The sequence below is a fragment of the Tauraco erythrolophus genome, chromosome 3 (genome assembly GCF_009769465.1).
Source record: "Tauraco erythrolophus isolate bTauEry1 chromosome 3, bTauEry1.pri, whole genome shotgun sequence".
Taxonomy (NCBI): domain Eukaryota; kingdom Metazoa; phylum Chordata; class Aves; order Musophagiformes; family Musophagidae; genus Tauraco; species Tauraco erythrolophus.
This window is the reverse complement of record NC_141467.1, coordinates 30,653,513-30,780,537: the sequence shown is the minus strand read 5'-3', so window position 1 is coordinate 30,780,537 and position 127,025 is coordinate 30,653,513. Positions and strand designations below refer to the sequence as shown.

Sequence of the window (127,025 nt, the reverse complement as noted above, 5' to 3'; positions counted from 1 at the left end):
CCGCTTGTAAGGGCTTCCACCCGGTGCTTTAGCAGCCGGGCGCAGCCCGAAGGAAGCGGCCTGCCTCTGCGTGGCTTCCGCCCCGCGGCCGGCGGTAGCCCGGGCCCCTTCTCGGCGGCCTGGCTGTGGCGACAGCGCCGGTGCTGGAGATGCTCACCGGCGCGTACCTCGCCTGGTCGCGCGGCCCCGGCTTGACCTGGCGTCCACGGGCGCGGGAGGTGACAAAAGGTGGCGAACCTTGGGTTTGCTGACCGCGGGAGGTAGTGGGTGTGCAAGGCCGGAGAGGGTGCTGCCGCTGAGCCTCAGGTATCGCAGCGGCCTTTGAGTCCTGCAGCGATCTGAGAAGTGGTGTAAAACAAAAGCCGTGTAAGACTCGACGGAAGACAAGCTGTAGTTTGGGGGGATGGGAGACCTAGCCCGTGCACGATGTGAGAACTAGAGGACAGTGCTATATATGCAGGCAGCTGCTTTTATAAGCCTGACCAAAGTGAGGTGAAGTTTATGCAAAACACTTTCAGACCAGAGAAGAGTCTGAGAGTCTCAAATGTGTCAGCTTTTTCCAGTTTCTGTGATAAAACATGCAGCTGGTTTTAATTGCTCCCTTCAGCTCTAAGATCATGAGCTCTGAGAAGCCTACTGATAAGTGTTCTATGTTATCATCCACACTTAAACTGTATAATCTTTTTAAATGCAAGTTGCAAGCAATTACAGTTGTCATTAAAGATTTTAAAATATGACAACGGATAACTGATAGTGAATGTCTTTCTGCATAATTCATATTGCTTCCACCCTGTTTTGACATGGCTAGTGACCTGGTCCAGCAATTTTTTCTCTCATTGGAATCTGGAGTAATTTTGCACTGGAGCAACATGTCAGAATAGATTTGTGGTGGTTCAGATGGCTCCAAAGTGTTTTCACAGACCTTTTACTGTCTGTACTGTTTCATACTCTACCTCAGAGAACTGGTTGGTGGTAATACGGGTCTGCAGACAGTTCTCAAGCTACTTGATGGCTAATAAAACTGGTTTTAGTTTCTTTATGTTTTCACGTACTTGTATTCAGCATGCTGGTCAACTTACTACCACGTTTCTTGGAGCTACCTCTGTGCACTGCCTGACTGCTGGGTTTCTAGTTGCAACTGTATGAGATCTTGCCCTGGTGCATGCCTTGTGGAGAGGCAGAAGTCCAAGAAGTTGATATTCAGGCATAAAAATTAGGTCACGTTTAGAGACAGTGCTGTAATGAGGACTGAGCTTGGTCACAGTAGGGGTGCTAGGCACTGCTGTGCGAAACAAAAGCTTTGAAGGTGGCCTGAAAGAGAGTTGAGGACAAAAGCCTGGGCTTCCAGGCTGTGTTCCAGGCACCTGTGTATGTAGCAGAAAAGCAGGACAAGATTTGCTTTCCAGGGGCGTAAGCAAGGCCTGGTACAAACATCCAAGCCCCATCTTCTCTTTCCCAACTGTAGTTGCTGTTGTTCTGTCTGAGCATGCAGGCTGGCAGCAGCACTGCAGAGCAGGCTGGTAGTCATGATCGCATTTGCCCTCAGTGATTGTTTCAGGCTGATGTGTGCTACGCAGTACGTGTTCCTTCTCACTTCAAATGACAGCCTCCGCCCTGCACACTCAAGATGGTGACCTGAGTTTGAATTCGTCAGGGGCACTGGGAATTGCAGGGGAGTTGTGTCCCCAGACAAAGACCAATCTGCTTTGCCATGTGCTCAAAGTGTTGATCTTGTCTTAGTCAGCCTTTTTTTTCGTTCCCAGGGCTGTGTCCCAGCTCTTTCCCACGTACATGCTGTGTGCTCAGCTCCCAGGCATGCCCAATTAAAAAGAAAGCACACCTTATCTTAGGAATCATTCTACTGAGAGGAGCATCTTCAGTGCTACTGCAGAGTAGATGCTGCGTGTGAATCACACAGAGGGTTAATGTGCTGCATCAGTGGAAGTTTTTAAATAGCGCTTAGCCAGGCGTTTTCTTATCTGTACCCGTTTTTATCAGTCAGTTTACTAAAAACAAAATCAGAAGGCCCATGTGTATTGCAGCAATATTAAGTACAATGCAATTTTACACGGTACCAAATGCCTTACAATCCCAGAAGGCCTACAACTCACTGGAAAATAGCAGTAATGGCAATGTAAACGTTGAGAGTGTCCGCAGGGGATGAGTAATAGAATTAGGATGTGGGAGGGGCTGCGGGAGTTGCAAGGCTGCCTCTCCCCGCTCCTTGAGTGGCTGTCCACACCCAGCCCTGCTGCAAATTAAGAGGTGTTTTTCTGGTGAGTAAGTGCAACATCTATCTTGCTGGGTTCCTGTTACACACTTAAATGGGCAGATGCTTTGTCACAGGGACGAAGGCTCACCTGAAGGAGTGCAAATTGCAGTTGCTAGTCTGGCTTGGTGTGGCGTGGCTCTTCCTGCTGTTCAGTTTGAACCTGGCTCGAGGTGAACACCCATTCCCTCACTAGTACTGCAAGGTCTATTTTTTTATATGCTGCCTCGCTAATAAGAAAATTAAATACATCTCAGCAGTAACCCTGCATGCTCTTTGATGTGAGCAGTCACCCACCTGCCTGTTAGTAATAGTCTCAGTGAACTGGAAAGGCTCCATGTACTTTCCTCGATAATACGTGAGGGAAAAATGCATAAGGACTCTGGAGTCTCCTGAATTAGGGAAGAGGATCTCAGGCTCCTATCCCAGATTTGTGAGGTGGGGTTTTCATTTTGTTTTGTGGGGTTTTTTACCTTTTGACTTGATGAAAATTGACCACTAATGATAGTTTTCTCATTGCGCAGAAAGGATTACTCCAGTTGAGGCATATGAAGGGTAGTGAATGCCTCATGATTAGAGTAATGTAAGATTTTTTTTTTTCATTCTTAATGGAGGAAGGAAGTGATGAGAGAAGAAAATGTTTGGAAAACCAGCAGAAGCCTCTTTAGCATGAGCAAAGAGTGAGACTCCTGGCAGCCACGCTCTGCCCTGGCACTGTGTCCATGAGCCGTGGGGGTCCTAGAGGCCCCTGCCATGCAGGTGGCTCTGCTGTGGGCTGCGAGGTGTGGCATCAGCTGCCAGGACAGCAAGGACCGTCCTGAACTGCAGGAGGATGGCCTACCCTTACAAATGACAGTAATGTGTGTCTGGAGGTGCAAGGACAGCAGGTGGAGAAGATCCATAGGCAGAGGAAACGGTTGGGGCAGCATGTGCTTCCTCAGAGCTGCTCCCTGCCCCAGCCCCAGGAGCAGCTTCCTAGCGAGTAGAGAGTTGTGCCAGCTCCTTTCCTACCCGTACAGGTGAACTGGCCCAGCAGAGCGGCTGGTTGTGGGGGATGCCCTCCCACTGCCACGATCAGGCTGTGCGGGAGCAAGTGCTTTGGATGCTTTCGGACCAAATGCATTGGTACTGTTCTGCTCCATCAAAAGGAAAAAGCTGGTACCCAGAACTGTGAATTTATCTTGTTCCAAGCTTTGAAATGAAATCTTTCTCAGTACCTAATTTACATCCCACCTGGCTGCTTAGCTCTCAACGTTCCTACTATTCTTACTTCTGTACTACTGGAAAAGTGGAGGGGTTAAAAATGCAATTGTCTGTAGCTTCGCTCATTGGCCATATTGCAGTTTATAAGATTAGTAGGTATCTGAAATGGTACAAGATTATCCATAATCCCTCTGTATACCTCTGAATTAAAATGAAGGTTTTAAAATTCTTATAAAACCTCTTTCTGCGTTTGTTTTCATATCTACAAAGCAGGGATAACTTTTTGCTAGATGGTGGGTTGAAGGAAGCTGTGGAAGTTGAGAAATATCGCGTAGTGATGGTTACGTAGTAATCTGTAGCGTTACAATTTCCTGGCAACAGTATCAGACAACTTTTCTGTTGGTACGTCCATCTTGGCAGCCTTGCACAGGCACAATTTGTGCTATGATTTGTGGGTTTAACTCTTTAAAATGACTTGGGTTTTATTAAAAAAAAAATATTTTTTTTTTTCTTGTGTATTTGTCTACTGGATGTCATTTGCATTTTTATAGAGGCTTTGGAAAAAGAAAGGATTGAAGTTCTTAGCTTCACAGCTCTATCAGGTGAAAAGCAATGGATTCCTGCAGGGTAGCTTGTGAGGTCTGGTGGCATTTTGTACGTTATTCTTTAAAAGTACTTGGAGGCTTTGATGACTTTTCAGATCCTGCAGTGTGAACTCCTGTGATTTGCATTTGTTCTCTGCAATTTGCAGCTGCAGGCATTGCAGTAGCTTTGTTTGAATATAATGCCGAATGCCTTTAAAATAGATATTTGAACTTTGGATTAAGGAGACTACTTCTGTAATATTAAAGGCCTTTTTACTGCACACATCAAATATCTAACTTTCCATGCAGTCTTCCTGTTAGAAGTTTTGAAAAAGCCATTTCTATATTCATAGTAACACAAAAAGAGAAGCAGGGTTTTAGAAATGCCTTTTGTGCCGTTTTCCTAGTAGCCTTCCTTCTCGAAGTATGTTTTAAAATGTGATTAATTTGACACATCAGAAATGAGCAGTAAGAGAAGAGTCAAAGTGCTGTTCTGTTTGTGTTTTAGTTGTACTTTATTTGAATTTTTTTTCTGCTAACTCAGTAAAGTTATGTTGGCAGCACACTTGCTGTTTATCAGTGTTGTTACCTCAAGTGTGGACATCTCACCAGAAATTGGATGTGTGCTGTGTCTGGCAAATTTAACCAAAATACTGTGTAGGCAAGAGAAATCTAAGCCAAAAGGCTATGTTAAATACAGATTTCCCTATGGTAAAATAGGGAAAAAAATTACACTGGAAAAAAATTATGACATATAGTATTTGACTGATTTTAAACATTGTTCTGTCTGTGTACGCTGTGAAAGGAAGAAACTTGCCATTGTGCAGTTAATGGAACCCTGCATTCTATATATAGATAATTATTTATTATGCAATATTTAACATATTTACCCAACTGTCTCAAAAGATTTATGAATTAATTTATCATGTTAGATTTAATCTTATCTTTTTGAAAGTGAACATGGGTTAAGAATTTCCCTATTTAGTTTGCATTCAGATTCTGATGAATGTTTTCTGCAGTTATTCATGTGAACAAGTTCTTGATTTCTGAAATGCTCAGCTGAGAAAGATAAAAATGTCACGATACTGATTTGCATAATCTTTAATGCAGTAACCACCTTGAAAATGCTGTAGGTTTGTAGGCTGGGAAAAAAAAAAAAAAGTGGCTTAGCTGAGTAAGTAATCTGATTTATGAACATAAGATCTTGGTGGGATGGTGAATAGTTTGCGAGCAATCTGGAGACTGAGTGTGGTCATATAATTAATTTATTAATAACTCTAAATAAAGAATAAATTCACAGAAATAAAAATGTCCCATTGAATTCATTAACAGAAGAAGGGTTGAAGTCACTGAATAAATTGCTCACAGGGATTAGCTCATACATCTCTGCTTGTTAGAGCAAGTCTTCCAGCGCTACAGCACTTTTAGTTCTGTAGTAATTTTGCATTTTCTTGTAGATTATAGCTGTGGTATTTTATTGCAATTAGGATATAAATTCGAGTAAGTTCTTATTGCCAACAGTATCTCTTAAGCGTTAGTGGGCCACCTGTGACTTATCTGCTTTGCTCACTACTATTTTCTCAATGCAAAAAAAAAAAAAAAAGAACAAAAGATGAAGATGCAACGTGCAACCAATATGTGACATCTGCTTCACAACATCTTGATTTTTGTGGTTATTTGTCAGTCTCACTTTTTTTTTTTTCAAATGCAAACTAGGAATTCAGGTGCTAGATAAACCACTCTGGTGGGTGCAGAGCTAGTCAGACTGCACACAGTGTTTTAGCCAAGGTCTCTTAGAGTCTCTGCTAAGTTGCGGCTGTGCAAACCAGAGGATGGGATAGACAAAAAAACACCCCTAATGAAATTTGCAGATGATACCAAGCTGAGAAGAGAATGTAGCTGGAGGATACAATTAGAATCTAGGGAAAAGAGTTGGTTTGTTGGGTTATTTTTAAATATAAATAAATTAGCATAGACAAGCACAAATTCATACTTTATTTTTACAGCTAGTGATGTTTAAGAATCTGATCATTTGACCCCAGGTAAGTCCATAGGGACCAGATGAGGTGACCAAGAGAAGCAGATTGATACTGCTTAGCATCAGTGTAATTGTTGTGAAATTCCCAGAAAGATCATCTGTTTTCGGGGAAAAAGTGTTCTGCAAAACAAAAAAAAAAAAAAAAAAAAGAAAATGATTGAAATAGCATGAATCACGGGCTGGGGTGAAAATGAGTGGATGACAGTTGCAGTAGAAAGCATGGCAGAGCCTGGGGGAATTATGAGCTGAATATGAACCAGCGGTATCGCCGCGCCTCGAACCGTACACGTCACACAAGCAGGAAGCCTGCAAGGCACAGGCGGTAATCCTTCCACTTGTCAAAGCTTTGGTTGGGCTCAGTTCGAACACCGTGTCTAGCTTGGGCATGACACTTCTGGACTCTTTCCAAGTCATTCCTGTCTTTCCTGAAGAGAGTAGGAGGATGCTCTGAGGTCTAGGAAGCGTGATCTGTGAGGAGCGATTGAGTTTTTCGGGTTACATGTGTGGCATAAAGAGGAGAAGGGGGCTGGAGGAGGTTTCTGCAAAAGAAGAACTGTTCTCTGTGCCCGTTGTAGATGGACTCAATTCACTGAGCAGTATAGGCCATTCTTTATACACCAACTACACTACAAACATTTTATTTTGTACTAGCAATGACTCTACTAGAAGGATCTGGTTTGTTACTTTCTGTGATGCACTCAAGTGGGTAATATGTAGAGAGGAATGTTGGTATTTGGTGGGGGCATTGGTGTTTAGTATTTTTCTTTCCATGATTAGTTGGCTACAATTTGAGAGGGCTTGAGTTTTCTTTCTAGGCTTTGGTAGATGAGTCCAAGGACATGAAAGGGCACTGCAAGAGGGGAGGGACCATCTCCCTTCGTGTCTGTAACAATGAAGAAATAAAGGGATTAACTTTGCAGCAATAAAGATTCAGGTTATATTACAAAGAGCTTTTTTTCAGAGAAGGCCAGCTTCGCACTAGAATAGCTTGCTTTTGAAGGTTTTGAAAAACAGGTTAGACATCTGCCACGAAAGATCACGCACAACTGATTCTGCCAAGAGACAGGAGAGTAGATTAGATGACCTCTCAAGAATTTTTCCAGTTCTCTTTTCTGTGATTCTGTCAATTCCATCGTCATTCGTAATAGGCTTGTGCTTTCAGACAGAGGAGTGAGAATGTGAGACTGGCTGTATGGGGTCAGACTGTTTAACTCAGCACACCGACCTTGGTGGGAGCTGGAAGCAGGTGTATGGGCAACACTGTATGAACACCGCAACTACGCAGGACGATACTTGTTCTGTAGATGGTTTGTGCGTATTTAGTAGCTCCTGGTAGACAGCAGTTCTATGAATTTATCTGGTGCCTCTTGAGCAAGCCTGAGCTGTTGGTGTTCACAGTATCCCACAACCAGAAGTTCCTGCAGCTGAGTCGCATGCGTGAAGACCCACCTCTTTTACTTGGTTTTGAACCTGACTCCTTTCTAGCTTCATTTGGTGCTTTTTTTGCTCTTGTTTATTGGAGAGACATTAAAGACCCACCCTCTCCATTGCCACTAAAGACTTTATAGACTTTTACTTTATTCAATCTTCAACATTTCTGTTTCTTGACTCAAGAATTCTAGCTCACTTAGCTATTTCTCATATGGAAGATGATGCTTGGATTCTCCTGCCACCCTGTTTGGGACATTTTCAGATCTACTGTATATTCTTTGAGATGGAGGAAATAAACTGCACACAGTATTTAAGATTCAGGCACTCCATAGGTTGCAAAGAGATGTCCTCTGTTCTATTCTCAATTCCTTTTCCAATAATTGTTTTTCTTTTTTTTGATGGCTGTTGAACACTAAGCTTATGTTTCTATAATCTGTCTGTCATGACCTCAAGGTCTCTCTTCCTGAGTAATACTCACCAACTCATTGTATATTTGAAATTTGGACAGCTTTATTCTCCTATGTATCTTTTTACATTTATCTATATTGAATTTCCTGTGCTGGTTTATTGCCTAATTACTAAGTCACGTAAGGTCTGTATGTAGTTCTTCATTATGACCCCTCACCTTCACTACTCTAAATAGCAAAGTAGCAGCAGCAAGTTTCTGCACCTTGCTGCACCCCTTTTCTAGCTCGCTTATGATTACAGTGAGGAGCACAAGTCCCAGGACAGATCTCTGTGAGGACTATGTACTTCCCTCACTCTTTCAGGTGACTATATCCTATTTTTTGACAAATTCTCTATCTGTGCAAGAAAGAACCGTATTATTTTTTGGTAGGTGCTTAGGTTTCTCAAGCCTTCTGGAAATCCAGATAGATGATATCAACTGGATTTCTGCTGTCCATGTGCTTGTGGGTATAAAAATATGACAGTAGTAGCTAACAATGGGATTTTCTTTTACATGAGAAACTGTTCTTTTCACCAAATACAAATTTGTTAGTTTAATCAGAGTATTACATTCTTAGTTCTGACCTATAGACTTGCTCTGCTTTTTAATGTTCAGAATGCAATGATTTCATAATCTGTGTCTTTGTTTCTAGAATACTGAAATTATAAATGGTGCACTTTACTGCTTGAAGAAGGATTTTGATGAAGAGCATTAGCAGTGTGCTATTGAGTATGACATGTTATACAGTAAAAAGACTTGCAAATGCAATTGAAGCTTTTCAATAGGCAGATTCTTTTTCAGCACTGTTTAGTGTTATATTATTGCTGAGGTTATTGACCAAAAATAAGTGTGTCAGCTTGCTGTAGTGTCCTTTTTATTTCCTAATTTGTAGTTGAATACAGCTCAGCAAACTTGACTGAAAAGAAGAAGAAAAGGTAGCTTCAAGTCAGAGTTATGCTCCTCTGGTCATGTCCTTTGCTCTGAGTTTGCCAAAAGGGCTGAGTTTACTTGCTTGCATTAGATGGATATATGCAGCCCTATGCAAACAAGGAATTTTGCTAATTATTTCATTGTACGAGCAAGCTAAGATCCCTGCTCCTTTAATGGAGAGAAACCCATCATTAAAAATGTAATGCACGTTTTTGTGTAATTAAAAATGTAATGCACGTTTTTATGTAATTAAAAATGGTGCATCTGAGTACTTTTCAAGATTTTTCCCTTCCCCCAGTTCCTTCCTTCCTCCAACACACTTCTGGCATGGGGGTGTGTTTTTTCCTGTAGCAAATATTAAGGGGCGATATGAACAGAAGATATTGTCTTTATCACCTTTCATCTTTTATGATTGAAAGCACATATTTTCTGCATGATTTTGATTCGAAAAAACCCTAAAAATATAATTAAAATTCCTCTTCTGAAAGATTCCAAGGAATCCGTCTTCTCCAGCTAAGGATCCGAGAATGCATATAATTATACCTAATAATTTCACCACTGTCAGATTAGATTGATTTTTAGTCACTTTTGTGCAGATTAGATTCAGCTCAGGTGCTCAAAGTGAAAGAAGGTGCGTTAATCTGCAGTGACGTTCTGTCTCACCCAATTAGTGAGTTCTAAGAGATGTTAAATAAGGCAAGTTTGATGGTGTGAGGCATTTTTGTTCTCCCGCAGACTTTAGTAAAGTTAAGGAGGTTTAGGCCTTCAGAGGCAGCCGTCAGCAACTTAAGTGTTGGGCCTACAAAAAAAGCATGAAAAACTAATGGAAATTAAAAATATTCTTGACAGATTTAAAGGCTGGAGACAAATGATAGTGTTTAAACAAAGATTTTTGAGGGAGACTTTTAAAAAAATTGAATATCTGTAATGTAAGCCTGTAGTATACACGTCTTTGTGCAACCAAAGTGTCTTTCAAAATTTTGGTTAGCGTATTGACGTTTAAAATGTGTGTAAGTTTGCATGTAGTGGTTCATCTAATGTGGCATAACCTTTTTGTCTGACATGTATGTGTTTCTGTGTAGCCGTGAAGGTCACGCACCTATTTCTTCAAACTGCATGTGGTCAGACCTTAATTTTAATTATTTTCAAAACGATAGTACATTAGCATTACAGAAGTGAACAGTGAAGGACAAAGTGCTGAAAAATGAAGTGCAAATAAATGACATTGCAATGTGTGCATGTCTTCTGATTTGGCAGAATTAAAGCTGGCAAGGCTTTGCTGCAGTTCAAAGTATATGTTTATTGCTTAATTATCTCAGTTACTGAATATGCTCATTGCATAATCTGGGGAAGCAGTAATTGAGTCCATTACTGTGGATAAACAATTGCCAATTTATAGTACTTCAGAAAAAAAATCTTGACTGTAAACAGATGTTATAAAATCTAAAGTATTGATGCTATCTTACTTTTACCACAACGAAATCTTAAGTGATTTTCTTAATGTGTGCTCTGCCAATGCATGTTGAAAATTGCCAATATTTTCTTTTTAGTTCTTGGAGAAAGGAGTCTACTCCAATTATATATATATATTTTTTTTTTTCCTTTTCACACTTGCCTTAATTTTTGATTGAGCTATTCATTTTTGTTTGTTTGTTTAATGTTGGTATTAGCTAATGTCAAGAAGCCAGTTCTTTTTAATAACTTCAGAAGATTGGCTTTTGATTAAATGAGAGCAATATGGGATGTAATTTTAACTGATGGAGCAACGATGATTTTGTAGGCGTGTAGGCAGTTTTCAGTCTCCTACTTAAAAAGATATAATAGGTTCATCCTATTTCAGGAATTTTTGCATAAATCCCAATTTAGTGTTAAAACAAACAAAAAACCCAAACCTGGTAAGAGCTCAATATTACTACCAGAAACTAGTTTGAATGGCATGGTGAGATGTAGGGGTTTTCCTGCAGATCGTAATCCCTTGCAATTTTTAGGTTTAATTCCTTATATCTTGCCAGACTGTTAACCCGCCTAATCCCGAAGCTGTGGTCAATATCCACTTTTGCACTTTCATAAAGCTCTAACTGACTGTTTAAAACTGTACTGTAGGTTGGAAAGAGGGAATTTTGCTATGTCTGAAACAATCCATATAGGAAATAGGTTTGTTTGGGTGTTGGTTTTGGTTGTGTTCTTTTTTTTTTTTCCCTTTATTGGTGATTGTGAATTATCCAGTGTTTTAAAATATGTAACTGCAAGACCCAACTCCTGCATCAGCAGGGACACCGTTGTCTTGTCTGAATGATCTGTTTGGATGAAATAAGTCCTGGGCTAATTCCTCTTGGAAGCAGAGGAAAACTCTCCAATTACCATAGTGGGAGCTAGAATTTCTCCAAAAAAAAAGGAGTTCATATACTCAAGAAGATTATGTGACTCTAAAATTGGAATTGGGACCTCTAATATCTAATGAGAATGAAGTTGCAAACTATATGAAAGACTTTCTCTCTTCTAACCACCTCCTTTCTTTGTTAACTTATGTGGTCTTGTATATATGCTATACAGCAGTGATAGGTTGGATTTTCATGATTACATGAAGATAGAGAGATTTTAGTATTTATTTATGTAACTGTAAGTCACATACAGACACGCATATATATATATATATAAAGATAAAACTTCTATATACATATATAGAAGTGTGTGTGTTTGTGAGTGTATGTAAAAAGCACTCCAGAGAGCTCTTCTACTATCATTAAAGTTTTGCTATTGAGTATAGTAAGAGTAAGTACATGCCTCCTGTTATGGAATTATTCTCCCAGTCTCAAGGGGCAATTTTGTATCTTATGTCTGCAAAATGAAACTGATCTCACAAATACTTAGCCCAGAAGTGTTCATTTAATCTTGGAAGTAGTCCCACTGAATTTAATGAGCCCTTAGATGGTAAATTCTTTGGGGCTCTTATTTTCCTTTGTGCCTCGTTCAGTGGTAAGCACAATCTCCATTAGCTTTTACATTAACATCTACTGTTACTTACAGCAAAATGCTTTTAGGTTTTGGCTTGAAAATGATAATTCAAACACATAGGCACAAAAACTCTGAGGCAAAGACAGCAATTAAATTAGAATTATTCCAAAATTACATTTGAAGAATCTGAGTTGGCTTTGCGAAATTGAAAAAGCTATGTTTTTGAGTACTGCTGCAAGGGTCATCTGATTTGGCTTTAATTGTAAAAAGTGTCTTACAGCCATTGGGATTTTGAGAGAGAAAGGATTGTAGACTTCAGGTAGTAAACACTCCAACCTGCTGATGAACACTGATAGTCAAGGTAATGCTGGCTTCTATGTAGCTGAGAGTACGTGTAGAAAACCACAGCTTTTGTTAACTCTCATGCTGACAGCCAAAGGTATCCGGCTGTTACCCACCGGGGTCCTCTGAAATCCATTCCAGTCACCAGCATTCTTCCAACTGACTGCACTGGCTCTGGATGAGCCTTCTCTTCTGCATGCTTCCCAAATCACATGTCTGAAATAAGCTTCCTGCAGGCTGGATTTGCTCAGTAGAATGGATGTGGTCTGACTATATATTTATTAATAAGCTATATGTAAAACAAGCTCATTTCAAATAATTGACTTTTTTTTTTTTTTTTTTTTTTCCTTCCCAGGTGGTTTCAATCTTTAGTTTCGGAGCAGAGGACAATTCAACCTTGCCAGCAGAGAATTTCTCAACTGTGTAAGTTTATAAACTTTGTAAGCTTTTTGATTTAGTTAGAACAGTGTTTCTATTCTGGTGGTGTAAAACAATGTCCCACACTGACCAGAACTCAGATAAGGCTTGCAGTGCATGACTGTATTTCTTTAGCAGCATGCTTTGACATCATGGGAAATGGTGCATGGTTTTTAGGTATTTTTATCTTGAGAGTTACTCGCTAGCATCTCTTTATTTTCTCTTTTGAGAAAAAAGAGAGTGGTAGGAAATGGGAGGAAGAGAGAGCAGTAATAAATACAAATGTAGGCAATAAAACCAATCTATCATTACTATGAGACAATTAGGTGAGATGAGTTGATTTGTGTATCGGTTTTCACTTTAAAACTGTGTTTGAAAGGCACATTATCTACTGCATTGGTTTTATGTTAAAAAATGGCATTCTGGCTCAGCAGTGCTGTCAAGAAGTACAATATGTCCCACCTCATTAAGTATCATCTTTTTCCCCTCCATCTGTCTAGAGCAGCAGGAAAACTAGTTTTCAAATAGAAAAATATTCAGTTTTGTACATTTCCTTTCTTCACCTCTGTATCTGTATTCATCTAAAAATTTAATCAAATTTCCAGGGAAGTGCCTCTAGAAAAAGCATCCTACTAAAAGTGCCGTTCAGCAGGTCAGGGCCTGTTCTTTGCATGTAAGCAAGGTGAGCAACTATGAGAGCCCAACATTGGACACATGAAGGAAGGAAAATCTGCCTGTTTCAGAGAAATATAAACTGTGGTTGACTGACAGCATAGCTATAAGAAATTTAGAAAGGGAGGCATTTCCTCCTCTGTTTGAATATGTGACCAAGATGTTCATCACTGTTTGAGTGTTAGAAGCGCAGCACTTCATGCCTAAAAAGCACGATTTATACAGAAGTAAATAATGGTGCTGTATACAAGAGAAATGCCATGGAGGTTATTTGATCCATTACAGACAGTACTGTTCGGATCAAGGACCCGATCCACCATAACATAAGTGCAACATTGCCAGTAAAGCAACTTGCCACTTGCTTCACTGAGTAGACCGCAGTGGACTGCAGATGCTGGCTTTACTGTTGGAACTAAGAGAAAAACAACTCCAAAAGCCAGGAAGAAAAGGCAACAGCAAAACCATCAAAACATTGCCTGTGTTTTCAGGTAATTGCTTTCATCACTGTTCAGCTTTTGGGAATTCTAGCACTCTTCAGGTTAAAGCGGTTCTCCTGATGGGACTTGTGCCAATGCCATCTCCTTATTCTTTAAGGAGCCACTTGGAAGTCCTGCAAGAAATCGATTTTAAGCCTGTATTGTCTTTCTGAAGAATACTCCCAAAGACTGAACGAGAGACTCTGATTAAACCTTTTGCTTTCAGAGGCCTCAGATCATACTGATACCGTTCAACTAGTTGGAGTAGTGATACTGAATGAATAAAACAGTATTAACTTCAAAAGGTCACTCCTTTGCAAAGTCAGAGAGAGAGGCTGCACATGAGGCTGAAGTCCCACATCGAAAGTTGGGTAGAAAATTGTATTTTGCAGCTGAGGTAATACCAGAGGATGTGTAACTGCGTGAATGAGTATTGCTTGCAATACAAAAAGCCGTTCTTAAAAAGTAAATAAATACAGGTTTAGAAAAAAGCAAATACAGTAGCATAATTTATTCCCTGCATCCTAAAATATTTACATCTTTATTTCTACTGTAGACACAAAAGGTAAGAGACCCCAGTGTATAACAAAAGAAATAAGCATGCAAATCAATTGCAGACAACAGACATCAGTTACCAATTTGCCACTAGGTGTTGTTTAACAATCTGAGAGTAACGAAAGGAATTTTCAGGGAGAATAATTTACTGTGTTCTGGGCTATGCACGTGCTAAGGATGATGTCATACCCTGGAAGAAAAACTATGCAGACCATAAATAGTCTTTCAGCTAGAGAGATTTAACACTTGCTTTGCAAGACAGGAGTGTATCTTTGAAGAAATCACTTTTCTGTTTATCCAAAGAAGGGTGTTTCAAATCATAAAGCAAGTTTTACTGATAAAACTGTGCTAAACAGTGATATGCTATAGTGAAAAGTGAGACACACGTAACTAAGCAGGACCGTGGCTTAATAATGAAGCACAGGAATGGGAGAGGAGCTAAGACCTTGACTCCTTTTGGCACTATGTCACTGACTTGCTTTGCAACCTCAGGCAAGACCCTAGTTTGCCTCTCAAAAAGCAGAAGTAGCCTCACTTGTATTACAGGGTCACGTGAAGTGTAGTTGGGATTTGTTGTGGTGTCTCCTGGCCTTGGTGTAAGTGTAGCCATTTGTCTAACAAGAACGGGACTGAGACAGTTGTGTCAGCAAAAGCTGTGAGAACCTCAGGTAAAAAACGTGGTGGATGTACAACATGCTCACTTACCTAAGACTTGCGCTAACTGAAGTGCCAGTGTTCCTGATATTTAATAATACTCAGATCTTGTGTATGTTCAGATAATTAGACAAAGAGCAAGACTTTGTTGAGCTGCAAATCTGCAACTGTTGAACAATATTTTGGGAATGATGATATTGTGCTTGCTCATGAACTCTGATGGAAGCAATTAGCCAAGACGCTGTGGAAATGCCCCAGAATTAGTATGGGGGAACTGGTATGCTGTTTATAACCCTGAGCAGATACTACTACCTCCCATGCCCACTGCCACATGCTGTGTCTTGCTGCTGACTTTGTCAGACCAATGGGTTCACACAAAGGTCCGAAAAGGAAACGTCACATTCCTGCACTGTCTTTGACTTTTTTCCATCGGCTCTTTTCCATAGCAGGCTTCAAGATCCCACTGGGACTTGTGGTATTTGGGCATTGTATTAAGCACTTTATCTAAGCTCTCTGAAATGCCTACTTACTGAGCTCTCTGCTCACACACATCTGCTGCTCGCTTGCACTGGAAAGCTCATAGACTTTTCCCTTTTGCATTATGGGAAACCATCTCAGAAATGGCACTCTGGAGAGCTAAACCTTTTTTTTAGAAAAGACTGGAGGAAAAGAAAGGTATCAAAATAGATTCATATAAAATTAAATACATTAATTTACTTTAATGCTGTTGTGCTGGTTCTAGACTATATGCTCCAGTCTCATTTCTTCCTAAGTGTACAGCTCATTGCTCGCACAGTCTCTGTGCTTGTTACATTTGATGAAATAATCTTTCTGGACTATCCACCTCCGCTAGGATATTTGAGCATATATCCAAAAAAATTACGTGGCTTACTTTTAATTTAACAGCATAATATTGGGGTAGGGCTGGGGGAAAGGGAGGGGAGGTTTCTGTGGCTGTATTGTGTAACAGTGCTGAAGACATAGTCTTTCTCCTGGATCCACAAGATTACTCCCCAGGTAGAACTATTTGCATCACGTAAAGGAAGAGTTAAAAAATGCAGGCAAGCCACAAGGTGGGAAGGAGAAGTAGATCAACAGTTCAGGCAGATCTTCTTTATTTTGTCTGTTCCAAGCAGTGCTGCTTTGGCTGTGGCAGCTGCTGTAGCTCTAGGGCTGAAACAGCAGCTGCCAAGTACTACCTTGAGGTGCTAGATTATTTTTTTTTCACTAATCTCTCCATGCCGGGCTCGTGCTCAGCCATGGTGTGCTCTGTTCTGGTGGAGGATTTAAGAATTGTGCAGTAAGCATTAAAAGAGCTTCAGACGGAGTGATTTTTATCCACCTTGTCTAAAATCAGTGCGACCCTGGAAAGCGGGCGCTGAATGTACTAATATCAAAGATCATTGCTACACAGCAAGACAAAAGGAAACTTATTAGAATGCCCTTATTACTCAAATGTATCTTGGGTAAAATATTTTATACTTGCATATACTTCGAGACGGTGGGGTAGAAGGATTTAAGAATAAGAACAAAGCTGTAAGAATGTTAGACAATTTCATAATACTTGAAAATTGTTAACAAAGAAGTCTGAGTGATGAATTATTCTTTGATTTTACAGAAAAGCCTCTTTATACTTTGGATAAATTATTTCACCCTATACACATGTCGTCTACTGGTTCCAGAAATCAAAACCCTCAGGAAAGTATATGAATTCCTGTGGTCTGGGCCAGATCATAAGGGAGAAACTGAACTGAGACATAGAGGTGATACTTGCCTTTTGCTTTTGCCAGCAGCCCGCATGTCCACAAAGCTCACCTGCAACAACTGAGCATTGTCAGTACATTCTAATTAAACACACACTTGAGTGGAGACCTAGCTGAGGATGATCTACGGGATTATTGCCTCTGCAGATGTCTGCAGGTTATAGAAAATAAGTGAACTGCCAATCATCTTTGTATTGAAAAGAGAAACTAACCCAAGATTGGCTGGAAGCTGAGGAAGTGCCACCACATATTTGTAGTGGCCCTTGTGATCTTTTCCTGGGTGCTCACTTTGAGGGGTGTCAGAGAGAGGACATGAAGCTAGACAGACCTTTAGTCTCATCCAAACCATCCATTCCTGCAGGCACAGCTCATTTGCTGTGTCATTTAGGTAAATAGTAAATGTAATTAAATCATTCAATTGCAGTGGGTGTTGACCATTTTAAAACCTTAATTGGGCAATAAAACCAGAATCTAGATTATGGGTGGAGTCCTTCGACCGGAAGTAATATGTAGGAATGCTCATCGATGCACACTTTGCTGCAGGAACACCAGACTAATGGGAAAACCTACCGAATACTTATTAGGGGCTTGTTCTACCTGAAAAGTGAGTGGTACGTGGTGTATTTTTACCACATCAGTCCACTTCCTCTACCAGCCCGTAAATTCTTCTGATGCTTGTAACTAAAAAGAAATGTTCCTGCTTTCTTCTGCTGCTTGTGCTTCACAAGCCATACATATAACAAATGGTGCTTTTCTAACACAACTGTTTACTAAATTCCACTCATTGCCTCCACTAGAAACCTGCTGAAGGCAAACGGACAATTCAGTTGTCACTGAAGGCATAATTTAATGACGCCACGTATCTCTACACTGATGAATTCAGCCTTTTTATTGTGGCTAATCTATGATGTGTAGAGCAGACGGTGCCTTCGTTTTGCAGACCTCTCTGCGGGAAGCCCACTTCCTCTTCTGTATAGATAAACGGAGCCTATTTATTGTCGAAGCCATCAAGGTACAAAGTTGAAGCCCTCAGGTGCTACTTTTACAGTCCCTTTTCAGAAGGTACCTTCTCCTTCAAGCAATTGGTTTCCAAGTGGCCTCTGGCCCCCTCTACAAAAGTGCCTTGTTTTACATTTGGCAAAAAATTATATTGCTGACCCGCTGTGTTAACAGCGATGGTAAATAGTGAAGGATAGATGGAAGCATTTGGGTGAGAAATCTGTGACAGGCTTTTATGTGAAAACATTTAGTATCTGCTCTCGCTTTAATCACTTGTTGTTTTGAAGTCAGTGACAAAAACATCCTGCTGAAATGGGAACACTGGGATCCCATCTGCAGGGAGAACGAATGGTGTTAGACAGGCCTTACTATCATGTAGGCACGACAGTACATCAGGCAAACCTATTAGTTGCTAGTTTTACTGTTGTTTTTAAGAGCGCTTGAGAAAAGTTGCTATAACTAGGCTTATGAACTTTCAAATGGCTACATAAAATTATATCTTGTCTTTGTTTATCCATAACATAAAGCTACTCTGGTAAAAATGAAATAGAGACTTCATCTTTTAGAGGTTTACTATACCTTTATGTTGCCCTCAGGCTGCTTCTATTTTTCTTGGGAGAAAGCTCGTTCATATTTCTTCCAGAATAGGACCAGTCACTTTCACTTTGTAAAGGCTAGAGCTGTTTGTAATAAATCCCCAGTCCTTTCAGTCACATGTATATTTGAATGAAATGTAATAGTTATTTTTCTTTTGTGGTTTAAACATCCACATTTTGTAGTTGTGGATATTCTCGCTGGATTAAATGTTTTGTAATATATTCTAACATGTTATTGCTGTGCCAGAAATATCCTAGAAACACAGTGCTCCTCTTCTTTCATGTAACGATTTAGAAATAAGTATCAAAACAAATGATGACATATGGAATAACAACAGGCTATGTAAGAATGATGAATATGCTCCAGGTTTAATGTAGATGGAAATGGAAGCACTTTCATACCTGCCAAAACCTTTTAACAACATCTTGAAAACTGGTGTTTACATTCTTTGAAATGTTTATATCTGGAAGCAACCTCCTTCTTTGGCAACTTGGTTTAAATCATCTTGGGCCTCTGACAACCAAACTAATGAATATACCAATATGCTCTGATGTTGTCCTAAAGCTTGTTTTCAGTAGGAGAGTTAACAGAAGTAAAAATTAAGGACTGGGATTTGAGAAACTAGCTCCCAATGAGGAACTAACATTCTGAAAATGTTAGCCTCTGGTGGTTTGCTCCAGTAGGCCCAATAGGAAAAGTATAGTATCAGTCAAGATGAATTTCAGGAATATTGAAAAAAGAAAGTGCAAGAGTCACCAACAGCATACCTTTTACCAAACACTTTCCTGCATCCAGCTCTGGAGTCCTCAGCACAGGAAAAGACATGGACCTGTTGCAGCAGGTCCAGAGGAGGGCCACAAACATGATCAGAGAGATGGAACACCTCCCCTATGAAGAAAGGCTGAGAGAGTTAGGACTGTTCAGTCCGGAGAAGAAAAGGCTCCGGGGACACCTTCTAGCAGCCTTCCAGTACCTACAGGAGGCCTACAGGAAAGCTGGAGAGGGACTTTTTACAAGGGCATGTAGTGATAGGACAAGGGGCAATGGCTTTAAACTGAAAGAGGGGAGATTTTGGTTAGATCTAAGGAAGAAATTTTTCACCCTGGGAGTGGTGAGGCACAGGAATGGGTTGTCCAGAGAAGTTGTGGCTGCCCCATCCCTGGAAGTGTTCAAGGCCAGGTTGGATGAGGCTTTGAGCAACCTGACGTAGTGGAAAGTGTCCCTGCTCACTGCAGGGGGGCTGGACTTGATGATCTTTAAAGGTCCCTTCCAACCCAGACCATTTTATGGTTCAAGGTCTCCTGCAGCTCTGGACCCTTCTGTGGTACACTGTTGCAGCAGAGATGGCAGTAGCACAGCGTGGCTGCTATTCAGCTTGCACATGGTACCAAATGATTTAATAATTATTAGGTTATCAAACTAGCCTGAGATTTGTAGGGCTAGGCTTACCCAGTACAGTTTTGCTGGTCCAGTCTCACTGTTTTTCTGTCCTTAACTTTCTCATCAGATACAGGACGGCGTCATAGTTCCAGTCCAATACAGGGGAAGGAATGGAGTGAAGGAGTCTTCTTCCTCTTACTCCTCCCCAGCAAAGCAGGAAAGTGGACAAGAGCTGTGCACTCATGGGCTTAGGGAGCATCCATGGGAAGTAAGAGTGCTGGGACCCTTGTACTCTGCAAGACTAGAGGGTGCTCTACCCTCCCCTCCGGGATACCAGCACAGATCTTGACTGTTTCCTCCTTCCATCCTTATAAGTGAGGTGAGATCAGATCAGCTGATGGGAGTGGGATCAGGTTCATGAAAGAAAGAAGTTCTCGTGGTGCTCTCTCTTTTTTTCTTGCCATTTGCCACAAAGGATGTGTTTATTGTTATCAAGAAAAATTCACCCAGTACAGCTGCAGCTCTCTTGGAGCAAATTGGTGGTATAGGTGAGGAGTACAGAGATTACCTGCTCCTCTTTGCTTGGTTTGAGCAAATGAGCTTTACCCATCTTTATTCATTGCATGTCACTGGGAAAAATGGAAGACATAAAGTGCTTTGTTCTTGCCCAGGCTGAGGGGAAAAGAAAAAAAAAAAAAAAAAAAGAGGCTGCATTTAATAGACAGAAGTCCTGGATTCTGGAGTAGAAGCCATGCATGACTACCTCTCAGATGACACTCCAATTCAGGAAAAGCGGTGAAAGGACACGTGTTGGCAAATTGCCTTTTTGGATTATTGAGAGCAGCAAGCTGAAAAGCAGAAAAGATGAGGATACGTGGGATCCCAGCTGACCATAAGAAATCAAATTGCACTCTTTAAAAGAAAACTGATTACCAGACATATTAAGCTTTAATCTTATTTGCAGTTAGTGGCCCCAAAGAGAATGCTTTGTTGGAGGCCTTCCAAGAACAGCTATTGTAGACAGCTTGTAAAACAAAGACAATGCGATGGAAATAATGCAAATGCAGTTCAACATTTGCTATAATAAAGTTAGTTTACGATGCCCTTTGTAACAACCTCAACAACAAGTGCCAATTTCTTCATTGGCAATTGGCTCTGGTGGGACAAACACTTCCCCAAAGTTGACATGAAGACAGTATTTACATATTTATTTCTTTTTACAAAGCAGATTGTATCTGGCATGTAAATATACTTTTTATTTCTTTTAAAAACACCATTTAAACACTGAATGAGTGCAAAATGGCCTCCATTAAGGTACTGCTTGTTTGTATTCAGTTCAAACAGGATGCTGCTTCAGATTCCCATGCAGCAAATTGCCAAACCCTGACACAGTGACCTGCTTCAGCTGGGGAACATTTTAATCCTGGTTCTGCGAGGATTCTTTGGCAAGGCTGCTCCTGGCTCTTGTCCTCACGACACTAATCCATGCTGCCAGCATGAGTTACGGTTACACGTACCCTGTCTGTGGGATCTGGCCCCTGGTGCCTGTTTACCTTGCAGGTAGCCTGAGCTTGAGTTGCTCATCTGCCCTCGACCTGGCAGCTTTGGGATTTGTCTTGGTCAATTCACCTCTCTGCAGCCGTAGGTGGGCCGCACACACAGGATGGAGACCTGCACAGGGAAATGCGCCCATCAGTGCCTGCTACAGCACAAATGACATGGGAGGGAGGTTCCCCTCTGCAGTGTACTAGCTGTTTACCCCAGACCTGGTATTTTGTGGTGTTCTGGGCAAATCAGAGGAGTGGCACAGCTTGGACAAACATGTAACCAAAGCAAGAAAAAGCTGCTTTTTTTTTTTTTTTCCTTACAGGCATTCTGCAGTATGTATGTTAATTTGAGAGTCTCATGAAATCAGAAGGATAGCATTGACCATACTTACAAACCATCACAAAGATTTTAAAAATCTATTTATTTGTTCTCATGACTCAAAGATGTACGTATTTTAAAAGATCCCTCCAATAACAATTTTACAAAGTTGACTTAGTAGTGCTCCACCATCCATAAACCTGATCTCGATATACTTCTCTTAATACAAATGCCATAAACTTAGTCCTTAAATTATAGACTACATTTTTGAATGTACACTTACTCCAAAATTACATCTTTTCATCTACATGGTTTAGTGAATTCATATCACTTCTTATAGTGTCTTTGGCTGTATCTAGACATTTCGTGCTGACTTCTTCTTTTTATGAAATTGATAACATTTTTGCTAAGTGAGTTTCCTGGACTTGGTTGCAATGCAATAGAATAGATAATCGAGGTGTCATAAAGACATTCCACCAGAGGGATTTGGGATACATCCTGCAGCATCATTAATCATAACGGAACAAGCGGTAAGCTGCTTGCATACAGTAAACTGCTTGCATACAATAGATCATTCTTGCTAAAACTTTTTCGCGTAAATTGAAAACACACATTTCTGGCACAGGAAAGCCTGATACTTCTTATATTATTTGTCAGCGTAGAAACACACACATATTCAATCCCCAGCCTATAAATGCTAAACGAAGGCAGCTCTGTAGTTCTTGCAGTGGTGTGCATTACTTCTCACAGGGAAGCTGCCTGTCGTAGTACACAGTCCCTGATGAATGTGTCAGCTGAGCAATACAGCAAAGCTCAAACATTTAAGTTGTTTAAGCACACAAGGAATCCCATTCAGCCGCTTGGAGGTGAACATATGCGTGAGTCCTGCGCTGGGTGAAGAATGCCTCCTTGTCCTACTGTTTATGCGTTGGCTACCCTGGTATTTTTACATGTATGCTTACTCTGTCACCTGACTACAATTTTAAGCATTTTTCAAAATGTTTTTTTTTTTATTCAAACGATTTCAGTCAACATTAGTCAAAGCCACTTTTAGTCTAATCCTCAGCTTACTCTGGCTAGATGTCTCCTCTCCTCAGGAATCCATCGTCCACTTTTGACTCTCCCCAGTGAGCGGAGACAGGGCAGATGGAGCCCAAGTCCAACCACCACGCTGCTGCCTGCCCTCTCCTGCTTAAAACAGCAGGGCCTGAAATATCTTATTTAACACTTGCAAAAGTAGGCAAGTATATGGCTGTCAAAAGATGCATACATCAAAATATACGGAGACACAGGATTCTGTATGTTCTCCGCAAAAGAAGTACTCATCGTCTACAAAGTACTCATCCTCAACAGATCTGTGAGGGCACAGAAGGATTTTGAACTCACTGGTTTTGTCTGAAGAAAAAGTATCTCAAATGAATGGCTGGGACTCATAAGTGCCTTTGAGAAAGGCCTAGGTTATTTCTGAGGCAGGCAAGAGCAAGTAGCACCTGCATATGTGGCAAAGAGGGTAAAAAATCAATCTTGTGGTTAGACAAAATAAAAATACCACAGGGCTAGTGGCAGCTGCAAGCGTGTAGTGGGTAAAGGACTAACACCAGTCAGTGTCTGAACAGAAAGATCTTTAAAGAGAGAAATAAATGGAAGCACCAGCAAAATTCCCCACAAAATTGTGGGGCATCTCTATGACAGTGTTTGGCACTCACCTAACTTTGCACGCTGTCTTCCCCCACTCCCCACCCCCCCGTTTAAATTCTATTTAGAATATAGAGTTTCTGCCAAGGAACTTGTTAAATATGTTTATAATGAGCACAGCATGGTTTTTGGGTTCTGTGAACAAATAATTCTTTAAAGTTACCCATCATTCTGGTGACTTAAGAGTCACTCGTCAAGGAAACGCAGTGTTTTCTTCACTGAAACTTTGCTAGTTAGACTTTTTAAAGAGGGCACATAAACTTTGATCTGTAAACTCTAAAAAGCTGAATTTAATAGTAGGGAAAGATAAAACACTTCCCAGAATTCAAGTGTCAAACTGTATCTTGGGGGGTTTTTGAAGTTATTTTCCGGATGTATTAAATAACATTAGTACACAAACATCGTTACAGGGCACACGTCTCACACTTTAGCGCTGCAATGGGCCCACTCCCCTGCTCAAGGGCCATGGCCATGAGGAGGCTTGTTACAGCCTAATACCCCCATGGGACATTTCTTTCAACGCCGGCTCCCCAGATGGCTGCCGGCGTGCCACCTTGGTGGTACACGAGCTCCTCCAAAGCCACCCGTGGCCCAGCAAGGAGCTGGGAACTGCCGTTGCTGGTGGCCCCCACCGAAAGGCGCAGGAAGGACGCTTCGGTCGGTCGTGCGGTTCTCACACGCCCTCACAGACCAGACCTACTTTTAGGGCGCGCGTAACCGCGGGCGTAGCAGGTGCCAGCGCAGCAGGGAGGACACGGGCGAACACCACACCTGCCGCCGCGCTACCAGCCCCGCCACACCGCACAAAGCCGCAATCCCCGCTTGCGCACTGGGGGTCGGGGCGCGGACCGGCGGCGCTTCCCCCCACCTGTTTGACCACAACCGGCCAAAACGAACGTGTCCCCCGCCCCAGTCTGAGGGCAGGCGGGGCCGGCGGACACCGGTGCCGGCCAGCGCTGCTGTACCGGGGGTCGTGTGTGTGTGTTGGGGGTGGAGGAGGGGCACTGGCGGGAAGACACGCGCCCACCCGGCAGTACCGGCACCCCCGCCGTAGCGCTGGGCACGCGCGCCGCCCGCACATCCGGGTTAGCGGGGGCGCCGGGGGCGCGGGCTCCGCCCCAGGGGCGGGGGCGCGGGGGCGGTGCTGGCGCGCCGGGGCAGTCACCGCCCCTTTCCCCGCGCCCGCCCCCCCCGCGCCGCCGCCGCTGCCGCCGCCGCCGCCGCCCCCGCGCCGGTGATGGAGACGCGGCGCTGAGGAGGGCTCGGGCGGGAGAGTGGGCGGAGGCGCCGCTGCCGGCAGCGGTGGTGCGCGGAGGACGGGGCATGCGGAGCGGGCGCCGCCGGGGAGCTGCAGCTGCGGGCTTCGAGGCGCTGAGGGAGACGGCTGCTCCTCCGTGGCGCTCCGTGTGACCGCGCTGCTGCGCCCGGAGCGCGGCTCCCGGCAGCCGCAGGAAGAGGGGGGCCGAGGCGGTGGCGGCGGCGGCGCAGCGCTCCGTCCCCGGGCGAGGAGCGAGGCGGCGAGCGGAGGCGCCGGTTCCCCGCGGCTGTAGCGGCAGCGGCCGCCGCCGGCAGCCCGGCTGCGCAGCGGCAACGGCGGCCGCGCCTCAACTTGGTGCGAGGCGGCGGCCGCCGCGACGAGCGGGCGGTGCGCGGCTCGTCCCCGTCCCCGCCGCCGCCCGGAGGATTTACCCTGCGGGACTCTCTTCCTCGGGCGCCCGGTGACAGGGGCAGCAGCGGCGGGGCCGGCGGCGCCCGGTGCCAGTCGCCCTCCTCCGCCGGCCGCCCCGCAGCGACAGAGAGGGCCGAGGTGAGTGCGGGCTCCGGGCGCCGCGGGTTCCGCTTCCCTCCCCCCAGCTCCCGCCCCGCGCTGGGGCTCGGGGAAAGGGAAGCGCCAAGTTCAGGCAGCGCCGGGCTTCTCCCCGCTCCGGCCGCCGGCGGGAGAGCCGCCACCTCGGCCGATCGCCGCTTCCTCCCCGCCGCGATGCCTGCTCGGGGGGCAGCAGCCCGGGGGGGCCGGGGACGGGCAGACGGGCGCACACAGCCTGCTTGCTGCCTTCCAGGGGCTCCCCAAGTCGCTCTTTGCCGGGGAAAGGGGCGGGGGGAGGTCTGGGGACGTCCTGTTGCTGCTTCCAGGGGTCGGGGAGCTGCTCTGTGGCAGCAGCCTCCGGGAGCGTGTGTGTGTGTGTGTGTGTGCAGGGGGAGCAGCAGGGCAGCATCTCCGGCTCTGCCTCTGCACCGCTGTCACATCAGGTTCGATCAGTTAATGGTCATTATGTAACAACGTGTGAGTAATATTTTAGACTTTCCCTTATCTGCTGGAATCCGGATCAGCCTTACTTTATTTCCTTTTAATTCATAGAGCTGAAGAGGGTCGGGGAAACAGAGGCTCTCGTTCCAAGGAGTTGCCTAAAGCAACTTAGTTTTCATGTGACTTTACCCGTGGTAACAGGATTACTACCTCCTTCCACTCCAAGAAAGCAGAAGTGTGGCAGTCGTTCGTCCCTGTGTTGCCTCCCCGTTTATTATTAAGAACGGCCAAGTTTCTTTAGGTCTCGCTTGTTTTTAGCAGTCTCCAGAACCTGCCACTTTGTAAACTTACAGGGTGAGGTACTGAAATAGAAACTGATTTTTGTGCAGCAGCTGCTGAGAGGAATAACTTTTATGGCGATGAACAGGAGTGAACCAGCCTCTTCTGTTTATGTAAATGATGTTGGCACTACGTGAACTGTAAATAAACGTAGCCAACAGCTGTGCAAACCAAAACTATGTAACTAACCATATATTTTTATGCACTGCTACTCTCAACTTTGCTACTTTGCAAAGGCAGTGAAGATCATGCTGCTCTGAACACTTGGAACACCACAGAACTCGTTTTTCTTGTAAATACAAAGGATTGCTTATATTGGAGAAAGCGTTTCATTTTCTAGTGCCAGCTTCATCGTTATCTGTGACTTGGAATTTTGTCCATGTCCTCTTGCGATGCCGGCCTTTAAGTGGTATTGCTAGCACTTCGAATTTGAATTTGCTGCGTTCTGTCAGGCTTACCTTGTCTGTAAAACATGAATGCACATCAGAGATAAATGTTCCTCAAATGATTGTCAATAGGGAGACTGTGGCAGCATGGTCATCTTCAGAAAAATGATACAAATGGTACCTGGCAAGGACACCCACATACAAGCCACTCTTGAGATCAAGGTGATAATGATAACACTTAGACTATTATTGCATGCTGCCTGGCTTTTCAGAATTGTAAGCTGTGTGAATGAGGATACCTTATTGCTCATATACCTTGTTCCTGTAGGAACAGGGCAATTCGAAGACACTGATGAAAGTAGTGGAAATGTTTTAAAAATACCATGTGACGGTCATTGCATATCCTAGTGGTAGGGTGGTACTGTTTCACTTTTATACAAAAATTCCACCCCCCTCACCATCATCTCAAACTGGATTTGTTCAAACGAGTTCAGGGATAACATATACAGAGAAAGAATAGAGGTAATTTAGAATAAATTTCAATGCCAAATTGCTGCTTTAGTGAAGTAGTACCCTGCTGTCATTTCTTTGTTGCAAGCATGTTGGTAAAATATATATAACTTGTTAAATATTTTTCTTTCTGTTATCACAGAAGGAGCATGATGTGTGTCTTTGGGATGAGAACAAAAAGTAGCTCCAGGGACACTCATCTAAAAATAGGATACTTCCAAATACTTAAATCATTTGAATGCAATTTACATTATGTTTAGTTCAAGAGATGAGAGATTCTTGACTGATTTTTGCATTTTATATTTTTAGTGGTGTTTTTTCTTTTTTTTTTTTTTGTGCACATGATAAGTCTCAGACTATCCACCTGGCACAGAAGTTTGATTCACAGGAGCAAAATGGTATGGTCTTTGGCTCTGCAGTCCTCTCCAGGCTGTTTCTTTGTGTGTCTTCTGTGTGGAATTGCAGGGACCGTCTCTAGATGCAAGTTGACTTCTATTGGGAGCCTTCAGTGCTTATGAGGAAAAGGACTGGCCTACAAGTTGAAATAGAACTTTTTTTTTATAAGATGCATTAAAACACCTTTTAACAGTTGGAGTGGTGCTTTCGAGAATGGTGTTGTTTCATAGTTATAAACCAATCACTTTATGAAGAATTTTGGAGTTCCTTTATTGGTCTTAAATTATTAACCAAAATCTGAAAGCCTATAGTGCTGTCCTTTAGGCCAAGTTATAGTGTATGTTTTGCATTCTAGTGTTGCTATTCCTGATTTCCATTCTTAAAGTTTGTTTGGAAGGTGATGTTTTTGGTGTATGTTGTACCCCTCACCCTTGCAAGGCCAACATGGTGATTTTAGCATTGAAGTTGTGGCAGTGGAGCTTATCTGGAGTTCATTTGGATGAATAGCTTGAGGCAGATACAAGAAGGGTTACAGGAGGCAGACGTCTGTTATGGTATGGATCTTACACCAATACCCAGTAGAAGTAAACTTGTATCCTTAACTGTGGTGCTCCTCATCCTAGACCAGTTTTCTGTCCTTTTTTGACTATTGTCAGATTCTGAACTGTATACTTCCCATTTTCACTGCACAGTATCTTAATTTTTGAAGTGTAAGTTATATCCCTTCTGTTTCTGTTGTTTAGTCTACTTATAACTATGTATTTTTATGTCTTGTTTTGTGATTCTTCGTATTAACAGTATTAATTTCTGATTCTCTTTACAGAAGTTTCTTCAGGCACCTAATCTAATACTGCAGCAGCCTTTTTCAGGTAGTGGTTAACAATGAAGCACTAGTTTTATACGAAAATATCACGGTTTTGCCAGTGCTTGCCACTGCTGCCTTTGAATCCTGATGCTTTTAATTTTCAACAGCTGTATTCTCCTACCGAACAGAGATCTTCCTGAGTTCCACAGGGATGCTTGTAATCCTCTTGTTTATACTACGTCTACTTAATTTAGAAGGCTGCTGACCATACCAATAATGCTGTTCTTAACTTTCAGTGACACTTCTGCATTTATTAACATTGAATTTTATTTGCCACTGTGTTACCTGTACATCATGGTCGATTAGCTCCCAGTTGATTCCATTTTTGGTCTTCTGTACTTGACTAACCTACTTAACAGTTAACTCTTCCACTTTCTTTCCCTGGTCGTTAATTAGTGCCTTTAAATGTTGCTTGCTTTGTAGATCCTTGAAGCATCCTGCTGTTAACCTTTTGCTGTGTTGAAGTTTGACTATGTATTCATAGTCTGAGCTTCCTGTTTCTTAGCCAGGAATAAACCAAAATATTTAAAGCAAAATATAACTGAAATCTGCAAAATATATCTGCAGTGTTGTAATTATGGCTTTTACTCAACTTTTAGCACCAAATCTATTCTTGACAGTAGTATTCTAAATTTAACATCTCCAAATAAAATGTTTTAACTGTATGCTTGTCATAAAAGCATTTTGACACCATCTTCCACTAAATCTGGCAAAGCACTTTTTCCCTTTTATAGTCTTTTTAGCTAGCTTAGTCCATTATGTGAAATCAACCCATCATAAAAATCAATGGAATTGATATACTTTTAGCTAATGTATTAAAGAGCTGGCTAACTGCTCTATTATTCACTTTTTGATTGCTTAAATGTGGTTTTACACTATGAAATATGAAGTTTCTTAAGGGGCATTTACTTTCGGCTAAATTAGAAGCTTGTGACTTTGAGCACTGCATAAATATCTTGCACATGTACTGTTGTAGTAACTCCCAACTCGTTGAGGCATTCTTACCATCAGGTTCACATAAAAGTCTGGTTATAATCCACTAAAGAGCATTAACTTGAACTCTAAAGCCCTGGACTATGCAGGTGATTTGCAGTTTCTTGTAGGAAATATGACTTTGATTTCTTGTGCCTTTGTCTGAAGGGCCAATGGAACTGAGCAATCAAGGTAGAAAGGTGTGTTTAATGGAACCAGATGTACTTGGAGACCTGGTCAGTTAAGAAAAGGTATCTTTGGCAAGGTATCTCCCTAGATTGTCTCTTGATATGACTTACGACCCTTGCTTCTGTGACCCAAGGCTTTATTTTCAATCATTAAAAAAAAAAGAACAACACACCAAAAAAAAAACCAAACCAAACAAAAAGCCCCCCCAACCAAAACTTTTTCTCCTCTTGTGCCTTTATGTGATAAATAACTTGGGTATTGAATTTGATTTTGAAGTGGCTTCAAGACTCTATTTTTTTTTTACCAAGGTATTTGGTTTTGGTATTGGATTGGTCAGCTTCATTACTGTGTAATTAAAATTATCCTGAGTAGTCAGAGCTTTGTAAAGGTGCCTTTACACTGAAATCAGTGTTCAATGTCTGCTGCAATTCTCATTGATAGTTTCAGCTTGTGTATTTGTCCTTTATTATCAGGTCTTTTCCAGCATTTGAGAGAGAGATACAGGTCGGGATATTGAACGCTGTCTGTGTTGTAGACTGAGGATCCTTAAGATTTTTGTGTTTGTCCTCTGAGAAGTTACTGCTAGTGAACAACAGTATAAAGCAGCAGCAGTTTGCTGCTGTGGAAGATCAGACTGTGGGCCCAGCTAATGTACAGCTGCGGTGAAATTCATTCCTATTTAAGGAGGGAAGTGTTTTCATACTTTTTTTTTTTCTTGTGCCATGCTGATATCAACTTTCAGAAACTTTACTCTGTTAGAAAACTTACCCAAAAGATAAGCCAGTTCAGTGTTCTGCTGTCTATCTGAAAGAGCATTAGCATCCTTTGGAGGCAGAACATGTGAACTGCTCTTTTGTTCCGTAACGCTTGTCTTGCTTTTTAAAACTTTGTCCTGTAAGTTGCAAACCAGTGTGATTTTTTTTTTTTTTAAATGTTTTGGAAAGTCTACAAGTCTACTTTATTTTCGCTATTGCTAATATTGGTTAAGCTGTGCAAGTGGTAGAATCTCTAGGAATTTTTTTTTTTTGTGGGATTCCTTACTGTAGATAAACTCTTAGTATTTTTTGTACAAATAGTATTCCTTTGTAATGAGGTGCAGTACTGTTTTCATGTTGAGTTCCAATATTTCTTCACGTAAGAGAATTCCTGATGTGTAAGTGAAGTCATATGACAAAATTTGTCATCCTAGTTATGCCGAACAATAGAATCAGGATGATATTCAACATCCAAGTTGCCTGTGCAAACTTGTTACAGGCAAGTGAAAGGGTATGTTGTGTTCATTGACTGTTTTTTAGAGTGCCTCGGACTCCAGAGCTTCAACTGGTGCTTCCGTCAGCCACAGGAATTATGATAACATCACAGTGCATAAATACCTTGCATTAAGTAGTTCTACAAGAGACAGGAATACTAGCATCATCTTACAGGCACAACATGAAGAAGGCCAACAGAGCCTGAAGAACCTGTATGTGAATCCATTTGCTTTTCTATAGCCATAGGTCATCATTATCTTCTCTTTTCCATGCCATTTAAGCCTGCACTCTGTATGCTAGCAATGCTTTAGCACAAATTGTGAATGATAAAAAGAATTACACTGAAAATTAAAAGGGAAATGATAATGCTAGGATTCTTCCAGGGAGAGGGAAACAAATTTTTTTTTTTTTTTTTCCCAGAGAGTTCTGTGAGGAATAAATCAGGGAATGGGAATATTGGTAACAGATTGGAATCAATTGTCAGCATGTAGAGAGAGATTTGGAAGCGCTCATTACATATATGAATGAAGAAGCTGACTGAAAAGCAGAATGGAAAATTGATCAAATGACTATGAGCCTCTTTGTAGAGAAAGAGGTATCTAGTACTGGTCTTAATCAGATGTCTCCACAACAGTGTCCTAAAATGAGTTGAACTAGAGTGGCCAGGATGAGCCACCAAGCATAAAGCTGTCTCTCACCCCAGCAAAAGTGGGTGACAAGTGGGTGTAATTTCATGTGGTCAGTTCTTATCTTTGATAGGTGATGCTTTTTCTATTTTTTTTTAAATAAACCCAAAACAATAACAAACCAAAACCAACCCCACAAGTACAGTAGGCTTGTGAATCTTCAGATGGTCCAAGTGCAAATTAATTGTAGGTGAAAAAATAGGATTCGTCAGAGTTGTGCTTTTACTTTGTGTGACATTCATCAGTTTGATTACCATTATGAATAATTTAGCATTAAGAATGACCTGGGCGCTTATGTGCATATCCTGTTCATGATGTTTCTGCATTAAATACATTGAAGAGAGGACATTTACTGATGGTGAATTTTTTAAGTATCTTTAAGGACTCATTTAAGTTAAACTAATAGATTTATTTAATTTTCAGTTCATTGTGTACTCAGGGTAATTGGGATTGATACACTTTTCAAACACGGAAGCTGAACCCTAATTCTATATCCAAAAATCAGCTTTGACTATTGTCTCCAGACAATACTTCTGTAAGTTGCTTCAGTTTCTGCTGATTGAAATGCTACTTTGCATGTCCGGTTTGTGAGTTAGTGACTGTCATAAAGAAGTTAAGAATGCATTTCCACATAAATTTGTTTTTAAGAGCACTTAGTGGTTTTAAACTCTACTATCTATAGTATCATATGAATGAAATGAATGCCTGCTATCTGTATCTTTGAAAAACGTTTGAAGACAGCATACCAGAGCAGTCCTGTTCCAAAAAGATACTTAGAATTTAAAATAGCAAAAAAACCCACACTCCACGCCTACAAGACACCATGTAACTTTGTTCAGCCCTTTTCCAATATACTTGTACATTTTTTTCTTCAGGGTTCACTGGTGAGAAGTTTAAGAAATATATGTACTTAAATTAGTAACAGTTTAGTAAACCTATTTTGTTTTCATTTTTCACATTCTGGAGATAATGTGAACACGTACACTTCGTACTACAAATATTAAGCTTCCTAATGTGCAGCAGAGGTACTATCATTTAAATATGTTTATTTGAAATATGTATTTCAAGAAAAATGAAGCTTGCCCCTTAAGGCCTTCTGCCTGCAAAGTGAGATTATAAAATTGAAGTCCTTTTTCAGGCTGACACTTCAAAATATTTTATTTTCTGATTTATTTTCCTGAACTTAAAGGCTCGGAAACAGCATGAAAAATACAAAGTTGTTCAGTAACTTTAGAGGGTAAGAATATGCAGTACTACCTTCAGGAACCTTAAATGCAGATGAAAAATTATATGCTCTTTGCACCTTCTCACAAACTTTGAAAGGTCTTTTGGTTCTTGTCACAAGACAATGTTCATGTATAATAAGGGTTGCAGATGGGATAGGAGAGTCCAGTGAGTTAAACTTGCATTTGCTTGAGACTTGTATCTGACTTCTTTAAAGAACAGATTGGTAACGTTTTGGAAATGTGGTCTAAGATAGCTGTGGGAAAACAACTCCAAACTGCTCAGTGGCCCCTTTTCTTCAACTTCTACTGTGGTTTATTTGGGCACTGAAGTGAATAGGGAGAATAATGTGACAGGAAGGATGCACAGGAATTCTTTATTCTTTGTAAAAGCTGAAGTTCCCTGCTAAAGCACAACAGAATGGGGCAGCTGCAGATATGTTAGATACTGATCATAAATGGTTTGTTGGTGGTTTTTTTTTAGCTTCAAATTGGTTTTAATGTATGGCATCACAGGTTTTATGTAAACTGGACTAAAATATTTTCAAAGTGTATAGATCAACATCAGCCTTAGGGACTGCTTCAACTGTGCAGAGATCCAGAAGTAAATGGTCGATAATCTGGCCTTTGAAATAACTCTAATGTGCTGTGAGCTTAAAAAGTATTGGTAGTATAGCTTTAGAAAAAATAGTGTTCATTATGGATTTTTTACATGCTCCAAAATCTGTATTTGATGTTTGGCTGTGAATAGATTCATTGAATTGCTGGGAGCTGCATTAATATTTTATCAAGTCTAAAATAATTTGTATGTTTGTAGTTGAAATAACATTTTGTATGACAAAGTAGTAAAGAATGAGACAAAATTTTATACTATAACTGTCCAGTAACGTCTGTATTTTCCTGCAGAAAATACTAAAAAAATCTATCAACTCTTGTAAAAGTATAGTTGGAAGAAAGATACCTAAATGCAGTACAGCAGAATCAGAGTTATGCTGACACAAGCACTTGAAAAATCTTAACTTATATATTCAAAAGACATAGGGTACAGTTAAAAGTCCAAGGCTATTTCTTCTGGAATAACAAATACGAGTACTGTTTAATAACATTATTCAAATTATTCTGCTATGGTGTCACCTGATTGAACGAAAAAGGGTGTTTAATGTACACGAACAATTCTAGGAGTCTAGTTAACCAGTAACTGGTCAAAACACTGTAAAGCAACGTTCACCTTGTATATACAGACCCAGCACAAAACTTCTTTCTCTATCAAAATATGCTTGTCAAGCTATATATCTAATTTTGCACTGTAGTTCTAAGTCATAAAAACTTTATATCTGCAGTAGTTAATTTTCAAAAATATAAAGTAACCATTACCCAAAAGACACCAAGTAATCTTGTATATTGAATTTGTTACATCTTTAAAAAATAAACCCTATAAAACCCAGAGAACCAAGCCTCTTGTTTCTGGAAGATATTTATTTTCTTTCCTTCTTGTGTTTCTTTCTTTTAGTTCCTTTTGAATTTTGCAGTGTTCAAATCACATCTTTTATTTTGTCTTTCCATGTCCAGGAAAGCTAATCACTCTTCTGCAACCAGTTAATACTTGAAATCTGCTGTGTGCAGTAAACCAATTGTCCCAATCTCAGCTGTGATCTGATTCACAGAAGTACAATAATGTGTAATTTTCTTGCTTTGGATTATATCAAAGCTTTATTATGCTGTTTTAGACTATCATGACTACTCCTTCCCCACCTCCCCCTCCCCAATTGTGCTTTCCCAAGCACAGTGAGAACTTCTTGGAGCTGAAACAATAGTTTCTCTGTATTTCATGAGTGTTATGTACATTTGAAAGACATCTAAGAACTCTTTTAAACCACATTTTCTTCTTTGTTGAAAACTTCATAAAACATCTTGGCTTCTGCCAGGAAAACAATGCCTTTTATTTTTTTTATAACGTACCTCATGTTATTTCCAGTAGAGTTGAATAGCAGTGAGTTGCAGTCAGTAGTTTGCACTAATCCACTAGTTTGGATCACTAGCATTTTTAAACAAAGAATCCACAATGGGATGGTTTTTAAAATGAGCAGGCTTTCTTTATTGTCACTTCTATGCAGAAGAGCCCAGACTTAAATAGCATGCAAGTCAGGCACTAATTTCCAAATCAAATGTTCGACCTTGGGATCCTCATAGCTAAATGTTCAGCTTGAGGCTGTAAAAATATTTGATACCAACTTCCTTATAGTCAAATGCTCTTTTGTTGCAGAGACCAATGAAATTATGATTCACTACCACTTCCGTCTGCAGGGATGAGCTGTACAGTCTCTTTCTATGGAGCAGAAACAAGAACAATTTCTTGTTATTCGAAGAAACTGTTTGCTTCTGTATCTGTCGCTTGTAACATGCTGCCTAATTGTTAGTTTAAAACAGCTCTTATCAATTACTGTTGTATCATACCATCTTAGCAGTTTTCCATAATTTGTGATTTCTCCACTTCTTCACTTTGGTTGTGTGGTTGGATGTATCATTATTTTTTATGCAGAAAGATGTAGTAATGATTCAAGAATACGAGTGGAGAAATGTGGCTGAAAGTCAAAGTAATATAAATTGCTAGTAATCTGTGGTTTTGATATCTAGTTTGACATGTCTTAGAGACCTGGCTGTATGAAAGTGAAGCTCAGTCTTTTTCAGAAAATCGTCACTTTTTCAGTGTAACCCAAGTATTTCAGAAAAAAAGAAAATTACCTCAAAGTCAGCTTACTGAGAATGTTCATTTTTCTGTCGTGGTGCTTGGAGAGTATTCAGAAAAGACGTGAGGTCTTGTATTTTCCTTTGCATGAGTGTTCTTGACATAATTTAATTTACTAGAGACATTTAAATGCATTTTCAATAAGTTAATGAGTTTCTTTGTGTTTTAACAATGTATTAAACTGTTACATAGAAGGTAAACTAGGATATATCAGGAGAGTGATACAATACTATAAGAGAAAAGTGATAACTGGCATCTTTGAAGAAAGTTGAAATCTCTTTATAGCTGGGCGTATTGAAGAGGAAATTAACACAGTGACCCAAGCGACAAACACTCTGTTTAGAGATTTCCGAATCTGAGTCTTCCAGTTTGGCTCTTTGATGATGGCTGGAACTGCTACTGCTTTGACATCATGGAACTTGTCATGGGCTGAACAGTTGCTTTCAGACACAAGGAGGAGAAAGATTAGCTGGTCTTATGCAAACAGTTGTTGAAGAATTATCTTCCTTTTTCCAAAAGGAATTTATTTCAGATGGTGGGGGAAAAAAAAAAAAAAGTATTTATTTATAAAAGCTTGAATGCTTATGGAGGAACATTACTGAAAAACCTCCAAGCTTATGAAATCAACTGTATACAGACTAGGGAAATTTTAAGAGACTTCTATCTTAAAAGCGTATATATGTCTGAAAATCTTTTTATCTACTGTAAATGAAGGTTTATGGTAGAAATAGTTTTCTGTTCAGCTTCAAAAACCATGTTTAATAGAGTTACAAATGAACATTTTTTACATGGTTCTTTCAGGAGAGAGGAAAGTTAAAGACAACTTTAATACACAGAAAGTTTGAAGGACATCTGGAAAACTTGAAGGCACTTGTTCTGGCTGCAACTGTATGGATCAAATGTCCAGTCTTCAAGTGATGGAAAGGGTGTTTCCCTGGCCATACCAGTGCTGGCTGGGGTTCTATTCTCTGCCCATGTTTTGTCTGTTTTCTCATCATATGTTTAGTATGGTAACATCATGCCCTGTGGTAGTCCATGTTCTAAAAGCTAATAGTGTTTTTAGGTGAATACTTGCCCCAGCCACGCATCAAAAAATCACTTTGGCAGGAGCAGAAGAGTTGCCTTTTGACACAATTTGATCACCTTCAGTGCTCCATCAGGGAAGAGTACCCTGCATGCTCCCCACCCCCCCATTTGATGTCTGCTTTTAGTCACGCTCAATGGGCAAAAGTCCTCAAAATATTACATTGGCACAAGTTTGTAGAAAATTAATGCTGAGAAAGAAGAAACACAACTCAACAGTTGCCTGTTCTTTTTCTAGCCTGCCAGTTTACCAGTGAGCCACATCTTTGACTGACCAGATGGCATACCTTAAACCTTGGAACAAGCCCTAGCATGTGATACCTCTTGCTGATTTGTTAATTAAGAGACGTAGGGAAGATATAATAGTATCATGTGGGGAATGGATGTTTTTGGAGGTGGAGGAATAAAGGAGAGCTCGTAAGGGACAACAGCAGCAAGGTGCTGAGGTTATCGTTTACTGAAATCTATGGGAGATCAGGCCACAAGTTCTGCTTTCCACAAGGCAGGATAACTTGTTTTCGCAAGGGCTGCTTGCAAATAGACTGTAATTTATTTCTAAGCATTGACATTCCATCAGATACTTTTCAGTGAGCTGCTGCTCCTACTGCAGCTGGTCCTTTTAAATTTAAAAAAAATAGACAGCTGCTGCTACAGAGTAGTTTTTTAGAAGAACATAGTGGTAAAAGTCAAACCACTTTGCTTTCATTATTAAGTAGTTGGTCGTGTTTCTTCTCCCTGACACAAAGTTTCCACAGTTTGCTTATGAAACAATCTGAATTCACTGAATGTCGGTGTTTGATTTTATTTTTTTTTAAATGGGAATAGATTGAAATTGGCTCATAGACAAGATAATGAGCTAATAAAGTGGCTGGTTTTTAGGTATGTTATCTCCTGTTCTTCTCTTGAAAAACCAAAGAGAACAGCAGGAAAACAGACTGTAGAAAAGATGAAGAGAAGATTAATGTATTGTTCATACATATAAAATATGTAAACTGATTTAATTAGGGAGTGTGATAACCTAGTTTATTTACTTTCTGAACACCAGGAGGAAAAGGAATAAAGCAGCTCAATTCAATGTCTTCATGCTAGTATTTTCTACATTGAAATTAAACTGGATCCTTTGTGCAGCGGGAAAACCGAGGCTTATTTCTTAACTGTGACAGCTACTTGCACAGAAGGGTGGTAGGAGAAAATTAATAAAATAACTGTCTGCTCAGACTTTCTTCAAATTCAGTTGTTGGATATTTAGTCGTGACCTAGTTTCTTTGGTGGACATTTGTTCTACGCTGTAGAGTTCCAGAAACTACTAGGAAAGACTTACCTTCTTATACTACAAACAATAGTATAACTGTTTATGATAATATTCTCAGTTTCCTGTTTGAATGCCAATATTGACATTCAAAAATGATATGGTTTTAAGGATTTCATTGTTATTAAGAAGTGAAATGTAAATATAAGTGTGATGTACGTTTTAACATTGTTACCTATACTTTCACTTCATTTTTTTACCTGAATTCTGTATTTCTACATATAATACATAACATTATAACAAACTCCCTTGGCATCAAAAGTTAATCGTCAAAAGAGTTGGTTGTTTCAAGCCTTCAAATGAGTAAATCCTAGGAAAAAAGCATCGGTTGTCTTCAGGTGTATTTTAACTATTTTTCATTTATTGCTAATGGTATCTGAATTATGTGTTTATGTTGATCTACCTAATAAGGATTGCTCTTTTTTCCCCCCTTTTGTAGCATATTAACAAAAACTTGCAAACTACATGTAATATAATACATTCTGTTACGTTCAAACTTCCCTTCATTCTGGTAGTATTCACGAGTTGTTGATGTTCTTTTCAAAGCTTTTTAAGGATATGACTAAGGCACAGTATTGAAATAGTGTACTGTTGGCTCCTCAGTTTGTAATTATTTCAGTAAGTATATAAGCTGTAAATGGTCAAAGGCTGGACTTCTGCTTAATAAAATAAAATCTGATAATCAGACATTGCTTTGTTGAAGGCTGTTTCAAAAGAAGTAGATTGCCTCAAAGAGCAAATGAATTAGAGGCTTTGGTAGCATCTGAGCAGCTTTGAAATAAGAACTCTTGTACAAGATCCTGTTGATCAGACTAAAGCCGTGATCTCCAGCCTTCCCTGAACAACTGCACTGGGCAGCGTGAAGGAAGCAATGACATTCCCCTTTTCAGCTTTTTAATTAACTGCAGCTACAAACAGCATCGGAGAGCCTCCTGGTCAGTGCTTTGCATAAAGGCATGTGTTGGGGGCTCCACGTGTAGGCAAACAGGAATTGGGTAAATGAAAACCAGTAGGAGGGAGAAACAGAAGAGGTGGTAAGAGAGAATTAAATTTAAATGCCTTGCTCTAGAAAAAACAAAAGTACTTACATCGCTAAATAGTATCTTACTAGTTCTTTTGTCAAATAGTGACAGTTACAGTTGTGTAACAAGCTAATTAATAAAAGTGTTTGCAAATCCAGAACCATTAAGAGAATGTAGCAAGTGTTGACTGGGGAGAACCTACCTATTGGCAGGTAGAAGTTTTGACTAGCATGATTAGCCTGTCAGCCAATTTCAGGTAGGAAAAAATTGACTTTGGTGAGAGTAAAATTTACTCTTGATAAAGGGTTTCCTTTTTATGCTTGCTTACGCTTTCTGGGAATGCAAACATAAAAAATGGAAAAAAAAATTGCTCTAAATGCTAGAGATGTTGATATAATTCAGGCAAAAAAGAATAAGCTATGGTTATCAGGAAAATATATGGGGGACCTTTGCAAGAAATAGGAGGGATTTGTATACACCAGTAAAATGTAAAATAGTCATGCCATCTGCTTTCATTTACAGCATCGAGCAGACCATTATAGCCCTGGGTTATGTTGGAATAATTATTGAGGAGTTAGACAAGACAGTTGATGTATTTGGATAAGACGTGATGTTTCTTAAGCAAAACATTACATGGTAGTTCAAACCAGACAGACAAGATAATTATATAAGAAGTTAAATTTACATGCTCTCTAAATTCTTGTCGTTTCTTTTATGTACATGCACTGAAGATAGTACTGAACTTTTGGTTTTTTGCAAATGTTTTTCAATATTCATTATTAATGAGTAAGCAGAATATTGTTGCTATGGTACAGAAAACCAAATTTAATTTTCTGTTCTGTATATAATTTTTCAAGGAATATGGAAGGTTGATAAGACTTTTGCTGAAAGGATCATATTTAAGTCATCATCTTTTTATTTAGAGCTTAGTTTCTGGAAGTGTGGAATGCTTTTTGGTGCAAATCTGAGAGCAATGCTGACAAATCAGTGGTTCGAGTATACTTGATCTATAGAACACTTCAGCTTGCAAAGCAAATAACTATTCTCAGCATTTGCTATTCTTTTGAAGCTGATGAAGCACTGGAGCTGCTACTTATATGTTGCTTCTTATTAATTTTATAGCAAAGTAGTTTGGAGCTAAATGTTCGTGTATCATACCATGGAAATCCAGCTTAGGTATTTTGACAAATGGACGGTCTTCTGTTTTGATGGAAGCCTCATGGGGAGTTAATTGTAAGCCTCAAGTTTTCAGTTGCAGAGGAAGGACTTAAAAATGCTTTTTCAGCTGGTACAGCTTCTCCTAATTTAAAAAAAACGTAGTACATTTCCTAATATATATTAAAAAAAAAAAGTTAGTTGATACTTTCCATGTGAGCCAATGTTAAGAAGTGATTTGCTAAGGGTATGGCTTTGTCAAACAGTCCAGCTGAAAGCTGAATGAGTTGGGAGGCTGTTTTGGTCTATCATGAGGTGTGCAAAAGTTTTGAGAGCTTCCTACTTGCTTTTCTTCATGTCAAGTTAAACATACCGGGATAAGTGGTTTAAGACGGTATAGTACTTCCAAAGATTTTTCCTATCTGTTTAAAGGAATAAGAATAGTTCACTGTTGATTGAACAAAAGTAGAACATTCATATTTTCATTGATTTTTTTATTTAACTGTGTTTTTAAAACATGCTTTCTTTCATTTTGGTGCTTGCTGAAGTGTTCTTAGCTGCTATCAAATAAAATGTTTTTTTATTTGATTTTGTTCTTTAAGTCATGGTTCTCTCTGTATTCTGACCTTCCTTTCAATGTAGCAACTACCTAGCCTATTCTTACACTATTTTGCCTTTAACTTTGTTTTTAGGAGTTGATTAGAACAGTAAATGTTCTGAATGTTTTTGTATTGCTACCTATCTTTTGATGTACCCTACGGTGAGCTTCTGTATGGAAGATTCCTGTTTCATACCTTTCTAGAATATTCAAACAAGAATTCCTCATCCCTGAACCAGCTAGGTGTTTTAGGAAAGCAAGAGTTTATACAGCTGATGTCTTTCCAGTTACTGAAAATGCTAAATAGTTGAATTTGTATCTGAATAGCTGATGGAGATTTCCAGTAATGAATGTTTCTCAGACCCTGAAGAATTCCACCAGACATTGGATTAATAATTGTTCCCTTGTGATGTTATGATGTAATTCACAATGTTCCTGGTACAGCTGCTAAAGAGGCATTTAAATTGAGATGGAAAACAGATACGGAATACCTGAAAACCAAACAATCAGAGAAAACAGAAGACATAATTAATACGTAACAGGCCTGTTGAGATTTACTGTAATAACAATGAGTAGTCTCAAAATGCAAGAATTAGGTTGTTAGCTTCATGAGCATGCCAGTCTGCCACTGCTGCTGAAGTAAACAGTCTTTTCCTGGCCATTCTTTCCCTTCCTTACGTGTGTATTGTGAAATAGATTGCAAAATTTTCTGGCTTGCAGTATGTTTTGGTGCTAAATTATCTCTAACCTGTACCCAAATGCAATGTTGTCAGAAAGGAGTGTGACAATAGAAGCAAATGCTTGGGAACTAAAGAACGTTATTATGCATTCCTTGAGCTGCAGTGCTGATTTTCAGTGTTCTTGATTTATTTTTTTTTTTACTTGATTTTATGCATGATGCATATGTAAACTGCATACCTTGTTTTCTGCCTACCAAAGTATCTTCTGGGTTTGTGTTTATTTAAAAAAAAAAAAAAAAAAAGGCACTGCAAACAGCTGACTGACTCAGCAATTAGTAAACTAAGTGAAACAGGGAAGAAACCTTAAGGTTTGCAGCATGGTTTGGGAAACTGTATGCTGGATTGCTGCATTGCTGAAGGCTGCATTAAAACAGCAGTGCTTTTTTTAGAAAAGCCAATTCATTGGTTTATTGTCGCAGTTTCCTCATCCTTGTTATGACAGTGTTAATAGCTCTCGGTATTCTGTTTCAACTACTTGTTACTGATTTTACAGAAAAGGACAAGAAAGAAGTTAAGATCCATATTACTAAGTGGATCCATTGTTTTGGAAACTGGATAACGTAACGTTTCCTGTGTTTCTTCGTGGTAAACAAAACTTCCTGAATTATGGACCATTATCTTACCTGAAGCCAGAAAATGTTTGCCTGCCTGTTTCTGCTTAGAAGAATGGAAGTATTTTTTTTGTGTGTGTGTAAAGTAATCTTCCTACTCTTGCAAATGAGAAATGAGAGTCATTTGTCAGCTCAGACAAATTTCAGATACTGTTGCAAGCAGCAGAGCTTTGCCTGGAGGCAGATGAAGATATCCGAAACTAGATTTTCTGTGGGAGGGTTAGTATTTGTGTATGAAGACATATGCTCAGTCAAGCAGTTGGTTGTTTTAGGGTACGTATTCTCCTGTTGACACTGACAGACAGTCTGACTGAAATGCTTTAAATCTGGCAGAAGGCAACAAACCATTCCCTCTTTGCTTCCATTTATTTCCCTCACCACAAAAATTTTGTTTTAAATAGAGCATGAATATTTTCAAAGAACTGCGTCCCCAGGCCAGACTTTTTTCCTAGGGGATTCTATGTATATCTTCTGTGCTCTAGGCTAAGTTTTTTTCTAAAGGTTTACTTTTATGTGCTGTAAACTTATTGTTCCCTGAGTTCAAGTCCTCTAATAAGCAGTGAGTTATTTTTGACTTTGAAGTTATGATATGCTTGTTCACCTCTTAAACAGTTCGTCTCTATTTCCATTACTTACTGGGAGACTAATGTTGTAATGTGATGATAGAGGGCTTTGTAAAAGCTTGTGGACAAGAATACAGTTTTCTCATTCTCCTCTTTGATTAACAAGTGCTAATTACATCTTGCAAGAGAATACTTCCTGTTTGATTTGTGAGGTTTTTTAATAGTTATATTGGATTCCTAAGTTAGTAAATATATAAACAGCCTTTTTTAGCTCTGTATACAGCCATAAATTATCTGGTTTAGCGTAAGGGCTCTAATGTTTATATTTCTTTTGCGATGGCGGTACAGAGCTGAATAGATAGTAGACTGTCTCTTATGCCAGTGTGCTGGAAAAATGATTTCTCTGTGTGTAAGCAGACATAATTAGATGTGTGGAGCAGTTTACGTTGGGGACTTTCTGCCACTTAGCACTTTGTTTATTATCTTCATGAGAAATTATTATATCGTCGAGATCTTTTGTAAATGTTGAGAAGCATTGTGTAAATTTGACATTTGCTTTTACAAATTTACCAGTTGATTTATTTCAAGTACTGCCTGTTGTGAATGGCAAGTCTTAGGATCTTGCCTAGATACTTCCGCCCTCACCCTTTTCTTACGTTAAGTGATATGCTATAGTGCACACTATAACACTGTATGTGTGATGTCCAAAAAAGCTAAGCTTTTGGTTAGAAGTAGAACAATTCTGTAGTTCCCTTTCTCTATGTATAGGACAGTTGCTGTAATTTTATCCTGCGTCTTGCCACTTGCCAACTGATTTCTTGACCCGTGGAAGGCTGAGGTGATGATCTTTTAAGCACTATTAAAGCAGTGTATTTGAATGCCCATAGTTTTACATCCCTCTTTTCATCTCTGAGGTAATAGGAAACATTTGTAGTTATCTCATTCTCTTTAGTTCTCTTAAAAATTATCAGTGGAAATGGAGAAACTGGGTATGACAGTAACTCTGGTACGTTTTGTTTTTCTACAGCCTGTTCTCCCATAACCTCCCCCTGTAAACTTTCTTACTGTTTGGGTTTTTTTTTATTGGATCAGAAAATGAGAGATTACAGATTATTCAATTGAGTATTATACCTAAGAATATAGCAGGCAGCCCTCCTGAAGCTCTCTGCTTACTGTTGAAGAAAGCATTGATCATCATAGGGCGTGCAATTTTACTGAATGTTTGAGGGTAGCTGTGATTGATTTTAATGTAGTTATATATTTAACTATTTTGTATTGGTAATTAAATAGGATTTTTTTTTTCCTCAGTAGGTCTGGGAACTTTTGCTCTTTTCTGATGAGTCAAGGAAGACTAGAAAAGGTTAAACAAAGTATTGTCTTTCTCAGTGGAAGGGATCCTATGCTTATTTGCCAGTGTTAATGTTACATGTACTTTTTCTAGCAAAGAACAATACTCTGAAAGTGGAAGTCGAGCCATATTCATGAAAACTAAATGAAAAAATCCACTTTGTGTAGATACCTATGCACATGTACATGTGCATACATCTGTGCAGGTAGCTGGGGTTAGTGCCAGTTGCCATGCTGGAGGGGTTGATGATTCTGCCTAGTTGCTGCTGCTTGGTTTAAGGCTGTTGCCATATTTGCATTTTTTGAGGAAGAGGACTACTTGAGCTGTTATGGTAACTGATAATTATCTGATGTCTCCTGAGCTTCATGTGCCTTGTGGTGAAGAGTTGTCAGGTCCAAAGACAGTGCTTTGTATACAGGAAATGTGCTGTCTTTCATGTCAGGGGTATGCATCTGCTGCTGGTCCCACCTGGGCTCTCACAAGTAGAGGGAGATAAGACAAGACTGGAGTTTGAAACTATTGTCGAATATAATAGGAAGATGGAGATTTTGAGAGAGAAATACAGCTCAGTCTTTGTTTTCAATAGCCCATTAGAATAGAAGTATTACTGGAAAACTAAATTACCCACTCTTTATAAACAAGCAAAACAAACAGAAAACTTGTAGTTGACACTAAGTCTTATTTTCTTGACTTCTGGGTTCCCTCATAGTGAATGCTTTGTCAACGGAAGGAGCTGAGAGGTGTCTAATGCATTTTGCACTGTGGCTCACATCCTCCATACGCATTCGTGCTGGTTGCTTTGCATACTTGTGAAACAATGAGAGTAGTGTTTCCTGGTGGCTGAAGAGAAGGTGCAGAGGGTGTCTGCCAGCTCGCAGCAGTCAACACACAGCTCTTTGTTGATAGTCCCACTGAAGACAAGCGCGCCTGGACCATTGATGTTCCATGCTCATACTTAAGGCTGATGTACATTAATACTATCAAAATAAACTGGCTTTGTTGATGGTTTACTAATGTTTTTGAATCACAATAGTTAAGAAAAACTTCTGTCATCTTTACAGACCTGTAGTGCTGCTCCTGATTTGCAAATAATTTGTTTTGTGTCTTCCTGGAGAGAAGTTGTGAGATTGTGGAAGATAGCTTTTATCTTTGAGTTGTGCAATTCTGTGTAGGTACTGTTTGAGTTATGAAAAAGATATTTCTTACAGTCCAAAGAGATTCAGTAATGATGCTGAATATGATAGTAGACACTTTAGTGTTGAGAGCAGTAGATTGTCTTGGTTTTTTTTTTTTTCTTGTGCTTTCCAAAAGTGTAGTACTCTCAAGCAAAGTGAAAATGAGCTTTGCTGTAGTCTTGATTTGGGGGTGGGGAGCAGGGTGGGAGCATTTTACAGTTGACTTCCAAAAATAATATTTACTTAACCCTTATGGCTTCAATCGCTCTTGGTCCCTTTCATACACTGCTAGTGTTGGCTTGTGTTGCTTTGAGTCAGTGTCCCCAGAAGACAGAAGAAGGCAAGAGGCCTGTGAGAGGAAGGCACTGCTGCGTTGTTTGCATGGCTGTACTTGCCAGATCTTTTTTTTTTTCCTGACAAAATCACATGCAGGAAAAATCTTTGGATTGTCTTCATTTAGAAAGATTTATTCAAATGATTATTTCCTTTGCTGTATTTCTGTATAAGATAAAGCCATGGAGAATTATGGAATAATTGTATGCTTTTTATTTTATGTATTTTTGGTCATTTCAAGACCAACAGGTAGAAGATGTGGTTTTCTCAGTGTTATAAATTTGTTTTCTCTGGAGTTTCATGGCAGGTTAATATTTTTCTCTTCTTTTCATGATTTCGTTTTCACTCCCTTGCTCTAATGTTTTTGACCATGTGCAGGGTCATACCACTGGACTGAGCTGGTAGAAAAATAAGCTCACAAAATTGAGTTGGCTACATACTTTGTGGCAGCTGTGTGATTTTTTTTTTTTTTTTTTTGGGGGGGGAGGTGTGTCACTGAATAAACAGAAATTGACTGTACAGACTGGGAAGATAATGCATGACTTAAAAAACCATACAGTCACTCCATTTTATATTTAGGAAGAGGTGAAAGTGGTAAGTGGGATAGTGACAATCAGGAATAGATATTTCATTGTGCATAAGTAGCTCTGCATGATTGTTGGTGTTTTTAATATTAAATGTGTCAGAAGGAAGTTCTCTGAATAATGGGAATGCAAATATTGAGGCTATTCATTATAGATGCTCGAATAGGAGACAATTGTATTTTGCACTCTACAAACATTGGGGCTGTGAATCTGGTCAGCATATCAGAGTGGCTGGCTAAAATTTGTTTAGGTTTAAATAAAAGCTGAGAGTATTGGATACTCCTAAAGTCAATTTTCAAAAAAAAACTTTCTTTATTGTTAGGTGCCAGTTACAAAAGCTAAGGCACCCACTGTGCAGAGGGTTTTGTGCATGTGATGACAATATTTTCTGTTGGTGGTAATGGAATATAAAACAGGACAGTAAAAATTGTTGGCAAGGGAGTTCTCTGCCTAGAATCATCCTCATCGAGCTTTCATCCAGTGCAATACTTGGAGCTGATGCAAGAACTTCTTATTAACAAAAGCTGCTTGGATTCCAAATTCCAAAATCCCAGCTCCAACAATTTCATTTGAAATCTGTAGGCTATTTGTATGCACAGGTTAAAGTAGAAGTACTCTTCAGTTTAAATTGTGTAGCAGTGTAACATGGTATGGATCCTTGAAAGCTAATGCCTACTGGTAGCCTTAATCTAAGTATTCATAACTGCTATTGCAGCAGATGCTTTCTTATTTTTGTTCACCTACGTATTCTGCTATTGGGGTCCAGGTCTGCTAACCCACTTGCCTGTCCACATCAGCAGTGTGTGTAGGTTATTACTTTTTTCTGGGTTACTTAAGATTTATATCAAGAAAACGAAAGGGCACAGTGCATCATCTTCACCTTGGTTTCTTTTGCCTGTTTCTGGCTAAAATGGCTTTTGGTTGGAGTTGGAGCCATGAGAAATTCACCAGCTAGTTCTGTGCCTTAGTTTTTGTTCTTGACAAGATATAATAGAATATCCAGCTAGAGTAGAATCATACTGAAGAGATAAAGTTACAGGTAAGACAGTCCTCTCTTTGAACATGCAGTTTAGGGAAGCAAATTGGGAAGCCTTACTGCAAAGATCAGAAATGCATGATCAAGCCAATCTGACTTCCTCTGCAACAGGAAGCTTGTGGACTGGAGAAAGCCACATGTGATACTCTTACAGAGCAAGCTAAGGAAACATGGCCTAGATAAAAAGAAAAGTGCTATTTTAGGATGTGTGTAAAATCATTAGATTAACAGTAGCCAGAGATTTATTTTTCAGTAGTTCAATTTCAGCAAGGTAAAGCATATTGTATGAGATTTTGTGTAGTTGTTTCAGCTTACTGTTCCTGTTTATGAACTGGGTAATGGAATATCATATAGTTATGAAATCTGAAGACAAGAGGTGTTTGGGAATAAATACAGGTATGCAAAGCTGGGATAGCAATTCAAAAGAATCTTGAATGTTGGAAAGCTGGCCTGAAAGAATAGGATGTGATTTAAAATAAGAAGTGAAATGCTTTATATTTAGGTCAAAATAACATAAAAATAAAAGATGGAGAAGAACTGTTTGAGTTGTTCCTGCTGCCCTGTTCCCTATCCCCATCTAGGACAAGACATGGGTTATAAAATGAGAGTCAACAATGCAGCATTGTTCAGAAAGAAGAGGTGTGTGTACGTATTGGCACGAATAAATGCTGGTATAATCTGGAGGACATGTAGAGTTGAACCTTCTGCTCTGTTCTGTATCGTAAGGTTAAAGTACTGTATCAGTTTTGGCCGTGGTACTTCAAGAAAGATCTAGGCACAGTTAATTTGTCTCAGGAGGGTAATGGTAATGACTGGCGATTTTAAAAAAGGTGGTATGTGCAGGAAGAATGATTGAATTGGCATTTTTGTAACCCAAAGAAAAGATCAAGGGAAATGATAAGCTTTTAAGTGTGTGGATGCTCACTGCAAAAAAGCTAACATCTGCCCTTGATAGACGTGCCTTGCTTACTAATGGCAACATGGACCATTCTCTGTGTCCTGTTCTCATTGTTTGCTTTTCGTTTGTGTTTTATAAGAGCTATTTCTGTCCACTGTCTGGACAGCACTGAACAAAGACCCTGTCGTCTTAGGACCCTTTGAAGAAATATATAAATTAGCAAAATCACTAAAAGATGGATCTTCATCTAACTAAACAGATGTGTAGATGGATACTTTAGTTAAAACTCTTGAGCAGATGGAAGAAAACTTGCTCCCAGACCTGCCAGCTGCTTAGCTGGTAATGGACTAGTTTCCTTATCTGTAAAAATGGATCATGTTCTCCACCTCTGTAAGGCACTTGAGTTATTAAAAAAGCCGATTTAACGTAAGCAACACTAATTATTTTTTTTTGTGCATTGCATGTCACAGTGCAATGTGTAGCACCTAGTCAAATATGTCATAGAAGTCTGTGTTTAACCTTCTTGAAAGCTGTGAATAATTTGCTTTGATAAAAGCAGCTGGGTCTCTTCAGAATTATGTCATGATCTCTTAATATTTAACACTTTCAGAAAAGTAACAATCACGTAATTTGTTAGATGTCCCGCTGGGTATGTCCTGGGTCATTTTGTGAATCTGTATTTTTCTGGCCCTTTGAAACTTCCTTATTTTGTCAGATTTGGTAAAAATTGGTATTATTTCTGGGAGATCCTTAGCCAGTTCCTTTAAAATTCAGACTGTAAGCCGTTTCTGTGGGTATAAAACTGCATACTATCCCTATTCTATCAGTATGCTTTGTCAGTATTTTAGTAATCTGTCCTCAAATGGAGAACAAAATTAGGAGTTGAAACATTTTTCCTTTCTACTTTGATATGCAAAAAAAAAAGGGGGGAAACTTCCAAGTATTACACTTACTTCACCTGCCTCAGTACTGGGGTAATAATTTGTTTCAGAATAAGCAGTTGACAAACATCTTTTCTGTCACTGCCAATCTTAGCTTTCCTTACCATGTCATGTTATCATAGTGTCAGCATCTTACTTTTTTTCTCCTTTGTGCATAATTTTCCATCTGGACAGGTGATAAATAAAGCTAACAGTTTAAACAGGTAGAGCAATAAACTTGAATAACTTAGTAGGCTCATATACAATACAACAAATATGACACATAAGCTCATAATATATGGCAAGTATTACTTAAGTATAGGCAAGTTACAAGTGCATTAAAAACTGAAAAAAATCTACTCGTCTGTTAGGATATTTTGTTTCCTTTTCAGCTGCTTAGAATTTCCTTCACATATTGCTATATTAAGTGGATAAAGGAAAAGATTTGAAGGAATTCATTCAATATAGCTAAAATTTTAACACATAACACTTGGAAAGGCTCAGGCATCGTTTTTCAGGTGTCACTTTTTTTTAGAACTAAAAAAGCATTACTACTTAAGCATCAGGTCTGTGTTAGTTTAATAACACCTTTTTTTTTTTTTTTTGCAAAAGCTGTGATTATAAATGCTAATGTTTAAATTGTGGGCGAGAGATGAAAGAGTGCAAAAACCTCTCTACATCTAGGAACTAGAATATGTATGGGAAAACTTAGTCCAAAAGAATCATCATCTGGAGAGCTGCTCATGTGAATGTGTGCTGTTGAGGAGGCTGTTTTCTAGCCTTATCAAGAACAATTCATAGTTTGTTGTGCTAAGTGTTCATGATTGGATAGAGGCCGACATATATAGAACTCAAAAATAGATAACTGCTTATTTGGGAGGACAGGCAGTCCTCCCACTGAGATCATATCATCTGAAAGGCTAAAAAATTTTGATGACTTGTTCCACCTCTCCACTCTACTCTGCATATGTTGTTTTCCTCACAGGCTCAGTTCACTGCCTCTTTTTAGAAGCAATCTTTTGGCTCCTTCTGCCTTGCACAGGATATTGAAGTCTTAAATGCTGGGAAACTTGCCTCCCCTTCACCTTCCACCTCAAGCTCTGCCACAATTGAGTGGGGAACTTACTTCAATTTCTGTTCTTCTTCTAGGACAGCCTTAAGACCTGGTGGATGGAAGACCTCTTCTTTTGCTTCTGTGTTCATGTCAGAATGGCTTAGGCCAACCCGTTGCTTTACGGTTCCAACCACAGGCACTCTGCAGCAATGTATCAGGATTTTGCCACCAGAGCTAGTGGACCATCCAGATGGCTGTAAACCTGCAGAGGAGGTTAGTATAAAATGTGATCCCGGAATTTTTTGGTACTTTGTTCAGGTCTGTCTGCTTTGGATGTATCTTAAAGTAAAGGGAGCACTTAGACTGCATGTATTCTACTACTTTGTCGTTGAGTATTCCATACTTTTCCATTCCTTCACAGTCCTTGTGGACCAGTTCAGTTGTCTGCAGCTATTGAACAGGTGTCCGTAAGAATCCCTTTAGATATTAACACAAGCCTAATTTATTGGTTACTGTGGTTACCTCTGGGTATTGGAAAGCATTATATCCAAGTGCGTAAAGCTATCTCACTTTTAGTTCTTCTAAACTTAACTTTACTCTCTCAGTATGCTATCATCCTGAAAAGAGTGATCTAATCCAATGAGCTGGAATTCAGATCAATGTTCCATCCAGCTGAACTAAGAAAGCCTATTTTTTTTATTTCCCATGTTTCTACAGTAAACACAGTTCCCTTAAAGCATCCTTGTCAGACAAGAGATGACTTATTAAACTATCACTGTATAGTCACTGGCTGCCCAATGAGGTGTTTAACAACTAAGTTTTGACAAGCCTTCTCTCTGCGTGCATCTCCCGTTTGCCACTGTTTTTTTAAGCTTAATTGAAATGACATGGCGAACCAAAGCTTAATGGGACAGGTGGACAAAGACATGGTAGGACTAGTCTGTTTCCTTTGGCAGAGAAGAATAAGCAGTTCAGTTGTATTTAGTGTGTTAAATGTCATCCACTTGATATTTTTGATACTGACATTTTGTGCTTATTTTTCACCTTGATTTTTTTTATTTTCGGCAAACCTGTTAGCACCCCTTTCATAACTCAGTCTGTGAAAACTAACCTTCTGAAGAACTCATTGGGGCCAGCTTTGAAGTTCAGATTGAGTGGGGTAAAAAGAGAAAAACCTGTTTCAGGTCTCAGTAGATCCTTTTTCAGTCACCTTCAGAAGGTCTTAATCTGGCATGTACTCTTAAATTCAGTGGTTACAGTATAGTTTGAACAAGCATCAGTTTAGGGGAGAGGGAAAAATATATCCAAAATAACTACCTAATACTGTTAAATAATAACAGGCTAATAAGAATTAAAAATTTAGGGTAAAAAAAAAAGCAGAGCAAATTTTTTATTTCTGGGTTTAGTGCTTATGGCCTCTCAAGTTGTAGATCCAATGCTATTTCTTTTGCTGTAACCTAGCCACCTCTTCTGTGCTTGGTGACTAATCGTGGGTTTAATGAGGTAAAAGATTTGAGTGGAAATAACTGGTGTTGAGGGGCATACTTGATTGGTCTGCATTCTTTACTTTGGGTCTGCACTGGGTGTGGCTGAAAAAACACAAATGTTCTTGGTTATTTTTCAGTTGTATTAGTTCTCTGATTGAGTTTCTTCATTGCTGTGTAAATTTTTGCTGGCAAAGCAGAAGGCCAGCATGCTGGAATGAGAGAGAAGATGGAGTAGCAACTACTTACATAGTAGTGTGTTGATGAATCTTTAATCATGTAGTATAACTTTTCAGACATGTCTAATCTTTCTTGTTGTAAAGATTCTAGTATCTTCAGGGAAGCTGGAAATCTTTCAGAAAAGTTACTGAAAAGTAATTTTAAATGAATTGAAGCATGGAATTTTAAGTGACTTTAAAAGTATCTGATTTAATCTAAATTTTAAAAAGTGATTGTATTACTCAAATGCTGTGGTCTCCAATTAATATGTAGCTGAATTTGCAAAACAGTTCCATCATATTCCCTTTTCTAATGTTTTCTGACACATTAACCTTTTTTTATGGTGACCTGTTTCTCTCTTGGCTTCTAGTCAGATATGCGTTTTGAATTGTAAAAAAGTTTAAGTTGCTACCAGGTTTATAGCTTTAAAAATGATGTGTCAAATTAAATACATTAGCTGGTTTTTACAAAGTGCCTGACAACTTCTGGAAAAAAATTAGTGAAGTAATAAGCACCTGAGTATTTGAAAAAAATCTTAAGTAATTTACTAGAGTCTCATACATATCTGCCATACCTAATGTTATACTCATTGTTACAACTATGGAGAAAATTGTTAGCCTCAATCTTACAGATAACTGGAAAACAAGTGAACTTTTTCAAGAAATATTGATTCTGCTTTAAATTACATATCACAATCTTCAGATTTCTCTGGACTGCTGCACAGTGCAACAAATAACAAATTCTAGATTTTATTTTTTTCCCTTACTGATTCAATGCCTATGTCTTGATAATGGCTATTTTATTTAAATTTAACAAACTTTTTTCATATTAGGATGAAAACTTTCAAGTTAAGCCAGATGGAAAACATTTTTTGGAATCACTAGCTGTAAGAATACAGTTTTGAAATTTTAACATGTGAGCGAATCTGCCGTTTTTCTCCTAGAGAATGAAGAAATAAAATCCAGCAACATTGGAAAAGCATTTATTACAGAATGATGAAAACGTAGTATTTTCCTGTGAAATGACTTTTTAAAATACTTCCCATGATCTAAGTGAAAACTAATTTTTTGCTGTTTTATTGATTTTTTTTTTTGTGTGTGTGTGCATGTTTTCTAGCACTTTCTTTCACAAAGAAGCTCAAAATATGATAGGTTTGTTCTTGTTTTAAAAAACTACAGATTTTTGAAGCTGTTAGCAAAACAAGATTGCTGTTTTCTGTAGAACTGAACTTTATTGTTTCCATACTGCTGCTTTTGATCAAATATGAGCTTGAATGTGAATTATTTTTTTTTATCTTTCGATGAAGTCAAAAGTTGGGAAGAGTGCTCAGTGGTTCTGTTTAACGTTTGGAAATCCAAAGTGGAATTTCCTGCAGAAATGCTGTGATTACAGTGACTTATAGGGCTACCCTAGAGCTTCTTTAAATTTATACCCCTGTTTGATGTAGACCTTTTTCTTTGTTGTTACGTTTTCTCTCATTAATAATAGTATGCTTTTTATAATGGTGTGTCCAGAGTGCAGTAGAACGTTTATTCTGAAAAACTATAAAACCAAGACATTCGTTGTCACACTTGGCTGCATTTAAATACAACATGCTCTTGGTCTCAATGTTCATACTTTGTATTTTTAAAGTTTCAGCAAACCAAGTTTAACTAGAGGATTTTTTTTTTTTTTTTGCTTAATTGTTTGGAAGTACTACTCTACTGAATATAAAGAAGTTTAAAATATTTACTGTAGTTTTGGAGATGAGTCTGAGAACAGTCTTCAGTGTAGCCAGTGTTTAGTTTATCTGGAAATACTGACAAATGAAGTAAATATCTTTTGATATGATTATCTAATATATCTGGTTTAGAGCAAGGGTGAGAGGACAAAGCTGTTTACAATGAAATTAATAGAGTGGATTTCTTTTCCTTTATAGTCTTTGGGTTTTTTTTCTATATAGTCTTAGTATTCTCCAATTAAAATTGATTTTGTTCTGCTTGGTGGCCATATATTGTCTTTTTTTGTTTGCCTTCAAATTTCTGCCGATCTTTCATGTCTATTCAGTTGGGCTTTTTATTTTTGTCTGCCAATCTAGCTTTTTCATGTATTCATGTTTCTAGGGACTACTAATATAAAAACAGTTTCATTTATTTTGCATTAAGACTGGCTTGTGACCAGGGTGGGTCAAACTGAGTTCTTTCCCCTCTTTTATGGAATATGGAAGCTCTGCCTGCTGATAACTTATAATGAGCTGGGTGTATGTCCGTGGTCAATTAAAATTTCTGTTCTTAGGTCTGTCATTTATAATTGTCTCCTTTTACAGTTACAGAAAGACATATTTGGTGGGTAGGTGAGTACTGTGTGCTTCAGGTTTTTTGAATCATAGGGGCAGCTGTATATTTCTTAGGTGGAGTTTTAACTTCTCCTTTTCCTCCTTCCTTCTCCTTTTGTTAAATAGTCTTGATTCCAGCAGCAACAAAGGATCACTTTTTCATCTTGTCTCTACTTCACCTATCTTAATTTTTATTTGTATGGTAGCAACTCAGGAGATGTAGATTTAAGAGCAGTGTGGGAAGGAGACTGCATCTGCTTGCATGGAACAGAATTGATCAGAGCTGCTAAGTGCCTGAGAGTTAAGAATAGTTTGCTTGAGTATCAAAGGAGAAAATGCAGTGAAAAGGAAAGGGAGAGTAGACTTTTGTGAGAATGTCCCAAAATGTGAAACTAGCCTTTGCAACAATCCAAAATAGACAGTACTGATACTTCTGTAAATTCTCTTGTACTGTCAGTCATCACAGGTGCTTCAGCATACAAACCTCTAGCTCTCCTGAAGTCTGAATTCTAGAGTTTAAGTTCCGATTCTGTGGAAATACCAGTATCAGTGCTGAAGACCAAGATGCCATGGGGACAAAGAAAGTATCCAGCACTCTAGTCCTGCAGAAGAGCCATTGCCATATTGGGCTGTTTACAAACTAGTACAGCAACTTCTCCCTTTCAGTTTCTTCTTTCCTTATCCAGTCTTGCAAATGATCCCAAATTCTAAAGGGTTTCCAGAAGTCTGCTTTATTAGTCTGCCTATTTAGCTTTTTATCTGACAGTTCTGTTCTTGTTTACCTACCCAAAGCAGAACCCAAAATACAAACATCGCCTACTCTAGAAATAGACTTTATATGGACGAATTTGAGTCCTTAAAGAAAATCTCATGGTTGTTCTTTTTATACCATATGTACATTTGCATGAGTTGACAATGGAAATAAAGAACTTAAAGCATGGTATTTCTCAAGCTTGTGTTATCAAGAGATCTCTGGGGAGACAGAATTAAGAAAAACTAAATCTAAAGCAAGGGGAGTATAAGTAAGAGGGAAAGTGAAGGACGGATATGAAGAATCTTATCCTTAGTGCAATACTGTGCATGTTAATTAAAAGCAAAACAGTTGTTAGCAGCAGAAGTTACCTGCTGAGCAGCCAGCTTTATGATGTGAAAACAGACTTTGTGCGTGAACGTGTGCTTAAGAGCTATATGGCCTGTCTGTATAAATACAGCCATTTGCTTTCTATGTAGAATTTATGTTTACATATGGACATAGCAAAGGGGCACAAGTCTTTGTGAGAAACGTTGCAATAATTTCATGAACGTGTCAAAAAATTGGACAATGATAACTTTTCTTTTTTCTCCCTATCTGATCAGACTTTTTTTTCTCTAGAAAGAGAAACAAATATATGTTGTAATTTTTTTTGGGGGTGCTAGGTTTTTTTGGATGGAGCTCTGATGTTTTCTCTGTATTTCAAAAAGTGTTTAGCCCTGTAAACCTGCTGAGCTACTTTTGGTTAGAATTTTTGTGTTTCCCTAGGTGTGGTGGGGTTTGTGTGGTATTTTTAATTATTTTTTTTTAAACTGTCTGCAGCATCACTGTTAAAGAGATGGGAAGCAAAATGTGTTAAAACCTTTGAATTCTTTGCTATTCCTCATTTTACTTGAGATAATGTAACCCACTATGTTAAATGATTGTCATCCTTATTTTATCAAATTAGATTTCCTAATTCTTCAAGTCTTCATGTTTAGTCACATACATTATCCTATTCAGCAGTTTTTAACTTGATATCTGCTGTATTTGCTTTGTCAGCAAGTTCAGCAGTTACTCCAGGCAGAATCCAGCCAGCTTCTCTATAGGATAAACACCCTATGGTGCCAGCATGTGACATCAATTTTTCTTTACCTGTATTGTTTTCAAAGCTTTTCTTCAAGAACGCTTACAATTTTTTGAGTACTTTCCACATATATTGAAGGCAGAGAAAAAAATGTTCTGTAGATATATTTGGTATTTCTTCAAGTTCCCCTTCTGGATTTTTAATCTCCAATAGCAAGTTTTCAGGATTAGAGGTTTCTGCAGTTACTCACGTGAGGATGGTTGAATCTGCTCACTGCAATTTACCCCATGTTTCCAGAAATCTCCTTTATAATCTTTTTTCTAATTAGCTGACTCTGCTTTTCATTAATTCAAATTCTTGCCCATTAGTGATTCATCCTTAATGATGACTATTTGCCTATGTAATTTTCTGCTGTCTTTAAAAGTGTTTGAAGAATTAATGAACAATTTTATTCGACTCTAGCTTTTGGCTTTGATACATATCTAAAGAATAATCAGAAGCTTTATGGTGTTCGGGTGTTTTACAACATTTGAGACTTAGCTTGCAAGATTTAACAATTTCTCCTAACGTGAGGAAGGTTGCAAGATTGTTGTGCAAAAGATTTATTCACTTGATTGTTCATAGCCCGCTTAGGTCTTGGTCTATGAAAAATGTGTAACTAGCCTGGCGATTGTGAATTCTTTTGACCTTTCAGTAGTCAAAGATTTCTCCTTGAAATTTGTGTTTCTTTAATACTGACATCTGAGTTGGGAGTTTTCTTTTCTTCTAACTTCTATTTTAATAGCAGAATAGAGGGTAAATTCCAACCCCCTTTGTGTTTATCAGTGTTTTAAAGAAGAATTTACTTATTTCCTCAAAATGCTTCAAAAGCAATGTTTATAGCTGTTGACGTGCAGGCTGAAGAAAGTATCATCTGCAGAAAAAACTATTCAGTATTTGACATACCTGTATGGACAGTAATCCATTGATAAAGATAGTACTTGGTTTAGTTCAGTCTCAACTGGTAAAAACTGAGTTTGCAGTTTGATATTTTATGTAGAACTTAAAAAATTTGGAAGTAAATTTGATTTTCTGGACTATGCAGAAACATTATACAGGAAGATGGAAAATACGAACACTGAGAATATGGAACAGCTTACTGTGGTTTCACTTCCACATGAGTCTAATCTAGCACATATAATTTCGTAAAGAAGATTGCTCGCAATAGTAGATGCAATTTTTTTCAGCAGGAATTTTAACTTTAAAAGAAATCCTGTCAGCTAACCTGTTCTACTTATAGCTCATCTTGCATCTGTCAGATGATTTCAAATAGACTTCAGAATGTTTGACTTCTTGATTATTAGCAATTCTTGACTGCTTCCCTGCATTTGGTTTTCGTGAACATATGTCTTGTAAGGCCAAATGGTGCTGCTTTTGGCTAGAAGCCTTCATGCTGCGTTACATCATGTCACAAGCCTGAATATCTAAAACATGCGGAGGTGTTTACAGTTTTTCGTTGCAGACAATGAAGAGTATACTAATAGCCTAATCTCTACTACTGTGACACTATCCTGTTGTAATATAAATTTTGGGTAGTTCAGCATTTTATTTCTTAAGAGCCTTGGAACTGGCATTTAGCTCTGATAGGGAGGCTAAAATTGCTTAGTTTAAAAAAAAAAAACCCATGTTTCTTCCAAGTAATGATGAACTTGCAAGGTCTGTAGCTCACATCACAAAATTGTTTTTCTTGAGGAAATGGAGGTCTTCACCTAGGACACCTGTGCTGATGTGACCCGGGTTTTCTCTCAACTCTTGTGTTGAGATTGGAAGACCAGCTAGAACAGCTCTTCAGGGATTTATTAAAGATTGGAGTCAGTTTATAGCTCTGGGATGCTGATTGGCAGGAGAGTTGCTGTACTGAAAAAGCTAAGTGCTGGGTCACCAACTGTGAATCTTTGAAAAAGAAAAAGCAAAGAAAATCCCACCTCAGGCCTCTGTGAAGGGAGCAGAAGGCTCAAATAGATCTTATTGATGCATCTTCAGGCATTAATTATTGTATGTTGGGGATTTACGAGCTTGGTGCGTTGCTAGCACTGACATTAAAATCCTCTCTTGCTGCAGTTAATAACAAAAGCTTTTCACTTGTGAATTGCTCATTGTCTTCCTGCTGCCTGCGATACTCACTGATGAAAATACTGTCTGTATTCTCTAGCTGGCTGTTACTCTAAGTCAGGCACACTCAGTAGCCCTCCCAGAGTGTGTATGTGAAGTAGCTGTGGCTTCGAAGAGGAATGTTTGCTTCCTGTCAGCATCTGAGGCGTCAGTAGCCCAATTTAAGATTGCAGTTGTTTCAGGAAAAGAAATAACTGTCTGTCGGCTTATAAATCTGCTTTCCTAAAAGGATTACCTATTCTGTAGCTGTCAGGAGAGGCAATATCTGCTGTTCAATGTAAGAAGGAAAAGATATGAAGAACAGTGGTTTGAACTTACCTGCCCGTACTGTAATACCCAGTAACTAAATGCCTATACAAAAGCTTATTGCTATTAGCTTCAATGTACTAGCTTGTGTTTTGTGTGTTCATTTTGTTATATGTTGTAATTAAATTGAACTAGTGATAGACTCCTAATATTTGAAGCAGTATTGTAAGATGTATAGGGTTTTTTGTACAGGATTGGCAATATTGAGTGGTGTATACTGATTGTTCACTGGGCATAATAGAAGTATATTTTAAATCTCAAAGCTGTTGAGAGAATGGAAATGTCTGAAGGATCCTTGAATAAATCTGTCTATTTTTAGATAATTTTCATTCAACCTAGAGAGTGGACAAAAATGAAATTATTGCCTCAGACATTTGAAAGTTACTTTAAAGTTATGGAATAGGAGTCTGGCAAATCTCGGATGTTTGTGTGACAGCAGTAGTCTTTGTACTTTTATTGTATTCTTGGTTTCAAAATCTTAGCTATCCTCTTGAGCTCTTGTAATATTTACAGTGATATTCTGATAGGGAATATTTCGTCTCTCTCCTGGATCAATTTATTCTTTTTCTTGTATAGCAAAAATTGTTGTAAAAAAGAATGTGAACTCAAAATCTGAGGATTAAATTGGTTTTGAACTTTTATTATTTGATTAAAATATTGTTCATCTAGTCCTTTGAAATCTTGCCCATTGCAGTTTCTTCCTGCAAGCAAGATACGGCTTTCTGAAAGTCAGTCCAAAAAATATTGACTACGGCTGGGGAAAAGAAGTAACTTAAGAAGGCCTTTCAAAGACTTTCATTTGAGTAATTCTGTAAATAATCTTTTACTTTATTCTTGAAAACGATCTAATGGGAGAAGTTGGCATTAGAGGAATCCATGAGTGTGGCTATTTGGTTTTGATTTTTTTTTTCTCCCTTCGAAAAGACCAACTTAAAAACAAACACTCCACCAGTCTCCCCTCTCAAACACTGAGCTGATATGGAGGAGTTTTATGACAAAGATCTGGCATCTGCATTTGCTTCTGGAAGCAATTAATTTAGGCCTTTTCATTTGTGCTTCTTATTCTATGAATTCCAGGCTGGAAGAGTGGCAGTAGGAAGGACTGCTGGGATCAGTGTCCAATCCTCTGCAGGGGTCTTTTAGAAATCCACAGGACTCTGCTTTGAAACATCTTTGCCGAATACACAGCTCTCCTTCTGCCCTTCCCTTGTGAAATACTAGTGCATCATAAAATGGTTTCTGTTTTTATATCTAAGGAAAATACTTAAGTGATGCACACAAAACTTTTGTTGACCTTTTATCCATGACTGGGTGACAGCAGCAGCTCACCTTATGAACCTTTACTTTATTGAAGCTCTTCAGCTGATAGCAAAGTTACATACTCTAATGCATACTACTGAATGTATTTTATTAAATGTCATGTCAATTCTGTTATTCCAGTCCACAAAACCATCTTTCTTTCTACCTTATCACTTGTTCCTTTTTAACAGCAACAGGTCTTGAGACCACCCATCTAGATCTAGCACCAAGATTACTAAAGAAAATAGTTGCCAGATTATTGAAGGTGCATTCTCGTCGGCTTACTCTTTTTTTTTTTTTATAAATCTGTACAGTCTTTCTTGTACTCATCTTGTTTACCCGTATTATTTTTTCTATTTTGATCTTCCTCACCTTAATTAACAATTTTCCTTGTGAGAGCTATATTTAAAATGTTTCGCACTAGCTGACAACAGTAACTTTGAAGTCTGTTATAGATTGAATAGATTGAATGAAATTTACGCTGTTCTAATTTTATCAAATTATATTGGTTTTTATCCAACTTCTGATCTACTTATATCCCTGATCATTCACTCAGTCTGTTCTAGAAAGATTTGCAGTATTCGTATACTATATACTGTATTAATTACAACATTAATGTATGCTATGTCAATGCAGTATTCATATATTTTGCTATATTAAACTAACCATACATGTCTGGACAACTTGCTGTCCTTCTGAATATCCTTGCATTTATACATGTTTCAGTTAGTATATGTAGTAAATTACTATACTTTTCTACTATTACACTTTGAAATCTCACATGGCAGTTCTTCCTGGACCCTATAGAAGGGATTATACAGACTATCCTGGTTTTACCAGAGTAGGTAATCTCAGTAGTTTTTATTTCATCATCTACATTTCCTTGTCCCTGTTGCAATTAACTTTCACATATTTTGCCTTTCTTAAATGGAGGAAAACTATATTTCTACTATAATTAACATTTGGGCCATAATAAGTAGTTATTAATATGAAAATTATCATTTTTATTTGAATAGCACTGATTAGGAAGAGAATCAGGAAGGACAGTTCAGGACTGGGAACTGCTTGAAAGTGTTGACCAAATGCTCGCTTGATTTCTTGGAAAATTTTGAGGAGATTTAATCAAGATGGTACAAGCTGCTTACAAACTCATTTGAGAAACTGTTAAGCACTCTAATTTGAAAAATGATAAACTGGTTTTAGAAGTTAAATGATTGTAGTTAAGATGTTTCTGAAAAGCATAGATTCTGAAATAGCAATTTATTTTAAATTAATTTTCTTGTAGTAACTGAAAGAAGAACTTGGTTTTGAAAGTGTTTCTGCTCAGTTTAGAAATGTTGTTTCCTTACTCTAGTAAGGAAAGCACTAAATACTCCTATCTGTAGAAGTAATTAGAATTAATCATAAAAGTTTAGAGGTTAAGTAAAGACTACTTAGATAAGTAAACCAGGAGAATCAAAGGTTCAAGTGCACGGTGACTTAGTTCCATACAGTTATAAACAGTTTGACGAAATTGTGGATGGAATACATGCCTATTGTTCCATTTTTGGCAATGCTTTTCTATGTGATGAGCCAGATTTTCATCTCACAAGAGCCTCTACTTTTATAAGCATGTTTATGCATTCTAGTTTATCTATAGGAAAGCCTTAATGAACTTCTAACTTCTGCCTTTGTGTATTAAGTTCATCCTTGTTTTTTCAAGTGTAGTCAGCTACTCCCATGTTTCTGTTTTGTTCTTCATTCATTCCAAGGCCTAGTTTTAGAAACATAATTGATAGCTTTTTTTTTCAAATGGTCAATTTAAAAAATTGACTTATGAATTGAAAATTCACTTCTAATGAATTAAGTGTAGTCTTCTTGCACATAGCAAGAAGAATAGAAATTGATTTTACTGACCTACATTTCTCAGATTTTTCTGAAGAGTGGGTTTGCTTTTAATGAATTGTTCTTGTAGTGCTCAGACTAGTATGATCTGTTTTGTCTCATAACTTCTGCAGAACTTACTGTTACTGAATTGTACTGAACAGATGACCATATGACTTGAATACTGAAATCTTTCAAAATCTGTCAAAGAAGTGTGTAGCCCAATGAAAGATACTTCTCTCTGTGTTAACTTCTGAGTGGAAGAGAGTACTGGCATCCTTGAGCTCATGAATGGTTTTTTTTTTTTGTCTGATCAAGTTTACCAGATGTATTTGTTTCTGTGAAGAAGACACACAGTACACCTATTTTCTGCAGGTGATGGATTGACCCTCTGATTTGAATTATTTTTACATTTACTTTTATAACATTGAGACTAGGGAACACTTTTGTTTATCCTCAAACTGACATATTTACTGATGAGCTGATGGTTATGAGCTCTCTGCAAACAAGCACTGAAACCAATTTAACAGCACAGGCCAGTAAAAAGGGAAAAAACAAACATCACAGTATCAAAAGTAGTTCTGAAACCTAAGTCTAGTGTTGGCATCACTTCTGTTTTCAAATATAGACTACTCAACTGGATAGGCCTCATTAATAGTTGAGATATATGGAGTTTTATACAATGCTCATATTGACAATTTGCATTTGGTTCATTTTTTAAAGTTTGCGCAAAAATCTGTACATATGCCTAATATGCTACCTAGAGTATGCCAGTCTTTCCTCCCTCATTACTAAATAGAAGAAGCTTAAAATTCAGTTTCATGTAGGCCATCAATCTTTCCGTAGATGTTGTTCAGTTATCACTTTCCATTTAGTTTAAATTGATATTAATAGCTTAGAAATAGCAAATGTTGTGTCAGGATTTTGATGAGCCCTTACTTTGTGCCAGCTTCTGTTTATTCATATCTGAAAGTCTGGAAAACATCAGCTTTGTCTGTTTAGGTGCCGTATCCAGTGCAGAATCCTCATTTAGTTGAATAAAGGCAATGAAATCCTTCATCAAGTCTGTTAAAGGTGTGTTGAAGACTGATTACTAGTATAAACAAAGATGAAGTTGATCCAAAGATAAAAACGACTTAGTAGTCGTGTGTCATACCGAAAAGAGTAAGCATTATTTCCCATGCCAACTGCGTTAGTAAAAGAGGTGGTAAAGTGAAACAATGCACCTTATATGAGCAGTAATTTTAAAGATGACCTTTTTCTATAGTGTCAAGTGTACTATGGATTTTGTCAGACGGGAGGGAGTAATCAGTAACAAGACTTGAACATACCCATTTTTCCTTCTTTCACTTTATTCTTGATAAGTTACAACCTCTGTTTCTACACTTTCCAATGTGTTTTTAATACTACCATGGTGTAAAGGTTTTGTTATCTATTATCCAGTATTTTGAAGGGAGGAAAAATACCTGGTTTTGCAAAAATCTTCAGGTTTATTACATTACTCAGTAACAAAGGCAATTATTAAACACCTATGCATTTTGGGATTCTTGCTGTGGTTACCAGACGTGTATATAGGTGCAGTTGACTTTCTTTGTTTTAAGGACACACTGCTGATTCATGTTAAAGTTGCTATCAGGCTCCAAAGGTTTCCTTCTGCAAAGCAGCTTCCTCGCCTGTTGACACGCAGCCTATACAGATAATAAGGTTATTCCATGCTGGGTACAGGACTTTGATAATTGCATTTATTGAACTTTTTGAGGTTTTCAGTGTGCCTGTTTTTCTAGCCCTTGGATGTCCCCTGGGTTGGCCAGCCAGGGCTGTTCCAGGGTACTGTTTCAGTTTATCATTTACATGTTCCATCCCCAGTTGGGTGTCACCAGCAGCCTTGCTGAGCGTGCATTCAGTCCCATCCCCCAAGCTCTCAGTAAAGACACTAACCAGTATTAGCTCCAGTTTTGACCACTGAAGGACAACATTGGTGAATGTCTGTCAGCTGGAGTTTGTAGTGCTGGTCAAAACCCATAGAGCCTGGTGGTCGAGCTAGCAGTCCACCCACCTGGTAGCCCACTTCTTCAGGTCATGTCTCACTCAGTTCTGACAAAGTACTCTGGAAGACTGTTACAGTCTCTGTTAAAAGTGAAGGTAAACAGCATTCACTGCTCTTCCCTTGCTCTCCTTAAAGCAAGTTGCCAGGTTGGTCAAGTATGATGTGCCCTTGATGAATCTGTACTGTCTTTTCCCAGTTGCCCTTTTGTGTGTTGTTTGGTGTGGGTTTTTTTTGTGTATGTAGATTCCGGGAGGATTTGTTCCATAATCTTTGCAGGAACTGAAGTGAGACTGACTAGCAGATGGTTCTGCAGATCCTGCTTTTCCTTCGTGATAGCTTTTTTCCTATTTCTGAGGCAATTCTGGATCACCGTGACCTTTCAGAGATGATAGAGAATGACCTTGCAGTAAGATCAGTCTGCTCCTTCAGCAGCCTCAGATGCCTCCTATCTGGTGCCATGGAGTTGCACGTGTCCAAGTGGCTTAAGAGATTCCTAACTTATCCTGTACTGCATGTGAAGTTTCACTCCCACAGACTCTGGCACTAGACTCTGATCTGGGGCGCTCAGTAACAAAGGTGGCAAAAAGGCACAGAGTATCTCAGCCTTTTCCACACTCATTGTCACCAGATCTGAGCTGCTCCACTGAGCAGTGGGTGTTATTCTCAGCTGTTCTTTTGCCAGTGTCCTTACACATGCCTTTCTTGTCACTGCTCTTGTTTCTTCCAAACTTGAACTCCATGGTTCCCTCAGTACCTCCTCACATGCTCGGGAGATCACAGAATCACAGAATGTTAGGGATTGGAAGGGACCTCAAAGGATCATCTAGTCCAGTCCCCCTGCCAGAGCAGGACCACCTAGATCAGATCACACAAGAACACGTCCAGGCGGGTTTTGAACATCTCCAGAGAAGGAGACTCCACAACCTCTCTGGGCAGCCTGTTCCAGTGTTCTGTTACCCTTACTGTGAAGAAGTTCTTCCTCAATATAGATGTTTCTATATTCCTCCAAAGGAGCTCTGCTTCTACCTTCTTTGTATTTCACAGAAGTGCAAGAGTCTGTTCACGGTACTGCTTGCCTTGCTTCGTCATGCAGACACTGGCCAGCAGCCCTCATTCCTCAAAAAGGATCCTGTTGTCTCAGAAGCCTGTCTTTGACACCAGCGTGCAGCCAGATGTTGATAGACTGTGTGTGCTCCTGCCTGAATCTTGCCTTCCCACTGAAGCAATTGAGGAGAGCAGTACCTGTGTCTCATGCCTGCTACGCCCTCCACCCCCAACCTCTGCAATCACTGCTCATGTGCTTAGGCTCACACCCGGCAGTAGCATTGATTTATATATAGATGAATAGCCAAGGGGTGATTGTCTAAGAGCTGAACTCGAGCAGACATCAGTTTTTCAACAGCATCCCAGGCAGTATAACGGTTCTGGAAATGCACATCTGCAGGCTTTCCTTCTGTTCCCACAAGTCACTAATTTCCTGGATTTGTCCCTCACCCAGCCCCCATCTTGGTAGTTTCCATCCACTCATCCTTTGAGTACAATGCCTAGCTGTCTCTTCTTCCTTGTATCATGGGGCTCAGGCTTGTGGTGCTGCAAGGTCTCTGTGAAGACCTGTCTACTGTTGGCTCTTGTTCATGGTGTACCAGGCTGCCCACTTTGTCCTGTAGCTCCTTCCACTGAAGAACAGCACCTCAGGCAAAGCACCCCTCCCATGGGTGAGGCCACTGCCACTGTTCCTGCACTAGTGACATACCTAGCATTTCTTAGAGACCAAGCCCTGGGTAGTGGAGTCCTCTTCCAGAGCTCTGTCTGGGTCAAGGCTCTAGTATGCTACAGGCAGTTGCTTCAGCAGAGTTTCTGGGTCCCTTTGCTTCACTGCTGTGCTGCCTGAATTCGACTGATAAGCAGACAGTGGAAGTGCTGTCATAAAAACAGTAGTAAAAATATGGAGTAATTCATGAGATGGTAAACTGTCCAAGGGAGTGAGAGCCTTTGTCTGAAGGTACAGGGATGAGCCTTATTGATGGTGACTAGTGTGTGTTGAACTTTTGCGTTGATGTCTCTTATTAAGAGATGCTTCCCTGAACCCTCAAAGGATTCAAAGGGTTCACAAAGTGTCTTTTTGACATTTCACTGAACTCTCAAAGGAATTTTCTTGCGTTAGAGGAAGATATAGTGGCAGCCTATGCATTTAAAACACTTGATGTAGTTGGTATTTTTATGGACAGAAAGTCTAGATTACAGTTCTCCCCCTGGTGTCTTGCTAATTTGAGGACCCCTAAGCTCTGTGCTCTTGTATGTTTTACACTTTCTTTTACAGTCTAGTATCTCATGAGTCTAGACCTCAAGAACTCTGAGATTATAAGAATTTATATTTTTCTTTTAAAATAATTATTTTTAATTAGCATTTGTTTTCTTTAAGTACAAGCAGGGTGGTGGTATGACTTGATTCTTTGCCAGATCATTTCTGTGGTGCCCCAAATTAAAGCAAAAGAAGAAACCAGCCTCATGGTGGGTTTATATGTCAGACAGATTTCATCTGTGTACAGTATTTGTTTCTGCCAATGGTTGATAGTGTGTATCTAGGGGAAAGAACAGGAGAAATAGTAATGATACTTCCTCACAGTGCTCTCCTAGCATGCAGTGACTTGACAGCCACAGTCAGGGACTGCCTGAAGCACGGGTGAGGGCTTAGTTTTTAATAGCTGATGAATTGACTTGCAGCACTGGCACTGTACTATGGCAGGCAGTTCCCCTGCATAACTATACATTTTGTGGAATACTATCCTTTTGTTTTTAAACCTCTTTCTGCTAAATTCACTTGATTCCTGCCAATACAAGAAGTAACAGGCAACAGTTGTTTTCTGTGTACTATCTCCATGCAGCTTTTGATTTTATAGAACTGTTTGATTTAAGTAACATCTTTTCCAGCAAGGAAGAATGCTACTCTCTTCACTGACATCATATAATGAAGCTATTTCTTGTTGTCTTTGTCCTTTTGCCCTTCTTACTTGTCCTTTCTAATCCTTCTATATCCTTTTTGAAATGACAAGACTTTATGTTCATACAGTGCTCAAGATGAGAAAGCAGATACTGTGTAATGGCATAGTGATGGTTTGGTTTCTGTTCTTCTCTTATTAGTCTGTGACAAGTTATTTTTCTTTCACTGCAGCTGATCACCAAGCTGATGGTTTTATAGAGCTTTATAGTGCAACTCCAAGGTCCAGAGCTCAGGCCCATCCTCGTATCTATTTAAAAAAAAAAAAAAACACAAACAAAAAACCACAAAAAAAACAAAAACAGAAACAAGCGAAAAACCCAAATGACCAACCCCTAGGATTTTTTCTTACCATACCTCACTTAATGTTTCATTGTGGTTATTTCATAACTCCTGTTTTATGAAGCTGTTAACTACAGATACTTTTGCAGTTATTAATTTTATATAGTCATCCTTATATTCCAAAACTGTATAGATGCAGACTGAGATTATCCCAAACCCAACTCTTTCCTGGAGTTTGATGTGCACCTAAGCAGGAAGCAGAGGGATATACAGCCTTCTGTCCTTCTACAAGTGGAAGGCTGCAGGCTCCTGCGTTGCTATGCCATCCAAACCTATGCCACTTAAGTGTATAGGCATGCATGGAGACATGAGTGTCTCTGTTGCCAATAAGAAATAAGCTGTATTTAGAAGAGGGATGCCATAGTATTTTCCCTCAAGAAGGTAGTGGGGCTAGGAAGGACAGGAATCAAATTATGACAATGAAATACTAAAGAAAGAGTAGTCTTAGTGATACAGGTTTTTGCTGAGGTTTTGCATAATCATGGCTTATGATTAAAGTTTTCTTTTCCACTAAATTCTTCATTTTAGACTGAAAGCAGTAAGAGAAACTGTATGTATGTCAATTTTAAAATTATAGTGTGTTTTTGAAGAGTCTTATTTTCCATTTATTTTATAAGTTAAGAATATCTGGAATTCTGGTTTTAACAAGTAAGCTATTCCCACTGGGAAATACTTTGGGAGTACTTTGTGTTGAAACACATCAGCACTCATGGGGAACCTGTTGGTAAAATAAATACACTAAAATTTGTATTTATTTATTTAAGTGAGCAAACCCAAAGCTGTTCTTGATTCTACTCTACCCAATTGTCAGTCATGGAAATAAACAGTCCTTATAACAAAACTTGCTTGTAATTTGAGTAGGACAAAAGAGAATTCTAAAGATCAGCATTCTAAAATTTTAACGTATACATGTTAGAAAATGTATAAAAGTTTGCACTATGATCGAGCATTAAACTATTAAAATCACTTTAAGCACCAAAATTATTATTTGATGCCTTTAGCTTTGAATGCCTAGTAAGTAGTCCCAGTGGCTTGTGCATACTTTCTTCCCTTTGCTTACTGTTTAGGTTTTACTAAAAGAGGTGTTTATTTTTGGTTTGTTGAAAGCAAAGCATTTGTCGTTGTGGCAAAGGTGTAAGGTGCCGTTGGACTTCCTGTAAAATACAGGCATTTATAGACTGGTGTTCCTAGTAATGGTCCAGAAAATCAGTATGTACTGCAGGTGGGAGCATGAGGGGATATTAGCCATGGGCTTCACATAGCACGGATTAATACCTTGCTTCCTGAGATCTTCCTGGTTCTCATTCATCTGGCTTGTTCTGATTTTCAGAGAGTCCAGAGAGTTTTTAAATTTCATTGGATATGCCTACCCTCTTCTCCAGTAGCTCTGCAGAGCACTCTGTTTTGGTCACTCATTTTAATGATTCAGGTGATGAATGTTAATGTAGTAAAAGACTGGAGTTATGCTTCTTTAATCGACCCTGTTCCTTTTATCTCATTGGAGTGCATAGAGCATCCATTTTAATACATACAGCATTTGGTAATTAGATTGTTACCTTTAAAATATAGTTAAAACTTCAACTTTTATCTGCTGTCCTTAGGTAACTTTTTATGACTTTCTTTTTCTTTTTTTTTTTTTTTCTTGCAGATATAGAACGTGGTGTCTCAAACTGGATTAAAGAAACCTGTTGATATTTTTATTTATACTTTTTTATTTTTGTATTTGACTTAAAGTGCCATGAAAAAATTTGCATATTGCAAGGTGGTCCTTGCCACCTCTTTGGTCTGGGTCCTTCTGGATATGTTTCTATTGCTGTACTTCAGTGAATGCAACAAATGTGATGAGAAAAAGGAACGAGGCCTGCCTGCTGGAGATGGTAAGCTTTCTGCCTGAGTAATCTTTAAATGATGCTCATTTAAAATTGTGCTCCTCTTAAACATTTGATATTTTTTGCCCCAACAACATAGCATTGCATCAGCATTTAAGTGTTACAGAATGTTCAATGTTTCTTTGAATGACTAGGGAATAATCGTGTTGCCTGAGATGTTTGTTGCAGGCTTAAATGCTTGCTTAAGATGTAGAATTTTAAGCACTAGTGTATATGAAAAATAATAAAATATGCAACAAGCAGTTCAGGAATATAAGCTATGTTAATATAGTCTAATGCATGTTCTAAATTTCCACCAGTGAGGAAGCAAAGACACTGTTAACCTCAGTAGACTTGGTGGTAAAACAAATCAAACCAACAACGAAGCTTACTTGTCTTCTGCCCCTGCAAAAAAAAACCCAAACCAAACCCCCTTCCCTTGCCTTCACCTCCCCCCAAAAAAACAAACAAAAAACCAAACCCAGAAACCCTCCTAAGCCAAAATTTGTCCAGTGGCTATAGCAATAAGGGACAGTGAATGTTGTAACGAAAACCAATTTATGAAAATAACTAGAATAAACTTGGCTGTAAAAGTGACAAACATAAGGGGGGATGTATGCACATACTTATGTATGTAACTTTTTCTTTGAAATGAGAGCTGTGTTATTCAGTGCTAAAGCTCTTCAAATAAACTTTCAGTTTCATTACCATCATCTTAGTTTTTGAGTACCAGTTAAGATGATCTGAGTGTGGGTTTTTTTGAGAGCTGGTACCATTCACGTTGCCAACTTTATTTTAGGGAGGTCGTCATAGTTGATCACATAGGAGAAAGGGTTGGTGCAGGGAGAATTCTCATCCCTGCAGTGTCTTAGCACATAGACATTTAGAACTGCAGGCAGCTGCCTCCTCCAGATCTACTAAAACACCTACTTTTGTAGTATGGTATCTCCCCCACTAGAAAGGCTGTGTCAGTATGTTTTGCTGCTGCTACAGGAAACTTACGCAGTGGTGCTCGATGTTAAGTTTGATCACCCAGCTGTACTCAAAATTAATTAATGGTTTCCATCACAAAAAACTTTTTCACCTGTTGACATCTGGTATTGACAACTTTGACCTCCCTGGGAAATTTTCTGAAATGTTCCAAGAACAATGTTACTCTCTTACAGAATAACACTGGGGAGATGTTTAGGAAATGTTAGTTTTGTTTTGGTTTGTTTTTTTCCCCCACAATGAGGAAAACAGACTGATAAATCTCCACAGAGAACAACGATGTATAGGAATGTAGAATCTCTGTGCTTAGTACCTCTGAACTGTTGTTCCCACAACTGCATGCAAACACTTTAGAGAGGTTCTAGTTCATCTGAGTTTTGCAGAACGGACTTAAATTTTCAGTTGCTTGCATTTCATCTTTTGGTTTTCTTTTTCAATAAGTGGAAAAGAAAGTGACAAGAAAATGAATTAGGGTAATGTAGGAAGTATGTCTTTTATAGGAACCCAGCCTTTTCTTTGTTTTTGTCTTCAGAAGTTGGGAAACTTTCTTGAAGATATGATGATGACTGATGTACTGTTAAGGAATGGATCCACTTTTTGAATTCCTGCAAAGTTAATACACAGTGCTAAGCAGATAACTTATGTCATGTTTCTTTAGAGCTGTCTTGCAAACAGTTTTGTTTTTTTTTGCTGTTAGCAAGTAGCAATCAAAGTCAATATTGATTTGATATATTGATGTTGAAAGTTCAGATGACTTTACAACACAAAGTCATTGGAGGATCCTTCAGGTGAGGGAGAACCTGCAGGTTTTCAAGATTAGCATTGTGACTTTCCCTGTGCAGCATTGTTTTTACTTTACTTGAGTACGCTCTTTGTTCTGGCCTTTCCCTAACCTGTGTGTGTTAAAATCCCTGATATGTTTTTAATATCTTATTGGCTTGTAAACAAACGAACCAACCAACCAAAACTTTTTATATAGTTTTGTACATTTGTCTTGGTTTTTAAGACAAATTGTACTACTGACTTGTAGTAAGGTATGTGCAGAAATAAGTCTGCTAGAAACCATGGTTGTAGTTGACACCGACACTTCCTTTTAACCTAGTTGTATGCCCGATCTTAAATATTCTTCTTGTTCCAGTAGTTTACTGATTTGAAGTCTGTAATCGATTTATTTTCACTCAGAATGCCTAGAATTTCCTCAGATAGCATTGAGGCTATTTTGTCTGAGAAGCTTTTATCAAAATCTTTTTTCACTCTCTCACCCCCCCCTTCATTTCCATAACTGGTTTAGTTTTCTTGATTCAGCTTAAATTATATAAGTGTTGTCCATGTCACTCTGGTGTGTAGCTCATCTTTGATTTTGTGGAAGAATTCCACAACACTTAATGAACCTACTCAACATATGAGTAACTTTTTCTGAAGAGTTTGTAAGCTTATTTTAGACTGTGCTTGCCTAGTTGGAAAACTAAGTCTTTAGATATTTCAGCAAGAGCAAAGGATTTTGAGGATAACTTTGGACAGTTACGAGACTTAGAGCCAGGATCTAAATTGCCTTTGGGAAAAATCTTTCTCCTTGGTATTGATGGCAAAAGATATTAGCATCTTAAATCATGAGCTTCAGCTTATGTGTCTAATATTGGATTGTATGTATACTGCTGTTATATTTTACAAATTGCCCAAAATAAGGAATAATGAAGGAATATGAATGTGAATCAGTTGAAAAATCGGTGTACATGATTATGGGGAACTGTAAGACGAGTGGGTTAATGAGGGCTGATAGTTGAAAATATGCAAGTGTGGAGATGAGGGGACAACAGGTGAAGTGGAAAAGGGACAGGCACTTACTAGGCTGTGAGTAAAAGTGCTGGGGTGGAGATGTTTGGGAAAAGGGGGCCTGCATGGTGTCTGAGTAGTATAGGACTGGGGAACTAAAGTCATACCAGTGGAGGGATAGTTGGAATCTAGTGACTGTAATTGTGTGAAGTGATTTGGCAGTAGGCATAAACCTTTGCCAACCCCCTCCACCATGGTGGAATAAGACAGTAATAGCTTCAGGAGGTAGGCTGGGAGAAAGTGGGATCAGAACACATAGCCGTATTGATTGCAGCACCCACCCTTGGGAGCTGGGAGGGAGCCTATGCTTGTCCTAGCTGATACTGCTGCTCTTTCTTCTCCCCACAATGACCACCCCAGAGAGGGGGAAGCAGGTCAGGTGGAAGCTCTCCAGTGCTCTGCTCTGAGGTTGTCTTAGGTATTCTGAGCTATTCAGCTGACCTGGATGATGTACACCCCTTGCCCAAACTGTCACAGCTCGTTTTCTGTTGGCACATCTTTTAGGTGGTGTTTCCCTTTTTGTAATTACTGATGGTTCATCAGTCAAACTCAGAAAGAGTAATAGCTGATGATGGAAGGCTGTTACTGTAAGTCTAAAGGTTGTTACGAGTTGGAAAAAAAAAAATCACTAAACCTTAGTAAGCATCATCCATGTAATGTAGTAGCTTTTTCCAAACCTGAAATTCAGAGGGTATCTAGTTGAGCACTATTGTTTCCAGATGGGGATTCAGCATTGCAATTTAGATTTCACAGTCTGGAATAGAATTTACTGATAAGTGTAACAAACGAGTTCTAGACTTAAAGGGTTCAAGCCATTCTCTAATAATGCAAAAAGGAGCTATTCCTGTAAACAAAAAAGAGCAGGTAGTACTGTGGTTTTGCTAATAAAGATTTTTTTTTTTTTTGGTAGCTCTGTTTTATTTCTGTAAGACTCTGGTATGCCAGCTCTGAGGTCTTTACTTAAATGAAGATCAAATGAGTCCTTCTTAAAAGTATGACTGCAAAGGAACTTCCAGCTTTGGCACCTGATGTGGTTTCTAAATAAACTTCCAAACTTATTCTTTTTTCCTTTTTTTTTTCCACCCTCAAGGGGAATTCCAGTTATGTAGTGGTTAGAAGCCCTGCTAAAAAAAAATAAAATCTTTCAGACCTAGCATTGGTTTTGCTATAGTCTTGTGATCTCAGCTACTTGCTATTTACAATCTTTTCTTGGGGCAAAGACAAAGTTAAACTAGGACCAGTCATTTTTGTCAAGTGCCAATCAAGGCCTTGTGTTCTGAATTTTGAGCTCTCTAGTAAAGATGGAATATCTAAGTTGTGAGTTGGTTCTGAATATTCTCATCTGCATAAAAAATTCCTAAGAAAAGTGAGCAGGTTCAAGATACAATAGAGATTCAATTTCTGAAAATAAGAACTGTTTATCATAAATCAATCTTGTTCTATTAAGGCTGAGGTGTGTGTAAGAGACACAACTTCTCCGAACTTTTACCTGTTAAAACAGCTTTTTTTCTAATGGTGAAGATTCCTCCAAAGGTGACTGGATTTGGTGTTTTTGTCAGTTTACCATTGTTGTGGCCCCTAAAGGCATGTCAGGGAAGAATCCATCCCTCTTTCTGGCTTGAGATGGTCTTAGATTTTTGAAGTGTCTGTTTTTCATCAGGCATACTGCTTGGTAAAAAGGAATTTTTAGTCCATAGTCCATAAAGAGTTCCTGACTTTTAACAAAGATCTGGAAGAGATCAAGTCCTCCAAGTCCTCTTTGAAACTAATGATTTACTGATACAAATGCAAAATGTCTGGAAAAACATTATTAGATTTCCCATTGGATCAGGTGATGATTAAGTCATTCATTTAGCTCCAAAACTTGTATCTGTAAATTAAATTACTGTTTGTTAGAAGTATCTCATCAGTACATGTCTACAGTCCTTCAAAGAAAATATTTTTTCATAGTTAACTAACAAAAGAGTACTGCAGTATGAATTTTTAAAAATGTGTATTAGTCATTTTGGGAGAATATTGTTGGTTTGTGTTGATATGGAAACTACACACTTTTGCGGGAAAACAGATTACTGTAAATGCAGAAACCTGAGAGAAGATTTTTAACTCTTGTTGGAAAGTCATCTCTGTGCTTGCACACCAAGTTTGCCAGTCTTTGCGTTTAGTGAGTTTCATAAAATATCTGTGGATCTAGTTAGCTGTTGCTAGATTTTTCTGCCGGAGAAGGGAATACTTTATTTAGGAAAAAAAGTGTAATCAAGTAGTATATATTTGGAAATGAAATTTAAAAAACCAACTGAGGAATTTATGGAATTTGTACACTTGGATCCAACTCACTGTTGAGCTAAATTAGCATCTAACAGCAAGATCTGCAAATGTGAAAGATGAATTTTCAGTTAATTTAACTATTCAGTTTAACTGGTTTAGTCAAAGTTAAGAAACGACTGGAAGTATAAATAAAATAGGAAATCACTTTTTCTTCTAAATAGCAAATATGGTGGGATAGGACATTCACTCTTGAGAATGCTGAAAAAAACAGTGAATGTTTTTTTTAGCATATAATTATATTCTAATAGCTTTTGTTTCATCATTTTAGGTATGTTGAACGTTTAATAATTTTCTAAGTGAACCTATATACTAATTGCTATACACTTAATAAAAATAATTATGATAGCCTGCATAATAAAATAAGCTGAATATATAAAATTGTGCCCAAATAAGCCTTATTGTATACTACAATTACATGTTGATTACTCCCCAAAAGGCACAAATTCTAGTTTAAAAGGTTATACAATTGCAAATTAGCAAGTTTTGATGTGGGTTCAACCGTACTTTCTTAGGAGGCAAAGATTCAAAGCAAACTGCCTGCTCATTTTAGCCCATGGTTAAAACGAGTGCGTTAATCGGTCTCCGCAGGATCTGCTTGGACGTACTGATTCTATCGATTTTTAGTTTACGAGTGACCGGCTGGCAACTTCTAGTATTACACAGCTCAACTTGCAGTCAAGTCTTGGTAAAAAGAAAGCACCTCTGTCGTGGGAGGATTTTCTCTGCTAAATGTTACTGTGTTAATGCAGCCAGTGCGGTTGCTTCAGGTACTTGAAAATGAAAGTTTCACATGAAACACATTGTGCTTGCAACCGATTAGCGCTAAATGCAAACTAGCAAAATGGTTCACTTATTAGTAAGTATATATTTTAAGTCTCAGTGTTTCAGCAAGGATGGAAGGCTTCGCCTTTAAAAAAAAAAATTAAAAATTATTCTTTACGTGAATATTTGCTCTTGGCATAAATTTAATTACACAGGGCTGTCCTAGATGCAAATTAAAGATAATTTAAAGCCACGCTTATTACTGAGGGCTTTGGTGCCTTAATTTTAAAATACTTCCTGTTCTTCTGTTTAGTTCTTAAATTACTGGGTTTTTTTTAATTAGAATTTGTACTGAATTTGTAAAGTAGTGATATATTTTAATTTCAGTATTCAAGCATTTAAAACGTTTCAGTTCAGGAGGAAAGTAAATGGATATTTGTAAAGAAAATGTAACAGTTTGAAAGTGTTTTTTAATGTTTTGTTTTTTCACTTTTGTTTAAAAAAACCCAAATAATTCAAGAGTCTGGATTCCTTTTCTCCTCCTTCTGTCCCTCATCAATTTGATCAGATATTTGATATTTAAGATTTCTTTGGTTTAAACAGGTCAAATGTTACTGTTTCTGTTTTGAGTACTAATATGAAACTCCAAAATGTAATTATATCGACTAAAAATAATGCTAGTAAACCCAAGAGAAGTTATTTCTCAACTGGCATTCTGTTAAAATAAAAATGTGGAAATAAATGTGAAGTTACAATTTAATCCTTACTAAAATCCCTGTAAAGGAAAATTCAACTTTTTCTGAAATAATATCTGTTGTTCCAGAACTTTAACAGTGAAGTCAATTAGGACATGATGATGGATAGATATAAACCCTTACTGTTGTGGGGTTTTTTTCCAAATTAATTGTGGTGTCTAAGAATAGCACTTAAACTACTTGTGTTAAACTTCCAAATATGAAGATTTGCTTTCATTTCCAAAACCTGGTGGGTTCAGAACTCTGTTTTAAACAGGGATACTCCAACAGTGTAAAATAAAGTATAAAGAAACAAACACAAGCATAAAAGTAGTTACCAACATTTCATTTATTCTTAGTTCCAGAACCCATACAAAAACCACATGAAGGACCTGGAGAGATGGGGAAGCCTGTGGTCATTCCGAAAGAGGAGCAAGAAAAAATGAAAGAAATGTTTAAAATAAATCAATTTAATTTAATGGCAAGTGAAATGATTGCACTCAACAGATCTTTACCTGATGTCAGGTTAGAAGGGTAAGTGCTTTATGCTGTATTAAAAACGTACTCAACTTGAAGAATGTGCAAAGAGTCATCCAAAACAAGAGTTCAATTCTCCAAGATAGTAACGTTCAAGTGAAAAGTAGGAGGATTTCCTGTATATATAGTACTTATTTGTGAAATAAGATTGAACAGCAGAAACCAGTTTTCTTCAGTGTTATTTAACTTTGAATCTGATTACAAGTATGAAAACTGTTTGGGGAATAGAGATTAATTTGGTTGAAGGAAAACAAAATTAACGTAAGACTTGGCATTTCAGGAAAAAATGACTTATTTGAAAAATTCATGCACTGGTGTAATGAGGCAGACTAAAATTCTGCATTATATGAAATAGAAAAGATTTGCTGATGAGAAAGAAATACTTAAAAAATTTCTTACCTCGTGAAATGTGGAAAGCCTCATTTAGATTGCATTATAATGTTTTCTAATATCCGTCTGGTTTGGTTTTGATCTTGCCTCTGAAATATTGATCCTTTCAGAGCTATTTGAGTCATAAGTAATTAAAAAGAAAATTGTAGCCTTGTTTTAAATAAAACTAAAATTGCTTTACTCTTCTGGGGCTACTCTGGCAGGGTAGCTGATGACTTCCCCCTCACCTCCAACCCCTCTTGTTCATGAAAGGGACTCTCAAGTTAAATAGAGCTCATGAAACAAGATTTTCCCAATCAATTATCTGCATTCTCTTGCAAGAATCAGATGCTATAGAAACTCGATATTCCTTTACAAGCTCTACTGCTGCCTCTGTATACACAAGGCCTAGCTGCTGGGTTAATTTGTTTTCGTTTCCTGCCTCAGAAGATTAATATTAGAAGAATGAGATGAAGCTCTGACCGCTTTTCATTTTTAATAAGTGATAAAGGACATGTTTGTAGGTACCTTCTTCTACTGTAATCAATGTGATTTTATGTAGTGTGTGAGTTCCTGGAATGGCTGATGTTCTTAATAATTGAGCCATATGTTTTTCAAAATGCGATTTCATAAGTTTGAATTAATGTAACTTTTCAATTGATTTTCAGATATATTATTATTCAGATTTTATTGTTGCTACTTGCCTGTTTCTCAGTATAGTGGAAGAATGCAAATCATGAACTTGCAGAGTTTTCTTTCAAAACTAACAGATGTTGTTTTGGCGGGTTAATCTTTTTCTCATGTTACTGCTCTGATCATGGTTGTAACTTGGTAATGGGATCTCTTGACGTTCATGCAGATTCATATGTAGTTGTCTACCTCTTTTATCACACTCTCTATAGGATAAGAAATTGCCTCTCTGTAAAGTGGTGACTTTCACCAGTTAAAAACTTGTAGTTAGCATTGTCAACTTGTTTTAGCTGTGAGAAATATTGTGAATTTCCCTGGAGAGACTTGTCGAAGCTGGGATGCTAATTTGGGGTGATTTCTGCATGTTGTTTTTTTTTTTAAAGATGAATAGAGGGAATTAACAAAACTTTGGGGAAATGATAGTTACAACAGTTGGTTATTTGGAAGGTAAACATGAGTAATTTTTCATAATGACCCTGGAAGTATGGAAGAAACTAAACATCATCATCTGTTTAGCAGCATTTGTATTGCAAAACTTGCATGCATGTATTCTATCATTTTTATAGTGTAAGTACAAAAATAAGAAAATAAATTTCCGTATCTAAAAGTTGACTTAATCATAAGCTTTGTGAGGTCTAGACTTTGAATTAACCAAAAATAGAAAGAGAAATTGAAATTGTTGTAAGCTATTAAAAATATATTACCTAAGTGTCACTCAGGCTTTTGCAGACAAATGAAATTACAATTTTAAAATTAAGTTGAGCTATAGGAATTTTGTCTCGCGCTTGGCCATGCTCTGCAGTTGTTGTGTTTTGCAGTCAGATATGCATTATAAGTTTAGTAATGTTGTGTTTGCTTCCCTTTTCCATATGTATGGACGCAAATAGTATCACAATACTACATGTGTGAAAGTGGAATCTTAGAATAAAATTTTAGGTGAGGTCTCAGGGTAGAGTTGAATTTTCTGTTTTTTTTTTTTTTAAATTGCTGCCAACAATTTTCACATTTATTTGCTTTGTGTGTTTTTAGTAGATTTTCAGAGAAAAATGGTCCCCTAAAAGCTCTTCCTTTTGTCATCTTTTTCAGTGTGTACTCTATAAGATCAAGCTAATTAAGAAGTTGGGGAGTGTGTTAATGTTTTCCCCAGCAAATTTGAGAACAATACTGTGTTTGAAATGCAAGGGTATCTTAATCTGTATGTATGGATTAATATTGCTTTCCAAGAACACTGTAACCATTTTCAGAATTGTGGAAACTATAAATATGCTCTGGTGTTGTATGTCTTATAAAAGTATTTATCTGATTAGTCAAAACGCTCACATGGTCAGAAACACTTTCTGTTGCGTTAGTGGAGTTGCTTCTGGCTTAGCTTGCTCTATCTACATCTCTGCTAATATGGAAATGGTTTGGAGAGAAGGAGAATGGGTAATTTCTAATCATTCCTTACCACATTTATGTGCTTGCAGCACAGCTGCCAGTAGCACTTTCAATCAAGGTTTTGAAAAAGCAGGATATATTCAAAGGCACACTTAGCTGTTCAACCATGTAATTATTTTCTTCACAGGTTTTGTGGGTTGCTTCCTTTAATGTGGTGTGGTGGGAAGACGTGACTATTTCAAGTCCTATAATGCTCTGGCATGTCAGTTCTTCTGAAATATAGAAGTCTGTAAAAATTTTACCTAATGGTTAATCACTGAAAAGCTGGTGGAACTAGGTGTGCCAGGACCAATTTGCCACACGGATTTAATAAGGATGGCATAACCTATCAACTGGAGAGCATCATTTGAAGTAGTCTGCATTATCCTTCACATTCATTTCTAGCTCTTGCCAAACCTCTGTCATCTATGCGAAGGCAAGCACATTTGGGTACTTGCTCAGTCCTCGAGGCAGCGAGTACGTTCATGGGTTATGTCTTCTGTCTCGCACTTCTGCCTCTGAGTGCTCGTAGGTTAATCTCTATAGATGACCCGCTCTGGGCATCGTGTTTATGCTTTGGCCAAGAAATTTTATTTCCTTACTGGAACAAAAATGTGAACTGTTTTAATAACTTCTAGGCACTTCTCCAGCTCAGGGAACTCCTCAGTACGAGACATCTACAGAAGTTGAAATCTGTGTTCTGTTGATCTGTGCCCTGGTTGTATTAACAGGTTTATATTTCTTTTTATTATTTGGCACAAAATTACCAAGGCACATAGTTGCCTTTAAAATCATTGACATATGCCTGAATTGCTAGTCATTTTGTGTCTGTAAGCGGGAACATTGTTCTACTTAACTCTTCTCATTATCCCAACTAAATTATTTGCCTCATAGAAAAAAACTAAACTAGAAGTAATTTTTTTAGGCTGGATGCTTCCTCAAATCTGGATCTGGGGCATGTTAGTGTAACTAATATAACTGACAGTGCCATGACCTCTGGAGGGATGTTGTTGCAGGGGACCAAGCAGCTGGAGATAGCAGATTGGTTTTAAGTTGTTAATAGAATAGTTCTTGTAAGCACGTCTTATTCTGGTCTGTGAATCAGTCATCAAAGTGGGAGTTGATTCACAGTTGCCAGGAAAATATGCAGCTGTGGGCTTGACATGACAGCAGAGTAGATGATGGGTGATTAGGAACACTAGAGTCTTGCCTTGTTTTGCTGAAGATGAGGGAGGCAATGACTAAAATAGGTGTCAATGACTAAAATAGGTGTCAATGATTAAAATAGGTGTTCATCTGTGCCTGTGTGTCTTCGACCGGTATTCAGGCTGGAAAGTGGTGTGGTTAAATGCATGAAATTTGTGTGTGTGTCATATGACTTGGTTTTGCTCTCAATGCTGTTTGAGGTGACTTGGGAGCTGCTTTGTAAAATGAAGAATGAGTATTGTGTTCCAAGGCTGAGCTTTCCAGGTTGTAGTCATTATTTAATAATTTATGGAATATATAAAACATTTAAGGACACATTTGGCTCGCTGGTATGAAAGTTTAAACCCAATTTTGACTTTTTTTTTTGTGCTAGAAAAGAGCATCTTAAAACACTCTTTTCCAGGTACAAGTGGTCAAGGCTGGAAAGGATGGAGGCATAGCTGGGACAGAATGATGACATTCGTGTAAGCTCTGGTGCCCACTGGAGCTTAAAATGTAGTTCTAGGAGGGTGTCATATCTTGCAGGTTGAGATTTCTTGGAAAAGTGATGGGCTTCCCCAAGCAGACCTGCAGCAAGGAGGAGTGTGAGTAGCTTTGGGACACCTTAGCCACCCTTTCTCCAAGGCTGCAGGTTCTGTAGAATATGACATAAAAGATCTTCCTTATCATTTTTTTTCCCTAGTTGGTATAATTTTGCCAGAGTTAAGGGTCTTGGACATCTTATTATACCTCAGTTAGTTCTGCATAACATTTGGGATCTTTTAACTGTCCTTTTCTCAAATTGTCTGTATTCAGGAAGTAGGTATGTTGGGTTTTGAGTGGTATGGATAGCGCTAGAGTATAATCAGAGTTTTTAGCCAGATGGTCCTACATATTGGAGTGAACTGGGTCTAGATTCATATGAACTATGACTTCAGTCACTTAGTAGGAAAATAAGATGCGGGTCTCTAAGACCTTAGTGTTTAACTAGTACAGTCATATAGTCAGTTTAAGTTATTACTGAAAGCTTTTCTACTGAATCAAACTAACCTGCTCAGTTCCTACTGCCAAGCTTACTTTCACAATTGGGAGGAAGTAGTTAATTTTTTTTCCTGGAGTTAAAAGCCATTCTTCTGAGTCTAACTTACATAAACGTTGTGGAGTTTATAGCAATTATGCTGGGCTCCTTTCTAAGTCCTTCATATCACTAATTCTGTCATGTCTTTGCTCAGAAATAACCATATTTAGAATTTAGGCTTTAGATTAGGCACTGTTAATTATATGATACAGTATAATGGTTTTCAGTTATGGGACTGCAATCTGGTTTTCATATGTGTACTTTAAACATGTATTGTTGATTTAAAGCCTGAAATGTACATGTCAGAATACACTGGATTTTGGATTTTTAACTTCTTGAAACAAATTGATTTGCTGTATGCTTTAAGATACTACAGTTGAATCATAATATGACACATTCGTAAAGTTTACACAGTCCTTGTGTGAGGAAAATACCATGAAAACTATTCATGGTAAAATTAGTAAAGGCACACATGCAAGAATATGCTCTTGGAACACAAATATGTGACATTTTATGCTTTTTTTAAATGGCAGCAATTAAAATATTTGTTTCTGTGTGAGGCTTGTTAAGATGTTCTGTCTTTTCTTTTAATTATTTTAATTCAGGAGAAGAGCCAAGAGGGTAGTTTGATACTACATATAATCTGTTGTAAATGTGGACTGCAGCCAAAAGAAGTCTTCTCATTGCTTCTGTTGATACTGATCTGATGATTGACGTTCACTAACTGGATGGAGGATTGCACACTAAAAAGAGGGGGAAAAGTATATTTTGTTGAATCAGCAAACTGAAGCAACACACTCAGCAGCTGTATGATTACCAGACCTGGTGCAAAGAAGGGGATGGGACAAAACTGTAATGGTGAAAAGTGGGGTTATTGCTTTTGGCAGCAGCCCACAGTTGCACCACATTAGGTGGAACGCGGAGAGGGGGGCAGAAGCTTTCTTACAGAAAGCGTGTATTAAAATCCCCATGAGGTCATGGGGATTTAAATAGCTCTATAAATTGTGATGTGCTTTGTGAACTTATGGTATTCATTTAGCTCAGGTCGTAGTGATGTAAAACGTAATAAAAAAGAGCAAAGATGTCAGCATAGGTGGTGGAAGACTTCAGAAGTTTATTCAACATTTTGTTACAAGCTAGAAATCCAGGCTGTTAATTAACCTGGCATCTGTAAAGGAAATCTTCTGACCTGATGGCCAGCAACGTAACTTCCAGCAATGTCACACTGGAAGTCTGAAAGACTGTGAGGCTTTCAGAGTTCACAATTCTTTCAAGCAGGAATATCTTTTTCATCTGACTTTTGTGGTGCATATAGCTTGCTACTGGCCCACTATAAAATCAACTTTGGAAATGTTCTTGTTCATGTTGACTTAATGAGTTAGCTGGAAGAAATTACCAATAAATCTTTTTTCCTAGAGCAAGTTAAGAGAGGGGGGAAAAAACCAGTCACTTTGAAAATCAGCTTGCTTCCTGAAAACTGGGGTTTTTATATACAGGCATACATATGCACATGTATGTATGCATACATATTTATATATGTATATATGGAGACACACACAACTTTGGCAATCTTGTTCTTAGTCATGAGTGTCTTCCATTTTGGATGAGCAGCCATATCCTGAGTTTTATTCAAATTGATAGGTCAAGTATGGAAAATAATTTGTCTAGAGAACTTCAGGTTCAATTTCAGTCTTTGAGGACAGAGTTGGTTTTGCTTCTGTCAAGAGATGCTTTCCTGTGGTCACTTTCAGGATAAGGAAAATTATCAATTGCAGCTATTTATTTTTGTGAAATTCTGCTTGAATTCTGTAACCACAATGGTTTTAAGGACCATTTTGGATTTTGTTTCCAGGGTCTAAAGAAGATTTCTACTTGACTCATGAGATAATGCGACCTTTCTTATATCCAAATCTTTGAGATCAGAAGAAAGGAAAATTTCATACTCTTGATGTCAGGTAAATTACGTAATACTATTGAAGGCAGACATTAAGCAGGCTGGACAGAAATGTTTAAACAAGAATAAGGGATTTGCCTGCATTCAGGTCACCCGTTCAGAAAGATTAATTGGAATTGTGATACAGATTATAGAAATTAAGACCTCTTTCTAAACGAAATTGTTCTGATTTCATTGGAAGAAGCAGCTTCAGGGGTAGCATGAAGTTTTGTTGCAAGCTTATGTGCAGTGCTCTTTCTCTTTGTGTAGCCACAGTTAAAACTGTGGTTGTATGCAAAGTCTGTGTAGTGAAAAGTGGTTTGGCATGTTAACAAGTCAGTGATTCCATCTTTCTCGAAGTTATTGCTTTTAGCTGTGTTGTTTCTGTGTGAAAATTAATCTTTATCCGGCTCGATTGTCTTCAGCTTGAGAGCTTCAGGTATTCTTAAAATTTGTTGGAAGCAGATTTAGTAGCACCCTTGTTCATAATAATATCACGAATCTGCTGCTCATATCCAGGAAAGACTAAATCAGTGTTTACCAGAAACATGGGTCTTGACTTGAGTGCCAGTGGTTCTTGCTGTAGTGTTTTGACAATTTCTCTGCCACCTCTGCTACAGGGCGTTATCCTCTGATGGAAATGTAGGTCAGCCTCAGCAACTTCAGGGTGACTCTTGGTCTTATTTCAAAACTGTTTTCATCCGTGATTTGAGTAGAGGAGTTTTTGCATTGCGCATAGCTGTACCTCAGCTTTGTTACATTAACTTTATTGCAGGCTATAACTTATGGCAAATGGACAGGTGAACGATGGAGTACTGACGTTTTATGGCACTGCACCGATATTCATCAGATATCAGTAATTAAAGCCTGAAGTTTCATGAGATGAGTTCGGATTTTCTGATTTCTTCTCTATCGATCTGGCATTAACTTTGGTAACCTCAATAGAAAATAAATGTGTATTTTCAAGTCTAAGAATACTGATGCTTGCTTCCCAGAGACTCAGTATGTTTTAATACTGAAGAATATGCTGTTTGTACTGTATCAGTAATATTAAACAGATTTATTATAGAGGCTGTGCTGTGTAGCATTTCCTCAAAACTTCAGCTCTATCTTGATTTTCAGCAAGACTTGGATTATTCCTTTATCGATTTTAAGATCTGGGATGCAGTTTATTTATAACTGCAGCTTTTAGTTATAACTGTTGTTTGTAGCATGCAAGATAAAAGATTGTACTAAATTTGTAAGATGACTAAATATGTTTCCCTCCCTGCCCCAATCTGTTGCTAATACAGCTTTCAAAAATGCATTGGCACTGCATTATCATACTGCACATACAAGCTCTCGGCTGAGCTCTTCTGGGATTTCCCAGTTGAGCTGCTTAGTGCAGAAGGGATGCTTTTGCTTGCGTTCCATCTCTGTCCTTTTTCAGAGTGCTCTGGGTTGTATGCTCTGGGCTAGAAAACAAGGATTGCATGCATGTTTTACTGCTGTTAATGTTTTTGAGCTACTGTAAATTATTGGTCATACCTTGTTCCTATGAAAGACTGGTGGAATCTAGGAATAAAACTGATATTTTTGTGATTAGGGAAGTATGAGTGGCCTCATTTTGAAAATTTCATATTTTAAAAAAAAACCCAAACACAACAGTTTTGATGTTACTTGTCCTCTCGTTGCTCCTCTGTGGAGAATAACCTGTTGGCAACATCAGATCTGCCTTGTAGTATTTAGAAATTTAGTGTTTATTTCTAATGCAGAATATAACTATAACATCATCTTTCCAGAAAATGACCTAAAATTTTGTTCATGTTTTGCCTTAGTGAATGAGGTTTTCCTTATTATGTCTCACTGCATAAACATTATGGCAGTGTATAATTGACCTCTACCCTGTTGGTAGCTTTTTTGGGGGGTGTGATTCTTTAACCTATGAAACAGAAGTATTTAAGAGCTATTCGGATATTAAATCCTGTTTTATTACATTACTTTCAGAAATGATTCACCATGACTTTGAAAGCTGTGCAAACAGACCACTGCCAACATTGTAAATGTTTATCTTTCAAGATACGACAGTATTAACCATGTAGCACTCAATCTTGGGTTTTAGGAATAATTTCTAAGTAAATTGATCCCTGAATATAATTTCATAGTATTGATAAAATGCCGAGTGCTATTCTGTAATAAGATGGCTGCACAGTTGCATTTTTTTAAGGTAATATCTGAAGTTTTTGTGAAAGTCCCAACAGTAAAGTGAAAGAGGTGTCATTAGGATAATGAAGGATGGTGTCCTTGACATCTCCTTGAAGAGTTCTTGACATCTCTGTGTCTCAGGTGCCAGTGGTTAGAGTGGTTAAGCCTCAAGAGTGATCTCTGAGTTGAGCACTGAGCAGAGCAGATAGGTATCAGAAGAATTTCTCCTTTTGAGAAATTCAAATGAAGGATAGCATAAAATCACCTGGTAGATTTCTTCTGTCCCTGCAATGGTGAAGTATATTTTTCTGATTCCTTCACTGGCATAAGAGAAGAGAGAGGCTTCCAGTTCTGCGAGTTGTGGAGGAGAGTTGAGAGTATATATTTGTGTGGTAGGAAGTGCAAAAAGAATTGTTGTCTTTCCTTGCAAGATTGTGCTGAAGCAGCAATTAAACTCTGAGATTTAATGGCTTAATTTTATTTGGACAGAATTGCCATACTTGATGTCTCTTCTGGTTATTTTTGTAGTGTCTCATGTGGACTATTTGTACCCTGGCCTGAAAGAGAAAAGAGGAAAGCAGTTTATTCAGAGGCTCTTCAGGTGCATTTGAAGTAGCATCAGGTAGTTTTCAAGTAGCTATACATAATCCACTGAAAAAAATTCTGATATTTTTTTTCTGAACATCTCCTAATCTAAAACATGCATCTTCTATGTAAGATTCAATTAGCACCTTCACAAACAGTCGTGATAAAGGAGAAGCATAACACAACTCATAGATGCTACGTGTGTTTGCATATCCCCTTCCCCCTTCAAATCTAGGGATAATATGCTTGATCAAGATAAGATGAGAGCACCTGAAGACCAGCAGAAAGGAATCCCAGCCACTCCAGCCGGCAAGTCGGCTTCATCGGAGGCCCGACTTAAATGCCTCCATGCAAATGCATGTGACATGAGGAATAAACAAGAGGAGTTAGAGATGTGTGCGCGCCGGCGGGGCTGGGATCTTATTGGCATCATGGAGATGTGGTGAGATGAATCCTATGACTGGAGTGTTGGAATGAAAGGATACAGGCTCTTTAGGAAGGACAAGCAGGGGAGACGAGGAGGGAGGTATTGCCCTCTGTCAGTGACTAGCTGGGAGTGCATGAAGCTCTGCCTGTGGATGGATAAGGAGCTGACCAAGAGCTTATGAGTCAGGGTTAAAGGGAGGGCAGGGACAGATGATGTTATAGTGGGAGTCTGTTACAGGCCACCTGACCAGGAAGACTGAGTGGGTGAGGCATGCTCTAGACAGGAGCAGCCTCACTTTCACGAGCCCTGGTCCTCATGGGGGACTTCAACCACCCCGATGCCTGTTGGAGGGACATCACAGCAGGGCAGAAGCAATTCAGGAGGTTCCTGGAATGCGTTGATGATTACATTCCTTCTCCAAGTGATAGAGGAACCAATGAGGAGAGGTGCTATGCTGGGCCTTGTTCTCACCAACAAGGAGGAGTTAATGGGGAATGTGAAGCTCAAGGGCAGCCTTGACTGTAGTGACCATGAAATGGTGGAGTTCAAGATCCTTAGGGCAGCAAGCAGGGAGCACAGCAAGCTCACTTCCTTAGACTTCAGAAGAGCAGACTTTGGCTTCTTCAGCGATCTGCCTGGTAGAATACTATGGGATAAAGCCCTGGAGGGAAAAAGGGCCCAAGAAAGCTGGCTAATATTCAAGGATCACCTCCTCCAAGCTTCCAACAAAGAGGAAGTCAGGCAAAAACACCAGGAGGCCTGCATGGATGAACAAGGAGCTCCTGGACCACCTCAAACACAAAAGAAGAAGCCTACAGAGGATGGGAGCAAGGAAATGTAGCCTGGAAGGAATACAGAGAAATTGTCTGAGCAACAAGGGATCAGGTTAGGAAAGCTAAAGCCCTGATAGAGTTAAATCTGGCCAGGAAGATCAAGGGCAACAAGAAAAGCTTCTCTTGATATGTGGGTGATAAAAGGAGAACTAGGGAAAACATGGACCCTCTCCGGAAGGAAACAGGGGTCCTGGCTACCTGTGATATGGAGAAGTCTGAGGTACTCCATGACTTCTGCCTCAGTCTTTACTGGCAAGAGCTCCAGCTGCACAGCCCAAGTCACAGAAGGCAAAGGCAGGGACTGGGAGAATGAGGAACTTCTCCCACTGTAGGAGAAGATCAGGTTTGAGACCATCTAAGGAATCTGAAAGTGCACAAGTCCATGGGACCTGATGAGGTGCATCTGCAGGTCCTGAGGGATCTGGCAGATGAAGTTGCTAAGCCGCTATCCATCATATTTGAGAAGTTGTGGCAGTCTGGTCAAGTTCCCGCCAACTGGAAAAGGGGAAACATAGCCTCCATCTTTAAAAAGGGAAAAAAGGAAGACCCAGGGAACTACAGGCCAGTCAGTCTCACCTCTGTGTCTGGCAAGATCATGGAACAGTTCCTTCTGGAAACGATGCTAAGGCACATGGGGAAAAAAGGAGATGATTGGTGACAGCCAACATGGCTTCACTAAGGGCAAATCCTGCCTGACTAATCTGGTGGCCTTCTACTATGGGGTTACAACATTGGTGGATAAGGGAAGAGCAACTGATGTCATCTACCTGGACTTGTCCAAACCACTTGACACTGTCCCACACAACATCCTTGTTGTGGAGAGACATGGATTTGATGGATGGACCACTTGGTAGATAAGGAATTGGCTGAATGTTCTCACTCAAAGAGTTTTAGAAGGGCATGTGGTGATAGGACAAGGGGCAATGGTTTTAAACTGACAGAGGGTAAATTTTGGTTAGATCTAAAGAAGAAATTCTTCCCTCTGAGGGTGGTGAGGCACCGAAACAAGTTGCCCAGAGAAGTTGTGGCTGCCCCATCCCTGGAGGTGTTCAAGGCCAGGTTGGATGAGGCTTTGAGCAACCTGATGTAGTGACAGGTGTCCCTGCCCTGTCAACAGGGGGGTTGAAACTGATTTATCTTTAAGGTCCCTTCCAACCTAAACCATTCTATGATTCTATGGTTGTGGACTTCTGTTTTAAGAACTTTTGTAATGGATTTAAAACTTTGAAATCAGGCTGCAGGGTGTTGTCTCTGACTAGTAGTATTTATTTTTCTGTTACTGTTCCTTAGCAATGTTATACACATATATGCTGGGATCTGTCTTCCTTCCTATGTTCTTAGTCCATTAAACTTAAATTAAAATTATGAAGGGTTTGGACCTGTTACACTGCCCAAACTCTTGGGGACATGGGCTTAGGAATAACCATGTAGTTATAATGGACCAGGCCAAAGTATTCTGAGTATGTGATGCAAAAGTGCAGAAAGGTGAAATTCTATGAAGAACGTGTATGAGCATTTTAGAGGTCAGAGCAGAGTAATGTCTTTATAGTCCTATAGCTCCTTTGTAAAACAGCTTTTAGAAGTATAGCTTGTAAACTTATTTTTTTTTCCCCACACCTGATTTTGATGGGGCATTGAAGATCTTGGATAACTAATTTTATTTCCTAATTACTTGAAAGTAAGAAATGGAATATTGGGGAAGAATACAAGGCTAATGCAGCTGAAGGTGGGGATTTCAGTCCATGAGAGGGAGACTTGCTAGAAAAGGAAGAACGTTACTATTTTGAGCATTGGAATGAGTACATCAAGAAATGTAGACTAATGAGGCTTTTTGTCTTGATCATATATTAACAAACTAGCCTATTCTTTTTCAGTGACTTTAGGTAATACAGCAGTAAGTCTGTTTATGTTTTAAAAGTCTGACAGTTCTGGGGGGATTCCACAATCCAAATAATATGTGGAGTCACGTTAGCCAAGAGTTTGCATGATGTATGCCATAGATTAAGGAAAGGATGATGCATCCCGTGTGAAGCAGACATTCTTGGCTGCTGTTTGGAGTCTTCATTAAATTACTGGAGGTTGTATGCCTTCCTAATATTATGCACTCAATTTTAAAACTGTGTGAGGCATGATACAACAAAAGGAACATAATGTATTAGTAGTGAATTAAAATTCAAATTGTTCTTAATTCATACCCTATGTGTCATACCTCTCATGGTTATGTTCTGCTACTAATGTTGCATAACTGTTGGTTGAAACTGATGCTTTATTTTAAATTCATAGTAATGCCTTTATTGGGTAATTTGTTTTCAAACAAAAGACAAAAGGGATTCTTAATTTAAATGTTCGTTAGTAAGGGTAAAACATGAGGCTTTCATAGAAGGCTAATGGTCTAATCACAGGTGTCAACTATTCTATTTATTTGTCTTATGTTCTGCGGCAATATGTTCCTAGGGGAGAAGGAGTATATGTCAGTGTTGTCAAAATTTAAGACAGTGTTTTTTATTTATATGTATTCACAAAAATTTGTACAAATATAGCTAAAAGACACCTGAAACGAGTATTAAAAGCAGATATCATACCATTTATTCTTTCCTTTATCCTGCTCGGATCAATGACTTTCTGGAATAATTTCACACCAAACAGTTTATTAAGAATAGCATTCAAAAATTTGCAAGCCAGTTTTGTTATGAAACACCCTTGTGTTACGCATGACAGCCGGTCTAGATTGCTCTTCAGTTTTTACCCCAGAAAAGGGTTGGTCTCTGGGGATGAGAATAGGCAAGTCTCATTACAGAAAGGAGGATGTTTACCTACTGCAGGACAGGGCAGTGGGAATTCCTCTTGGGGGAAGTGTGTCCCCAAAAATTTCTGTATGCCTTCCTCCTAATGCTAAAAAGTTCCCCTTCAAAGATGTTTCTTAGATGTATTGATGTATTTATTTTTCAGACAGTGCAACGGTTTATAAACATGGTAGTCACTGATCACTTGGCTGGCTTTTATTATACCAATTCATTGATTTGAGCTCAGTAAAATAAAGTATTCTGTAAAATCATAAAAAAAAGGCAAAGGCTAGAGATGAGAGGTTTCGTATTAAGATAGTAGATCCTGTGGCCACCCCAGCAAAATATTCCTGGTGAATGACACATCGTTACTGCTTTTTACAGAGAACTGCTAACAGTCTTCTCAACTTTTTTACAAATATCTACCAAAAAGTAGAGGAATGATGAGTGGATTTGTATTACAACTGTATCTGAAGGTCTACAATCAGACACTTATTTTCTGGTCTAAGGAGCAGTGCAGCAGAAGGAATGAAACACTGAGAATGTGGATTTAAAATAGCAAAATAGGCTGAACAAGTGACAAACATGGGGGAAAAATTATTTGGCTTATGATTGAATTTTCCATCTGAAATTCATAGCACTTTTGTGAAAAGCTGTTTTATTTTTCAAGTAATACCACAGAAATAACTTTATCAATTGTCATGCTTTGCAAGTTTTTTTATACGTGAATTAAATCAGAAAACATAGGGGTATATGACTCCTTTCCCTAAAGATTTTATGATGTTCACTTCAGTGTGGTAAGCAATTAAATTTGGCCATAATTGTGTAATAAGTCAGTATAATATTGAAGAGGGATAGTGCCTGATTCTGCTGCTTCAGTTCTCAGAAGTGAAACCTGATTCCACAGAAGCTCTTCCAGATATTTCTTGAATTGTACCTGGACTTACTGATCTTTTCTGGGATCTCGATGCATATTGGGCTTTTGTCACCACCTCAGAGCTGAAATGCTTATGTTCTGTGAGAGCTGCTCTCACTTAGGAGAGCTCTGGCTAACCAAGTTATCCAGCAAACAAAATATTTATGTTGGGAACCCAGTTTTGGCTGATGTTCCTGATGTCACTGTTTTTTCCAAAGGGAAGGGCGGGGGTAGATGCTGACACCATGATCCTGTATTGGCAGGCTGTTCCTTCAGTATTGTTCTTAGGTGTTTAGGGTAGAGGATATGCACTACATACTTCTCAAGCCCTCAGACAGAACGGCTGTTAAGGTCATAGTCATAAATACCTATTCACATATTTTAATAGCATTTAGATCAGGTTACGTTACAGCGAATTGACTCAATAATTTCGAGATCTAAGAAAAGCTTTTTTTTTTTGTTGAAATGAAGCTCCATTGAATATGTTTCTTTTTCTGCTTCAGTATTTTCTTTGTGTTTGAGACCTGCATGTAGCTCTCTAGCTTTGATTCTTAAAGGACATAGTACCATCAAATCTTTATAGAAGTTTCTGCGTGTGATTTTGAATGTGCAGGAGGAACAGGTCTGTGCAGAGAACATTTAAAATTTGCTTGGTTATTTTTTAGAGCAGAATTGTATTTTCAGAATTGTAAGAGCGTTTTATGTACAGTGAATTGATTTTTCTAGGAGATATTGAAAATATCACTAGTTTTAAAACAGTATTGTGAAGTGTGAAATGTTGGCTGCATGTGGGGTTACTTGGAGTGGATGCCATATTTTGCATAAATATCCTGTATATGCTGTTAGGAGAGCTAAAGCTATGATCTTCCATGCTAACTTTGGAATGTGAATATAATTCTCTTTTAATTTAAGAACCATTATAGCACTTCCAACATTGTATACAATGAAGAGAAAAAACCCTCTTTGTGTAGTGTAAACACATTGAATTATGAAATATACTTAATTCACCAGTATTATAGGTAGTGTGCATGTAGTCTTGGATTTTTCCAAACATCAACTGTGTCCAGAATTCTTTCCCTCTTGCCCTCTGAGAGAATGCAGGCCTAAATTAGGGACTTGGACTATTGTATCTGGGCATGCTACTCTTCACAAAACAGGGGTAGTGGAAATAAATAATCTGTTATCATCTCTGTGTGCTAGCAGTGTGGATGACTCTTTCATTTCTAGAATTGGTTATTGAATTGAGGTTCTCCTTTTTTAGCAGTAGGATGGAATACATAGATGTAGACATAAAAGTCAAGGTGGTTTTTAGGTAAAAATATAAATCTATGCACCGTTTGCTCCTTTATCATACTTTGCATACAATTGATATATCATGAATATTAGTATCGATACAAAGAAATAAACCTCAGAATTGCAGTTCTAACTGAAGGCTTGACCTTTACAAATATATGCCCTATATCTGTTTATAGGTGTAAAACGAAGGTGTATGCAGACAACCTTCCCACGACAAGCGTTGTCATTGTTTTTCACAATGAGGCTTGGAGCACCCTCCTGCGAACTGTTCATAGTGTGATAAACCGGTCACCACGACACATGCTGGAAGAAATTGTCCTTGTCGATGACGCCAGTGAAAGAGGTAATGATAACATCGATGCCTTAGCTTGCTGCTCTTATTACCTCAAAAATTGAGACTGACTTTGTGCAGGCTTAGCTCTCCTCAGCAAAACACAGTAGCTGGGGTAGGGAAAGGCAGAGTGAGCAACGCCTGTTTTGAAATACAGGTGGGTCATTCTCCATTGAAAACTAGTGGAAGTTTATCTGTTCACTTTTCTGTTGATAGTGTGGAGTTTGAGTTTGTTGGTGGGTTTATCCTATTACAGCTTTCATGTTTTGCACTTGGAATTTTAATGCGTTCCTAAAGCTTGAGGGCATTTAATACTTGAATCACCTGGGGAATAATAGGAAAGGCAACTCTGTTCCTCACACACATCCAAATTTACCATCAATACCACCACTAAACTTGGCGCTCAGTGGGATTAATTTTGATTATTCGGTTCCTGGGAAGTTGAAATTCAGTGCCTATGCTGTAAGATATTCCACTTTTTAATAACTAGTGCTCCAGATGAAAACTTCATGCTACGGAATGAAACTTTCCATGTGTAATGAAATTAATAGACAAAACTTGCAGTTGTTTTTTTCTTAAAATAAAATAACTTTATTTAGATTTTACTATTTTCATATTTTTTGTAAAGTACAATATAGTAGAAATAAAAACAGTATTCTAGACAATACTTGATATCTCATTTTGATTAATGGTTGATATTTGGCATGTTCCTTGCTTAATCTTCCTTGGTGGTATGGGTTATAAAGTATAAATTGAGATTTTTTTTTTCTTGTGTTTGTAAATGAAGATGCGAGGGTATTATTGGTTTTTTTATCTATATTTTTATATTGAATCATCCTTTTTTCTATATTTCTACATAGAAAATTCTGCAGTAGGACTATCTAGTAGACCACTAGAAAAAAGTCTTGGCAGCCAGCAGTTGTACGCTGCTATCTGTATCAGCAGGAATTCCCATGCTTTAGCCATGGCAGGGTTTTACACCCAGCATGCTGTCGTCTGTGCCTGATGCCTCTGATTCCAGTGTTGCAAAATCCATATTCTGCTGCTTATGGTAATTCTAACTTCAGAGTGACTGTTGTCCAAACAACAAGATGTGTTGCAACAAGATCTGTGTACGAAGACAGACACTAGATTTCAGATCATATAGTCTAAGTAGCATCATGGTGCATGGATTGCAATGGTTAACAGGATGTTTTATGATAGTTAGTAACCATTACAATGGTCAACAGGAGTTTTTGTAGCTGAAGAACTTTAGGAGTGAATTTTTGTACTTCATATCTAATGTGGTAGAAAGTAAGAGTTTCTTCTTCAGGTTGCACGTGCATATGATGCCTTAGCATATTGACTGACCTCTTCCAAACTGTGTAGGACTAGAATACAGCTGGTTGTGGAGTAACTGAGTAGATTAAAGAAATATCGTATCACCTGACTGAGTTGTGACCAACTTGTTTTACTAAGGAGCATAGCTCATGGCACTCAGATTGTGTTTGCACTTGTATCAATCTGTGTTCCTCTCCTCTTTCAGGCACCCTTGCTTGCTTTTGCTTTCTTACCTGATACTAACTATAACTGCTTCAGCCAATTTCAGTGCAAATTTGAAAGAAGGGACGGAGGCCCTAAATACAATTACACTTTGGCAGCAGAGGAAGAATGCCCATGCAAAGGGCAAGGCTACAACATAAATGTGTTCCAGATTAGATGAGAAGTGTGATGAACTTTTGCTTTTAGAAAGGCACAAGATCAAATTTTCAGTGTTTTCACTTGTGGGGAGTTTGTAATAACCCCCACAATTTCTTGTCATTTTTCAACCTTTATATAAAGTTCCAGATCTTTTTTGTTCTAATGCATGTGAAACTGCTCACCTCTCTTGGCATCGTTCCCAGGGAACAATCCTCCTTTTAATATAGATGCTGATATTTGGATTCTGAATGCCTATACTAGGTTAATGTACAGGTATATGCTTCCTTAATGGAACAGATATTACATTTGTTTTGGTTGGTTAATTTTTGTGCACAGACTCATTCTAGGAAAACAAAATTTATTGCAAGTGTGCTCTGTTTCATTTGTCAAAACAGTCCTTGGCACTAATTCAGATCTGTGCTAATGATTAATCATGACAAGTCATCTTTCAATATGACCTAGAAATAAAAAGCAAGCTAATATTAAAATAATGTAGACATAATGTTTCTTATGTTTTGCTCCTCCAATTTCTGTTTTAGAAAAAAATCAATTTTAACATAGCAATAGCCATGTCCTCGTTATGAAGTAGAATTACAGTTCAGTCAAAAAGCATGTGGCTTTCTCTAGATTTCTGTTTCTGGGTTTGGGTTAGGTAATAAAAGCAAGGTAACTTAATTCCAGGCTGAAAGATGTAGCATTTCAGACTTTTTTGGTATTGTTATTGAACCTGTTTCAGTATTTCGTTTTGAAGTCTGCGATCTTCATTTTACATCACTCAGGCATCTTTTATTTGTAGTTATTTTCAAAAATTACTGAAAGTTTTGTTTTGTTTTCCAAAAACTTGTTATGGTTCCAGCAAGCATACTTTTACATTAAATGAAACAGAAGGGTATGATGCCTGAAAATTTGAAGGATTTAGCATATGCTACTTAAGCATTCTGTTTGTGTTGAACTAAAACAGCAGACTTCCAGAAAAAGAAAGTGTTCAGCCTGAGTAGTGTATTTTGAATTCTAGCATCAGAGTCAATTTAATTGGAATGAAGTAAGCATTCAGTCTGCCTGAAGCACACTTTGTACCTGCTAGTGTTGTGCTCATAGAAGAATGAGTTTGCATAATATCACACAATTATTTACACTGAAAGAAAAACTTTGGAGAAACAAGATGTATCTGTAACGTTCTCTAGTTACTGATCAGAATTGCATGTTTTGATCTTTATTTTTTTAAAAAATAACAGGAGAAATCAGGATCAGTCAGTACTTAAAACTAGGTCAGCACTGAATAGCCAACCATGGTAGGCAAATTGCATCAGGATGGAATACACTAACAGAAGTTAGTTATACAGATCAAAGCAATGTAACCAAAACTACATTTCTGCCAATGATGCCTTATAAAAGTATTCACACATCTTAAAACTGTGTTTATATCCTTATATGTGATAAATCTGTGTTTTGCGGTGGTCTAGTAAAAAAAATTGTTTGAAACTTAATTTTTCATTTAAATGCATATAAATGTGACTCAGAAATAGAATTGGCAAGTTGTTTTTCAATTTATGCACTTACTTGACTTTAACTGAATATATTTACTTCTTTGGCTTTCTTAGCTCTGCTATGCTACAGAAGATACTCTTTAAACTGTCCATAGTCCTAGGTAAAAATATGCACCCTTTTCCATACAGAAAAAGTTCGAAAGGAATATCTAGCAGAAAGAGTTAAATGAAACTAAAGTTATGCCTCTGAAAATACATGAATTATTATTGTTCCCAAGTAGAAGTATTTGTGTTTCATTTGGGGCTTTTTTTAAATATTATCAAAACCTCACTATCTGTTTGAAGTGTATGAGACAATGCTAAAAACTTACTCAGCTGTCGTCCTGGGTCGCTTGTAAACAACTAACTCTGTAAGGCATAAAAGTTTTCATCTGAGTGTTTAATACAGGATTTAGTATAAATACGACCAATACGTTTGTATAGAAAATCATCTGTACAGCTTGATTGTGGCATTTCTTGTAGGCCAAAATGTATTGCATGCATTGAAAGGCTATTCAATTTATTTTTTTTTTTTTAAGAAAAAAAGCAAGTCTTGCATTACAAGAGACTATTACCAGTTTCTGGATGGATGACTAGTCCAAAATTCTAGAACTCTGGAACAAACTTGAACTAAAGGAGCAGTTTGTGAGGGATGTGTATTGCTCTAAGAGATAGTGCTCTGTGGGGAAAATATGCTGTTTCAATGTGAGCATTTAACCCTAACTGCTGGTAGCAGAGGAACACCAGAAATATTAGTGCCTAAGTCGTTTTCCATGCTTTTGCAGGGAGGAAGCATCAAGCTTTACCTTTTTGCTGCTTCTGCTGAATTTCTAGGAATATTTTAAGGGCACGGTTACTGAATGTCTGCACAATGTTTTGTTTCTAGGAACACTTCCTTCTGAAGTTCTTCTGAACAAGATGATAGCTCATGAGAATGTTTTTACGGATGTGGTTAAACATGGAAGGAGGACTGGTTTTAACTCTATTCCCTCCATAGTGAAAACACTTCACCTATCCCTGTGATTGTTTCTTAAGGAAAAATATTGGGAAAGGACTTGAAAAAGTAAATTGAAATTTGAAATATTTTACAGAGAAAATATAGATAGGATGTCAGATTTTTGTATGCAATTTGTTGACCATGATTTTCTTTGATGTAACTTTTTGTTTTACGCTAGATCTTGACTGGCCACAGTTACTGCATTGAAATCTTTCTCTCTTCCTCCTGGCAGAATTTTACTATTCTGTTAATGTAACTGTATTCAAGAGCCAAGGTCACAGCCCATAATTCATTCAACTTTAAGTGGTTAGAACTACTTTAAAAGATTATCGACGCTACACCTGAAATGAGCAAGTCACAGAAATCAACATGTTCCTCTTGCACATGAGATGGTTAGCATAGAGAGAAGTGCTTCACAGTTGTATTCTCCTTGTGTGTATCATGGAATCCATATACATTAAAAGTAGAAATATTAAAGTTAGTGGCTTTGGAAAGCTGCACTGTAAAGAGATTATATTTCCTATAGACTCAGCCAAATGATCTCTGTGCTCGACCCCAAAAGACCTGCAAAATATTCAGACATGTATACTCGGTTTGTACTAATAAACATTTATTTGTTTTAGCCTCTGTTAATATACACAGTAAGAATTAACTTACTTTGAGTTTCTCTGGAGGCAAACACTTAGGATCTATCAAACTTTCAGGCTCTTCTAGCACAGTTCAACTTTCAAGATGTGTTGGAACTTATTTCTGTGGGTTTTAGTGACAGTCCAACAATGCACAGAAAAAAATGAGAAGGCGATTAGAACTCATTCATCCAGTGCAGTGGTAAGGAATGATAATCACCCTCAGATCAGCAATGCCTCTTGAGGTTTACAAAACATCCACTACGAGTTCATGCGTGCTTTTTTCTCCCTTCAGTGTCACGCTTATTCTTGTATGAAGTACTTACTATCTTATGCTATATCCTACTTCAGGCTTTGCACTGTTGTGGTACAATTCCCATGTGCTTTGAGTGTATCATCTAATATATTCCGTAGCTGTGTTATAAGACTATTTTGCCTTTTTTACAGATTTGAAATCTGCAAGTTATTGCAGAAGTCTGTTTCTGTGACTGTCAATTGCATTCTCCCTCAATTCTTTGTTCTTCCTGTGACATCATCCATCATAGTCTAATTTTTCATGACGAGTGAAAACTGTGCCTGGCAATGGGAAATTTGTTAGTTTGGCAACTCTTTGTAATGCAAGTAATTTTGAGTCTCTAGGCATATGGTAGTCAGTCATGGCTGTTGTATTTTGAATAATTTATTCCTCAGCTAAGCTGAGGTTTGGTGATACAGACACTCATTTATGAATAGCTAATTTTATTTTAGTTTTTAGGTGTTAAAGTGATAGTTTAATAGAAAAAATATTAGCCAGAAAAATCTAGAGAAATCACAATTGAAAACCGGATTTGATCATGTTTTAAACTACTTGCAAATAAATTATCTGTAAATTACATTCCTGTAGGAGGTAATTCATTCTGTTCAGCTAGTCGGATCATTTTCTGAGTTTTCTTGGTAGAGAAGTGTTATGTCCAAGAACATATGTTTTTGAAAGTAAGTCACATCTAGTCCGTAATTAAAACTTGCCTGTCCCATCTGGTTTCTGTGTCAGCATTCTACACTCTCTTCATTTTTGTGTTTCCCATAATGAAGAAATGAAGAGGAGGGGAACTTCCTGCTCTAGCAAGTGAAACACATGGAGAATGTGGAAGGGCATATTGTGAAGTGTAAAATAAGCAGCAGAGGAAACTAGCTGAGAAAGTAGGAAAAGGTAGCGAAGAAATGAGGAATTCTCTAAATTCATGTCTCCTCATTAAAAAAAAAAAAAAAGGAAAAAAAAAGCTGAATTGTGTAACTGACAGTTTCTATGATTTTGATCATTCTTTGCAGACTTCTTGAAAAGACCGCTGGAAAATTATGTGAAAAAATTAAAAGTACCTGTTCACGTGATTCGAATGGAACAGCGCTCTGGATTGATTAGAGCCAGATTAAAGGGGGCTGCTGCTTCTAAAGGCCAGGTCATCACCTTCTTAGATGCTCATTGTGAATGTACGGTGGGCTGGCTTGAACCTCTGCTGGCAAGGATCAAAGCTGACAGGTAATTATCCATCTATTGGTGCATGTTGGGGTTTTTTTTTGGTTGTTAAGAATTGTTCCAAGTGTTCTAATATAGCCTACAAGAAAATATCTACTTTCTGAAGGGCTGGATAAATGATGTACTTCTCATTTCTGTAAGGATAAAAGGCTAATTCAGTGCAAGTTTTAAAAAATAAAACTTGGTTTAAAGTGAAGCTTATATTGGGATGCATGGGATAATGTGTTAAATAGCAGGAGACCTGAGCATGAATGAAATTGAGAGAGCAATGGAATATGAGGTCTTCTGTCTGCAGCCTGGCCCATTCCTTCATGAATTTGGGAAGATATTCTTGAGGAAGAAATGGAGCCCTGATCTCATGTAACACCAACACTGTGAGCAAAACTGTCAGGCTTACTGTTTTCAGGTTCTCATTGTGATTTCTTCATTTTGTACTGTATTTGTATTGTGGAATTCTGTGCCGTGATTTGGTCCTCTGGGATGTATTTTTTTAAAATTAGAATAGTTACTGGAATCATACTCATCTACGCTGCAGTAACATAGCTTTGTATTTCTATCATAAGTCAATATTCACAACAGTTATATCCATGATAGTGAGATGGAAATCGTATTGAGAGGAAAAAAAACAACAAACAAGTGGGAGAATGGTCTGCTTTATAAAATATTCATACATTTGAGCAGTAACTCTGTAGTTGTGTGCTAGTCAGTTAGTAAACAGCATATCAAATAGACTAGATATTAAGTACGGTGTTAGAAGTCTCTGTTTTGTTGTTATGGTTATAGATAAAAATCACTTTTAACATTTAATGCTACAAAATATAGCTTTACATGATGAAAAAGCTGCAAGTAGTAATCTTTGTTCAGAAATGTGCTAAGACATAATACTAAAACTTAAGTTATCATTAATACACATTTTTGTGAGACTGTAATACATAAATTGTTACAATTTGTGCAAATGGCCATCTAAATTTCTTTGAATTTAGTTACAACCCTTGAATCTTTTTACAGAGCTTTCTGTGAGAGGAAACCTGCTTGAGGACTGTTATTTAAGTGTCTTTAAGATGATTAGAATTAGTTTCTGTGAGCATATGCCTTAATAATGTCAGGACAGTGACAAGGAAACCTTTCTGTTGACTTTGATGCCGTATTTATACTTTGTTGACAATGACTGTAATTTCTTAGTCCTGAGGGTGTGTAAGAATACTTCCCCAGAGCTAATGACCGAGTTTTAATTTCAAAACATTCAAATTACTTTGCTTAACTACAAATGAAAGCCCTTATTTTCTATAAAATCACGATGTAGCATGGAGAAAGCTATGACTGGTTTTTACATCTGCAGAGAGATAAATATTTATTACTGGTAATAATGTAAATACTATTTAAAAAAAAAGAGCTAGTATTGCCAAACTTACATCAGAAAAACACATTTTCATTTCGATGAATTAACTCTAGTTAGCAAGACAGAATTTGAGTATGTTTTACGGTAACAATCTATTAAGTACAATTGTTAAGAGATGGCATTATGAAAATTTAAACCGTATGTGTTAAAAATAAAATTAAAAAAAAACTAAAAACCAAAGCCCACACCTTTTTTCACAATTTAATTAATAGGCTTTTTGTTCTTTCCTTTTTCTAGGAGAACAGTAGTGTGTCCCATTATTGATGTAATTAGCGATGACACCTTCGAATATATGGCAGGTTCTGACATGACCTATGGTGGATTCAATTGGAAGTTAAATTTTCGTTGGTATCCTGTTCCTCAGAGAGAAATGGATCGGCGGAAAGGAGATCGAACCCTTCCTGTTAGGTAATGAGAAATTATTAAATTGGCTAAAACTTTCACCTGATGTTTACTTGTATCCTTTCCAGCTTAATCTTGTAAATACTTAATGAATTATGTTGTAGCATCATTTTTGTCTGGTTGAAGGGACAGCATAAAAGTTTTTACATGTATTGGTTGTTGATAACTTTAGGTAGCAATGAAGGAAGCAAACAGTTTGTCACTTTAGAAATACTTTGTCACTTTAGAAATATTTTTAAGTTATGTCAAATACCAGTCAATTACTAGCTTTTAACTAGTTCTTTGTCATGGGTTAGGCCGCTCCAGCAACCAAACCACCCCCCCTGAAGTCATTCACTCACCTTCCCCCAGCCCCAGGGATGAGGGAGAGAATTAAAGGAGAAACGGGAAACCCGTGGGTTGAGATAAGAACAATTTAATACAGATGATTTAATACACAGTGTAGATGCTTACCACCCCCTCGTATGCGAAGCCCGTCTCATCCTGAAGCTGCAATCCCGGATGAACATGAGGCCCCGAAATAGAGAGGGGGAGAGAGAGAGGGATAGTACTCCGAGAGTGGGAGTACTGGGAGAGAGAGAGAGAAAAAAAAAGGCAATAGAGTAAAAGCGCAGCAAGTGCAGAAGAGCAAAAGCAGCGAAAGAGCCAAAGCGCAAAAGCCCTTCTGTCCGGCTGACCCTCGCTTTTATACTGGGCATGACGCTGCATGATATGGAATACTAACTGGCCAGCTTGGCCCTCAATCTTAAGTCCAAGTACAAATCGTAAGGAGAGTCGTGGACCGCTTGTCCCGGCTATGCTCCCCCCTTATCCTGTTTTGCTCCTGCACACTGGCAAGAACATGGCAGCTGAAAAGTCCTTGAGACCTCAGTGCCAACCACAAACATCAACTTGCTATCAACATTCTTCTCAGAGCGAGCCTCTGAGTAAAACCAAAACATGGAGCTCTTCTAGCTGCTAAAAAGAAGAGCTAACTCTGTCCCAGCTAAAACCAGGACATTCTTATACTGATGCATGGATTTTTATTGAACCTTATTTTTATCTTTTATTCTAACAAAGTAAACCATATTTTGAAAAGATGCATTGATTTTTGGCGTGTGTGTGTATATTTGTGTGCGTGTGTGCGTACACGTATGACTTAAGGTCTTCAAAGTGCATGGATGGGAGGTGAATTTATACTTGCCTGTCATGTAGATCACAGAACTTGTGTAACATATACTTTTTAACAATTGCAAACTTACATTTTCTAGCCTTAATGTTATGAAAAGTGGGCTATATTTACTTTCCTCAAAGTTGAGGATATGGCCTTTACTGTTTTTTGTTTGTTTTTCTTTTAAGAAATTCAAAGGTCTTCTCAGGACATGTCTAATTGTATTCCCTCCTCACCCCCAGTTTCCTTTTAGGGAAAAAAGACCACATAAATTTTTAGTTAGGCTGTGACCTAGCTTGTATTTTATATGTTTTTCAGAAAAAGCCCAAAGCGTTTCAGGAAAATAAATGACTAGTGGTAGAAAATCATTTATGCTAAAAGTGTAAATAATTTGTATACTTGAAAGTTATATTGTCAACCTAATATATAATTTACCTATTGTGCATTTGTTGACTAAAAAAAATGGAAATTTGGGAGATGTTGCTAAAGTTAGGAGGAGCTAGAACAGTTTTATCTGTCTACCAATAAAGAATTCGTAAAGAAAATCTGAATGTAACACTGGCTGTACAGTTTTCTTGTATGAAGCAATAATAGTGAAAGCAAGCAGGCTGCTGCATAGCCTCCTGTAACTTTTTCAAGAACAGGCGCCAGGAGCATGAATTTCCTGTAAGAAACTGGTTTCTTTTTTACGAGTTACCAGGGTTGGAGGCAGAAGTCTTTTTCAGGAATGGCAGCAGCTTTCGAGGGACTGTTTCTCTATCCAGACTCCAACTTGAAGTGAGAAAATAAGGAGAACTGTCACTGACTGATTCCATCTCTGGAAAATTTTGAGCTAGCAAGTACATCAATGGTAACTGAATTTGGATGGAAGCCTACTGAGAAGGAACATGTTAGGAACCTTGGAAATAAAAAACCGTTTTGTCTGTGTGTGAAATGTATTTAAGTATATGTTTTCATAATGACTGATGCTTATTTTTTGTCTTCCCCCCCCCGCCCCCTCCCAGGACACCTACAATGGCAGGAGGTCTTTTTTCAATAGACAGAGATTACTTTCAGGAAATTGGAACATATGATGCTGGAATGGATATTTGGGGTGGAGAAAACTTAGAGATTTCTTTCAGGGTACGTAAAACTCTTTTCAGTGTTTTGTTACTCAGGACAGTGCATCTGGAGTTCTGTAAAATAAGGATCTGCTGCCTGTGTCAGTGTCCTCTCCTGTTGCAGTCAGCACTTTGTTTCCTGTCAAGTTCCTCCAATGGAAATACACAAAGACTGTGTCAGTGAAAAGTTCATGGTGAATATTTGTCAGAGCTTTGAGATTAAAAAACTGGGATGGTCATTCTGAAGAATGAATGCATGTGTGTGTTAAAAGGCATTCAGTTAGAAAAGCTAATTGGGGAGCATAAGTTAAGGGTGATGTCATCAGTGCACAGTTTAATGTGTCACTGAAACGTGAGCATGTCTGTTACAAACTCTCTCTTCTTGCTGTTTTCTAACTTAATGATTGCATGTTTTCATTTGGATGTAGACCTAACCAGCGTTGTTCTCACTTTTGTTCCTACCAAATAGCGCTATTTCCTTTAGTTTTGCTTATCAGCTCAGAGTATATAGGTGGATACTTCTGAAGTAGTTCAGCTTTCTGAATCTGCCCATTTTAGAGGTCCAAAATAAAATTTGAAAATATTTTCAGAACCTTTACTTGCAAAGTGTATGGGGTTTTTTACACGGAGATTCTGTTTCGTAATGGACTTTTTTTGATAGATCACCACCTGTTACTTCCCTGTAATTCACATGAGCCTTTTCCTTCCTTTGCTGTCGGCTTACTTAGTTCTCTAAAGCAGTCTCTTGCTGGTGCATTGTTTCTGGAGGCCTGATAGACTCTTTCTTACGCTACCTTACTCATGCTTGTGAGTGTCTTTATCTGTTGAGCAGGAAACAGGCATACTTTTCTCTTCCATGCAGTATGTATTTGTTCTAGACCTCAACTAATGTTGTTTCTCCAGTAATTTTAAAAAAAAGTTTTTAAACCTGTTTTTTTTTAACAACTTGAAACTATACAATAATTGTTCTATCACTTTCAGATCTGGCAGTGTGGTGGCACTCTGGAAATTGTAACTTGTTCACACGTTGGGCATGTGTTCAGAAAAGCAACACCGTACACTTTTCCAGGAGGTACAGGGCAGATAATCAACAAAAATAACAGGCGGCTTGCAGAAGTCTGGATGGATGAATTCAAAAACTTTTTTTACATCATTTCCCCAGGTGAGCCATCCAAACACATCCCATAATATGCTGGAGTTTGGCCTCTGGCTTCTGTGTTGTAAGCATTCCAGGTTGAATAGATCAGAAGTGATTTAAGTGAAACCCCGTAGCAGGAGTGGCAAAAGTAAACATCATCTGGCTTTAGAGTTTGCACTTCACTATCCAGAGCATAGGGGCAAGTTGCCAATATACTTGACTGATGATATTTATTATGTTTCTTAAAATGAATGTTAACAAAACAAGAGGATGTAAAATATAAGAGCAAATTTCCTATGAACTCAAACTTTCTGGGGAAAAAAAAAATGGAAGCCTGGGAAATACTGAATTATTCCTTTCCACTAAAGGATATTTTTGTTGCTGTTGGTTAAAAAGACAGAGACACAAACTTGGGGTAGCAACAGACATCCCCTCTAAATACTTGAGATGTTAGAGACATTTGACTTTAAATACTAAGTGGTAGTTTTATGTCACGTCTGCTTTTCCAGAGATAGATCTTTAAAACTATTATTTCCTTATGACTTATTTATTAAATCTGCATTAGTATTGAGATTTAAAAGCTGTAATACAATGTAGTATGAGTCTGAACAGTGTCAAATTTTGTATTAGAGGTTTTAAGAATACTTGTGAGAACAAGTGACTGCAAATTTATGGTTGTTTTTTGTCTTAAGAGAATGCATTTCTCAAGTAAGACTAAGATTTTTTTTTTTAGTTAAAAAAAAAATTCTTGCTGCTACTCAAAGCTTTTTAGTTGAAATTAGAAGCTAACAGCTTATGGTTACTGCCCTGTGTTGTTATTAATGAAGCATTATGAAGTCAAGCATGACATGTATAGATATTCAGAAAAGTTGTATATAAATAGGTGCAATCATTTTTGGTTAAGATTGCTTTTATGCATCCATGTCAGGCTGGATTTTAAAATGAGCTAAATACCTGGAACACTTAACTGTACAAATAACCTAATTCTTAAAACTAAATGTAAATTACTGAACACCATGATAAAGCTCTGTTACTTTGTATAATCTCTATATTCCTTCCATTTCATATGGTAAGTGAAAGCTAAAAAAGAAGTTGCGCTGTTTGAATTTTGTAGGCTTAGTGTTTTGATAGGACTTTCTTTCATAGCTTTGCAATATTGTGGAATATGCACGAGTTGTCCTGTTGGAGAAAAGGATTGAAAGAATTTAATTTAAAATAGAATACAGTAAAAATTTTGAAATGGTGAAAATAACTAAGCAGTTATCTATAACTGCACGTATATTTTCTTTCCTTGCAAAAGATGCATGTCTGCATAGTTTGTATGCTAATAACTTGAATGGTGGATAGGGATGTGTTCTTACCAATCTCCTCTTAGAGCATCTACATCTACTGACTGGCACACCATCTCGTTTGTATCTCCATGTCTATATTGACACTGCACTAAAGTTTGAAACTAGCATTTCCAAGTGTTTCAAAAACAGGATCATACAGTACATGAATAAGTTGGGTTATTCTGAAATTGGTTTGTTGCCTGGGGCTGTGAAGAGAGTGGTTAGTACTGTGGGTCATTCTTAGCTATGATGTAATACCTGTTGTTCAGAGAATGAACACATCAGCATACTCGGTGCCACTCATGCCTCTGACTCCCCAAATCCACCAAAGTTGAGAGAGCCAGTAGGTATTAACTAGAAAGGCTTACTATTTTGAGAAGTTGATAAACACCTTATTGGATACCAGAATAACAACAGTCTTATCTGAGCATTGCAGACCCAGATTTTTACCTGTTGACAGCAAATAACAGTGTGGATTTCAGTAAGTCTTTCTGGCCAATAGTTGTCTTAGGAACTCAGTAAATCTCTGCTACGTTGGGTCATTTAGCCATACTCTGCTTTTCCAGGTATTCTTCCAATATAAAAATTTAAATGTTTAATTCTTGCAGAATGATAGTCAGGGACCTTCTGGCAGAGTACAGTATGCAGCCTATGAAACTCTTCACTAGTTCAATGTGTACTTTCAATATCACTGTGACAGTTTCATGAGTTGTTGCAAGGAGCAAGGTGAGGATTTTTAAGCTGATGCAGGTTTGGAAGCCTGGGTGCAGATGAGCAAGGAAGACAGACAATCCTCTGTGCACCCAGGTTTTTCTCGTTAGTTGACATGGATGAGAAAATTAAATTTTGAAGGACGTAAGGTACTGACAGGCATCACTGAGCCTAGCTAACAAGAAATTTGTTTCCTCCTTTATATCCTTTCTCTTCTGCTCCCCTAAGATAGTGAATCACAGAGAGATTGGTCCAGGAAAGCAAACCTAAGATCTCAGGTAGCTTTCCCACTTCATGAAAGCTGTGTTGCCTGCAAAAAAAAAAAAAAAAAGACTTACTGCTTGAATGATAGGAACTCAAGAGACTTTTTAGTATTGATGTAATGTAGTTAAATGGAAAGCTACCCTCTTGAAAAGTAACCCTGTAATCCTTTTTTCTTTAATAAGTACAGCCTAGTAGAAATTGTTACTTGTCTGTTAAGCGTTTATGAATTTTAGAAGCCATCTCTCTGCTTAGAAGTGGTTTGGTACAGATGGAGGTTGGGCAGGAAAGTGTTGCAGCAGCCGCTGCTCAGCCAAAATCAAGCCATCTCATTGCACGCGGCGACTGCTCTCCATGGCAGGAATGGCATGAGCCATAGTCTTTTCTCATTAGCCAACAGGTTTCTTCAGTCATGCGTGACAGCACGATGCAGTTTCTCAGGCTGTTTCCTCTTAAATTTTCAAAAAATGGATCCAGCTTGTGCAGATGAATATTCTGATTCCTGACTCTGGTTGACCCGTTCTATGGTCTCTTCCACTATGTTATGATTTCTAGTGTTGGCCTTTCATTGTTTTCTTCAGTCTAACATACTGGGACGATGTTGTCCACACTGAGGCTTCATGAGACGGCGATGTCAGTCTAACAGCTTACTGTGAGGAGAGTGCCTTACTTTTCATGGCAGGTGTTGTGCTTTAGGCAGCTCCAGCAGCTGAACTCCACACAGCCGCTCGCTCACTCTCCCCCACCCCCGGTGATGAGAGAGGGAATTAAAGGAGAAAAGGAAAAGAGACTCATGAGTTGAGATAAGAACAATTTAATACTACTAATATATGAAAATACATATATGTATAATAATAAATATATACAAATGCGTGATGTACAGTGTAATTGCTCACCACCCCTTCACCGAGGCCCATCCCATCCTGAACTAACGATCCCGAAACAGTTAAGACCCAATACTACAATCCTGGACAAGCGAGAGGCCCAAAAAATGGAGCGCAAGACAGAGAGCACTCCGAGGGTGAGAGCTCCGGAAGAACAAAGGTCCTTCTTTCTGGCTGACCTTCATTTTTATACTGGGCATGATGCTGCATGATATGGAATACTCCATTGGCAAGTTTGACCCTCAATCCTAAGTGCAAATCATAAGGAGAGTCGTGGACCCTCTGTCACAGCCATGCTCCCCCCTATCCTGTTGTGCTTCTGCATGCTGGCAAGGACATGGGAAGCTGAAAAGTCCTTGAGACCTCAGTGCCAACTATAAACATCAGTACGCTGTCAGCGTTCGTCTCAGAGCAAGTCTCAGACTAAAACCAAACCACGGAGCTCTTCTAGCTGCTAAAAAGAAGAGCTGACTCTGTCCCAGCTGAAACCAGGACAGCAGGTGATAGGGCTTCGCCTCCCCCTACTTGTTGATTGTTCCTCTCCCCCTACTTGTTGATTGTTCATCTTGCTGAACTTGTCGGGATTATTTGCCCTGTGGGCTGTCTCTGCTGGTTAAGTGAGCACCTGTGTCAGCACGGGAGGTGCAGCAGGAATCCAAACCTGAGCAAGGGAAAGCTGCCTCTTTTTCCAGGAGCAACAGCAAAGCATCAGGCTGGCTTACTACAGCTACCTCCCCTGACATTCTCCTAACTGCTAATTAATGATAAACTGAAAGTTGTAGAATTTGTTGGTATCCTTAACCTAAAGGTGAAGCATAGATACTTTCAGACTGTGTGGTTTGCCTGTGCTGCACAAGTCTGAGTCCAGCTCCTACACATGCCCCCCTGCTCCTTGTCCAGCATGCATCCCTGTTGTTGAGCAGCCTCCCGTGTCCCCACTGGCGAGCTGAAGGCATCCCAAAAAGCAGCTCCAATGAGCTCGGGTGTAGAGGCTTGTCGAGCTTATAGAGAAATCAATTTTATTGTTGACCAAATGTTTACCCCAAAAGGCATCTTCCATTGCACTGGGGCTAAGTGCACGGGCAGAAGGCCTGGAAAGACAGCATTGCAGAACTACCTAAACGAGAGCCATCTAGACAGATACATAGATGTGTTATCCTGAAAACTGGATGAGTAGGCCTAGTTTCTAATCGCTGCATGTACTTGTCTCTAGCCAAGCATACTAAGTCAAGGCTCGGTATGTACGGACTGGAAATGGATAATGTTTTTATTTACATATATAATACATTTATTTATTTATATATCTATTTATTATTATATTTTAATATATTTTTATAACGTTTTATTATAGAGAGGACAGAGAAAAGGCTGAGTCCACATCTTGCAATCTAACTAAGCTCCTGTGTTCAAAATATGTATTGAGCAATTCCATATGTGCTTGTTTCCAGCTAGTATTCCCTATTAGTATTAATTGGAAATGCAAATAATGTAGCTTTTCCAATTGGTTTAAAATTATTATTGCTTATCGAGTTTCAGAATACTGAATAAAAACAAGTTCTATGATTCTTGACAGAAAACTAGTTTTAGGTGAAACAGTTTTCATACTGTGCTTTTGAAAATGATTGAGCAATTTATAATTATGATGAAAACATCATGCTTCTTTTTTTATTCAAAGCAGTTTAGCATAAATATATTGCCGCACATTGAACTTGGCAAGCAAATCTTCAGCTCTTTTGAAATTTTGAGGATGGCACTGTTGCAACATGGCTGATGGGAATATAAGGTGACAAAGAAAATCAAACTTGAAGGAGTATTCTACTGATACACATCATCATATATATGTTTTTGTAAAGTATAAGGAAATACCATTATATATTACTAATCAGAGTAGTCTAGTGCTGCATACCAAACTTCAAGAATAGTGACAGGACAAGCAAGTGCTGAGATGAATCTTACATTTGTTCAAAAGAACTGGGGTGGTGAGATTGGATGATTTGATGTGGGGGTTTTTTGCCTTATCGATACTTCATTTTTGAGTACATCTTTAAACATAATGTGTGTGGGGGGGGGAAGCATGCAATTGTCGCACAGCGAACAGCAAGCTGTGTGATAAATGGAATCATCATGGAGGTCCAGGCTTTTAATGTAGTTAGGATTGCAGGGATGGAAATCTGTATTGCATGGTTAAGTAAAGACAGTAGCAGCAAGTATTGTTAAATACTATTTCTGATATGTTTGGTTTGGTTGGGTGGATTTTTTTAATGAACCAAATCCAAATATTTGAAAGAACTAGTGGACATGATTGTCTTCCTTTATGATGCACGTACCTGTAGAGTCTGGCATAATTGTCTCCTGGGAGGAAGATTTGACCTAATTCTTGTTTTGTGGGATTTTTTGGTGGTTGTTTTTAAAGGCTCAGCTAAAAAAAAAAAAACCACCAAGTACAAAAACACTGGAAAGTATATGTCACTGTTGTGTGTATATAAATTTTACTGATATGTGGAGGAAATAATGATTTAGACAGGTACTTAATTTTTATGCTTTATATTTTTCAGTTTTCCTCCTTTGCTTTCATTGTTTTCCACAGAAGATCTGTTACCCATAAGTGACTGCTGCTGCACTGCATAGTGCAAACGTATAGGAACACTCAAGCTAGAGTAATATAGATAAGATACCGGAAACCTGGGAAACTGAGTAATTCAGCTTTGTTAGAGCTCTGACACCTCTAAGGCAGCTATACCAGTTTTGCTATCAGTCCATCTGCTAACCTGATGCTACCTGTAGTCTATGTGCCACTATATGGTTTGGTGCAGACCTAACTTCAGAGAGGATTTTTTTTTAAATCTTGCAGACTAGAAATGATTGAATGGAATAGAATACGCACCTTTTATTTCATTGTAATGGAGGAAAAGTCAGCTGGCTCTTCTCTTTCTACATGGTGACATTTAAAACTACTTCAAGAAACAGCGCGCTTGTATGCTATGAATACTTTGCATTTAATTCTTTATGATTGTGACTGGAATTCTTATTGCCGTTCAGTGATGTGACAAAGCCTTAACAGTGGTGTTTTCTGAATGTCAGTGCAGCAAACTGATGAATGAGTTTTGACTATCATAAGGTAGTTGTAAGGGTGGCATAACTGTTTGATCCGTCAGCTGCTTCTTCATCATGGAAAAATGAAGAACTCCATACTTGGCTGTGGCTGGTACAGCCTTTCTTCTCCTGCTTCATCATCTCTTGAGATAGTACTCCTTTTAGTGTAGAGGAAGTAGTAGCTTTGGTAAAGATAGGTCTCTGTTTTGGGGTGGTTTTTTAGTTTTTCTTGTGTTTGTTGGTTTTGAGATTTCTTTTGTAACTAGAAAGCCCAGACTGAAGTTTTCTGGGGTTCTATTCCAGGACATTTTAAAAATTCATTCAGAATATTCAAAATTTCATTAAAAAGCAAACTTTCCTTTGCCTTCATTCTCTTACCAGTATAATCCACTGGCATCTTTTTTAAAAGTCTTTAGTTTAAAAAAAAAAAAAGCAGCCTAAAAGCCTGGCTAGTGTTTTTTCTTTCTGGAATATTGGAATTACTACTGGTTTTATTGATATTTACAAACATTTAGCTGAAATTATGCTGTTATCTGTCTTAATTGAGTATAAATACACCATCTGCTGGCAGGTTGATTTAATAACACTGTATGCCAACTTTGAAATGTCTCAAACTCAGTTTCAAAAGGTCAACCGTTTTAGAGGTAATTTCAGTCCTCTGAGTGGAAGGATTTCTGAAATGGTATGCAACTGGAAGTCTATAGATGTAGTGACAGGTTAAGCCATATTTGTAGTTTGTGTGGGGAATTTAAATTGCTAGGACTTGGTTTTGTTCTCTTTTGGTTTGAGTTTTTGCTTGGTTTGGGTTTTTTTTGTAGCATATTACTTTTGACCTGTGTGGTATGGAGTGTAATGTGGAAAATAAGAATAGAGTGTGTTGCCTGAAAACAAAAAAAAATATCCGACACATAATATTATTGGAATATTAATGACAATGGTACTCAATGCTAGTGAGGTAGAAATATCAGCTGATCATGCACACCTCACTTAACCCATTTGCAGATGGGACTTACACAAATTAATGTTCAGAAGGAATTAAAACAATCATGAAGGCGTGGGAAGACACTGGAAGAATGAGCACTTTGATAAATGAGAAGCAAAGGAGAAAAAAGGAAAGTAAAATACCACAAAAAAAAAGATAACAATACTAATGGTGAACTTATTTCTTGCAAATGCTGCAATTATATTGAACAAATACTGAATTATTAAAGGATTAGTTCCCCGTATGAAGGCTGCTTTCTGACTGTTTCTTTGTGCAGTTAGGCAGATGATGAAGGGTCCAGCAGGTGGTACCTGGCTTAGAGAATTAAATTAAAATGGAATTCTCCTTGCTTCACAGAAGGAGCCTGCTATCTTATGCTGCACATAGATATGTGCCCCAGTTGCCATTGGGGATAGAATGGCATTAGAGACTACAACAGTTTCAGTCTTTCTCCTGTGATAACTTAGTAAACAATTACATTCAAATTGTTCCACAAACCACAGGTAAGAAATTGTCACGTGTAGCACAGATGTAGTGATTCTATCTTTTGTGTGATTACCTGGAAAAAGAAGTCACAGGTAGAGCATAATATGAACATATGAACAGCATAATGCGATATTACAAATTTTTTGTGTGTGTGTAGAGGTGACTTTCTAAAGAGAAAGTCTTTCATGCAAGCAGTGTATTATTCTGATTGCTTTTGTATTAAGTAGAGTTATGTAAAGTTTACTAACAGCCATTAAATAAAACTTGTTTGTTTCTACAGGAGTTACTAAAGTTGATTATGGGGACATATCGTCACGACTTGGACTAAGACGCAAGCTTCAGTGCAAGCCTTTCTCCTGGTACCTGGAGAATGTTTATCCCGATTCCCAAATTCCACGCCATTACTTTTCTCTGGGAGAGGTAAGATTTTATCGTATGTGTGTGTTTACCTGTGTAAGGTATGTTGCGCAGTAAGTTGTATGTATTCTGATCTGAGCAGTACAAACAAGTTATCTCCAGCAAAGCTTTAAGTATCTTGCAGTTGTATTCCTGTGATCTGTAAAATGCTGTATCTGGCTTCTCAGTGGGACAGAAAACTGGACTTTGGTATACAGTGTTGTAATTTGAATATTTCACCTTTTTTACTACAGTATTAAACGTCACATGGAAGGGCTTTACAAATATTCCCTCAGAAACACATAGTTATGGATAACTTTCTGTATAACGTTCTCTATGTAAAGTATGAGCAGAGTTTTTATTAAAAAAAAAATAGACCAGGTCAAGCAAGGACTTTGCCTAAAAACAGTTCTTAACTTTAACCCCAGAACCCTCTTCAGTGACCAGCAAGTTCCAGTGATCTGCAAGCCTTAATGGGTATTTTTCTTTTTTTTCTTTAAAGTTTAAGTGACTGCAGAGGTAGTATAAATGATGCTGCCCTAAGTAAGTAGGAACCTATTCTCCTTTACAAGTCACGTTTAGCCAAATATTGAGCCTGTTGTAGCGTGATTTTGTACTGTTTGATTTTAAAAGAAAAGTTTTTAACAAAATGGTGCAGACATTCATGCTGCTGCATGGATATCAGGAGACTGATATTCATGCCTACTTACTATATAGTAATACAGGAATTAAGAGTGTAACTCAAGAAGTGAGGAAATTGAACCTAGTCACCCATGATTTCAAAGGAAATTAAACCCACTGCACCTAGGAGAGTGCTTCAAAACTTCTGGCAGTTTTGGACTGGACGTTGTGTTGTGTCTGTTCTGTTGTAGTTGAGTCTTTGAGCAAAAAGTGTCCCCAAGATTGAAAGATCCCCAAAAGAAAGCAAAGCAGCAGGATTCTGTAACCTGGTAGCTTGAACGTTTGCTTGGGAGTTTGTGTCTCGGATAGGAACTGTACAACGAGAGACCACCGTGTTTTACATGTCATTCACATAACCTCTGGGTGTATAGCAGAAAGAACTGGTGCCAGTGTGGTTTGAGATGGGCCTAGTTCTCTTCTAAAAACAACCACCTTTGTGCTCTTTTTCACTCTCAGATAAGAAATGTGGAGACAAATCAATGTCTGGATAACATGGCAAGAAAAGAAAACGAGAAAGTTGGAATCTTTAACTGCCATGGGATGGGTGGCAATCAGGTGATGCTTTTTTTCATGATCTTAATGTATTGAATTATTTGGAACACTACTTCTCATGACAAATTTTTCAATTATTTCAGTAGTTATCCTTAAAATATACTGAAGTTGTAAAGTTTAGGAAATCCTCATTGAAGAAGATGCCTGTAAGAGGAAATGCATGAGAAGATTTGTGAGTGGTTTGTCATCTGTAGGTTTTTGAGGCCTGATTGCAACAGGGTTTAGATAAACTTTCAATCAAAAAGTGAAATGAGGACAGGAGGAGACTGCTATATGCTAGATGTCACCTCCTGAAGGTTCTCTGGAACTGTCTCCTGGTTAGACCTCCTGATTGACATGGTGATTAAAAAAAAAAAAAGCCTGTAACTGAAATGCAGTTTTTAATGTACATTTTTCTGGGTGTCAGTTCTGGAATTAAATTTACATGGTTTTTTGTTCTACTTTGGTAATAATTCTTGATGAATTGTTTTCCAATATAAAGAGATTACCCGTGTTGGGGGATCTTCCTGTTTCTATGTGGGAAGCAGTCTGCAGGTAAAAAAAAACGTCCATTTTGACTAAAGAGCTTGTTCATGCAGTGTTTATATTTATTCCCTAGCCCCCAAAACTTTCTGTACATGCCAAAGGGAAAAGAAAAAGAAAACTAGTTGATATTAATGAAATAATGCACAAATGTTTCCCCCTACCCCAGGAATCTTTTAGTTGAACTTTTTTTTCAGTTCCTCTCATTCTTTTTGTCTAGGTTTTCTCGTATACTGCCAACAAAGAAATTCGAACAGATGATTTGTGTTTAGATGTGTCCAAACTTAATGGCCCAGTAACAATGCTCAAGTGCCACCATCTAAAAGGAAATCAACTTTGGGAATATGATCCAGTGGTAAGTCTTCTAATGACTTGTGACGTTAAAATAAGACAACTTTGATTTTTACGTGAGCTTACAGAGCAGCATGTTCCAATGTGGAATCACTATTTGAAAGTCAAAACAGGAACCAAAGTCAGGATTACGTTCCCTCTGTTATTAATTCATGGTGTAGTAAGTCAATGGGCATCTGTATAGATTTAATTACCTGGTTAGTTTTGGGAGAGCTTTTAGAAGAATGTTTTCAAAGTGCTTTTGGATCCTCTGGAGAAAAGTAGTCTGCTAGTGCAGTATTACAATGAGATCAACGATGGAAAAGCATTCCAGGTATCTACTGAACCAGTAAAAGGTAATGCTAATGATCTTGTGACAAATTCAGCACCTGATGTCTTACCTTGCACAAGGTTAAAAGGAAATTATTTTCTAATTAAAAAATCAGCATCCCAAAATTATAAAGAAGATTTTGAATTTCTAATCGTGTTATGTTTAAGGTAGAGATGCTTAAAATAATTTTATTTTAATAATTTTCTTTCTTGTACGTAATGTTCAAATCTATTTTGAAGTTCATATGTTGAACTGCCAGATTTAGAAATCATTGACTGTTGATCCATTCATCATTAATTTGATTTGCAAGCTTGAAAAATAGTTTTGATTGAGTAGTGCAGTGAAGAACTCTGACTTTTGGCATGGCTAGTTAGAAAAAAATTGCACTCAAGCTTGTTAATTTAAAATCAGTTATTGCAAAAGACAGTCGTGAGTCAATTTTTGGAAGAAGAATCTTGCCAGTATAATAATGATGACTGTTTAATATAGAGAAGATGTAGATATTTAGCTACTAAGAATTCATTTCACTGATTATTTTTTCTTAAAAAGAGGAGGGGGAAAAAAAGGGGGGTTATTTCTAACTAAATAAACTTGCTATAGATTTTAGTATCTGACGTGTTAATGAAACCTACAGCCTTTAAGACTAAAAGGAAATACGTATGAATGGTGCTTTTTTGATTGAGATGGCAGTTAATGTGGAAGACAGTGGATCTCTACTAGGATTTCTGCACATTGCTAGTGACTGCTGATAGGAGACTGCAAAAAGCTGTTGAAGGTGTTCAGGATTAACTGTTAATTGAAATGATTAAATCTGAGTCTTGGGAGCTATTCGTTCTTGTTCTTTGTGTAGTTAGTTTACCTGACTTAAGTAAATAAGGTGAGTAATATTACTACATGGAGTGATTCACCAAGCAAGTGCTTTTTATTTTTTTTCTACCTTATCGATGGTAAGAACCTAATTGCTGTAGTCTGTCTTGCAGTGATTGCCACAGACTGCAAAACAGACTTCCCCTATGTCCATCCTCAGCCATAAATTCGGTTGTATGTGTTCTTTCTCTTTATTCTACCAATCTAGGTTTAATCTTCAGAACTTTACTGAAAGCTGGCTAATAAAGCACACAAATAAGTTAGAGAATACTTAGCAAGAACTCCTGCCCACATAGTTAGGTGATTTTTCTATAGGTTTTTTCTCCTTCTGCCTTTTTTCAGAGGGCATATAAGAAGCCCCTTTCCCTTAATATCTACTAGGAAGAAAAAGAAAGGGGGTGGCAGGGAAGTTTTGTGTTAGTTATTTGTCTACTTAAGTCTATTCCAACTCCCATGTTCATTCTTCAGCTCCTGCATGACTGCAGGAGATTGACGTGCTCAGGTTTTTGGTTGGGTTTTTTTTACTCTTTGCTGCTTATGCTTATGCCTGCCTGTTCTGCTGCTTTTCAGTCAGTCCAGTGTCCCGGTTGGGCTGCTGAGTAAGAGAAGAAATACTAATAGCAATGCCAGTCAGTACCATAGACAAGCTGATGCACTGAGGAGTAGCTGTAGTACGGTGGCAGGAAATGCAGCTTCTGAAGATCTCTTCTCCATGAGGATAGTGTGGAGGTAGACGGTGTATGGAAGATTGCATAACTAAGATTAGTAGGTATTGGAAAGCATATGCAAGTATGTGAATTTGTACACATCATCTTTAAAAAAAAAAAATCTTCTTTAAAAAAAAAGTGAGTTTTGTGTCCCCAATTGAAAAAAAAGTGTACTTTTGAATACACATTCAATGTGGTCATTCTGATTTGATCAAAAATACTATTATAAGTAATAATTAAAGTTGTATGTTTTATCATAGAATCACAGAATGGTTAGGGCTGGAAGGGACCTTCAAAGGTCATCTAGTCCAACCCCCCTGCAAGGAACAGGGAACAGTTTTACCAAACTTTTATTTCTAACTCCTCAAAGATGCCTAGCTGTATAGTCCTATTTAAAAAATGGTGGATATTACTTGATAAAGAACGTCCTTTAGGAGTTCAGACTGTTCTATTTTTCATGAAGCAATGCTTTTAGTATCTACAACATCAAATAGCATATATAAGTGTTCTTTAGAATGGGCATCTAGAGTCAGTAACCAAAGGGTCTTGTCTAGTTCCTACTTAGCTATGGGAGAACTTTAACGGCCACTAGAAATTTTTTTGTTAGCTTATGCCTGGTGATTTTTGTAAAACATTTCTTTTCATTTTTGTCTTCAAGAAATTAACCCTGTTGCACGTGAACAGTAACCAGTGCCTGGACAAAGCCACCGAAGAGGACAGCCAGGTACCCAGCATCAGAGACTGCAATGGCAGCCGCTCCCAGCAGTGGCTGCTTCGCAATGTCACCCTTCCAGAAATATTCTGAGAGGTTCTAAAGAAAAGCAAGGATTGACTGGGCTACCTCGGCTGATACTTTGGCTACACTGTTAAGTAGCAACAGAAGAAACTTCTGCTCTGCAGAATCCACAGTTTGTCAGCTGTTAGAACTCCTGCAGCTTCTCAGTAGCTGTGAACAAGCCTTCCTGTACAAGGATGTGAAACTACCACACATACTAGTGAAACTGCACCCACTGATGTTTACAAGATTGAAAGAGTTTCTTCCAGCAAGTAATTTAGAAAATGTTTGAACAGTGGAAACATAATCAATGAAATAGTCTCTCTGAAGAGCTGCATATCGTTGTAGTTTGCTTGCACATCAGTAACCTCTGCTGAAAGTGCTGTTGCGATGAAGAAAGTTCCAAGATTTTTTTTTCCCTGGTTAGCAGTGGTAACCAGACTACTAAATATAGATCCACAAATAAACGAGAGTGCTGGAAACCAGATTCAGTAACATGAAATAAGAATTCTGTGGTTTAAAAACAAAAAATAAACAGGGTTTAATGGAAACTAAATCAGAACTATGACAAGTACAATTTGTTATAGTGAAGTATCAAATTTATATGTAGATTTTATACCTCACTGGGGGAAAATAACCAAGTCAAAAAGGCAATTGTTTCTCTTTTTCAATTGTGTGATAGTCCATAAATACTTTTTTTTTCCTGGTGGGTCTTAAAATTGTTTTGGGCGCAAAAAAAATGAGCATAAGAATAAACTTAGCTCTTGAATGTCAGATCAACTTTTTTCATTTTTTATTTTATTTTCTTGGCCATTGGAATTGTATCTTTTTATTACTGTCTGAAAACTGGAGGTTAACATGCTGTCTAACTTTTTTTTTTCTGTCCAGACCTGCCATTTCTGTTCATACTTGGGTCAGTCAGCTTATGGACTTTCATGGCCAAACAAAAGATTTAAGTACACTTTGAAATTAAGTTAACTTGACGGAATATGCTTAGCACCCAAGACTCGTACTACTGTACTATGGTTTTATTTTCATAGCAATAATTCTTTTGTTCCTTCTTTGATTTCAGTCATCAGAAAGACAGAAGAAAAGATACATGATTTGGGTAGCAGGACATTGGCAAAACTGAAGGTTTTCTGGAATCCTTTTTCACTTCATATTCAGATGTGCTTCATTGTCAAGTGCATATTTAGATTAGACTCTGAATTGTAATGTTGATCTGCTGCTTTTTTTCTAATAAAACCTAAAGAAAAATAGCTAAATTGGCATGGTTTTTAAAGTTAACATAGCCAAAAGCAATATGACTATGTCATTACATAGGTCTGCATTTTTTAACTGAATTGCTTTGTTTTGTTAAGAAAAATCTGTGTGGGCTGATCTTGAAAATGAGCCACTGAACACTCAGTATACATTGAATTTTCTTTTGGAAAGAAAAATAAGATTTGCTTAATGGAGAGGATATTTTTATGATAAATGTCATTGTTTGGCCAACTGTCCTGTAAAGCAAATTAAACCTAGACTCATGCAAAAGTTGTGTGGAATTATATTTGGCTGTTTATGGCCATTTTAAATTTGCTATTTGAAGTTGCTTTAGTCAGTGTTATCTCCCTTATTTCTGCAGCAGTACACAAGAGTTTTCATGCACAAAGCAGGGGAAATGTTAACAAATTGCAGTATTGTGTTGCTACTTTAAAAATACGTAAGATGAGATGATGTGGGATTAATATCAGATAAAGCATCTAAATATCTAACTGTCTTTCGTTGACCCCTCTGTTTGGATAGCCCTTCAAATCTTACAAGGTCGAAGTGGATTTATGAAAGTAATGGTGTGGTACGTTTATCAGCCAAATATTGAAATGTTCCAAGATGACTTAAAAAAAAAGTCTTGGTGGTTATGTGAGAAGACTTATTCTTTTGGTATGGTCATTGAAGAGGATGGGATGGGTGACAATGTCATCATTTGTAATTGGTATATTTTCTTACTCCTTGGATATTCTGTGGTCCCTCCTGCTTTTATACGAGTTCTGAAGTACAGTTTGTTATTGTCCGATACTACATATTAGCCACCAAAATACTGTTTTCTGCAGTGTACCAGTGAATGATGATTCCAGTCATGTTTTGGATTTTATTTTAGTTTATCTTAGCAAACTAGCACTTTCTGGAAGGGGCATAGTATGTGAAAAATGCGGTTATGTGTTAGTTCAGAAACAATTTCCAAAACTCAAAATACATCCCTTCAAAAACACTGCAAGCAAAGAGGCTCTAAATAAGAGGTGCGTAACCTTTCATCGAATGAGAAGCAGCAGCATCAGAAGTGCAGCGTTCAAGTCCTGCAAGTTTTCAAAATTTCTTAATTCACTATTTCAGGTTTCATAAGTATACGCCACATCACTGGACACACAAAAACGAATGCATTTTTGCTTTGTGTTTTTAACTCTTAAAATTACCATTGTAATACCCTGATAACAAAACTTAAGTGCCATGGCTTGTAATGTAACTAAACCTGTAAGCAGGCCTCGACATCACTATGATTTTGACCTTTGTCAATTCAAGCATTTTATATGTTGGTCACATAAAACTGCAGTTAAAAATCATTGCACAACTGAAAACTCACATATCAAGTTGTTAGCTTCCGAAAGCTGAAGTAGCAATCTGATTTCCAGGCGATATACCTTACTGGTCCTTACCTGCAAAGGAATCCCTCTTTCCCTGCTGAATACGTGGAGGGGAAGCAGCAGATGGGAGAGTGCCTGCAGACTCTAGGTGTTTGGCTCAAAACCCCTTAGCTCCCCTGGGTGGTAACTGGTGGGGGTTGACTGACGGTGGGCTGTGCCCATCTCGCCACGGCACGTGCTTAGCAGTTGCACAGGCTGCGTTGGTGGACACCACAGGGCTTCTGCAGAGATTCCCTGTCCCTCTAGTACTGCACATTTCAATGACTCTGTTGTATTAAGCAGCTTTCAAACGCAGCCACAGAACAGCTTCCCCCACACCGTTTTCTTCTAGCTTCCCTTTCCTCAGAGATATTCAGTTAGAATTTCTTCAGTTAGAATTTTTAGAACCTGTAGCTATTTTTATTTAACCTGTTCTGAAAAAAAATAACCAACCCAACCATTGTGTTTTTTCTTACTGTGTGACATACCTGTGGTGTTAGGCATATGAATAATTTCTAGTAGAAAACCCGCTCTGCTCTCCAGTGCCTCTGCGTTTATGGCTGCTTTGTACAGATGAAATGTAGGAAGGGAAAAAAAAACAAAAATCACTGCTGTCTTTGACATTGGTAGTAAATACAAGCAAGGTAAGTGAAATAATCAGTAGTTCCATTTTGAAGAGAATCAGTAAGCTTTTTGTGCTTTTTCTGTCCTGTACTCAGTGTGTTTAGCATAAATTTCCTCTACACTCTCTAAAGACAATTTTCTGTTCTCCATCTCTTCTTATTTGGCTCCGTGAAGACACTTCGTGAGAAACACCAGTGCCTTTTAACTGAGTTGAAGTGTATTGCGTATTATGGCACAAACATAGGGTAACTATGCTGTGGCAGGTCTAATCAGGTTATCTTCAGTCTGTTTAGATACTGAAAGTCAAAAAGCAGTTATCTGTGTGTACATGCAACTGTGAATGTTTGTGTCTCGATCTGCCAGTGTGTTTTATCAGCATGAAATTACGTTGTATTTTAGTGGCTTTATTTTTATGGTAGCGCTGTACAAAAGGGTTTAGCAGTCACTTTTCATTTTATCGCAGCAACAGTCCTAGTCTGAGATAGGTACTGTAAGCAAAAGAGAGGATGTCTGTTACAAGTTAGCAGAGAAAGTAAGATAGTCTTTCCAGTTCTTACTCTGCAGAATGCTGCTTAGTTGCTCTGTTTGTTCAAGTAATGTAATGCATTCAGAGATGAGCAAAACCTCGGCAGATTTATTCTGCCATATATCCCCTTCAACATAAGTAAGGAGATGCAAGTATGCTTCAGAAGACTAATTGAAAAATAGTTACTCAAAGCTTTCCTTCATTTCACAATTAGCAATTCCTCCATGCTTTCAAATGAAGAAATGCGGGAAAATTTGTTACACATAGATTTTAATAGCTTTAGGAGCCTTGCATCTTGTTTGAACTTAATTGTAGTATTAGAGATTTAGCGTCGGGCAGGAATATGTCAAGCTAAAATGATCAAACTTGCACAATGTCAGAGTGCTATTTGCTCTCAGGCCTATAAGAACATGTCTTACAATCATCTTAAAGCAAAGAGTTCCCAAGCTTGTGCCTTACTCTAAACACTCAGTTATTAAACTGAGAATTGTTCAGCTAAACATAGTTGTGATATGGGAACATGATGCACATGCCGTACGGTACTTTGAATAACAAAATAGTACTTTTTGTGTAATGAAAGTTTTTAACATGGAAAACAAAATTGGCACATAGCTAGTAGGTTATCTAGAGACTAGAAATTATGACATTGAGATAAAAACTAACTCACTACATTGTTCACTTCTTTTCTTTTTGAATCTTGGAAAATACATTTGTACAGTTCTGCTTGAATTTCATGCAGCGTCAACTGATCCTTACCATGCTGAGCTCTTCAGCCAGGTGATGCTACTCCATATCAAAACCAAACTCTGAGATGAAAGCAAACTGCTACTTCTGACAATAAACTAAGTAATTGTCATAGCACCGGTTCAGGGCATAGATATTAACCTGCCTCTGAAATGATCGTTACTGGTTTCCTTGTCTACTACAGTAGTAGTTCTTTTGGTCAGTTGTGAATGCATCATCTTTCTTTGAGTAGATGGATGTCTTTAGGAGATCTCAAATAACCTTGATATTATTCATGATTTGTATTTGTATTCTTCAAAAAAGCTTTTTGGTCTCACCTCTTGTGGAGTTCTCTCTTGTTTTTATCACCTTTCTTGGAGTCACTTTTTTTTATTCTTTCAAAGATTGGATTATGGTGTTTAAGGTACTGATGAGTTCATATATTGCCATTAAGAGATGTACATTATTTCTATGTTATCCATTATGCATTCTAATAGTGCATTAAGTAAATGTTTTCATTAAGTGATCCTCAGTGGCATTTTAGTCTTCTGAACGTTTAGCTTATAGGAGTAATTCTTTGTTCTATTTTGGATTAAGTTGAATCTATAGATTTTTGCTTTCTTTCCTTGTATGCTATTTAATCACCTAGCTTTGATTATTTTGCTGTCTTAAATAACTCAGACTTCTTTCTTGGTACTTTAAGCTACTGGCTCAGTCACAAGTTTCTGATATTCCCTCTTTTGCTTTTCTCTTTGGTAGGAATGAACGTTTGCAGGTCATCTAGTCCAAACTCCTGCAAAAGAACAACTGACTGCAAAGTTAGATCAAGTTGCTCAAGGTCTTGTCCAGTCAAGTTCTCAGTATCTTGAAGGATACGACCTTCTGGCCAGCCTGTTTGCTTGACACCTCTCATGGTGAACATTCTCCACCCCCTCCAAATGCCTAATGGCAATTTCCTTTCCAGCAACTTGTCTGTTGCCTCTCATCTTTTCACTATGCATTTCAAAGTTGATCATAAGTCTTTACTGTTTAGATACTCTGTCTGCTATGTCGGTTCTCTGTTTCTGAGACTATAACCAGTTGGCTATGTGTAGTTTATATACTGAAAGTGAACTACTAATAGAAAGGAGATTAAACCAGTGTTTTAAGAGACTTCACCACTGCTTCCTCTAAATTCTAGAAATATGCCTTTCCTACAAACTTGCCTTTGGCAAAGGGAGGCACCTATCCTGTGATGTGGTCCAAGAAAAACTGTTGGGTCCAGGTCCAGTCCACAGGAACTGGGAAAGGAGCCCAGCCTTCATTGCTGCGGCAACATCAGCATTGGAAATATTCAGACCAAAGAATTTGAGAATAAGTTTTGTAGTTGCCGTGGCTGCTCAATGAGGAGATCTGGATTGTTTCAGAGCAGAAACCTTGTTTCGAGTTCAGTGAAAACAGGAAGAGTTTTCTAGCTGCTGTTTTCTGTCATGGTTTTGCTGTATGTGATTGATTAATCAGGGTATCCAGGTCTCTAATGGATCTTTTTGATCTGAAAATGTTTTCAGGTAGTAGTTAACCAGGTTAGCAAAGTGGTAGCTTCAAATCTATGCCGGTTAGATGGACACAGCTCAAATTCATGGTAAATATTCTAGGATCTTGGGATATAACAGCTGTCACTATGGATGATTGCAGTGATATGGTAAGTGATGGCTTGTTGAATGCCAATGAACCCTTTGCTTGCAATTTCTCCTGTAGTCCGTTAAGTCAGGGAAATGCTGGAACTGGAAAGCGTCGTTTCCATTACCAGGATAAAGAATCTCTCCCCATGTGAAATGAAAAAAGAAGTGTATCCTTGAGACGGTGAGATCAAGTTGCAAATGTAATTCCATTTAGATGTGGCTGTACTAATATGGTGAATGAGCTACAGAGAAATTTCAAAACCAAAAGTCTTCTCTCTTGTTCCCAGATGCTGAAAACCACAGGAACCAACTCTGTATTACACATATTTATGGCTTGCTTGAATGTAGTAGCTCTCAAAAATCACCCTTTGAAGTCAAAGCCAATCATTCTTCTGATCTGGCCTGGGTTTTTTAGGATCTTGAATGTGAATTACTAAAAGAAAAAGCAAAGAATTATTTAATTGCAGATCGTACATATGTGCCTATTTATGCGAAGTAGTTCAGACAACACACATTAAACCATTTCAACCAATTACAACTGTGGTTCAGCCCCACAGCAGGATTGTGTATACCCTGTCACTTGAGAGGCTGTTTTACTTCTGTATTATACATTGTAGACGTGCCTGTCATGTTTGGTGCATAAGATGTAGTCAGTGCCATCTTAAGCCTGCTCAGTCAGGTCCCTAGTGCAATGAAATGCTTCATTGTTCTCATTCCTTTTCATGGTTCTGGACTGCTAGGAGGCATTGAGGGCCATTTCCACTTTTCCGCATTGTATTCTCTCCTTGAAAAGTGCATTTCGGCCCTGTGCAACAGTGCTGAAATACATCCTGAAGGAAATTGTATCTTCTGAGTCATGGGGTTTTTTTTCTGGCTAAGGACTTGCCAGAGAATGGATCTCTTGAACATGTCATGATCAGTCCCCTAAGACATGCTTTGCTTCTCTGATGCTTCATTCCAACTGGATCACTGACCTTCCAGCCTCGTAAAAGCTTAAGAGGCCATTTGAGTATAATCCATTAACTCAACTGGTTCCTGCAGTCAGATTTATGACAAACATTAAGGGTGATCCTAAGTAATCACTGACATCACCAAAAATAAATTCATTGTTTTCTTCATTTTTTTTTTCCAAAAATCCCACTCCAACTCCCAGCACTTTGTCAACAGAGGTTTTTTTTTGGTTTTTTTTTTTTTGCTTTGTCAGGACAGTAACTAGAGAACTCTTCAACTACGCTCAGGCATAGGCATTTTAGAGCTATCGATTTCCTCCAGCTCAGCACACCTGGTCTGCTCTGTAGTTGGTGTTGGAAGCCACTTGCCTGTGGGCACCACTCTGCTGCTGCTACCACACAGCTTGTCATGGACAGGAGGTGGTGCAAACCTTCCCTTCATCTAATCCCACAATTACTAAAGGTGCCTGAAGATTGCAGACCTGGCTTGTAACAGTGTAGATGGATGGCTTTGTTTTGAAGGTCACAAACTACCAACTGAAACGTTTTCTTTTTTATTGGTTGAACTGATTTGGTACTCGGTAAGGTGGGAGCCTCTATCCCATTTTTGCCTGGATAGCTACTTAAAAATGCTTCCATATGAAGCATTTCCGTAGAGGAGAACCAGTTTGTTGGCTCATAAAGAGGGATGAGGCCATGTTATTCTGAGCAGGCGATGCCTTTTGCATGGTGTTTCACCAATATCTGCTGGGATGCTGCGTGCAGCTGACAACACACTGTAAGCAGCTGGTATAATATCCACAACACCACAAAATGTTGTGTTTTGGTGCAGAAGCAGTTGTCCAATGATACTGGTGCACTGAGCCTCAGATTTGCTTGTGGCTCATTTACTGCATACTCTGAACTTTCTGGTGCACAGACTGAATTGATTCAAGTTCCTATAGCTTGTGTAGGAAATATCAGAGGAATGTGTAATGGACTTTCTGCCAGAAATGAGGCCGTTTGAGTCTGCCTGTTAATTGCATGTTTGACTTGGACGTCAACAGGACACATTAATTGTTCTCATCCTGTCAGTGATGTGTGGGAAATTAAAGAAGAGGTCCATCAGATGTGAATTCTGGCTGTTGGCCTGGAAAGGCTGATGTACAAGTTTCCTTCGTTTTTCAAACAGATGACAGAACTAGACTCACAGTAGTGATGGCAATGGTGGTAATAGCTGATGTGATTTGGTGGGGACTGCAGCGATAGTGGGAATGTCTTTGTTGCACTCTCAAAGCTGTTCAGTGATACTGTCCCTTCTCCCAGACCTCCTGATGGACAGCTGTGCAACACTGCACCTAACAATTCTCCTGTGCTTGGTCTAGGGCATTGGTGTGAGACAGCTCTTTCAGGAGCATACATCTCTTCTGCTTTGCAAGATCTTCTCATCAATGGCAAAAAGGGTTACGCAGTGTATACCTATGTATAATTGATTTTTAAGTGTTCTTCTCAGTCCTTAATATTGCTGGTTAGAGCAAAGGGAACTAGAGGAGACTGGTTTGTCCTTCAATTTTGCAGACATCGAAAGCCCTTACAACATGATTTTGGTTTGTGGGTTTTGGGTTTTTTTGTTTACGGTCCTTTGCTGTGTTCTTATTCCATAATACAGCTCCATAAGGAAGCTAGATGAATCCTACCTGTCCCCTGATGGAACTTGTCTGTGAAGATGTCTACAAGAAGGACAAATTCTACCAGAAATACAGAGAAAATAAGAACTTCTATGGATAATAACTCCCCTACCCTGCATCAACCTTTCCTTGAGCTTTTTTGAGATACAGTAGTTCAGCTTAAATTTCTTCCTGTAGTAATCTGAGGTCCACTTCAATTGTGATATTGCGGTGCCCAGTTTTTCATTAAACTGCTCACTTTGGAAGCTGTGCTTCATAGTGTTACCACAGACAGTTTCACCTTTGTCAATGGCATGAGGTTCTTTAGATGAGCTCTCCCAAGGTTGGTTGTAGTATTAGTTGACAAAGCTAGGGGAACAGTCACCTCTTGCATACAGTGTCCTCCTTTGCAGAGTACTTTACTGCAGTTGGGGTTATATTGAGTGTTCTTCCTGCCACTTCTCAAGTAGATGATGTGAGCACCTAGGGCTAACTTGGCATTGGTAAGGTGTTTGTGAAGTTGCTGTTCATGAGAAGAAACCCTCTGACAAGTAGTTATCGATGTGTTGGGCACTTCACGTTAAAACTATAGGTGACTCCATACATCTTTCTTTTGATAATACAATAGTTAAAACCCCACAACTGGAATTAACGCATATGTTTGTGCTCATTTTCCTCCTTCCTTTCCCTTTCCATAAGTCCTTACAGTTTGTGGCTATCAGTCGAGTGGCTGAGGAGGAGCTTGGATGGTGCTAGGCATGTCTGTTCCCCAGATATGAAGAGTGGAAGAGTTACTTTCCCCATCATGGATGCTAGAAATAAAGAATTGTGGTATATGTACAAACAAGATGCAAATGTACAAGTAGACTGCAACTTGGAGAACTCCAGTTAGAGGTAATCTCACTTTTATGCAAAATTGTGTATAGTTTTTTTTAAACTGAAGTGAGCCTTGACTTCTGACTATTTTGATTATTCAGAGGGTGAAGCGTATTGAAAACCAAGCTGTTGCGAAAGGTTAATGAAGTGATTGTTCCTGCATCCTGTGGATGTAGCTTGATGACTGTAAATTTCAACTTAGTTTTGTTTTTTTTTTTTCAGTATGTGCCTGAACTAGGAATGTTAACTAGCTAAAATAGATTTAATACAGCTGTATATGATCAAGGAGTGAAGGGATAAGGGCTTATATTCTACCTGATGGGATTTGGATTAAAAGATAATGGGGTAAATGTGACTTGGAACAGTCAGATCTTGGATCAGAAAAAAAAAAAACACAAAAAACAGCCCAGCTGAAAAAAGCCAGCCCTGCCAGTGACCATATTATGTTTTAATAATTTCTCACAGGTAGGAGAATAGTAAAAAACCAAAAAAAAACCCCCCAAAAACAACAACAAAAAACCCACAAAAAACCAACAACAAAACCCACTCAATGAACAACTTTATATGTTGCTTCTCTGTATTTCTCAAAGATTAATTTCTAATGCTTCTCTACTTACTGAAAGCAGGATTTTTTTTCTTTTGAAGTCCAAGACAGTGTATCCCCTTAAGTAGTTTTTGCTGTATATGCAACCACTCTAAATAGGAAATATTTAGGGTCAGCATGAGGGCAAGTTGTGGTTTCCCAGGAGTCATTCTGTTGATTCAGGTAACTTACAATAAAGACATATGGCTGAGTCCTAGAAAAAAAAAATTATTTTCCTTTTAAATTAGGAGGGCCAAAAATCTTATCTGGATCACTACTGGAAGAAGAGATATCTTCACAAATTTTTAGCTAAACTTAAACCTTTTATTTTACAATTCTTTCTCTGAAATAGATGACTGAGCTCACATGCTTCTTACAAGCAGATAACTAATGCCTGTCACCTCCGTGAGGAACTACCAGCTTGGTGAGAATGGCCATCTCTGCATGTTGCCACCACAGAGATGCTCAGGGCGCTTCTGCTTTGGGCTGCAATTGCTGAGCATAGCCCAGGGATCTGGGCTCCAGGGTGCTGTGGTAGGCACACAGGCAGGTTATCAAGAGACAGGAGCAGAGGTCTGGTAAAACCTCTGCTGGTGATGACATCTGGAAACAAACATGAAACACTGTCGGAAGCATTCCTCTGAAGGTCTGCTCATCATGACTTCTTGTCACTCTGACATCACCAGTGTCTGCTTCACAGGAGGGATTTCTGGATGATCTGGAAGAGGTGGGCATGCTGAGGCTGGGGGAGTGTCTTTCCAAGGGTCAAAGCAGCATCAGCTCCAGGACTGGAATTTTGGTAACAGGGACTTTGTCTGAATCTGAAGCACAACAGTGGTGGTTGTGTCAGAATGACCATCGTAGTTGCTTCACACCCTGTTCGATTTTCATTCACAAAAGCGATAGCCCAC

The 127,025-nt window shown here is 38.4% G+C and overlaps 1 protein-coding gene across 1 annotated transcript; it reads left to right on the top strand.

The window, feature by feature from the left end:
- Nucleotides 1–49,620: 49,620 nt before the first annotated feature.
- Nucleotides 49,621–117,286, top strand: GALNT1 (polypeptide N-acetylgalactosaminyltransferase 1). The gene is made up of 12 exons (XM_009982358.2): nt 49,621–49,786; nt 68,002–68,230; nt 75,225–75,399; nt 91,274–91,440; nt 97,566–97,773; nt 99,407–99,577; nt 101,726–101,843; nt 102,803–102,983; nt 110,988–111,127; nt 112,241–112,339; nt 113,079–113,213; nt 115,752–117,286. Exons 2-12 carry the CDS (start codon nt 68,092–68,094, stop codon nt 115,896–115,898), a joined length of 1,680 nt encoding a protein of 559 aa, XP_009980660.2. The 5' UTR covers nt 49,621–49,786; nt 68,002–68,091; the 3' UTR covers nt 115,899–117,286.
- Nucleotides 117,287–127,025: the final 9,739 nt, after the last annotated feature.

Coding starts and splice junctions, on each gene's coding strand:
- GALNT1 (XM_009982358.2), top strand. CDS start 68,092: ATGAAAAAATTTGCATATTGCAAGGTGGTCCTTGCCACCTCTTTGGTC. Junction 68,231..75,224: donor AGGCCTGCCTGCTGGAGATG/GTAAGCTTTCTG, acceptor ATTTATTCTTAG/TTCCAGAACCCATACAAAAA. Junction 99,578..101,725: donor GATCGAACCCTTCCTGTTAG/GTAATGAGAAAT, acceptor GCCCCCTCCCAG/GACACCTACAATGGCAGGAG.